Source organism: Staurois parvus, unplaced genomic scaffold (assembly GCF_062004578.1).
Source record: "Staurois parvus isolate SC_StPar_1 unplaced genomic scaffold, SC_StPar_1.0 ptg001732l, whole genome shotgun sequence".
In the NCBI taxonomy this organism is placed as follows: domain Eukaryota; kingdom Metazoa; phylum Chordata; class Amphibia; order Anura; family Ranidae; genus Staurois; species Staurois parvus.
Genome location: NW_028319528.1, coordinates 223,457 through 331,137, shown reverse-complemented (window position 1 = coordinate 331,137; position 107,681 = coordinate 223,457). Strand labels below are relative to the sequence as shown.

At 47.6% G+C, this 107,681-nt stretch overlaps 1 protein-coding gene across 1 annotated transcript; it reads right to left on the bottom strand.

Moving 5' to 3' along the window:
* Positions 1–34,137: 34,137 nt before the first annotated feature.
* Positions 34,138–94,586, bottom strand: LOC149434578 (protein mono-ADP-ribosyltransferase PARP14-like). Its single transcript, XM_089663620.1, has 17 exons — positions 94,341–94,586; positions 88,641–88,771; positions 87,442–87,472; positions 81,540–81,725; positions 76,308–76,544; positions 66,907–69,170; positions 65,102–65,338; positions 59,911–60,132; positions 54,346–54,427; positions 52,157–52,306; positions 51,199–51,261; positions 49,055–49,234; positions 48,270–48,557; positions 45,066–45,695; positions 43,434–43,576; positions 42,216–42,390; positions 34,138–36,080 (listed from the first exon to the last, which is right to left on the bottom strand). The coding sequence occupies exons 1-17, from the start codon at positions 94,528–94,530 to the stop codon at positions 35,794–35,796; spliced, it is 5,496 nt and encodes a 1,831-aa protein (XP_089519746.1). The 5' UTR covers positions 94,531–94,586; the 3' UTR covers positions 34,138–35,793.
* Between the last annotated feature and the right edge of the window lie 13,095 nt (positions 94,587–107,681).

Below are 107,681 nucleotides of genomic sequence, written 5' to 3'. Positions count from 1 at the left end.
AGCAATAAATACGACAAAAAGCATTCCCTAGACTGAGCTGGAATTGTCGGTGTGCCTAGAACTGTGACTGGCATCCTCGGTACTATGGGAGAGCTTGTCTATTCCCAGCAGCCCCTGCGGGGTACAGAACTGCACAAAGATCTTCATATGTTCCAGCTTCATCTCCTACAACATGTACCCCATCTCCGCCACGGAGCTCAGCGGATATCACACACATCAGATTTCATCTCCGCCACGGAGCTCAGCTGATATCACACATCAGATTTCATCTCCGGCACTGAGATCAGCGGATATCACACACATCAGATTTCATCTCCGGCACTGAGATCAGCGGATATCACACACATCAGATTTCATCTCTGGCACTGAGATCAGCGGATATCACACACATCAGATTTCATCTCCGGCACTGAGATCAGCGGATATCACACACATCAGATTTCATCTCCGCCACGGAGCTCAGCGGATATCACACACATCAGATTTCATCTCCGGCACGGAGCTCAGTGGATATCACACACATCAGATTTCATCTCCGGCACTGAGATCAGCGGATATCACACACATCAGATTTCATCTCCGGCACGGAGCTCAGCGGATATCACACACATCAGATATCTCCGGTATGGAGATCAGCGGATATCACACACATCAGATTTCATCTCCGGCACTGAGATCAGCGGATATCACACACATCAGATTTCATCTCCGGCACTGAGATCAGCGGATATCACACACATCAGATTTCATCTCCGGCACTGAGATCAGCGGATATCACACATCAGATTTCATCTCCGGCACTGAGATCAGCGGAGATCACACACATCAGATTTCATCTCCGGCACTGAGATCAGCGGATATCACACACATCAGATTTCATCTCCGGCACTGAGATCAGCGGATATCACACACATCAGATTTCATCTCCGGCACTGAGATCAGCGGATATCACACACATCAGATTTCATCTCCGGCACCGAGATCAGCGGATATCACACACATCAGATTTCATCTCCGGCACCGAGATCAGCGGATATCACACACATCAGATTTCATCTCCGGCACCGAGATCAGCGGATATCACACACATCAGATTTCATCTCCGGCACTGAGATCAGCGGATATCACACACATCAGATTTCATCTCCGGCACGGAGATCAGCGGATATCACACACATCAGATTTCATCTCCGGCACGGAGATCAGCGGATATCACACACATCAGATTTCATCTCCGGCACGGAGCTCAGCGGATATCACACACATCAGATTTCATCTCCGTCACAGAGATCAGCGGATATCACACACATCAGATTTCATCTCCGTCACAGAGATCAGCGGATATCACACACATCAGATTTCATCTCCGGCACGGAGCTCAGCGGATATCACACACATCAGATTTCATCTCATTAGTAACAAGAGAAGTTCAACTTACGCTGGAGTCGTCCCGGAAGCAGATAGAATTGCCCATGCTCTGTGCGTTCACGTCTCCGGGGGGGGGGAGATATGTACAGCCGGAATGTGGTCCCCTCTTTGGATGTCAGCTGATGAGGATGTTTCCCCAGAATTATTTTTTGAACTGTGAAAAAGAACAGAACAGTGAGCACTATGTACAGGAGAGGAGTGTGGAGGTATGACAGTGATCGGTATGTACAGGAGAGGAGTGTGGGGGATATGACAGTGATCGGTATGTACAGGAGAGGAGTGTGGGGGGTATGATAGTGATCGGTATGTACAGGAGAGGAGTGTGGAGGTATGACAGTGATCGGTATGTACAGGAGAGGAGTGTGGAGGTATGACAGTGATCGGTATGTACAGGAGAGGAGTGTGGGGGGTATGACAGTGATCGGTATGTACAGGAGAGGAGTGTGGGAGGTATGACAGTGATCTGTATGTACAGGAGAGGAGTGTGGAGGTATGACAGTGATCGGTATGTACAGGAGAGGAGTGTGGAGGTATGACAGTGATCGGTATGTACAGGAGAGGAGTGTGGGGGTATGACAGTGATCGGTATGTACAGAAGAGGAGTGTGGAGGTATAACAGTGATCGGTACTTACAGGAGAGGAGTGTGGGGGGTGTGACAGTGATCGGTATGTACAGGAGAGGAGTGTGGGAGGTATGACAGTGATCTGTATGTACAGGAGAGGAGTGTGGAGGTATGACAGTGATCGGTATGTACAGGAGAGGAGTGTGGAGGTATGACAGTGATCGGTATGTACAGGAGAGGAGTGTGGAGGTATGACAGTGATCGGTATGTACAGGAGAGGAGTGTGGGGGATATGGCAGTGATCGGTATGTACAGGAGAGGAGTGTGGAGGTATGACAGTGATCGGTATGTACAGGAGAGGTGTGGGGGGTATGACAGTGATCGGTATGTATAGGAGAGGAGTGTGGAGGTATGACAGTGATCGGTATGTACAGGAGAGGAGTGTGGGGGATATGACAGTGATCGGTATGTACAGGAGAGGAGTGTGGGGGGTATGATAGTGATCGGTATGTACAGGAGAGGAGTGTGGAGGTATGACAGTGATCGGTATGTACAGGAGAGGAGTGTGGAGGTATGACAGTGATCGGTATGTACAGGAGAGGAGTGTGGAGGTATGACAGTGATCGGTATGTACAGGAGAGGAGTGTGGAGGTATGACAGTGATCGGTATGTACAGGAGAGGAGTGTGGAGGTATGACAGTGATCGGTATTTACAGGAGAGGAGTGTGGGGGGTGTGACAGTGATCAGTATGTACAGGAGAGGAGTGTGGGAGGTATGACAGTGATCGGTATGTACAGGAGAGGAGTGTGGGAGGTATGACAGTGATCGGTATGTACAGGAGAGGAGTGTGGAGGTATGACAGTGATCGGTATTTACAGGAGAGGAGTGTGGGGGGTGTGACAGTGATCGGTATTTACAGGAGAGGAGTGTGGAGGTATGACAGTGATCGGTATGTACAGGAGAGGAGTGTGGGAGGTATGACAGTGATCGGTATGTACAGGAGAGGAGTGTGGGAGGTATGACAGTGATCGGTATGTACAGGAGAGGAGTGTGGGAGGTGTGACAGTGATCGGTATGTACAGGAGAGGAGTGTGGAGGTATGACAGTGGTCGGTATGTACAGGAGAGGAGTGTGGAGGGTATGACAGTGATCGGTATGTACAGGAGAGGAGTGTGGAGGTATGACAGTGATCGGTATGTACAGGAGAGGAGTGTGGAGGTATGACAGTGATCGGTATGTACAGGAGAGGAGTGTGGAGGTATGACAGTGATCGGTATGTACAGGAGAGGAGTGTGGAGGTATGACAGTGATCGGTATGTACAGGAGAAGAGTGTGGAGGTATGACAGTGATGGGTATGTACAGGAGAGGAGTATGGAGGTATGACAGTGATCAGTATGTACAGGAGAGGAGTGTGGAGGTATGACAGTGATCGGTATGTACAGGAGAGGAGTGTGGAGGTATGACAGTGATCGGTATGTACAGGAGAGGAGTACGGAGGTATGACAGTGATCGGTATGTACAGGAGAAGAGTGTGGAGGTATGACAGTGATCGGTGTGTACAGGAGAGGAGTGTGGGGGGTATGACAGTGATCGGTGTGTACAGGAGAGGAGTGTGGGGGGTATGACAGTGATCGGTATGTACAGGAGAGGAGTGTGGAGGTATGACAGTGATCGGTATGTACAGGAGAGGAGTGTGGAGGTATGACAGTGATCGGTATGTACAGGAGAGGAGTGTGGAGGTATGACAGTGATCGGTATGTACAGGAGAGGAGTGTGGAGGTATGACAGTGATCGGTATGTACAGGAGAGGAGTGTGGAGGTATGACAGTGATCGGTGTGTACAGGAGAAGAGTGTGGAGGTATGACAGTGATGGGTATGTACAGGAGAGGAGTACGGAGGTATGACAGTGATCGGTATGTACAGGAGAAGAGTGTGGAGGTATGACAGTGATCGGTGTGTACAGGAGAGGAGTGTGGGGGGTATGACAGTGATCGGTATGTACAGGAGAGGAGTGTGGAGGTATGACAGTGATCGGTATGTACAGGAGAGGAGTGTGGAGGTATGACAGTGATCGGTATGTACAGGAGAGGAGTGTGGAGGTATGACAGTGATCGGTATGTACAGGAGAGGAGTGTGGAGGTATGACAGTGATCGGTGTGTACAGGAGAAGAGTGTGGAGGTATGACAGTGATGGGTATGTACAGGAGAGGAGTACGGAGGTATGACAGTGATCGGTATGTACAGGAGAAGAGTGTGGAGGTATGACAGTGATCGGTGTGTACAGGAGAGGAGTGTGGGGGGTATGACAGTGATCGGTGTGTACAGGAGAGGAGTGTGGGGGGTATGACAGTGATCGGTATGTACAGGAGAGGAGTACGGAGGTATGACAGTGGTCGGTATGTACAGGAGAAGAGTGTGGCGGTATGACAGTGATCGGTGTGTACAGGAGAGGAGTGTGGGAGGTATGACAGTGATCAGTATGTACAGGAGAGGAGTGTGGAGGTATGACAGTGATCGGTATGTACAGGAGAGGAGTGTGGAGGTATGACAGTGATCGGTATGTACAGGAGAGGAGTGTGGGGGGTGTGACAGTGATCGGTATGTACAGGAGAGGAGTGTGGAGGTATGACAGTGATCGGTATGTACAGGAGAAGAGTGTGGGGGGTATGACAGTGATCGGTATGTACAGGAGAGGAGTACGGAGGTATGACAGTGATCGGTATGTACAGGAGAGGAGTGTGGAGGTATGACAATGATCGGTATGTACAGGAGAGAAGTGTGGAGGTATGACAGTGGGCACTGGGTACTGAATGAGGATCTCCCTCTAGTTCTCAGTACTTACCTGCCCCCTCCTTGTAGTGTATGAGGATCCCCTCCAGTCCTCGGTACTTACCTGCCCCCTCCTTGTAGTGTATGAGGATCCCCTCCAGTCCTCAGTACTTACCTGCCTCCTCCATGTAGTGTATGAGGATCCCCCTCCAGTCCTCGGTACTTACCTGCCCCCTCCTTGTAGTGTATGTGGATCCCCTCCAGTCTTTGGTACTTACCTGCCTCCTCCTTGTAGTGCATGAGGATCCCCCTCCAGTCCTCGGTACTTACCTGCCTCCTCCTTGTAGTGTATGAGAATCCCCTCCAGTCCTCGGTACTTACCTGCCTCCTCCTTGTAGTGCATGAGGATCCCCCTCCAGTCCTCGGTACTTACCTGCCTCCTCCTTGTAGTGTATGAGGATCCCCTCCAGTCCTCAGTACTTACCTGCCTCCTCCTTGTAGTGTATGAGAATCCCCTCCAGTCCTCGGTACTTACCTGCCTCCTCCTTGTAGTGTATGAGGATCCCCCTCCAGTCCTCGGTACTTACCTGCCTCCTCCTTGTAGTGTATGAGGATCCCCTCCAGTCCTCAGTACTTACCTGCCCCCTCCTTGTAGTGTATGAGGATCCCCTCCAGTCCTCTGTTCTTACCTGCCCCCTCCTTGTAGTGTATGAGAATCTCCCACCCTATAGTACATTATAATACCCCCCCTCCCCAGTACCTACCTTCCTCCTCTTTGCAATGTACGAGGATGTATCCCTGGCTGCATTCGGTGTCTTGGAATTCACAATCTCCTCCGTTAGATTTTTTTTTAACTTTGGAAATACCTGTGAAGTTTATTCTTCAGTTGTTTCAGACGGTTGGGTCCCTGATCCTATATACGGCCCAGTGGACTGCTATTGTCCATCGCACATCATTGTGTTGCTCTGGGAGGGAGAAGGTCTATATCAGTGATTTGGCAATGTTTGTGTTGGGTGTGGAATAGAGACCAGCTCTCTCCTGACTTTTACTTTCAGTTTTTTTGCTTATGGCGTCCAGTTCTGGAAAGTCCCTTCTGATTCCTATGTTGTGCTCACCCCTGATGGTGCAGCTGGAAACATACAGGCTCTTCCAAGGTAGTGGAGAGGCCACCAGCCACCCAACCACACCGACAATTAAAGCTCAGTCTACAGGATTCAGGTCAAAACATTAACATGACTAGTGTAGAAGAGATGTGTTGTCAAATGCTAACACCCCCAAAACATACTTACCCAACATCCAAAAAAAAACCCATTTCCCAACACTCCCTTCACCAATAAAAGGAGACCACACTTTGTTGGAGTAAAATGGCCTTTATGGCCTTTTATTAACAATTTAACTTAAATATACAGAAAACATTCCTTAAAACAGAAACCTCCTTAAACTTGCGGAATGAGTTGTTGGTCTAGGCAGGCACCCCAAACAATATTTATCTCCCCCTGCGGAACCTTCACCTTAATGTTCCTACTAGGCCTCCATCCGCAACGCACCGACTCGGAGACAAGGACACACCTTCCGCAGGTAGACCTCCACCTTCCAGTTAAACCTCGGTTAACTGGAATTTACCCGGGCGCACCATACCACAGATGGGTCCCAACCATTCCACAGATGGGTCCCAACCATACCACAGATGGGTCCCAACCATACCACAGATGGGTCCCCACCATACACTTATCATCACAAACCATTAACAACCTACCAAGACCAACAACTGCCACCAATCCAAACAAGCCTAACAGAACAAGCACCCCAGGGGAGGTCGGGTGGGAACTTCTCTCTTCAGCTGCTAACCAGCACTGGCTCGTCCGACCCGCCAGCACTCTCCCAAGATTCAGGATGATCCCACCCAAACCTACTAACACCAATCAGGTAACCTTACTATCTTTTTTTAACCCTTCCCCTTTAACTTAACCCTTTCCTGTCTTTTCTCCTTCTTCACCTAGTCATGTCTGCCCTGCGCTATTCTTCTCTTTCTTTCTTTCTTTCTTTCTTTCTTTCTTTCTTTCTTTCTTTCTTTCTTTCGCTACGGGCACCCCTGGAGAGGGGTCTCGGGTTGTGGAACCCTCCAAAACAATCAGCAACAGTAGCAAATGTCCAGGTGTCTCTCTAGTCTCGCAATAGCAGCTTCTCTGGAGGTAGCTGGAGATGTCGGGATGTCCAAGGCCCCACAGCCATAGACCATAGGGCAATCTTTGGCAACTGGTTCCCCTTAGGCATCTGCACAACTGTCAGCCCCCAATAAGATCTTCGTTCCCAGTGTCCCAGGAGCTGTCTGCCATCCAGACTCCACAGGCAGATCCTTGATGAGGGTAATAACAAAGTCCACCTTCATACCCGGACTATGAAACAGTATCCTTCAGCAGGTATCTATCTTCAGCTGTTCTCTATAGGTCCTTAAACCAGCAAACGCTGAGGCCCCAAATGGTAATCTCCTGTCTCAGTGATCCATTCCCCTAGGGGCAACAGCCCCAGGTGGAATGGAACTGGAGTCACTTTGGGTGGGGGGCCCATGGAACCCAGCTCACTTTGGAGAGGTGGGGTGACCCCTGTCTCAGCTCCCCATATCCCTCTTATGTGTAAGTCACCCTGTGCCTGTTAGGGGTACAGGGTGATCTGTCCTAATATTGGGCGGGGGGGGGGCTTTGTCTCAGACTGTGTAGACATGTTTAGGAGATAGGTGGGGTGGGGGGCTTGTTGATTGTTTGTTTGTTTAATGTCATGTGGTTGCATCCCATTGCTCTATTGTGTGTCTTGCCTGGGAGCAAATTATTATGGGATGTATGTGTTTATGTGTATTAGCTTAGTGGGGGGGGGGGGTGTCTCCAGCAGCCCTCCCTCCTGATGGGACTGTCTGCTGGTGTGACGTTTAAATACTTGTGTGTCTCTTGTTACTAAATGTAGATTGCCCCGCCCTGTGTCATTATGCAGGGAGGGGGGATTGTTCCCTGAGTGTATATATCTTGTATCTGGGTTCAAATAAAGTAGTCTACCTCCTGGTTTACTTCAAGACTGGTGTCTAGTCTTGTATGGTCAGCTGTGGTGTCTGTTGTCGGTGTTCGGACGGGGAAGCGGTATTCTAATGGAAGTACTCAAGCGCAGTCTGGGTCGGTTCCATTACAGGAACCCTCTCTGATGAGGAAAACATGGGCCCAGGACTCCTGCACATTTATCACCTCCCCAGCCACCTTCTGGATGCCTCATTCCAGGGACTGGCTTGGGTATATTAAATATTTAGCTATCCATTTGACTCTCACCCCCCCAAGCTCTGGAAGCTTTTTTCAGAGGCAAGGGAAAACAATCAAACTCTCAACCTAGGAACCCTGGTCAGGCCAAAACAATCAATAAGCACTCCACTCATTATAGTGGAGCCAAAAACTACATTTGCTTAGAAGTCCAACTAGGAGTCACTGCTGGTATAGTTTGCATTACTAGGGCACCTTTCCATAGGCGTGGCTGATAGGCAGGGTAATGGTGCAAATCCTAAAACACATCACTGAAGTTCGGAGGATAGTGAACCAGGCAGAGGCCCCTAATCTATCCCTCCTTGAGCGAGAACCCTTCCCTAGGGCCAACTCTCTGTCCCTCACCAGCATGGTTCCTTTCCCAACTCTAGACACTTCCAAAATGCATCATTTTTTGTCTTTTTTGTTTTCAGGGATTTTTTTTTCTAACTTTTAGGCAAAAACAACCAGTGGTGTCCCCGAGCCGCTCTCACATACCCCTGCAGCAGCCAGGCATCTCTCCCCACCAAGAGAAAGTGTGAAAAGTCCACCGTCCTTAGGCTCCTCTACAACTCTGGTGTGCCAAGACGAGGAGGAGGCTTGGAGGAAGAACATTACACATCCATCTGCTGCACTGCATCTGGGGTCTGTGTGTGTGGGGGGGGGGGGTATTGTACTGGGAACATGGTGGGGGTGCAAAGTAAAAAACTAGGTATGAGAGTGTGCAAGGAGGGGAGAAGGATAAGAGGCTTAGTGTTAGATGGGGGGTTTTGGGAGGGTGAATATGTGCTTTGAGGGGGGAGAGGATATGTGCGTGGGTGTATGCCATCCGGTCCAGGGGCTTTATCACCTTTATTCTGTCTAAATATTTCTGGATCATATCAATTGTGAGCCAATGTGGATCATCTGGGGCTGCGTCAGTACCACGCCCATCATGGACAAGAGCCCCCCCATGCTCCTTTGTCCCCAGTCACCCCCTCCAGATGGTTCTGTAAAGGGCCTACAGTCAGGTCCATAAATATTGGGACATGGACACAATTCTAACATTTTTGGCTCTATACACCACCACAATGGATTTGAAATGAAACAAACAAGATGTGCTTTAACTGCAGACTGCCAGCTTTAATTTGAGGGTATTTACATCCAAATTAGGTGAACGGTGTAGGAATTACAACAGTTTGCATATGTGCCTCCCACTTGTTAAGGGACCAAAAGTAATGGGACAAAATAATAATCAGAAATTAAACTTTCACTTTTTAACACTTGGTTGCAAATCCTTTGCAGTCAATGACAGCCTGAAGTGTGGAACGCATAGACATCAGCAGACGCTGGGTGTCATCCCTGGTGATGCTCTGCCAGGCCTCTACTGCAACTGTCTTCAGTTCCTGCTTGTTCTTGGGGCATTTTCCCTTCAGTTTTGTCTTCAGCAAGTGAAATGCTCAATCGGATTCAGGTCAGGTGATGGACTTGGCCATTGCAGAACATTCCACTTCTTTGGTGGCTTTTGCAGTCTGCTTTGGGTCATTGTCCATCTGCACTGTGAAGCGTCCAATGAGTTGTGAAGCATTTGGCTGAATATGAGCAGATAATATTCCCGAAACACTTCACAATTCATCCGGCTGCTTCTGTCAGCCGTCACATCATCAATAAATACAAGAGAAGCAGTTCCATTGGCAGCCATACATGCCCACGCCATGACACTACCACCACCATGATCACTGATGAGGTGGTATGCTGAGGACCATGAGCAGTTCCTTCTCCATACTCTTCTCTTCCAATCACTCTGGTACAAGTTGATGTCGGTCTCATCTGTCCATAGGATGTTGTTCCAGAACTGTGAAGGCTTTTTTAGATGTCGTTTGGCAAACTCTAATCTGGCCTTCCTGTGTTTGAGGCTCACCAATGGTTTCCATCTTGTGGTGAACCCTCTGTATTCACTCTGGTGAAGTCTTCTCTTGATTGGTGACTTTGACACACATACACCTACCTCCTGGAGAGTGTTCTTGATCTGGCCAACTGTTGTGAAGGGTGTTTTCTTCACCAGGGAAAGAATTCTTCGCTCATCCACCACAGTTGTTTTCCGTGGTCTTCCGGGTCTTTTGGTGTTGCTGAGCTCACCGGTGCGTTCCTTCTTTTTAAGAATGTTCCAAACAGTTGTTTTGGCCACGCCTAATGTTTTTGCTATCTCTCTGATGGGTTTGTTTTGTTTTTTCAGCCTAATGATGGCTTCACTGATAGTGACAGCTCTTTGGATCTCATCTTGAGAGTTGACAGCAACAGATTCCAAATGCAAATAGCACTCTTGAAATGAACTCTGGACCTTTTATCTGCTCATTGTAATTGGGATAATGAGGGAATAACACACACCTGGCCATGGAAAAGCTGAGAAGCCAATTGTCCCATTACTTTTGGTCCCTTAACAAGAGGGAGGCACATATGCAAACTGTTGTCATTCCTACACAGTTCACCTGATTTGGATGTACAGTTGTGACCAAAATTATTCAACCCCCAATGCTGTAAAGGGGTTTAGGGACTATAGTGTACATTTGGAATTGTATTCAGAATCAAATCCTACAAGGACGTTGTAACTACCCAAATGCAACTAAAATGACATCAATTGTTTATGTAATACAGTAGTAAATGGTTCTTATGTGGTTTCTTCATTGCCACAATTATTCAACCCCTTAAAGACTACCACTCTGAAGAACAGAGGTTCATACAGGTGCTTTCCATCAGGTATTGAAAACACCTGTGGATGTCACCGAGCAGCAATCAAGCATAATAAGCACCAATTAGGCAGCTTTAAAATGACTGTGATACTCAGCTCCTTCTAGACATTTACTGGTGTGGTTACAAACATGGTGAAGGCAAGAGAATGGTCCAGGAAGACAAGAGAAGAGGTGATTTCTCTTCACAGGAAGGGCAATGGCTATAAGAAGATTGCAAAGATGTTAAACATACCAAGAGACACCTTAGGAAGCATCATTCGCAAATTCAAGGCAAAGGGCACTGTTGAAACGCTACCTGGTCGTGGCAGAAAGAAGATGCTGACTTCGACTGCTGTGCGCTACCTGAAGCGTAGAGTGGAGAGAAGTCCCCGTGTGACTGCTGAGGAACTGAGAAAAGATTTGTCAGATGTGGGTACAGAAGTTTCAGCCCAGACAATAAGACGCACACTGCGTAATGAAGGCCTCCGTGCCAGAACTCCCAGGCGTACCCCCTTGCTGTCTCCAAAGAATAAGAAGAGTCGACTGCAGTATGCCAAAAGCCATGTGGACAAACCACAAAAGTTGTGGGATAGTGTTCTGTGGACTGATGAAACAAAATTAGAACTGTTTGGGCCCATGGATCAACGCTATGTTTGGAGGAGGAAGAACAAGGCCTATGATGAAAAGAACACCTTGCCTACTGTGAAGCATGGTGGAGGGTCAATCATGCTTTGGGGCTGTTTTGCTTCTGCAGGTACAGGGAAGCTTCAGCGTGTGCAAGGTACCATGAATTCTCTTCAGTACCAGGAGATATTGGATGGAAACGTGATGCAGTCCGTCACACACCTGAGGCTTGGGAGACGTTGGACCTTTCAACAGGACAATGATCCCAAGCATACCTCCAAGTCCACTAGAGCATGGTTGCAGAGGAAAGGCTGGAACATTTTGGAGTGGCCATCGCAGTCACCAGACTTAAATCCGATTGAGAACCTCTGGTGGGACTTAAAGAAAGCAGTTGCAGTGCGCAAGCCTAAGAATGTGACTGAACTGGAGGCCTTTGCCCATGAAGAATGGGCGAAGATACCCGTAGATCGCTGCAAGACACTTGTGTCAAGCTATGCTTCACGTTTAAAAGCTGTTATAACTGTAAAAGGATGCTGTACTAAGTACTAAGATTGAATGTCACTTGGGGGTTGAATAAAACTGATAATGCTGTGAGCACAGAAAAGACATTTGTGGTTATTTCATTATAACTGTTATGTTATATTTGTCTGACCTACAAGTGCCTCTTTAATGTAAATGTAAGCAAGATGACTGAATGATCAAAAGCAATGTCAAACTGGCCAAAACACTCAATTTCAGTGGGGGTTGAATAATTTTGGTCACAACTGTAAATACCCTCAAATTAAAGCTGACAGTCTGCAGTTAAAGCACATCTTGTTTGTTTCATTTCAAATCCATTGTGGTGTATAGAGCCAAAAATGTTAGAATTGTGTTGATGTCCCTATATTTATGGACCTGACTGTACATGCTCGGACCGGACCTTTCTACTATTCATATATTGGAGGAATGTTTTGGGGTTGGTCCTGCTATCTTTTGCAATTTGTCGTTCATTTTAAATTTTTGCTCCTTTATTTCCTTTTTGCATATTCTGTTCTATTCTTTGTAATCCTTGTGTATTCTTTTGGTGTCAGGAACACTTGTCAGAAGTGACTCTGGCTAATAGCAGAGGAGGGAGGCAGCAGATAATTTCCTGGAACTGGCTATATGGGCCAATATGGGGAATATAACAAATGGAGATGTGACTTCAGCAGGAAAGTTGGAGACATCTGATGAATTAAAGTTTGCACCTCCCACTTGGTACCTTTTTCAGGATCTACGATTGCTCTATCACTCCACTTGGTGACTCAGCCCTCCCATCTGGAAATGCTTTTAATTTGTGATTCTTTTCAAACTGTCATCTGCAATCTAGAAGGAGTTGTCCTCGGTCAGACCTCCATCTATTGAGCATTGTAGAATGAAGTAGATACTTGATGTCCGACTTACAGGTGGTTGACTGGGATGACCCATTTCAGCACCTGGTGCCCGATAAAGACAGACTAACCCAATATATGTTTCTTCCCCGTATTTATTTTACACCTTGGCTATAAGTACCATCTCTCTGCTGATGATGCACAAATCTATCTTTGTCCTCCTCACCTCACCCCTTCAGTCTCCTCCTCACCTCACCCCTTCAGTCTCCTCCTCACGTCACCCCTTCAGCCTCCTCCTCACCTCACCCCTTCAGTCTCCTCCTCACCTCACCCCTTCAGTCTCCTCCTCACCTCACCCCTTCAGTCTCCTCCTCACGTCACCCCTTCAGCCTTCTCTCGCATTACTAACCTACTAAGTGACATATCGACATGGATGTCATTCCACTTCCTCAAATTCAAGTTTGTCTGATCCAAGGCATTTAGAAGGGATACACCCATTATCCGGATTAGCAGAGGAAGGGATCCTGCTTCAGGTGGCACCATCCAAGGAACCCCTGCTGCTGTTGAGTCTGATCCTTGCACATTAGGATTGCGCTTCCGGTGAGTGGGCAATCTTTCTATATCCATTTTGATCACCAGCCATTGGATTTCCAGATCTATACACACGGAGTGATTGATGTGATTAGTTACCAGTGGGATTAACCACTACCATTTTGGCTAGTTCTGGACATTATATTATAGACGATATTTTCATTGTATTTTATACTGATCTGCCCACTTTTAGGTGATCTCTGAAAACCGATCTCTTCAGGGAAGCCTATCCCGCCCTCAGCTAATAATGGAATCTTTTATTCCTCCTACCAGTCCTTCCCCCACAGTTACTACCTTTTGTACCACTAGCCCCTCCCTCTTAGGTTGTAAGCTCCAAGGATCAGCCCCTCCCTCTTAGATTGTAAGCTCCTAGGATCAGCCCCTCCCTCTTAGATTGTAAGCTCCTAGGATCAGCCCCTCCCTCTTAGATTGTAAGCTCCTAGGATCAGGCCCTCCCTCTTAGATTGTAAGCTCCCAGGATCAGGCCACCTATCCCTCTTGTATTGAACTGTATTGTTGCTGTATTGTCTCCCGTTATATTGTAAAGTGCTGAGCATACTGTTGGCGCCATAAATCCTGTATAATAATAATAATAATTATACACCTGTCAGATTTGCTGGCATTTACCAATCCCTACAAAATATGAAAGAGAAGGGGTGACTGTGCAAGACTGAAAACTGGCTCTGAGGAAGAGGGGATCCCCCCTCGAAACGTATCAGCCATTCTTTGAGCGTCTTCTTGTATGAGGAACTTGCACGGTCCTCCACACCGTGGGCCTACGTTGGTCGTGATACGCTTGTGAGATGTTGGTGTTTGTGAGTATATATTTGTTACTTTTCACTCATAAAATACTTTCATTGAGGTAAAGCGCAAGGAGGAAGAGGAGGAGGAAGAAGAAGAGGAGGAAGAGGAGGAAGAAGAAGAAGAAGAATTCCAGTCCGCTATTATATTTTATATGAAAAGTCTGTATTTTTTATTTTATTTTTTAATATATATTTATCTTTTTTTTTAACAAACATTTTTTTCCCTTTATGCCAGGAGTTAGAGAGATACAATGTACTGTATATAATGATACAATGTATCTCTCTCCTCCATTCATAGAGAGAGAAAAAAAACCAAGGGGGCCGGGCTGTACCGTGACTGATCACTGTGATAGTCAATCAGAGGCTATCACAGCGATCATGTGACCCAATAATCGGGAGTCCTGGGTCCCGATCGTTAGAAAGGGACCTGGGGCTCTCAGTGACACCCGGTCTTTGTGCTGGGAGCATGCTGTGTGGCGCTCTCCCAGCACAAAGACAGGTATGCAAATATGCAGCCTCACGGAAAAAAGCCCAGTTCCGTGAGGCCGCATATCTGCATGACGCTGGCATGACGCTGGCATGAAGGGGTTAAGGGCACTAGGCAGGGTTCAACCCCACTCTAGGCTTGCAGCAGCCTCTGGTGGTGATAACAAGTGTTCCTTTGAAAAGGATAGGTGGATGATCACAGAAACAATGCTGTGGATTGGCCGGTGGAACTACGCCGCAACTCATGCTAACTAGCTTCAGTGTCCGCCATTGTATGAAGTGAACTGGTAGATGAGAGATAGATGTCAGGATTCACTGGTCTGGCTGGTGTACAAGACTCTCTCACCAATGTGTGATTTCCAGCAGGTCCTAGTGTCTCTCTCTCTCAGCGAATGGGGGCCCCCATTGTTTCTCCGATCCCTACTGCAGCGCTCGGACTGGTCACAGCACTTTGAGTCGCCAGCCAATAGGATGCGTCTTTCTCTACACGCTGGTGATACTGGTGGTCAGAGGTCTCTCCTGGCTCCTCTCTCAGTCTGCGGCCTGGTCTGGTACTTTGGTGGCCTGCATAGCCCTCGCTCCACTCCTGCTCTCCAGGTCTTTTCTCTCTCACTTCCTGTTCCATCTTCCAGGCTTCTGTATATATTAGTCCTCACCCCACACCAGCTCCTCTGGGAAATGTAGTTCTTAGACACTCCCCTCTCTAACAAAGTCCTGTGATGCAGCATGCAAAGTCCATGAGGCTTTTCTCCTTCCCAGAGTGTGAATGGCACTGAGCTGCAGAACGCTGCCATCTTGTGTCTGTTTTAACATCCTGCAACTGTCATTGCAGCAGGGTGTTACACACTCCCCCCACTTAAAGTCCTTGGTCCCCAAAGAACAAATAAATAAACTGACAATGTTTTATACACCACATGTACATATTGCAAGAAAAAGAACTCTCCTAATTAGGAGGAACAATTTTTGGCAAATGTTTATTATTGATCAAATTCTGCAGAAATGACTCTCATCAAGGACGAGGAGACTCTGCCTGAGCAAAAGGTGAGGTCGTTGGTTTGGAGACCTCCTCTGGTGTGATGTCAGCAAGGGGGCTTACAGACTCTTGGATGCGTTCTAATAGCCTGTAAATGGGACCTTCTAAAATCCTTTGGCTAGCATGGAAGGCTTCTTTGGAGTTCTCGCCCAAAACATCATAAGTCAGTGCCTTGGGCGCTCTTATCACCCTTCTTTCCCTAAGCTCCCCCTGAGTAGTAACTATCTCCTTCCTCTAAGGTGTTCTCCTCCTCCACTCGTGAGCTCAAAAACTTCTTCTATGGAGGGCTCTGCTTCAAGACCTTCTGGGGAGTCAATCACAGGCTCAGGAAGGAGGAAGTCTTCATGAGAGGGATCTAGTTGAAGAGTAGGCTCAGCGAGTCCTGCAGGGCCTTTCTCTGCAGAGGAAGGAGCCTCTGGATTGGAACATATTGATTGGGTGGTCAATCCTGAAGCAGGGGTGGCTGCCAAAATACTGTCTTTTATGGCAGATAGAAGAGGCTGCTAATCTATTCCTATTTCAACCCCCTTTTCATTATTGGTCCCCTCCTCTGGGGTTGAATTGGGCTGAGCAGGGGATGGGGAAGGCTTATGTGGCCAAGACCCCACAGCCGGAGGATGGTTCGTTGGTGTTGGAACTCGCACAGCATCAGACAAGGGCAGAAGATAATTTGGTGCCAAGATTTCACGGGACCCTTCTGCGCAGATCTGATAGACAAGCAGGTCCAGCAACGTCCGACAGATGACATATGGTTGAGAGTTTCAGTGGACTGCAATCTTATGTTTCCCTGGAACCCCCAGATTCCTTACTAGTACTCGGTCCCCTGGTTGCAAATCTTGCAGTTTCACCTTGGATTCTTCTGTCCTGCTGTTTCAAAGCCTTGTTTGGCTTTCTCATAGGCATATAATTGATGCTTCAGTCTTTGTACATACTGATGTGATGAGGGGGTAAGCTGACCAGGAGTTGTGCCAAAGGCCAAATCAACTGGTAACTTAGCCTCCCATCCAAACATTAGATGATAGGGGAAAATCCTGTGGCATCATTCTCGGTGCTATCATAAGTGTGCATCACTGCAGCAATATGTTGACTCCATTGTTGTTTCTTCTCTAACAGGAGGTTGCCACGCATGTTCCAGAGTGTTCTATTGAACCACTCTGGTTGAGGATCACATTGAGGGTGATGAGGAGTGGTCCTGGACTTCTTTATTCCTTGCAAAGCTATCAGCTCCTTGGTCATGTTGCTTTCAAAGTCTCTGCCCTGATCTGAATGAACCCTCTGTGGAAGTCCATAGTGCACAAATAATCTTTCTACTAGGACTTTGGATGCCTGCTGGTTCTTTGTGGGGAATACCTGAGCATATCTAGTGAAATGATCTGTCGCCACTAAGACATTCCGCCATCTGCTAGAATCTGGTTCCAGACAAAGGAAATCGATACACACCAGCTCCATTGGCACTGGCTCTGAGGGTGTCCCAAGGAATCAGCTTGCTTAGGTAGGGTCTTTCTCTATATGCAGCTTAGACAGGTGCGGCAGTATTCCTCCAATTCTGACCCCATCCATGGCCAGTAGAATCGATCCCTTGGGGCACACCATTAATAACACTGAACCTTGGGGTACACCACTATTGACACTGAATCTTGGGGCACACCACTAATAACACTGAACCTTGGGGCACACCACTATTGACACTGAACCTTGGGGTACACCACTAATCACACTGAACCTTGGGGTACCCCACTAATAACTGCACCTTGGGGTACCCCACTAATCACACTGAACCTTGGGGTACCCCACTAATAGCATTGCACCTTGGGGTACCTCACTAATAGCATTGCACCTTGGGGTACACTACTAACAACATTGAACCTTGGGGTACACTACTAATAACACTGAACGTTGGGGTACCACACTAATAATATTTCACCTTGGGGTAAACTACTAACATTAAACCTTGGGGTACTTTATTAATAACACTGAACCTTGGGGTACCCCACTAATAACACAGAACCTTTGGGTACCCCACTAATAACACAGAACCTTGGGATACCCTACTAATAACATTGAACCTTGGGATACCCTACTAATAACACAGAACCTTGTGGTACCCCACTAATAACACTGAACCTTGGGGTACCCCACTAATAACATTGCACCTTGGGATACACTACTAATAACATTGAACCTTGGAGTACACTACTAATCACACTGAACCTTGGGGTACCCCACTGATAACACAGAACCTTGGGGTACACCACTAATAACACTGGACATTGGGGTACACTACTAACAGTGAACCTTGGGGTACACCACTAATAACACTGAACCTTGGGGTACACCACTAATAACACTGAACCTTGGGGTACACCACTAATAACACTGAACCTTGGTGTACCCCACTAATAACACTGGACATCGGGGTACCCCACTAATAACACTGAACCTTGGGGTACCCCACTAATAACACAGAACCTTGGGATACATCACTAATAACACTGAACCTTAAGGTACACCATTAATAACACAGAGCTTTGGGGTACATCACTAATAACACTGAACCTTGGGGTACACCATTAATCACACAGAGCTTTGGGGTACCCCATTAATCACACTTAACCTTGGGGTACTCCACTAATAACACAGAACTTTGGGGTACCGCACTAATAACACAGAACTTTGGGGTACCCCACTAATAACATAGAACTTTGGGGTACCCCACTAATAACCTTAGACCAATCAGAGTATGAATCATTGACCACTATTCTCTGAATTTGGTGTTTTTACCAGTTTTCTTTCCATTTACAGATGGCTGTAGACTTTCATGTCCACATTGGCCATGTTGGGGATCTCTGTCCCAGTCTACGGTGTCCACAGCCACTCCTTTGTTTAATTTGTTTTACTTCCTCATGCAAATAAATCAGATATTATTATTAGAGATGAGCGAATCGAAGTATCCGAAGTGGAATTCGAGTCGAATATCGGAAAAATTTCGATTCGTGCCGAATCCGAAAAACAGCCTAATTCGGGACGCGCGAATCGAAATTTTTCCGAAAATGGCGGCTGACATGTGCGGCGACGGAGCGGGGATGTCGGGGAAGGCGCGCAGACAAGGCGCGCTGCCCCATAATGCATTCCTCAACGACATGTGATCGCATCAGCCAATCAGCAGCCAGCCAGCCAGCACTGTGTAATGGTCGAGGTATATATAGCGGCCATTTTGGAAATCTTCATTTGCCTGCAGTCATTGAACAGAGGCAGACCGCTCTGTACTAGGGACAGGGACAGAGTTAGGGCCACAGAAACGAGAATTGGGGACAGAGAGAAGTTACTTAGGGACAGAGAACCATTACTCAGGGACACAGACTTGTTAATGAGGGCCACAGAATCGTTATTTAGGGACAAAGAAACGCTAGTTAGGGCCACAGAATTCATACTCAGGGACAGACAGAATTGTTACTCAGTGCCAGAGAATTGTTACTTAGGGCCACAGAAACGTTATTAGGGCCACAGAATTTTTACTCAGGGACAGACAGAATTGTTACTGAGTGCCAGAGAATTGTTACTCAGGGACAGACAGAATTGTTACTGAGTGCCAGAGAATTCTTAGGGCCACAGAATTCATTCTCAGGGACAGACAGAATTGTTACTCAGGGACAGACAGAATTGTTACTGAGTGCCAGAGAATTGTTACTCAGGGACAGACAGAATTGTTACTGAGTGCCAGAGAATTGATAGTCAGGGACAGACAGAATTGTTACTGAGTGCCAGAGAATTGTTACTCAGGGACAGACAGAATTGTTACTGAGTGCCAGAGAATTGTTACTCAGGGACAGACAGAATTGTTACTGAGTGCCAGAGAATTGTTACTCAGGGACAGACAGAATTGTTACTGAGTGCCAGAGAATTGTTACTCAGGGACAGACAGAATTGTTACTGAGTGCCAGAGAATTGTTACTCGCACAGACACAAAATTGTTACTTGCACAGACACAGAATTGTTACTCGCACAGACACAGAATTGTTACTCAGGGCCACAGAATTCATACTCAGGGACAGACAGAATTGTTACTGAGTGCCAGAGAATTGTTACTCAGGGACAGACAGAATTGTTACTGAGTGCCAGAGAATTGTTACTCAGGGACAGACAGAATTGTTACTGAGTGCCAGAGAATTGTTACTCGCACAGACACAAAATTGTTACTTGCACAGACACAGAATTGTTACTCGCACAGACACAGAATTGTTACTCAGGGCCACAGAATTCATACTCAGGGACAGACAGAATTGTTACTGAGTGCCAGAGAATTGTTACTCAGGGACAGACAGAATTGTTACTGAGTGCCAGAGAATTGTTACTCAGGGACAGACAGAATTGTTACTGAGTGCCAGAGAATTGTTACTCGCACAGACACAAAATTGTTACTTGCACAGACACAGAATTGTTACTCGCACAGACACAGAATTGTTACTCAGGGCCACAGAATTCATACTCAGGGATAGACAGAATTGTTACTGAGTGCCAGAGAATTGTTACTCAGGGACAGACAGAATTGTTACTGAGTGCCAGAGAATTGTTACTCAGGGACAGACAGAATTGTTACTGAGTGCCAGAGAATTGTTACTCGCACAGACACAAAATTGTTACTTGCACAGACACAGAATTGTTACTCGCACAGACACAGAATTGTTACTCAGGGCCACAGAATTCATACTCAGGGACAGACAGAATTGTTACTGAGTGCCAGAGAATTGTTACTCAGGGACAGACAGAATTGTTACTGAGTGCCAGAGAATTGTTACTCAGGGACAGACAGAATTGTTACTGAGTGCCAGAGAATTGTTACTCGCACAGACACAAAATTGTTACTTGCACAGACACAGAATTGTTACTCGCACAGACACAGAATTGTTACTCAGGGCCACAGAATTCATACTCAGGGATAGACAGAATTGTTACTGAGTGCCAGAGAATTGTTACTCAGGGACAGACAGAATTGTTACTGAGTGCCAGAGAATTGTTACTCAGGGACAGACAGAATTGTTACTGAGTGCCAGAGAATTGTTACTCGCACAGACACAAAATTGTTACTTGCACAGACACAGAATTGTTACTCGCACAGACACAGAATTGTTACTCAGGGCCACAGAATTCATACTCAGGGACAGACAGAATTGTTACTGAGTGCCAGAGAATTGTTACTCAGGGACAGACAGAATTGTTACTGAGTGCCAGAGAATTGTTACTCGCACAGACACAAAATTGTTACTTGCACAGACACAGAATTGTTACTCGCACAGACACAGAATTGTTACTCAGGGCCACAGAATTCATACTCAGGGACAGACAGAATTGTTACTGAGTGCCAGAGAATTGTTACTCAGGGACAGACAGAATTGTTACTGAGTGCCAGAGAATTGTTACTCGCACAGACACAAAATTGTTACTTGCACAGACACAGAATTGTTACTCGCACAGACACAGAATTGTTACTCGCACAGACACATAATTGTTACTCAGGGCCACAGAATTCATACTCAGGGACAGACAGAATTGTTACTGAGTGCCAGAGAATTGTTACTCAGGGACACCTAATCGTTGAATTAAATAGTATGTCAGACAACATGCAGAGGAGTGGCAGAGGAGGCAATGTTTTAGGAGCGAGCAGACGTGGCAGCAGAGGAAGGGGTCGAGGCAGCAGTATTCGCAGCCAGAGGCCAGTGCTCCCGGTGTCATCCAGCGGTCGTGTCTCCACCGACAACCCTGCCGTCATTGATTGGTTGGCTCGGTCGTCTTCCTCTTCCCAGGTCACCTCTGACACCTACAGCCAACGGTCGGTGGGTACGTCAGACACAACCGTTAGTTGGCATGGCCCGGGACCAAGCCCACTGAAATCACGTGTCCTCTACCTGCCCCTGTCCTTTGCTGTTCCCTCACCAAGCGAAGTATCGCATGCTGTGGGCTCAGCCCCACTGTACAGTGAGGAAGAGCTAACAGAGGGCGGTCAGGAACGGGGGGAGACATCGGCCTTTTCAGCAGCCAAGCGAACAAGTACTGGCGAGGAGAGTGGCTCGGTAGCCGGTCTAGAGACAGGTCTGTCTCCTGACCCAGACGCAGCCGAGGGGGCTAGTAGTGAGGCGGAGACCCTACTTGATGATGAGGAGGTTGATCGCACTTGGCAGCCTCGTCGTCATCAGGCAATTTCTTCCGCATCATCAGGAGAAGAGGGTGGCAGCTTGGCAGCGAGCAAAACAGTCGGTGGGTTGCCCAGGAGACAGCAGCAGGGTCGCATCAGTGTCAGTGGAGCCAAACGTCCACGGAGTAGAGCACCAGCTCCACTGCAGCCTACCACCACGGCCAGTAGTGGTGCCGTTGCGCACGGAGGAAGTAGCAGTCAGCCAGTGAAGAGTAGCGGGGGCAAAGTTTCCTACTCGGTGGTGTGGCAATTTTTCCTCAAGCCGCCCGAGGAAGTAAACGTAGCCGTATGTCGACTATGTGGCCAGAAATGCAAGCGTGGCCAGGGGGCCCATGTTGGGACTACAGCGTTGCGTCAGCATATGCAGCGTCACCATTCGGTGGCCTGGGAAAACCGTGATAAACATACGGCGGTTCTGCCTGCCCCAGCCCCCGCTCCATCACCCGCTCCGTTACTTGCTCCGTCACCCGACGTCGTCAATCGCCCTCTATCAGCCAGTCAAGGCTCCAACACCTCTGCTGAGGGGAGTTGTCGCTCATTGGCATCTTCCGCTCGTTCAGATGCTCCTTCTCCTGCTACTCCTCTTCTCGGATTCCGTCAACAGTCTTTCTTGGAATCCGTATCCAAGAGACAACAGTTTGCGAGCACGCACCCGACGGTGCAAAAGCTGAACGTCCTCCTGTCCAAGTTGCTGGTGCTGCAGTCCCTCCCTTTCCAACTGGTGGACTCAGCACCTTTCCGAGAAATGATGGCTTGTGCCGCGCCGCGGTGGAGAGTGCCAAGCCGTCATTTCTTTGCCCAAAAGGCAGTGCCAGCCCTGCATTCACATGTAGAAGAGATGGTGGGCCAGTCTTTGAGCATGTCGGTCTCTGCCAAAGTGCACGGCAGCGCCGACGTGTGGAGCTGTAACTACGGTCAGGGACAGTACATGTCATTTACGGCCCACTGGGTGAACGTGGTGCCGGCACAGCCGCACCAGCAACTTGGACAGGTCACGACGCTTTTGCCTCCACGTTTGCACGTCCTTGGTCCAGCAAGCATGTCCGCCTCTACCACCTCTTTTTCCGCCGTGTCCTCAGCCGCCACCCCCGTGCCAAGTCCCATTACCCGACCGGCATATCACATGTGCAGGGCGCAACGGTGTCACGCTGTGCTGCACCTGGTATGCCTTGGCGAACGTAGTCACACAGGGGAGGAACTGCTGAGTGTAATGAACAGAGAAATCGACAGATGGCTGTCTCCGCGCAAACTAAAAATCGGAACCATGTTGACTGACAACGGAAAGAACATGGTGTCTGCTCTGCGTCAAGGAAGGTTGTGCCATGCGCCATGCATGGCTCACGTGTTCAATCTGGTTGTCAAGCGGTTCCTAAAATCCACCATCCCACTGCAAGACATCCTTAAAATGTCACGTAAACTGTGCATGCATTTCAGCCATTCCTACACCGCAAAGAACACCCTCATTGAGCTGCAGCGGCAGAACGGAATTCCACAGCATCGCCTGATCTGCGACGTTGCAACAAGGTGGAATTCAACCCTACACATGTTAGACCGCCTTTACGAGCAGCGAAAGGCCATCACCGATTTCCTGATGTTACAAGCGGATAAAGGTACTCCCCTGTGTAACTTAGATGTCAGCCATTGGCAGCTCATGCGTGACACCTGCCGCTTGCTCAGGCCCTTTGAGGAGGCCACGCTATTCGTGAGTCGGCAGGACTATGGGATGAACGACGTCATTCCTCTGTTGCACGTCCTGGAACAAATGCTGTTAACAATGGCTGGTCAGGGTGCGGTAGACGTGGCGCACAGATCTCAACGCCACATGACCCCTGTGGGGGCAGGACAGGAAGAAGAGGAGGAGGTAGAGGAGGACATTTGTGCTCAGGAATTATTGAGTGAAATGGGTGGTTTTTCCACTCAGCGGACAGGAGTGGAGGAGCAGGAGCATCTGGTAGAGGAGGAGGAGGAGGAGACAGAGGACCCAGACGCACCGTGGCAGTATGCTGTGGAGATGGAGGCAGGGAGTCCCTCGCATTCCTTGGCACAAATGGCCCATAGCATGCTCGGTTGCTTGCGTAGCGACAGCCGAATAATAACCATCAGACAGAGGGATGACTTTTGGCTGTCCACCTTGTTGGACCCTCGCTACCGGTCCAAAATGGTGGCCTTTTTCACACCTGCTGAGAGGGAGGCCAAAATTACGTACTATAAAAACCACCTATGTAGTCAGTTGGTCTCTGCCTTTGTGCGCCAACGTCCATCCTCAGACACTGTGGGCCCTGTGCGCTCGCGTTCCGCTGGCATGGCAGCAGGGGAGGGGTGGGGTGGTAGGAGCAGTGGCAGCTCCACCAGCAGTGGCTGCCTCAGTCTGCAGTCGATGATGAGTAGCTTTCTTCACCAGCGCAGTGAGGAAACTACTAACCAGCTGCAGCAGCAGCAGCAGCAGCATCAGGTGGACCTGGAGCAGGAGCTCAAACAACAGGCTTGGGCCTACTTGGACAGCACCCTGCCAACCGAGGTAGACAATCCCCTTGACTACTGGTCAACGAAACTTGACCTTTGGCCCCAACTAGCTGAATTTGCCCTTGAAAGGCTGTCATGCCCGGCCAGTAGCGTGGCATCGGAGCGCGTGTTTAGTGCGGCAGGAGGTATTGTAACTCCGCGGAGGACACGACTGTCCACCCAAAGTGTGGAGAGACTCACGTTTGTGAAAATGAATCAGGCGTGGATTAGTCTGGATTTCAAACCACCAGTTCCTGACACAACTGACTAAATCCGCCATGAATCATGCCTCAAACATGTGCCACTTTCAGGTCTCCTCACACTGCTGGTGTGTTTAATTTTTTGACATAGGGTGCTGGCAGATTACGGGCCTCCTATAGCTGCTGCCAGGCCCCTAATCTGCCATGGGCCCCTATATACCGCCTCCTCATGCTGCTGCCAAGTCCAGAGTCTGTCATGGGTCCCTGTATGGCCTCCCATTGCTGCTGTCTCCATCGCCACACTCTGCTGCCATGTGCCACTTTCAGGTCTCTTCACACTGCTGGTGTGTTAAATTTTTTGACATAGGGTGCAGGCAGATTACGGGCCTCACATAGCTGCTGCCAGGCCCCTAATCTGCCATGGGCCCCTATATACCGCCTCCTCATGCTGCTGCCAAGTCTAGAGTCTGTCATGGGTCCCTGTACGGCCTCCCATTGCTGCTGTCTCCATCGCCACACTCTGCTGCCATGTGCCACTTTCAGGTCTCCTCACACTGCTGGTGTGTAGAATTTTTTGACATAGGGTGCTGGCAGATTATGGGCCTCCTATAGCTGCTGCCAGGCCCCTAATCTGCCATAGGCCCCTATATACCGCCTCCTCATGCTGCTGCCAGGTCCAGAGTCTCTCATGGGTCCCTGTACGGCCTCCCATTGCTGCTGTCTCCATCGCCACACTCTGCCATGTGCCACTTTCAGGTCTCCTCACACACTGCTGGTGTGTAGAATTTTTTGACATAGGGTGCTGGCAGATTATGGGCCTCCTATAGCTGCTGCCAGGCCCCTAATCTGCCATGGGCCCCTATATACCGCCTCCTCATGCTGCTGCCAAGTCTAGAGTCTCTCATGGGTCCCTGTACGGCCTCCCATTGCTGCTGTCTCCATCGCCACACTCTGCTGCCATGTGCCACTTTCAGGTCTCTTCACACTGCTGGTGTGTTAAATTTTTTGACATAGGGTGCAGGCAGATTACGGGCCTCACATAGCTGCTGCCAGGCCCCTAATCTGCCATGGGCCCCTATATACCGCCTCCTCATGCTGCTGCCAAGTCTAGAGTCTCTCATGGGTCCCTGTACGGCCTCCCATTGCTGCTGTCTCCATCGCCACACTCTGCTGCCATGTGCCACTTTCAGGTCTCTTCACACTGCTGGTGTGTTAAATTTTTTGACATAGGGTGCAGGCAGATTACGGGCCTCACATAGCTGCTGCCAGGCCCCTAATCTGCCATGGGCCCCTATATACCGCCTCCTCATGCTGCTGCCAAGTCCAGAGTCTGTCATGGGTCCCTGTATGGCCTCCCATTGCTGCTGTCTCCATCGCCACACTCTGCTGCCATGTGCCACTTTCAGGTCTCTTCACACTGCTGGTGTGTTAAATTTTTTGACATAGGGTGCAGGCAGATTACGGGCCTCACATAGCTGCTGCCAGGCCCCTAATCTGCCATGGGCCCCTATATACCGCCTCCTCATGCTGCTGCCAAGTCTAGAGTCTGTCATGGGTCCCTGTACGGCCTCCCATTGCTGCTGTCTCCATCGCCACACTCTGCTGCCATGTGCCACTTTCAGGTCTCCTCACACTGCTGGTGTGTAGAATTTTTTGACATAGGGTGCTGGCAGATTATGGGCCTCCTATAGCTGCTGCCAGGCCCCTAATCTGCCATAGGCCCCTATATACCGCCTCCTCATGCTGCTGCCAGGTCCAGAGTCTCTCATGGGTCCCTGTACGGCCTCCCATTGCTGCTGTCTCCATCGCCACACTCTGCCATGTGCCACTTTCAGGTCTCCTCACACACTGCTGGTGTGTAGAATTTTTTGACATAGGGTGCTGGCAGATTATGGGCCTCCTATAGCTGCTGCCAGGCCCCTAATCTGCCATAGGCCCCTATATACCGCTTCCTCATGCTGCTGCCAGGTCCAGAGTCTCTCATGGGTCCCTGTACGGCCTCCCATTGCTGCTGTCTCCATCGCCACACTCTGCCATGTGCCACTTTCAGGTCTCCTCACACACTGCTGGTGTGTTAAATTTTTTGACATAGGGTGCAGGCAGATTACGGGCCTCACATAGCTGCTGCCAGGCCCCTAATCTGCCATGGGCCCCTATATACCGCCTCCTCATGCTGCTGCCAAGTCTAGAGTCTCTCATGGGTCCCTGTACGGCCTCCCATTGCTGCTGTCTCCATCGCCACACTCTGCTGCCATGTGCCACTTTCAGGTCTCTTCACACTGCTGGTGTGTTAAATTTTTTGACATAGGGTGCAGGCAGATTACGGGCCTCACATAGCTGCTGCCAGGCCCCTAATCTGCCATGGGCCCCTATATACCGCCTCCTCATGCTGCTGCCAAGTCCAGAGTCTGTCATGGGTCCCTGTATGGCCTCCCATTGCTGCTGTCTCCATCGCCACACTCTGCTGCCATGTGCCACTTTCAGGTCTCTTCACACTGCTGGTGTGTTAAATTTTTTGACATAGGGTGCAGGCAGATTACGGGCCTCACATAGCTGCTGCCAGGCCCCTAATCTGCCATGGGCCCCTATATACCGCCTCCTCATGCTGCTGCCAAGTCTAGAGTCTCTCATGGGTCCCTGTACGGCCTCCCATTGCTGCTGTCTCCATCGCCACACTCTGCTGCCATGTGCCACTTTCAGGTCTCTTCACACTGCTGGTGTGTTAAATTTTTTGACATAGGGTGCAGGCAGATTACGGGCCTCACATAGCTGCTGCCAGGCCCCTAATCTGCCATGGGCCCCTATATACCGCCTCCTCATGCTGCTGCCAAGTCCAGAGTCTGTCATGGGTCCCTGTATGGCCTCCCATTGCTGCTGTCTCCATCGCCACACTCTGCTGCCATGTGCCACTTTCAGGTCTCTTCACACTGCTGGTGTGTTAAATTTTTTGACATAGGGTGCAGGCAGATTACGGGCCTCACATAGCTGCTGCCAGGCCCCTAATCTGCCATGGGCCCCTATATACCGCCTCCTCATGCTGCTGCCAAGTCTAGAGTCTGTCATGGGTCCCTGTACGGCCTCCCATTGCTGCTGTCTCCATCGCCACACTCTGCTGCCATGTGCCACTTTCAGGTCTCCTCACACTGCTGGTGTGTAGAATTTTTTGACATAGGGTGCTGGCAGATTATGGGCCTCCTATAGCTGCTGCCAGGCCCCTAATCTGCCATAGGCCCCTATATACCGCCTCCTCATGCTGCTGCCAGGTCCAGAGTCTCTCATGGGTCCCTGTACGGCCTCCCATTGCTGCTGTCTCCATCGCCACACTCTGCCATGTGCCACTTTCAGGTCTCCTCACACACTGCTGGTGTGTAGAATTTTTTGACATAGGGTGCTGGCAGATTATGGGCCTCCTATAGCTGCTGCCAGGCCCCTAATCTGCCATAGGCCCCTATATACCGCTTCCTCATGCTGCTGCCAGGTCCAGAGTCTCTCATGGGTCCCTGTACGGCCTCCCATTGCTGCTGTCTCCATCGCCACACTCTGCCATGTGCCACTTTCAGGTCTCCTCACACACTGCTGGTGTGTTAAATTTTTTGACATAGGGTGCAGGCAGATTACGGGCCTCACATAGCTGCTGCCAGGCCCCTAATCTGCCATGGGCCCCTATATACCGCCTCCTCATGCTGCTGCCAAGTCTAGAGTCTCTCATGGGTCCCTGTACGGCCTCCCATTGCTGCTGTCTCCATCGCCACACTCTGCTGCCATGTGCCACTTTCAGGTCTCTTCACACTGCTGGTGTGTTAAATTTTTTGACATAGGGTGCAGGCAGATTACGGGCCTCACATAGCTGCTGCCAGGCCCCTAATCTGCCATGGGCCCCTATATACCGCCTCCTCATGCTGCTGCCAAGTCCAGAGTCTGTCATGGGTCCCTGTATGGCCTCCCATTGCTGCTGTCTCCATCGCCACACTCTGCTGCCATGTGCCACTTTCAGGTCTCTTCACACTGCTGGTGTGTTAAATTTTTTGACATAGGGTGCAGGCAGATTACGGGCCTCACATAGCTGCTGCCAGGCCCCTAATCTGCCATGGGCCCCTATATACCGCCTCCTCATGCTGCTGCCAAGTCTAGAGTCTCTCATGGGTCCCTGTACGGCCTCCCATTGCTGCTGTCTCCATCGCCACACTCTGCTGCCATGTGCCACTTTCAGGTCTCTTCACACTGCTGGTGTGTTAAATTTTTTGACATAGGGTGCAGGCAGATTACGGGCCTCACATAGCTGCTGCCAGACATGTAATCTGCCATGGGCCCCCGTACCGACTCCTCATGCTGTGACGTTGCAACAAGGTGGAATTCAACCCTACATATGTTAGACCGCCTTTACGAACAGCTAAAGGCCATCACAGATTTCCTGATGTTAAAAGCGGATAAAGGTACTCCCTGTGTAACTTAGATGTCAGCCATTGGCAGCTCATGTGTGACACCTGCGCTTGCTCAGGCCCTTTGAGGAGGCCACGCTATTCGTGAGTCGGCAGGACTATGGGATGAATGAGGTCAAATCGGCCATGGGCCCCCGTACCGCCTGTTCACGCTGATGCTGGTCCCACAGTGTGACCTGGGTCCCTGTACGGCCTTCCATTGCTTCCACTCTGCCATGTGCCACTTTGAAATCTCCTCACACTCCTGCGGTTGTCCATTTTGTCATAGGTTGCTGGCAGATTACAGGCCTTCCATAGGTGCCACCAAGCCCCATATCGGCCATGGGCCCCCGTACCGCCTGGTCACGCTGCTGCTGGGCCCATAGTGTGACCTGGGTCCCTGTACCGCCTCCCATTGCTCCCACTCTGCCATGTGCCACTTTCAGGTCTCCTCACGCTCCTGCTGGTTTCCATTTTGTCATAGGTTGCTGTATGGCCTCCCATTGCTGCTGCCTCCACCGCCACACTGTGGCTCCAAACACTGGTTTTGGCCCCGTGACTGGCCAAAGGAGTGAAGTGTGCAGTGATTCTAAGATCGACGGCACTCATCTGCATGTCATACTGACAGACAGTATTATTTCTCTTCCCCAGCAGACTCCAAGGGCATTTAAATTAAAGGTACAGTGTTCTGCACTAATATTAAGTCTCTCTGAAGCCTAGAAACACCCTTTTTTAAGTTAAATTCACAGCGAATTTATTCGACTCGAATCGAATATTGTCCACGAATTCGCCGAATCAGTCGAATCGAATTTTTCATTTCTTCGCTCATCTCTAATTATTATTATACAGTATTTATACTGTATAATACAGATATGATTGACAAGTTCAGTCTTTCGTGGCTCCATGCCGACTATCACATATATTATTATTTTTTAGGAAGACCTCTTCTATGTGGTCTACTACTCTCATCTCCCTATCTTCTCTGTACCCCTCATATGACACATTTGTATGCAGGGGCAGACTGCGAACTCATGGGGCCCCTGGGTAATAGTGGATCATAGGGCCCCTGTGTTCTTGCCTCAAAAAAGCCTAAGAAAAAGGTACCAGGGGCATCTCACGGCGCCCCCTACTGACCCCGAGCCCTCGGGCAGTGCCCGAGTTTCCAAATGGTCAGTCCGCCCGTTTGTATGGTTGTGTAATGAACTCCCTGGAGACTGAACAGGTGAGATAATCAGCAGCTTGTTGTCACCTCTTGCTTATCATATGTACACATATGGAGGAATGAAAAGTCCCAGCCCCATGGCATGCAATCATTAACTGATAAGTGACTGGCGGGATAGAAGTAAAGCTGGCCATACACCAGTCATATGTTCAGCTGGTTTTACTATCATTTGTGGAGGTCAAACCCTCATTCATTTTTGATGGCAGTGATGAGAAAATTCATAGTTACATAGTTAGTCTGGCTGAAAAAAGACAAAAGTCCATCCAGTTCAACCATTAAAAAAACAAAAGTTATAATAATCCTACACCCACAGTGGATCCAGAGGAAGGCAAAAAAACCCAGCAAAGCACGATCCAATCTCCTCCTGCAGGGGAAACATTCCTTCCTGATCCTCCGAGAGGCAATCGGATATTCCTTGGATCAACTTTACCATCGATGGAGCAGGATGGAAAAGTTTTCTTGAAAGAACAAATTTCTAACAGTGAATGCGGTTTTCATTCGGGAAATTCCATTCGCTCCAAAATCGAATGTTAAAAGCAAATAAAATGTTGAAGTACTTTTTAATGATGTTACCAAATGTACTGATGAGATTTTCCATATGAATGTACAGAATCTACCCCTTGTGACAAATCCGGGCCTGGCCAATGTGCGAGTATTGGCAGAATCTGCACCGGGTTGTCACGGCTGCAAAGCGTGGGGTTCTTGTACTGAGCAGAGAAAACTGGGTATTCATTTGTAGGCAGGTGCAGTCTGCTTTCTTCGCTGTAGGTGGCGCTCAGCCGGAGCAGTACTGCAGCTGGAGAGGAAGTCAGGAGAAACTTGGTTTCTCTATGGTTTCCTTGGTCCCCTGGGGCAGCGTTCTGGTTGGCTGCACTGCACGCAGGTGACCCTGGTGGCCATCTTGGGTCACGCAGAGTCTTTTAAGTCCCTGACCCCCAGGCTTTGGTGCACATTTTGCAAAGTGGCTGGTGTAGGGAGAGATGACGGGTCTGTCAGGGACAGCACTAGGGGTAGGGAAAGGTTCCGGAGGAGGTAAGAAAGTGTAGGGCCTATATCTGCTTTTCTGCAAGCCTCCTCTTTGGTTTGACAGACCACGTCACACTCCATCTACCTCGGTAGGTGCTGTCTTCAGCTCGGGCCTACTACCACTGACTCTCTGCTGCATTGACTATGAGTTCTCAGATGGGCGTTCTCCCTGACAGGTTGTTGTTACTATTATGGAAGTTCTTCAATACACTGATTAATTACTATACATACCAATACAATGTCATTACCATCACGCACCATGCTGCACCCTACCCACATGATTTTTTTAATCTAGGGTCAGGGTCCAGAGTACAAAGACTTCACAGTGTCTTAGGTGGGAAGAAGCCTTCAACCTCAGTCCAGGTCTTACTGGAGACCCGCAGGCTGTGTGAATGTACAGGTGTGCACACTTATTATAAGACAGGACCTGACCATAGCTCAGGGATCCCATCTACAAATAGTTAGTCTGGCTGAAAAAAGACAAAAGTCCATCCAGTTCAATCATTAAAAAAAAAGTTATAATCCTACACCCACAGTTGATCCAGAGGAAGGAAAAAAAAACAGCAAAGCACGATCCAATTTGCTCCTGCAGGGAAAAAAATTCCTCCCTTATCTGATATTCCCTGGATCACCTTTCCCTATAAATGTTATATCCAGTTATATTCTGTGTATCCAAGAAACAATCTAGAACTTTCCTACAGCAATCCACTGAGCCGGCCACAACCAACTCCTGAGGGAGTCTATTCCACATTCTCACAGCTCTCACTGTGAAGAAACCTTTCCAAGTTTGGAGATTCAATTTCTTTTTCTCCAGAGATAAAGAGTCCCCTCTAGGGACAGGCGCACTCCCATGAGGAAAGGTGTGTCACTCAGGAGGCAACACTCTATGTTGTAGAGATTCCTTACCCACAGGACTGGGAGAGTTGGGACATCTAAGCCAGTCTGGAGGACTGGGAGAGCTGAGACAACTAGGCGAGTCCAGGGGACCGAGGGAATCTGTAATTCTCGGAGAAGTGAGAGAGCCTGGGGTGCCAGGAGATCCCTTATTGGCTAGGAGTAGGCCCATTGGTGTATTTAGGTTTTGTGCTGCCCTAGGCAACACAAGAATCATCTGCCACCAAGGACACCGACCAAAACCAACTCCCCCCTTGCCCCTCTCATGGAGAAAGCCTGACATTGACCAATAATACCCCTGCCCCCCACCTGGGAGAGCCTTCAACTACTCGCCCCCCCCCCCCTCCCAGCGATAGAGAGAAAGACACTCATCTTCATCTCCGGACATCCCCGAAATGAGAGTCAGGCTCTACATACACCATTAAGCAGCCCGCAGCCTCTCTCGGATCCCACTTGGTTCCCTTGGAACACATGTCCCTTCTTTCTTCCCTTCTTCTGGGCGGAGGTGCTGCCCCCCTGAAAAATGCCACCCTAGGCAAGTGCCTTGTTTGCCTTGTGGTAAATACGCCCCTGAGTAGGCCTGCATAGCATTGAGCTGCACCTACAAGGATGAGGGAGCCAGTAGATCCCAGAGAGCCAGGATAGCTGGGTAAGATGGTCTGAGGGACCAGTAACAAAAGTGGCGGTGTTGCTTAAAAGGGAGCTCAGCATTTTCTATTATTAGTCTGTTGGTGGAAACCCCCACATGGGCAACTATTTTATGGACTTTACTTAGTTTTTTTTTAAGAAGAGTGGGTCAGCAAGCCCTAAACTACAGTTAACTCACCAAAATGCTTCTGCCACTGAGCTAAACAACCCCCATATGACACCGCGTATGACCAACTCAAAGTGGAATTCCAAGCTCTAAGACTTAACCTGCTCCCACCCACCTTCTAATTACTGTACTAAATGCCCTCTAGAAGGAAGATACTTACCTATTCCCAGGGTGCTCTTGTCTGGTCACGTGATCTCCCCAGCAGGAAAGAGCACTGACAATGGATGGAATGTCCGGGAGGTGAAGTCGCTCATAGACTTACTATGGGGCATCCATTGTCAGCAATCCCCCTTCTCCCCTGAAGCTGCCTCTGGGAGCTGATCATGTGACCGGACCTGAGCACCCCGAGAATAGGTAAGTACAAGCCTCATCCTTCTACAGGGCAGTTAGAATTGGATTTAGAAGGGGGGTGGGGGGCATTTCAAGCTTAGTTAGAGTCACATTTCATTCAAAGAATAAACCGGCTGCAAGAGGACTAGTGAAGCTTTGGGTGAGCGCTGTAGGTGTTGTCACCTTGTTCATTGTCTGCTTCACCTTCTGTTTCTTCCACGCTCACTGAGATCTCCTCCTGTTCGGGGAAAGTCCCTCCCCTCACTGAGTGGACATAGCAACACCAACACCCAATGCATGCCTAACACAGAAGTAACAATGTATCAGTCATAGGAAATACCCAACCTACAGAACGGCTTCAGTTGTATTTAAAATGAAAATCTATTTGTTGTACCTTTGGCGCCATACCTCAACGTACAGTACATAGATTTGTTTTTTAGGAATACGTAAGTCTCTTATCTGGAGATCCTGCCAGTAACAGCATTTCCTAAGAGGTCTTATTATAAAACAAGTTGCATAGGCGGGCAGCACAGGGGCTAAATGGTTAGCACTTCCGCCTGGCAGTACTCGGGTCGTTGGTTCAAATCCCAGCCATGGCACCTCCTGCCTGGAGTTTGCATGTTCTCCCTGTGCCTGTGTGGGTTTCCTCCCACACTCCAAAGACATGCTGGTAGGTGAATTGGCTCCTGTCTAAATTGTCCCTAGTATGTGTATGTATGAATGTGAGTTAGGGACCTTAGATTGTACACTCCTTGAGGGTTAGGGACCGATGTGAATGTACAATATATATGTAAAGCGCTGCGTAAATTGACCGCGCTATATAAGTACCTGAAATAAATAAATAGGCATTCTGTACGTACGTCCATTCTGTGCAAATTGGGCAAAAAACAAATGTTCTCTTGGGTATTCTGTCTTCTGAATAAATATTCTTTTATTATGGCCAATGGTGGTGAAGAGTATAAAAAATGTACATCTTACGAGAGACACAATGTAACAATGGTAAAGAATAAAAAATAAATGTAACCATGGTGCTGATAAAGGCTGATTTCAGGTGTATCGTTGTGTTTGACCCCTTCGTGACGGAGGGTAAAACAAATGTTAACGCCTGAACACAATTTTGCAACTTTGGCACGTGTTAGTAAAACTCTACATATCATTGCAACTACTTTGTGCATCTAGGTGGATTATGCTTTGTGTTTTTTTTTTTCAGGACAAATTGGGCTTTCTTTTAGTGGTAAATGATAATGATATCTCCAGATTTTTTTTTATTATCAAAGGAAAACTTTATACGGTATACCTGTACCTCCATCCAGGGGCGGGCTGACAATTCATGGGGCCCCCGGGCAATAGGGGATCATGGGGCCCCTGTGTCCTTGCCCAAACTCAAAAAAGCCTATGAACAAGGTACCAGGGGCATCTCATGGGGCCCCCTACTGACCCCGGGCCCTCGGGCAGTGCCCGAGTTTCCAAATGGTCAGTCCGCCCCTGCCTCCATCAGGCCTTCAACTATTGGACCCATAGACCAATGTGTGGTCATTCAGGGCACAAACCAACTAAAAAGCACTTTTGTTGTCACCGTCATTGGTGAACCAACTCTTCACTGATATTGCTTGAGTTTTTTGGAAGAAGATACAATCCCCAACCATGACTATTCTATGGAAGACTGGTGGAATATCATGGCTCCTCCATACAGTCTTACCCATAATTATTGGCAACATGGAGTTGCTGCTGTGTAGTTACATGGTATCCAAGAAAGGATGAAGTTCTGCTGAACCATCATGTCACCTACTGTATAATACCCCAGGGCTTGAAAAAGCCGCTCGCCAAATGCGAGGAGAAATTCCTCTGTGGCGAGCAGCGAGCACAGATGATGGAGTGACTACACCTGCACTCCAAGCCTCATTGGGAAGCCGAGTTCCAGTTTACAACTTCTGGTTTCCGGCTTCTGCAGCAACGCCGCTGAGGGGACAGGTGCAGGAGTGGTCCGCTCTCCTCCGCTGAGAGGAGACACCCTCTCCACCGCCACGGGGGACTCAGAAGGACTAGGAATAAGTACTGTATACAGCATGTTATATCACTATAATGGAGTACAGGGGAGCTGGGATATACATTACTGTATACAGTTTTATATTTTGGAGTCTTTATTCTAAAGAAAAATGTAATTTCATAAGTTTGCTGGGGGCGGGATGAGGTGGGGTTGGGGCGGGCCTGGGCAAGGTTGGGTGGGGCAACTGGTGGAGAGTAAGTTTTGTGACCAGCTATTAGGTCTGGACTCGAAATTTTAACCCCTGAATACACTATTATTGAAAAACATGCAATTGGTATAGATACACAATGGGAGGCTAGGACCTTCACCTCCTCATCACTCTCTGGTCCTTCACTAATGAGTCTCTGTGTGCTTGCTGCCTCTGGAATTATTTAACATTGTTTTATAGCTTCTGTAGACAAGCGCAATTATCTGACAATATTATATTTTAATCAGACCAAGTGACACTAAAACAGGGATTTTCAGGAGCCTATGTCCCGGAGATTTGTATGATCCTCGGGCACAGTCATAGGTCATCACTGGAAGATGATGTGATATTCGGGGTAGGCCTGGATGTCGTTAAATATCACAAACATTGCAGGGTTCTGGACGTTATTCGTCACGCTGTCATACAGGTCGGTGGCGTTGGCTGTATTTTTGGCTGGAGGTGCTATCATCCCTTGGCTTCCAACACAGTAGAGTCCGGTGAGAACGCGGGCCAGGTACATGTGCTTCTGTCCATTTCTGTCAGGTTTGGAGTATGTGTCGTCAGCAGAGTAACTTGCATTTACTGCAAAATAAGTTCCATTTCCATAGGCAGCAGCTGTTCAAAAAGAAAGACACGTCACAGAATAATATTGGAGTCCTAGAAATGAGGTGCAGCAGGAGAGAAGGTCTGGAGGTGCGAGTAGAACAAGATGACACTGAGACACAACACACAGGACGCAAGTCTGTACTGTACTTGATGGTAACTCCTGCTATTAGTGAGATATAAAATCCCCAATATGGATAAAATGGGGAAAGGTTACAGCCTCTGTCAGGTGTTTATTACCTGATAGAGTAACTAGGTTGTGGAATGTTGGACTGTGTTAGGTATCTTTCACTTTGGTCATATTCCCCAATCCAAGGACAGCAGAGGTGGCAGAAGCTGATAATTATGTCAGGTCAGCACAGGTGGCAGTAGTTGGTAATGGTGGCAGGCCAGCAGAGATGACAGGAGCTGGTAATGGTGGCAGGCCAGCAGAGGTGGGCAGGAGTTGGTAATGGTGGAAGGTCAGCAGAGGTGGCAGGAACTGGAAATGGTGACAGGCCAGCAGAGGTGGCAAGAGTTGGTAATGGTGGAAGGTCAGCAGAGGGGGCAAGAGTTAGTAATGGTGGAAGGCCAGCAGAGGTGGCAGAAACTGGAAATAGTGGCAGGCCAGCAGAGGTGGCAGGAGATGGAAATGGTGGCAGGCCAGCAGAGGTGGCAAGAGATGGAAATGGTGGCAGGCCAGCAGAGGTGGCAAGAGATGGAAATGGTGGCAGGCCAGCAGAGGTGGCAGGAGCTGGTAATGGTGGCAGGAGCTGTAAATAGTGGCAGGCCAGCAGAGGTGGCAGGAGCTGGTAATGGTGGAGGGGCCAGCCGAGATGGTGGAGAGGCCAGCCGAGATGGCAGGAGTTGGTAATGGTGGCAGGCCAGCAGAGGTGGCAGAAGTTGATAATAGTGGCAGACCAGCAGTGGTGGCAGGAGTTGGTAATGGCAGGCCAGCAGATGTGACAGTAGTTGGTAATGGTGGAGGGACCAGCCGAGAAGGCAGGAGTTGGTAATGGTGGCAGGCCAGCAGAGGTGACAGGAGTTGGTAATGGTGGCAGGCCAGCAGATGTGACAGTAGTTGGTAATGGTGGAGGGACCAGCCAAGAAGGCAGGAGTTGGTAATGGTGGCAGGCCAGCAGAGGTGGCAGAAGTTGATAATAGTGGCAGACCAGCAGTGGTGGCAGGAGTTGGTAATGGTTACAGCCCAGTAGTTGTGGCAGGAGCTAGTAATGGTGCCAGGCTAGCAGAAGTGGCGTGAGCTGGTACTGGTAGCAGTCTAGGGGAGATGGCAATAACTGGTACTGGTAGCAGTCTAGGGGAGATGGCAATAGCTGGTAGTGGTAGCTGGTCAGCAGAGGTGGCAGGAGCTAGTAATGGTGACACTGGCAAGCCAGAAAGGGATGGCAAGAGCTGGTAATGGTGGCAAGCCAGCAGAAGTGGTGTGAGCTGATACTGGTAGCAGTCTAGGGGAGATGGCAGTAGCTGGCAGTGGTAGCTGATCAGCAGAGGTGGCAGGAGCTAGTAATGGTGGCAGGCCAGGATAGGTGGCTGGGGCTGGGTACCTTAAATTGGAAGTAATCAGCCACACTCTTTGGATAAAGCACAGCTCCTTTATATGGGTCCTTATTATAGTGCAACACAAACAAGTATACAATCTTTGCACAGGTCAATTGAAATATTCAGTATTTGCAGAGTGGTGCAGAATTGTACAGTATTGCATTCACCAGTTGTGTGACCAGACGATGGCTGCATCTAGCGTTCCTTAAGAAGAGGTAACTAGGATGAAGAAGCACCTCCCTCCGGCTCCACGTCTCTGTTCCAAACATCGGAGGATTTGCAATAACCAGAGAACCTGCCCTGAACTCACCCCTACTCCCCAGGAACCTTTCCCTACACTTTACACTCTCCCTCGTAAGTGGGTTCCTGTCCCTGACCATCCATTCACCAGAAGCATGCCAAAGTGACATGGGTTCCCTTATTTAGAAGGTTCCCTACCCAAATGACCACCAAAGTCTCTCAAAAGGTCAGTGTGGGACACTGTCAGGTACAAGAAAAGCCAGAGCTACATGACTGAGGTAGAACAGATGTCCCCATTCCTAGTAAGATTACCTGCTATGCCCAGACCCAGTCTATTCATATACCGGCCAAGAACCAGACCACACCAGAGTCTGGATACAAAGTGGCCAGAGCAGCCTTTTATTAACATGTAACAACAATAGCAGAACCAATTCCTTTAAAACAGAAATATACATTAAGGTTGCTGATCTTTGAAGGCACTAAGCCTAAATCTGGTTATTTTGTATTTGTGGAACAATAGGCCCCCCCAGCCACAACACACCACCTCGGGAGCAAAAACCAAACTATATGCAGAGACCTCTATTTCCCCAATTCACAGTTAACCTAACATTACCTGAAATGCACCCAAGAACGGCATACCGGACTAGAGCGTGGTGATGTAATTACGCTTGGACGGCAGCCATCTTTGGACTCCCTATGCAAGCACCCTGACTGTGGGTTATATAGTTCATGCCTGGTGGGTCTATGACCCGAGTTTAATGTGTGAGTAGGTCTTTGGCATTTGTGTATGGTATAATAAACTTTACTCTATTACTCTATTGGTGGCTTTTTCTCTGATTTCCTGTTTATGAGCCATTGGGAGAGTGGAGGAGTTTTGTAAAGGTGCCTTACCATTGTAATGGTTGATTAACCGTGGGCTGTGTGGAAGCTGATCCTGTGTCCATCCAGAGAGTGAGATTCATCCCACCTGGGACTATCTGGTGATTTGTTATGCCTTATGACTCCTTTGAGGGTCAAAGAATGGAGGTAAGCGTGCGCGCTAGACGGTGACAGATGGTCTGATGCACTTGAGCACGTATTTATTTTCATGGTCGAAGATTGATTCATCACATTTATACATTTGGGACTTTGTGCTATATGATTTATGAATTTTGTTCATTTATGATCACATGTATTTATATTTGGTTAATATTTGTTTCACTTATATCACCTACCACTTACATTTAGTCACATTCTTGATGGCATGTTTTTGGGCTACACATTAGGTGCACCACTGTGTACCTGCTGTTGTTTTAACATGAGGCCACCTGGGTGGAATGGCAGGTCCAAAGGGAAAAATGGAGCCAAATGAGCCATCCCAACCCCAGTGTTCACAAATGAAGATGGTGACACCTACAGCAGAGGTTGACAAGACTTTCTTTAAAGGGAAAATTGCTGGGATTGCAAGAAACAGTAATCAGAGAGACTGCCAATAAGACTGTATGCTGTGGTATGGGAGGGACCCCAGTTGGCACCTGTGTACCTAAACAGAGACATCCCCCCTGTACAGTGGGGAGGTAAGGGTTAAATGTGAATCTGCCTGTGTTTGGGCTGCAGTTCCTTTTAAGGGGGATGATTTGTATAAAATTGGTGTACTCAGGTGTTCTTACCCATGCAGGGTGAGGGGTTTCATGGTAGTCTGATCCAGGAGGAGGGCCTGACTTACAGTCCTCTCTGGATTGGTAAATCCTCATTTGGGACCTGGAGTTTGGAGGTTCAGAGAGATATTTGGGTGGGCAAGGACCCCCAACTCTGATTACAGGGACTCTGGTCTAGGGAAAGAACCCTGGGGCCAAATCAGTGGGCCTGTTAGGGGGTGAGTGCTGCATATAAAACATATAATTTCCCTAGAGAGGTTGTGGAGCAACTCGAGGTCACTGAGTCAGAGAGGATAATAGTAAATATGGAGAATAGCAAAGCATAGGAAGAGCACCAGGCTATTGTCTCAATTAATGGTAAGGCTGCCTCCAGCTCTCAGGCATCCTCTAGAACAGGGGTGTCAAACTCATTTTCATCACGGGCTGCATCAGCATTATGGTTGCCCACAAAGGCCACTTGTATCTGTAAGACTAGATGTCCAGAGCATGTCACTCCCTTATGTCAAGAGCCTCCCCACCATCAGAAATCAAGAGCTCCCCACCACCCTTACATGACAGTGCTCCCCTATTACCTTGTGCTGCTGGGAAGAAGCTGTGGGCGGAGCTGGGAAGCAAAATGTGCAGTGTCTGGAGGAGGACTAGAGAAGGAATGGAGTGAACTACTGGAGTCTTCTGAATGCTGAGACCATGGGAGGCAGAGACGAGGGGGTGCAGCATCTGTAGGGGGAGCTCTGTCCTCCTCTCTGCTGCCAACTGCTGAGACAAGTTGGGGGAAGGGGCCAAGGGTTAGCTGCAACTGAAATAGCCTAGCGGTCCAGATTCAGCTTTGCACTTGACACGTGCTCTAGATCTTCAGAAAAGGAGTCTCTCCACACGCTCAGACCCAAGAGGATTTTAGGATTGGATACAGGGTTCCCCTTTGTGAGATACATGTGGCCAAGAATGTGCAGACTGATGAATGTTCAACCATCATATACTTCTGTGTTTCCTCCTGTGATGACTGGTCTGGAACTGCAGAGTACCAATAAGTGAAGCAAGGTGCAGCTGTACTGAAAGATGTGGAGAAGATTGAGAGGGTGTGGTACAATGTGTGTTAATGATGATGAAAGAGGTCTTGCAGTCCACTGCTGGGCTGCTTCCAGGTCATTTTCTGTATGGAGGACACCCTGGAGGATTGTTAGACAGGTCTGAGGTATCAGAGGTGTAGGAGGCCTCACCATATAGCAGTGTTATGAAAACCATTTCTAGTCAAGGGTGCTCATTTGGCAGGGCATTGCTGAAGTCCCAAATACCAATCTCATATGATAGATGGGGCTGACAGTTGCAGTTAGGCGGGTCATTGCATCTCAGCAGAAACAGAGATAGAACCTCCTGGTGATACAGAACTGAGAATAGCGGGGTAGGCCTTAGTACAAGATGTTAGTTTGGGGAAGGATTTCCTACAATTCTAGAAACCTTGGGAAAATCACATTTAGCCCTAAAGTTCAAAGGCTAAAGAAGTTAGCGCAGAGCTCTGTGAGCCGGAGCTCAACGGAAGATCTGGAAGTTGTGAGCCCTTTAAAAATCTGCTTGTAGGCAGGTTGCCTACTGGTGTGGATTCTGCATTAGCAAGCCAGATAGTCTGTTCAGGTAGGGAGGGGTTACCTTAGGGTATTTTCCAAGGCTTTTTAGACCCTGCCTTCCTACCCTGTGTGTTATAAAAATGGGGGGCTGAGACTTGTTCCAGGAGGGGCTTTCTCATGCTCTTGCCTGCTTCTTGCTGCAATGAACATGGGACACTAGAAAAGGAGTCTACCACAGAACACCGGAAGATCAAGGAAACTGCCAAGCTTTGGAGGATGCCACTTATGCCTGGGCAGCTACACTAATAGTTCTGTTTGGATTTTTCGAAGAAACTTTCAGTTCAGTTTTAAATGTTTGAGCCTGGTCTGAATTTACTCAAAGGGGTGCATGTTAGATTTTAGCGTATCAGAAGAATAGGGTCTGTAAAGCTCTATGGGGTATGAAGAAAGGCCACTACTAAAGGTTAACTCAGCGAGACAAGTCCGAGGAGGAATACAATTGCTAGGAGTAACCAGTAACTAGTGCAAACTACAAAGCAGCCAATTAGAAGCTCAGTACCTGGCGTAGGTGATGGGTCCTCCAGTAGCGAGGAGATCAGTGCTCTGACTTCCTCCCCTAGCGGTCAGCTCCCTTGAGTTTGGGGCCGAACCCGTATTACAAAGATGGCCTACCCACATGGTACAGGAGAGAGTAAGGAGTTAACTAAGAGTCATACCAAATGGTAAAAGGTAAAAGATCCTTTTCAGAAAAAACACCCAAAGATGAGCTTTGTAAGTTTGTCTCAGACGACTGAAGCCCAAGCAACCCTTGCATAGTTGTGCTACTGCAAAACTCCAAAATGCCCAAATAGTTACAAATGCTGGGAGGTTAAAAATCACCCCCATACCCAGAAGCGATACCTGGCCTTGTAAATACCCGGGCCAGGGTGACCCATCATACAACAGTCAGACATTGCTCTAGGAAATGGATGTGTAAGAAGGCTTTGAATTGTGCCTTGGAAATGTATGACAGTCTGGTGACCGGCAAGTGTTAACTGTACCTCTGGTTGCATACTGGGATGTTCCCCTTTAAATGCCGTGTGGGCACTAATGTTCTGTGTATAGAAAGACGCCCAGATTTTATCTAACATTACAGCGTTGGCTGTAATTGTTCCTCTGAGATCTCTCACCATTCCTCCCTGCGTAGCTCCGATTGAATCCATTATAGTTGACATGCTGGATGGACTTGAAATCGGTCCCATGGAAAAGTTCTCTCTCGTTGTTGGTGGAACCGTTCTTGGAGTCGATGTTCTTCTTCTTTATCTGGTAGTTGAGCCAGAGATCTCTGTTCTGTACTCGCAGAATCTGGGAGGACAGGACATACAAAGGCTCAGATGTGTACATTGTTCCACCAGTTAAACTGCAAAGTGCTCCAACCACTACTGTTGCCTTCGGAGATGTTTGAAGGGTCCTGCATCCCTGCACCTGTTTGCTACTCCCTTTCTAGACCTCTGGCAAGATTCTGTTAGTTCAGCATTTTACATCTGTCCAGCCTTTATCAGCAATCACCTTTGCCAGGGCATTTATGTGGCGTCATCCAGTATTTGTGTAACCAGGGCTGCTGTTAGAAAACACAGGGCCCCATAAAGCCAAACTGCAACCCCCCCCCCCACCCCCCAAAAAAACACAGTTTACAAAGCTTTAGTTATGAACGAACACAGTAAGTAATGGGTACCAATCACTCATTGTGTTCATTCAGGAAAGCAAGATAATTGTGACATATTTACCGGACCCTTCCCCCACTCTCCATCCTGAAGGATCCTATCATGTGCTTGCAGCTGTCGATAGGAAGGAGAGGAGGGAAGCCAGCAGCACTGCGGGGGTGGGGGGCATACAGGGGGTACTGAGCAGCAGGGGGGAAATGTATAGTACACAAGAAGGGTGATGGGTGCAGGGGGGCAAATTACTGGAACTGAACCCCTTTATGACTCTAACTGCAGCAGCTGAAAATCAGCTGGAGGGAGAGGAGAAGAAGCCAGCTTTCAGCTGCCATAAAGGGGATTGGTTCCAGTAATTGCCCCCCCACCCACCGCTGTGCCGATCACACTTCCTGCCCACATTTGATTCACTCAGCTGCCTGGACCCCCTGCTGGCCTGGGTCCCATAAAGGAGGACTAGTGGTGCCCCCTTATCCATGGCCCTGGATGTAACCCTGCTTCCTCAGGCAAACCAACATTTTTCCCTGGTGGCATGGAGGGTCGACTTACTCCAATGCACATACACAGCACCAGTCTCCATATTGGTGTGCCAAATCCCTACACTGTGAGCTGAATAATAATAATCACTCCCACCGAGAATCCTATCACTGACAATTGACATCATTAGTCACAATGTATCAGAGATGTTACCTTAAGTATTTGTTTGCTGCAGCTTTTCTGGAATTTCTGCTGTACGGCGAAGTATTCAGAAGTTCCTGAAGCAACCTTCACTTCCATCACAAGAGTCCCACCCATTAGCTCCCAGTGTGATGGTAATCCAAGAGTATCCCCATCTGAAATATAAGACGTACAGTCAAGACCTGATGAAAAACCGAACGAGTAAAACCTCGGTGCACAATCCTGCTGAAAGCATTCACATTGCAGCCAATAAGAATGGTTTAATGTAGAGAAAATACTTCTGAGGTCCCCTCATACTATCAGGACTCTGTTCTCTGGAAGCTGATAAATCCAGCAAATCATACCAGAGAGGCAGATTGTCCATATTATTCCAGATGGTCTAACTTTAGGCTGTCACATTCCCACCATGTCCCCGCAATATGGAATGGGTAACTAGCTATAGACAGTCAAATGTGTCACCAGAAATGATGGGGACTGCATTGAGGAGATGTCCCCACCAAACTTCCCAGCCATTACATGGTTATTTGTTGGTGTCACCCTCCCTGGATGGATTCTCCGTAATGCAGACTGCAGGCAGAAACAAATATTCGTGAAGTGGCCATGAGAAAGAGAGACCCTTCAATTTGGTCTAGTGCAGTGGTCTCCAAACTTCCTAAAACAATGGCCTGTCCTTCATATTTTAGGGGAATAGAAAACGCCTCAGCTTCGATGGGAGTAAGTAATGCCCCATCATTGGTTTTAGTGGAAGGAATAATGCCCCATCACTGGTGTCATTAGGAAGAATGGTGCTCAATCATTGGTATCATTGGGAGGAATGGTGCCCCATCATTAGTATCAATGGGCATAATCATGCCCCATGATTGGTGTCAGTGGAAGGAATAGTGCCCCATAAATGGTATCAGTGGGAGGAATAGTGGCCCATCATTGGTATAAGTGGAAGGAATAGTGCCCCATCATTGGTGTCAGTTGGAGGAATAGTGCCCCATCATTGGTGTCAGTTGGAGGAATAGTGCCCCACCATTAGTTTTAGTGGGAGGAATAGTGCCCCATCATTGGTTTTAGTTGGAGGAATAGTGCCCCATCATTGGCATCATTGAGAGTAATGGTGCCCCATCATTGGTATCATTGGCAGTAATAGTACCTCATTGTTGGTGTCAGTGGGGGAATAGTGCCTCATTGTTGGTGTCATTGGGAGGAATAGTGTCCCATCATTGGTGTCAGTGGGGGGAATAGTGCTCCATCATTGGTGCCAGTGGGGGGAATAGTGCCCCATGATTGGTGTCAGTGGGAGGAATAGTATCTCATCATTGGTGTCTCCCCACTGGAAGCTGGTAGGTGATTCATCTCAGCACTTAAATTCCCTTCAGTATGAAGCCCCCTCTGATGGACATGAAGACCACTGAAGAATGACTGGTTGGGGGTAATGGTAATTGTTGACATTTCTTGCTCAGGAATGGCAGCTGCAGATTTTAGATGAGTTTATATAATAGAATAGATTACATTACCATAGAATTTCCTTCTAGAAGGTGCTGCACCCCATAATACATATCTGTCTGGGCCATTTATGATCCTTCTACCTAAGCATGAAGCAAAACACTGTAGAATATGATGTTTCCATTAAATACCCAATAAAAGCTACATTACCATGTTTCACAACACGTTGGATCTGAATTTGGTTTCCATACTTGTCTGTGGCCGTTTCTGCTTGTACACTGACAGTATATTGGTGTCCTCGGATCTGGATTGGGATCTGAACCTTGTTGTCATTTTTTGCCTCTTCCAGCTCCAGGTTTGTCATCTTGTCGAAGGGAACCATAGTTCCTCCATTGTCATATCTCCATTCCACCAGATTACCGGTGAGCTCTGCTGCCCGCTCCTTGTTCTTTCTGTCTTTTACTCGGTTTATAATGGTTTCGATCTCCCCGGACACATTTAGTACGTCCCTGGAGAGGCCCACAATCCGGATGGAGGGGTCGGGTGGCTTGTAGATGACAGAGACCTGAAACTTTTTCTGGAGGTCGGAGATCTTCTGCAACTCAACTTCTTCTAATTCGGAGATACATTCCTCTCTGATCACCTTCTCTGCCTGCTCGCTGTCGATCAGCTGCTGTAGCCAAGCCTTCGTCTTGTCCACACTCCTTTTATCTTCAGCACACAAGCTGAACACCACAGGCTCAATGCCGTCTGCAAAGTTGAAGGCGATGAGCTTCTGAGCTGGCTTTGGTTCTCTTTGGTGCGTATTACGAGAAAAGCAAGCTGAAAAGAGCCAGCAGACTGAGATGGGAAAAAGGATGAAAAATTAGATGAAAACATGGATTTTATGGAAAAAAAAGATAATTGTTTATAATACACAGTACACAGAGTAAACTAAAGGTCATTCTTAAGAGTTTAAATCTACTTCAGGAAATGTAAAACTATCATCTTCTGACCAAAGACTAAGTAACATTTCTTCTAGAGCTACAATGTCCCATTCCCCCGTGTTATAGGGACACAATGTAAAAAATGTCATCATCCACATGACAGAGCTGTATGACCGTTCTCCATGTTTACATATCATATGCCTTCCATTGTACCAGGGCCAGGACAAAGGGTGGGCCGGAGGGGCAGCTGCCCTGGGCGCAGTGGTTTACTGTAGGGATGGGGGCGCCTTCCTTCTGTTACAAGACTGACAGCAGTACTGACAGTAGCAGTGATTTTTGACAAGCATGTAACTGCCAGGCGTAGGATCCCCATGAATGGGATGGTGGGAAGGGGGGGTGGAGTTTGGCATCTTTGCCCTGGTCACTGGATGACCTTGTCTCTGTACTGCATTGTACTTTCACACAAAATCAACCATTATGGTGGAACAAGAATGTATGATGGTCGTCTACTGGTACAGAAAAGTGCTTCTTCCAGGATACTTGGGAATGTGGATACAAGACTGTGGATCCCTGTGATCTCTTCATATGTGTAGCCAGGTGATTGGCTGGAGAGAATAAGTTAGGACACTGTGCTGCAGCTGCTCTCTATGCCCTCACTGGATCTAGTAACACTGTCTGCCTCCTGCCAGTAGGGGGAGCAGACAAGCCAAAGCAGCCCAGGAGACTTGTATGCTGGCCCCATTGGATTGTGGGAGGTGAAATTCAAAAGGGGAGCCATGCTGTGGAATCTTATGGACCATGTGACTACTGTTCCAAAAAGAAGACATTGATAAGAAGAAGAAAGAGCTGTATTTCCTGGGCTGCAGACCAGTGAATGTTCTGTCTGCCGTGAGGGGATCACAGTGAGCACATCTGCCTATATGGGTGTGCACTCACCTGACACAAGCCAGCGGTCTGAGCCAGAGATCAGGGTCCTCAGTGGATCCGACTGTGCAGAAGTTAAGGGCTAAGATACTGGTGGGTCTAATGCTGCAGAGAGCCTGGAACATTGTAGACCTGTGGGCTGAGGATGGGCAGATCTAGAGGATATTTGAACAGCAGGACCGTTGCGGCTGTATCACTGGGACTGGTGAGATGGCATTGCTGCCATTGACCTGTTGCTGCTAGGAAAGACTGAGCACATTGGGATTGAACATTTGACTAGCAGCCTTTACCATTGCATGCAAACTTTACTGAGATGGTACTTATGTGCACCACCATAAAGACTAGGCCCCGGTGCTAGCCGGCTGATGAACTATAGCAATGGACTGTCTCTTTAGATAGCTGCTCTGTAAGCAATTCACTTGCTCCCTATAGAAAATGGTATCTCTGCAGTCAGACCTGAGTCATAGTATAGTCATTCCTATACCATGATCACCTTGAGTTGCGGTAGGGATAAGTGAGTTTAGAATCGAAGTGCCTCATCATAACTATTAAGTCTATACAGGGCAGTGGATAAGGGGAAACCACCAGTCCTCCTCTGTGGGGTCCAGGCCAGCAGAGGGGCTCAGGCAGCTGGGTGAATCGGATGTGGGCAGAGAGTGGTGAGTGGGGGGGGGAATTATTGGAACCGACCGCCTGTATGGCTCTCTCAGCAGCAGCTGAAAGCTGGCTTCTTCTCCTCTCCTCCTCTCCACTGGCTTTCAGCTCCAGTTCCAGTAATTTATCACCCCCTTATTTTTTCCGAATGAACACAATGAGTGATCAGTACCAATCACTCACTGTGTTCATTCATAACTGAAGCTGTGGTTTTTTTGTGCGGATGGGGAGGCCCTGTTAGGTTGGCTGTATGGGGCCCCATGGGTTGGGGGGCCCTGTCAGGTTGGCTGTAAGGGGCCCTGTGGTGTCTAACAACAGACCTGAGTCTATAGGAAAGTTTCTTCTAATATTAGATTGCGTCTAAAGCCAACATGTTTCGGGGGGTTGTAACTCCTTTCATCGGGGCTTAGGAGAACGCAATAAAGATACATCGTGTGTGGACTCAATCATCGGTATACGGTTGGATGCTGTTGGAGTGTTAGGGGTTTGCGCAGCATCTCTCAGCAGCTGGTCAAAGTTGAATATTAATCCCACATACCTCGCACCGTATTTTTGTTTCATTCTCTTCGGCCCTAATGGGCCCTCTGTTTCCTCTTGTGCCAAATATTGTATTGTAACTGTAATGTCTACCTTCATTCTGTACAGCGCTGTGCAATCTGTTGGCGCCATAAAAAATCCTGTATAATAATAATGAAGGAGTCACAGCCCCCCGAAACATGTTGGCTTTACAAAAAAATCTATCATTGGAACCAAGTTGTATTCAAACTTGAAAATCACATGGTGGCACTTTAGTCGTTCACTCTTCAAGGATCCTGATCGCCTTCAACATACAGAAATGTGTCGTCCCCTTTTCTTGTTCATTAAGAGTCGGCCATCCTGACCTCCCACCCCAACTCCCTGGACAACCTACTGAATCCTTCTTCTTCGGCTTCGGGAAGGGCGGTCTCCTCTCTCATGGTCTCCACTCTCATGGTCTCCTCTCTCGTGGTCTCCTCTCTCATGGTCTCCACTCTCATGGTCTCCACTCTCATGGTCCCCTCTCTCTTCTTCATGCTTGTGTAGAAATCGTTCAGCATTTGTGGCTGGAACAGAACCACTTTCACCGTCTGAAGAGAACGGACCGATTTAGATTTGATGAAGTCCACCAAACCATCCAGGATTGAGTCGGCCACTGTGGAGGCGGCTAATCCCCCCGCACCTGTATCAACGAGACAAAAATATTGAACAAAAGATATCTACTGACCACAAAAGGTGACTTTTCCTTCATTAAACATAAAAGTTAAAAAACATCACTCAGAGGCACTTGACCTCCAGAAAGTGCAGGGATGGTGGGAACTCTTTATAAGGGGAACTGCAGATGTACAGACTCAGGAACTCAGCACAGGTGATGGCGGGAATCCTCATAATGGGCTCAGCGTGTGTACAGCCCAGGAACTCAGCACAGAGATGGTGTGAACCCCTCAAAATGGACACCGTGGGTGTACAGACCTGGGAACTCAGCACAGAGATGGTGGGAACCATTCATAATGGGCACATCAGGTGTGCAGACCCAGGAATTCAGCACAGGGATGTTGGGAACCCCTCATACAGTGGGTGTACAGATCCAGGAACTAGGCACAAGGATGGTGGGAACCCCTCATAATGGGCACAGCAGCTGAGAGGAACACTTATTTGTCTGTGATCCATGGATCATACCTGTTCCCATAGCAGGGAAGGCAACAGATGAGGCCTGTTGTTTCTCACACTCCTGCAGGACATCCAGGACAGTTTTCTTGATGGATGCTGGATTATTCGGTCCTACCACATGGAGAATCCATTTACACTGTGTGATGTTTCCAGAACTGGTGATGACGTATCCATTATGAGGTTGGGAAGCTGCCAGAAATGGAAACATACAACAGCGAGTACAGCATGGCCTTTATGGCATCTATGAACATCTATGAACCACAACAGCCCCAATGCTGGAGGCCCATTTCCCTTTATTCCCTTTCCTATTTATTTGCTGTGTTGTTCTGGTGCATTATCTGTAAGGGAATTCCTGTGGGACGGCCGGCTAATAGAAATGCGCACAGCAATCTCCGCAAAAGAGTGACCAGACGTGCGCATGCGCACAGAAATATGCGATCGCGCACACGCACAGTGAATGTTAGAGCCAGACGGACTTTTCAAAGGATTCTTCTGCCTGTGCTTAATGCTGACTGGTCTTCAGCTGTTCCCCTGTGTCCTGCTGCATTCCTTGTTGCTGACCCAGCTTGTTCCTGACTTGACTTCGGATTCCTCTCCTGCCTTGTTACTCGTTCCTGACCCCGGCTTGTTCCTGACCTGACTTTGGATTCCTCTCCTGCCTTGTTGCTCGTTCCTGACCCCGGCTCTGTTCCTGACCTGACTTCAGATTCCTCTCCTGCCTTGTTGCTTGTTCCTGACCTCGGCTCTGTTCCTGACCTGACTTCAGATTCCTCTCCTGCCTTGTTGCTTGTTCCTGACCCCGGCTCTGTTCCTGACCTGACTTCAGATTCCTCTCCTGCCTTGTTGCTTGTTCCTGACCCCGGCTCTGTTCCTGACCTGAGTTTGGATTCCTCTCCTGCCTTGTTACTCGTTCCTGACCCCGGCTCTGATCCTGACCTGACTTCGGATTCTTCTCCTGCCTTGTTGCTCGTTCCTGACCCCGGCTCTGTTCCTGGCCTGACTTTGGATTCCTTTCCTGCCTTGTTGCTCGTTCCTGACCCCAGCTCTGTTCCTGGCCTGACATCGGATTCCTCTCCTGCCTTGTTACTTTTTCCTGATCCCGGCTTGTTCCTAACCTGACTTTGGATTCCTCTCCTACCTTGTTGCTCATTCCTGACCCCGGCTCTGTTCCTGACCTGACTTCGGATTCCTCTCCTGCCTTGTTGCTCGTTCCTGACCTCGGCTCTGTTCCTGACCTGACATTGGATTCCACTCCTGCCTTGTTACTCGTTCCTGACCCCGGCTCTGATCCTGACCTGAGTTTGGATTCCTCTCCTGCCTTGTTACTCGTTCCTGACCCCGGCTCTGATCCTGACCTGAGTTTGGATTCCTCTCCTGCCTTTTTACACATTCCTGATCCCGGCTTGTTCCTGACCTGACTTTGGATTCCTCTCCTGCCTTGTTACACATTCCTGATCCCGGCTTGTTCCTGACCTGACTTCGGATTCCTCTCCTGCCTTGGTACGCGTTCCTGATCCCGGCTTGTTCCTGACCTGACTTCGAATTCCTCTCCTGCCTTGATTCTCATTCCTGACCCGGCTTGTTCCTGACCTGACTTTGGATTCCTCTCCTGCCTTGTTGCTCGTTCCTGATCCCTGCTCTGTTCCTGACCTGACTTTGGATTCCTCTCCTGCCTTGTTGCTCATTCCTCACCCCGGCTCTGTTCCTGACTTCAGCTTGCTTATGATTTGGTACCTTGATGACCCTGGCTATTCCTGTGACCTTGCTCCTGTCTCTGATCCTGTCCTGCTCGAGTGCCCGCCTGGCTGTCTACTATACCAGCTCTGCACACCATAAACCATTCCTGCTTCAAGTGTGCTGGGAGATCTGACACGTCACTTATCCTGATTCGGATGTGCAAGCGGAGTGCCCTTTTAACCCAGGTGGGATTCCGAAACATCGCATTCAGGCAACACCTGCTGGCACTCTTGTTCCCCTGGTCCTTCGGCACCCTCTGTTCCACTTCCAGCTGGGTCAGGGCTGGTGACACAAGTGAGGCCGACCTCGTCATTTCATTCTCCTATCAGGTACGTGACATTATCTCTTCTTGTACATACGCCAAACATTGACAAAAGAGAAAAATAATTCAACAATGGTCCAGTGCCGAGCTTTACCCTGTGCTGCAGCAGAAGATGCAACCGGTGGTCCAGCTGCTTCCAGAATCGCTTTGGAAACTCCTACAAATAAAAATATCAAACACAATGAGGCTCAATTTACAAAACCTAAACACAACGTGTAACTTGGAACTTTTACCTGGAAAAAACAATTGGAGAACAGACAGGATTGTTAATACAGAAGAGACGTACTATGTTCCTCCTGCAACAAAACTCCTCACATGCCTGAGTGCATATGCGTCTCAGTGTAATGCCATGATGAATGAACTCCCGAAACTTGGAGAAGTTTCTAGAAGCCAGTGGACAGGGGAGAAGATGGGGCTGATCTGCATACTTAGCGGAATCTGGCCAATCCCCAGGTAGGAGGACTGGCATGGTGCCTAGGTCAGCCCTTAAATACTAGAAAGCCTGGTCAGAAGGGGAGTCAGTTTAGAAGTGGGAGTGAGGAAGTGCTGCTGGTGTGGAGCCTGGGAGGGGGCACAGAGGAGGGAGGTCTGCCCACAGGTTGGAAAATGGAAAGAGGGACCTCCACTGTCCCACAGTCTACCGAGGCGAGAGAGCCTGTCATCAGGGAAGGAGCTAGCCTAGTGCAAGGCCTGAAAGCAGCTTCAGCAAAGCTACAGGAACAGGACAGTGTGAGCACTTCTACACCCCCCCCACAGAAGGGAGAGGGTGGTCAGGTGCACTACCCAACTAGTTCTCCTGGGACTACATTACTTGTGTGTCTTGTAAACCCTTGTCCAGGGATGCTCTCAAGACAACCAATTAGATGAGGAGATTTTTCATCTGGGGTCTGTGGAGGTTCATTGAAGATGAACCAAGATCATTTTATTATCTGCAATACCCATCTGTGTTCTATCTATGACTTGATGTTTTTACTCCTTAGCTTTGTTTTAGATTTCTTTATGAATTCTAAGCTATAATGTGATATTTGGATCTCAGGGTCGGGATGAATCACCTGTGTGTAGGGTGAAGTCTTGGTTGGAAGAATTTACAATGACTTTGGTCTTCTCTTTGGTGATATCGCCGGTCTTCACCTGATATGTGACAGATCCAATCTTCATTTCATGAACACCGAGTGACGGGTTTGTCACCATCCCAAAGAATGCTGCAAGACAGAGAGGACGTGATAATAAGCAGAGTAGGGAATAGAAAAAGGTTGTGTTCCCACCACCAATGGTCAACTGTTCATGGCAAGATTAACAATATTATGGCCTGTCAACTGCAGAAAGTTCAGTCTTCAGAACCAGGGACACACCAAGATAACTGGCCTTCCTCTATAATATTCTTATCCTCCTCCTGATATATTACACCCCAGATCTGACATATACCGGAGAGCAGACAATTATATCTCCTGAACCATTCAAGCAAATAGTTCATATTTCATATCTAACCGTTCCGCAGATGCGTCTGCATATTAATCTACTAGTGGCAAGGCTGCTAAATGCACCGAGAATAGGTTATAAATCATAAGAGAAGCTAGGAGAGTTTTTGGTCATAGCTTGGGTCTCCATCTACAAACTCCCTCCCCAAATGAGGCGATTGGGTACTGCTCCAGGAAGACACCCTGTGGTGTTGCTAGAAAAAGCAGGCTGAGTTGAGCTGTGAGAGAGAGTTCAAGATCTCCCTGCTTTAACATCGAAACTGACATTGGGGGAGATAGGAAATCCTTTTTGGCTCATGAAACCTGAAGCTGCTTAACCTAAGGCTTTTTGGCAAGTACTTAATCTACCTAAACTTCTTTCTGTTATCTCTTTGCTGTGCTATTGTTTTCTGTATATTTTGTTTATATATATATTGGTTACATCTTTTTCTGTAAATATTTTTATTGCACCCTTTTGACCTTTTAGTAATAATTCTTACTTTCTGAAAGTGTTGAACTGTTTCTAAAGCCCTTTAATGCAAACTACGAATTCCTTCCTCTGAAAAACGCTACTGTGTGGGTGTTTTAAACTTCGGTATATCTCTGCCTGCGGTGACCGTGGTATACCGACGATTATTCCAACATCATAGTGTTATTGCTGATATTGCCGAGTTTCCTATTTCTCTGTACAAAAAGGAGGTGGTGGCAGTGTGAAGGGTTAATTGCGTAATTAACTTGACCCAGTAACAATCGCTCCCAGGCTGCCGGCATCCAGGTTGTGGTCCATTTCCAGCTGGAAAATCTGTGTGCAGGGTGCAGCTGGGCGTGGCATTTTTACGAACGTGACAACATGGTTTTAGATTGGCTAGTCCTTTGGTCACAAGTTTGGTGAGAAGGGCTGGGGTCTGATGGCCCCTAGGCATGCATACTGCTTCTACAAACATTTTTTAAAGAATGGATCACTCTCAGGAGCTCATTGACTCCAAGCGTGGTCCCGTGATAGGTGGCCACCTGTGCAATAAGTCCATCCGTGACATTTCCTGGCTACTAAATATTCCACGCTCAACTGTTAGTGGGATTATAACAAAGTGGAAGCAACTGGGAACAACAGCAACTCAGCCACCAAGTGGTAGGCCACGTCACATGACAGGGCGGGGTCAGCGCATGCTGAAGCGCACAGTGCGCAGAAGTCTCCAACTGTCTGCAGAGTCAATAGCTAAAGACCTCCAAACTTGGTGTGGCCTAGAGCTGAGACTGTGAGCCAGGCCTCCTCCCCCGACATCAGTGCCTGACCTGACAAATGTGCTTCTGGAAGAATGGTCCAACCTTCCCATAGACACCCTCCTAAACCTTGTGGACGGCCTTCCCAGAAGAGTTGAAACTGTTATAGCTGCAAAGGGCGGGGCCAACTCAGTATTGAACCCTACGGACTAAGACTGGGGGGCCATTAAAGTTCATGTGTGTGGAAAGGGCGGGACCAACTCAGTATTGAACCCTACGGACTAAGACTGGGGGCCATTAAAGTTCATGTGTGTGGAAAGGGTGGGGCCAACTCAATATTGAACCCTACGGACTAAGACTGGAAGGCCATTAAAGGTCATGTGCATGGAAAGGGTGGGTGCCAACTCAATATTGAACCCTACGGACTTAGACTGGGGGGCCATTAAAGTTCATGTGCGTGGAAAGGCCGGCGGCCCAATACTTTTGGCAATATAGCGTATGTGGAATAGTTTGGGGAAAGAAGCTCCCTATAGCCCACATAGATTCATATTACATAGACGTACCTGATTCTGTCTCGGCTGTTTGTCTGTTGGTGACTCCACTAGTGGCACCATCAGTGCAGTTTGCCAGCTGACTTGTAAATGCCTGTACATACATAACACAAGAAAACACCAATTATATGGCAAGAAAACATACAGTACGTGCAATCCAAGATGTGACTGAGTTCCCAGGCCTTGGCAGGTGATAACAGGAGCAATCTGTAGGGTGGGCACAAAGCTGCAAGTGGGGCCCCATCCTCCCCTCCTATTCACTAATATAGGTACAAAATAAAGCATATCAAATGTAGACCGAGTCCTCCGCTGACTGTTTGAAGCATGCACCCGTAGTCTGGCGAACAAACTAACTCCCTCCGAGTGACGTTGCAGTCCCACCCCTACGCGTTACGCCACTGGTCACGTGGCTTCATCAGGGGGATTTGATAGGTCCGTCACTCTCCCATTGCCGGCATATATAGCTCGGCTCCGCCATTTTATTGACTATCTACAGGGGGCAGCCATATTGCTGGGGGCAATTCTGTTCTATTAACACTCTCTCCCTTTGCTACATTTGTTTCTTATACTGCATTAATCCTCCCGGAGGGATACATTGTGACATGATTCCACAGTCAGCGTGGATACAATCAATCTTTCTATATACACATCAGCCAATTTTTATACTTAAAAGTAAACGTGCAATAGTACTAACCTTCCCATATATAGAATATACAAATGTTTTATATTATCATACTTGAAAATAATAATACTAGGCGTAATATAACATTAAATAAATTTTAATTAAATAATTTTAAAATTAATATATATATCTCATGATAAATACAATGCAAAAAAATGGAAAATTTTAAAATTTGGAATTTTAAAATTTTATATATTTTTTATTTTTTATTTTATTTTATTTTATTTATTTTTTATTTTTATATTTTTCCATTTTTTGGCATTGTATTTATCATGAGATATATATATTAATTTTAAAATTATTTAATTAAAATTTATTTAATGTTATATTACGCCTAGTATAATTATTTTCAAGTATGATAATATAAAACATTTGTATATTCTATATATGGGAAGGTTAGTACTATTACACGTTTACTTTTAAGTATAAAAATTGGCTGATGTGTATATAGAAAGATTGATTGTATCCACGCTGACTGTGGAATCATGTCACAATGTATCCCTCCGGGAGGATTAATGCAGTATAGGAAACAAATGTAGCAAAGGGAGAGAGTGTTAACAGAACAGAATTGCCCCCAGCAATATGGCTGCCCCCTGTAGATAGTCAATAAAATGGCGGAGCCGAGCTATATATGCCGGCAATGGGAGAGTGACGGACCTATCAAATCCCCCTGATGAAGCCACGTGACCAGTGGCGTAACGCGTAGGGGTGGGACTGCAACGTCACTCGGAGGGAGTTAGTTTGTTCGCCAGACTACGGGTGCATGCTTCAAACAGTCAGCGGAGGACTCGGTCTACATTTGATATGCTTTATATTGAATACAACACATGTGAGTGTAATACTTGGAGATAATAAAGCCTACTTTTAAAAAGGATAAAACACCATGTTTAGAAATTTTTTCCTATATGTGGAGAGACGTATGGAGAGGAGAGTATAGAGGACTTGGATCCTCGTGAGAAGGGATCAATCCCAGAGCAAATATCAGTGATAACGGATATCCACTATTTTAAAGGAAAGAGTCTTAATCCAGCAGGTTCCATAGGAGGAGAACCAAAAGCGCATATAGCCTAATTATAGGCAGTTAAGGAGGTGAGAGTACATCTGCACTAATGGGAGGATTCACAACCAGTCACGGATTGAAGATTAATTAAAACACTAAGTTTAAGTCACTTCACAATTTTTTTATGTCATATGGGACACTGTTTTCACATATATATTAATTAAGTATTTATGTATATTTATTTAAATTATTTGAGTAATATATTTCTTTTTTATTATAAGTGATGAAATATTGATTCAGCTATTTTTAATCACAGATTCAGTTATTGTTTAATCACGGATATTAATTAAGATTTGATTTTTTAAGTAAAATAAGGGAATATTTTGCATGTTATTTGGTTAAAGCATTTATTGTATGATTTCTTCACTTATTTGCATATGGTTATAAGTTTAGGGTATGGATAAGTGATTATATGAACAAAAAAAATTTTTTGCTTAGGAGCGCAACACAATAGGATTATATTCAAAATATTTTATACACATTGGTAGTTATGTGTTAGGTGTCTGCGATCCTACCATATTAAGGACATATATTATATGTCGTATATTAGGGTGACTCTTTGATTTTGGCTCGCAAGATACTCTAATATTTTATAGGTACAAAAGACTTGTAAAGCAATCGATTTTTTTTGTGACGGGGTCATTGGAGCTCATACCTACTACTAGGTATGGCCACTGGACATACTACACATGCCCAAAAAATGTCATTGAAGTTAAACAGGATGTATGTAGTCAGGGCTGCTTTTAGAAACCAGGAGGCCCCTTACAACCAACCTGGCAGGCCCCCCCAAAAGCACAGGGCCCCATACAACCGACCATCAGTCGCCCCCCATCCCCACAAAAGAAACACAGTGTACTAGGCTTCAGTTATGAATGAACACAGTGAGTAATTGGTACTGATCACACATTGTGTTCATTCAGGAAAGGACGGGGCTGGTAAATTACTGGAACTGTAGCTGAAAGCTAGCGGGGAGGAAAAGAAGCCAACTTTATAGACACACGCAGGGGCGGACTGACTACTCATGGGGCCCCCGGGCAATAGGGGATCATGGGGCCCCTGTGTCCTTGCCCAAACTCAAAAAAACCTATGACAAAGGTACCAGGGGCATCTCATGGGGCCCCCTACTGACCCCGGGCCCTCGGGCAGTGCCCGAGTTTCCAAATGGTCAGTCCGCCCCTGATCACACAGGAGATTTATTCCAGTAATCGCCCTGCTCACCCTCCCTGCCCACATTCGATTCATTTAGCTGCCTGGGCCCCCCTGCTGGCCTGGGCCCTGTACAGGAGGACTGGTGGTACCCACTTATCCACGGCCCTGTATGTAGTAGATCCCGTTCTGCCCCGCTACCAACCTCCTCTAGCAATTCCTGACCTTCAAAATGACTGTAAATATAAAAGCTGTAAGAGCTACTGCTGTCATAAAGAATACCACATGACACAGTGTTTGTAAACACTGCTCAGGAGAGTCGGAAGCAGCTGTTCAAGTGAGTGGAACCACCAGGAGTGCGTGTATGGGTGCTGGCTTCCACAACCTCATGGATAGGCGTTTGAGCCAGACTGTCATCTGATGAGATTGTTGGACCTTGCCTGGGAGAGAGAGAGAGTGCTACAAGAAGTCCGGAAGACAGAGGGAAGACCTGAGTGTGCGGGGAGGAGGCAGAACCATTTCTGTTGTATTGATGTGATGCTGAAACCCTGGTGTGGGAAACTTGCTGTAAAGAACTTTCTGTTGAGTAAAAGTGGGCAGAAAAGTCCTTAAAGTTGACCAGTGGACAAGTCCTTGACAGCGCTACCCTTAACCTACTAGTGTAACGGAACCGACCCCAGACTGCGCTTGAGTACTCCCGTTAGAATGCCGCTTCCCCATCCGAACACCGACCACAGACACCACCGCTGACCATACAAGACCAGACAACACCAGTCTTGAAGTAAACCAGGAGGTAGACTACTTTATTTGAACACAGGTACAAGATATATACACTCAGGGGACAATCCCCCCTCCCTGCATAATGACACAGGGCGGGGCAATCTACATTTAGTAACAAGAGACACACAGGTATTCAAACTTCACACCAGCAGACAGTCCCATCAGGAGGGAGGGCTGCTGGAGACACCCCCCCACTAAGCTAATACACACAAACACATACATCCCATAATAGTTTGCTCCCAAGCAAGACACACAATAGAACAATGGGATGCAGCCACATAAAACCAAACAATCAACAACCCCCCACCCCACCTATCTCCTAAACATGTCTACACAGTCTGAGACAAAGCCCCCCCAATATTAGGACGGATCACCCTGTACCCCTAACAGGCACAGGGTGAATTACGCATAATAGGGATATGGGGAGCTGACACAGGGGTCTCCCCACCTCTCCAAAGTGAGCTGGGTTCCATAGGCCCCCCACCCAAAGTGACTCCCGTCACAACTAGCAGTTTGGTATTTGAGTTCCCCCTGTAACATAGTTTCATTACACTGGCCCAGAGTATCATTAAAAAAGAAGTAGGGATTCCCCCCCCCCCCCCCTATTAATACTTACCTAGGTGGACGTAGCATCAGTCTGATGCTGCATTTGTCCCCTGCCGGCTCTAAGGATGGGAACTCAGCAATCACATGGGTTAGTACTTGGTGGGTGAAGATGGGTCGGCGGGCATTGCTTTTTTTTTTTATTTTGGCGAGTCGGCGGTGGCGTGACAACGCTGGATGCCTTGATTGGTGATGGATTACAACAATGGAACCTTTTTTTGGCTTTTTTTTTTAAGCAAACGACTTGTCAAAGATTGTTGTGTTTTTATTCACATTTTGCACTTTTTTGGTGAATAGGTACCCCATACTCATTTACAAGGGGGGCGGGATCTGGGGGCCCCCTTGTTATAAGGGGATTCCAGATTCCGATAAGTCACCACCCACACCTCACGCAACCACAGCCCAAGGCTGTGGGTAAGAGGCCCCCCTACCCCAAATCACCCCCCCCATGTTGAGGGCATGTGACTTGGTATTGTTTCTGGGGGGGGTGGCGCTCGTTCATCCCCCCTTCTGCTGGCCTGCCGGGCCTGTGCTCAGATCAAGGGTCTGGTAGGAATTTAGGGTGGGAGCTACGCTCCCCCCTCCATTTTGGGGAGGTGGGGTTCTCCTTTAAAGTCCTACCAGGCCTAAAGGGCTTGGCATGGCATTTAGGGAGAACCCCATGCACTTTTTTTCTATATTTTTTACTCTGAGGTCCTTCCTAACCTACCTACCAGACCTGCTGCAGCAGGTTCTATACATTGTACAGATGTGCAACTTTTCAGGTAGCGCCCCCCCCCCCGGCCCCCATTCCTGATATTTAAAGGAATTTTGCTTTTTTTTACTTTAAGCAATGAAAAATTACTGCCCCTTTAAAAGAAGTACTTTTTGAAAAATTCCGGAGTCCCCATACCCCTTGTATGGCCAATAACTTGCATATACGCCTTCAAAACGGGCACTTTTGAATTTACAAGTTTGAGTCTCATAGACTTGCAGCAAGTTCAAAGTACGGCGTCCAAAATTCGAATGTTCGACCGTGAACTGAACAGGGGGGTTTTCGGCCCATCATTACTGCACAGTTCCAAGGCCAACACCACTTGGCAGAGCCAGATGTATGACACCAATGATCTTTATAGCTGTTTATAAGGGTGGCATTCTGAACATCGGCCACCAATGTGAGGGACATTTTTCCCAATGACCCCAATTAATTGGTTTTTGTAGGGGTTAGTCGAGACCTAAAAAATTATTTTAAAACTCTGGAGCAAAGAGGTTGAGGAAAGTCATCCCTAGACTAAGAGCATCACCATATACATGAGATCTCCTTTACCTTGATGGTGTCCCTGTCACTGGGGTGAAGGACCAAATGAACTTCTTGAAGATTCTGTACTTTGTTTCTGCAGCTAAACTGGAAAATCTCATCAAACATCACAAATGCCACCAAATCCTTTGGAAAGCTGAGATTGCCGGTTCCGATAGCTGGGAACGATATCGACGTCCGCCGGTTCTGCTCTGCCAGCGCCAAACAGTTCTTAGTAATCGTGCGAAGAATCTGAAACAGAGTCCAAGATTGAAGTGTAACCCTGGGCAAGTTTAAAAAATTTACATCATTCAATTAAAGGATTTATATAGATCCAACAGTCTGCTCAGCGAAGGGGACACAGTGCACTAACAAAACAATTCAAGAGAAGAGTTACTGATCCAATGAGTAATCGACGACTCTTGATGGATTGCATGAAGGTCAACTAGGTCTTGAATGCTCATGCAGATACTGCTGGCCAGTAACTCTCCAGATCCAACAATTAGCTTCTCTGCTCAGATTCACACAGGAAAGTTCTATATTGAGTCCAATCAAGGTTCCTCTTTTAACTGAAGCCCTGAGGAAGAGGGGAATTCCTTTGACCCCCGAAAAGTGTTGGATTTTTTTTTAGTACAAACGAATAAATAAATTTGGACTTTTTTATCCTTTGGTCTGGTGCTCCTTCCATTCGTGCATTTTTTTCTTGTAACTTGCTAGGATACCCTTTTGGGTAGGTGCAGCACGGTCTGGTGGCAGAAAGCACAGAGAGTACCAGTATGCCAACAACGATGTATTGCAGAATTTGTCAAACGGTACAAACAGGCCTGGTGGGGCTGTCAGCGATCCCGGCCGCTTGGAGGTGCGCGCATGCGCAGATCACCGACTCGTTCTAGCTGGCGAGCGCTGGGACTTGGGCGATCACAGCAGCGGCCTATTTAAACCAGCCCTGTGCATCTCAAAATCTTTCTTGATTCCTGTGTTCCTGTATGCCCTGTGTTTCTGATTGTCTTTTTGCCGACCCAGCTTGATCCTGATACCGTTGCTCTCTCCAGTCCTGACCCTTGGCTCGTCCTGACCATTTTCTGCCTGCTCCCAGTGCCTGATCTCCTGTTGCTGAACCCGGCTTGTGACCTGAAGATTCTTTGCCTACCGATCTGTACCGTCTGCTCTACTGTTACCAACCCGGCCTGTTGGACCCCGCTATACCTCTTCACATCTGGCTCCTACCTGCTCTCCGCCATTGGCGGCTGCCTTTACCACAGCTGGTGTTACACAGGGGTCGTGACCTGGTCTCAGGCTGCTTCAAGTCCATCCCCACCATCAGGGGCTCTGGTGAACCAGCAGACTGAGGCTTAGACTCCGCACCCTGAGGAACTCTGGCCAGTGGGCCACTAGAGGCTACCGTCAGACAGCTCAGGACAGGGGCACTTACAACAGTTCAGAGAAGAGTCAGCAGTCTGTGGATCCCAGCTATCACAAGGAGCAGTCCTGCCTTGCCGGTCCAACCCAAAGGGGGGCTTCCTTAAGAGGTAAATGTAGGCCCTACTCTTTCACTACTCCACTGGAACCTCTCCTCCTCTCCCTACCGCTAGAGCTGTTCCTGGCAGATAGATATCCTGTTCCTACTCTAACCACTATGATAAATCGCACCAAAACCCGGGGACATGGACTTAAAAAGACTGTGCATGACCCAAGATGGCCACCAGGGTCACCTAGATCCAACGCATCCAACCAAATCGGATCACTGCTCCAGGGGACCAAGGAGGTCATAGAGAAACATAGCTTCTCCTGACTTCCTCCTCCAGTTGCATTGTTGCTATGGTCAAGAGCCACCTGCAGTGGAGACTGTAGATTGCACCAGCCTACAACCCACTGAAGGGTACTCTGGTCTGTTGTGAGCTGCCTAACCTGAGCCAATGAGCTCTTCACATGTTTTTGCCCTCTCACTACTTTGTATGAACTCACATCAAAGCCCCAGCACCTCTAGGATGCTTTTTTTCCTACTGAAGAAGTGAGTTTCCAGGGATCACCTAGAGCAGGCATCACTAAATGGTGACCCGAACTGAGTGACAGTCCTATCCGGACCACTGTGGCTACTCCAGGTACCAGCCTGGGTGTCCTCCCTTGTGTCTTCCCCTCCTGTCCACTACCCCAGTCACCCTAACAGCAGGGCAGAGGGCAGGAGACCGGGCAGGTTTGGACAGAGGGCATAAGCTACTCAACTTTTCAAGTGAACAAGTTGGTGATTGGTTGCTAGGATGTTGGGCTGTCCTAGCAACTGATCACCCTCTTGTTAACATGTAAAGTTGGGCAGTTTCTGCTTGCCATCCAGACCTGCCCTATAATGAGCCGGGCCCTCTGATTCCTCCTGTACTGAATTGTATTGTCACTGTACTGTCTGCCCTCGTGTTGTACTGCGCTGAGCAAACTGTTGGTGCCATAGAAATCCTGTACAATAATAATGTCCTGCTGTGTCAGGTAGGACTGAGAGAGGCGGCTGTGATGGGAAGGGGGATGTAAAGGGGTCCTGTGATGGGAAGGGGGGATGTAAAGGGGTCCTGTGATGAGAAGGGGGATGTAAAGGGGTCCTGTGATGGGAAAGGGGGATGTAAAGGGGTCCTGTGATGGGAAGGGGGATGTAAAGGGGTCCTGTGATGGGAAGGGGGGATGTAAAGGGGTCCTGTGATGAGAAGGGGGATGTAAAGGGGTCCTGTGATGGGAAGAGGGGATGTAAAGGGGTCCTGTGATGGGAAGGGGGATGTAAAGGGGTCCTGTGATGGGAAGGGGGGATGTAAAGGGGTCCTGTGATGGGAAGGGGGGATGTAAAGGGGTCCTGTGATGGGAAGGGGGGATGTAAAGGGGGCTGAGGTTACTGAAATGAAGGGAGGGCTGTGATGTAATCATAGGTACTGTGATGTAAAGGGGGAGAACTGTAATGTGAAGGGGGGACTATGATGTGAAAGGGGGACTGTGATGTGAAGGGGGGACTGTGATGTAACAGGAAGGCTGTGATTTGTAAGAGGGAATAGATGACATTGTTGTAAAGGGGTCCTGTGATGTAAAGGGGGAGGCTGTGATGTAAGGGGGGTCTTGTGATATAAGGGGGGTCCTGTGATGTAAAGGGTACTAAGGAAACTGATGTAAAGGGTGAGGCTGTGATTGGAAGGGGAACTGTGAGTAAAGGACTGAGGACACCGATGTAAGAGGAGGGACTGTCATGTGAGGTTGTACCGAGCAGGGGCAGACTGACAACTCATGGGGCCCCCAGCAGTAGGGGATCATGGGGCTCCTGTGTCCTTGCCCAAACTCAAAAAAGCCTATGAAAAAGGTACCAGGGGCATCTCATGGGGCCCCATACTGACCCCGGGCCCTCAGGCAGTGCCCGAGTTTCCAAATGGTCAGTCCGTCCCTGGTACCGAGGACACCGATGTAAGAGGAGGGACTGTCATGTGAGGTTGTACCGAGGATACTGATGTAAAGGGGTGACTGTGATATAAGGGGCGCTGTGATGTGAAGTTGGGTACTGAGGACAACCAATGTAAAGTGTATGGAGATGTCATGCTGTCCCTCATCGTAGTCCCTAGCTACACAATACAGTTGCAAGAAAAAGTATGTGAACCCCTTGGGATTCCGTGGAGTTTTGCATGAATTGGGCATAAAATGTGCTCTGAACGTCATCTAAGTCACAACAATAGAAGAACACAGTCTGCTGAACATAATACTACACAAACATTAGATGTTGCCATGGTTTCATTGCACATAACATGTAAACATTCACAGTGCAGGGAGGAAAAAGTATGTGAACCTTTGGACTTAATAACTGGTTGACCCTCCTTTGGCAGCAATAACCTCAACCAAACGTTTCCTGTAGTTGCAGATCAGACCTGCACAACGATCTGGAGTCATTTTGGACCACTCCTCTTCACAAAACTGTTTCAGTGTAGCAATATTCTTGGGATGTCTGGTGTGAATCGCTCTCTTAAGGTCATGCCACAGCATTTCAATGGGGTTGAGGTCAGGACTCTGACTGGGCCACTGCAGAAGGCGTATTCTGTGCTGTTGCAGCCATTGTTTTGTTGAATGACTTGTATGCTTTGGGTCATTGTCCTGTTGCATCACCCATCCTCTGCGGAGCTTCAGTTGGCGGACAGATGGTTGTACGTTTTCCTGCAAAATGTCTTGATAAACTCTGGAATTCATTTTCCCATCAATGACAACAATCCGTCCAGCCCTGAGGCAGCAAAGCAGCCCCAAACCATGATGCTCCCTCCGCCATGTTTCACAGTGGGGATGAGGTTTGATGTTGGTGTGCTGGGCCTTTTTTTCTCCACACAGTGTTGTGTGTTCTTCCCAAACAACTCAATCTTGGTTTCATCTGTCCACAGTATATTCTGCCAGTAGTGCTGTGGAACATCCAGGTGCTCTTTTGCAAACTTCAAACGTGCTGCAATCTTCTTTTTGGACAGCAATGGCTTCCTCCGTGGTGTCCTCCCATGTACTCCATTCTTGTTTCATGTTTTCCTTATTGTAGATGTGTCAACAAAGATGTTAGCATGTGCCAGAGATTTCTGTAGGTCTTTAGCTGACACTCTGGGATTCTTCTTTACCTCATGCAGCATTCTGCGCTGTGCTCTTGCAGTCATTTTTACAGGACGACCACGCCTAGGGAGAGTAGCAACAGTGCTAAACTTTCTCCATTTGTAGACAGTCTGTCTTACCGTGGACACAGGAACATCAAGGCTTTTGGAGATACATTTGTAACCCTTTCCAGCTTCATGCAAGTCAACAATTCTTGATGGTAGGTCTTCTGAGAGCTCTTTTCTGCGAGGCATGGTTCACATCAGACAGTGCTTCTTGAAACCAGTAAACCCAAAACAGGTGTCAGCAACACATCCAATATCATCACACTGATTGGAGTCAAGGTTGGCTCACTCCTGGCTCCAATTAGCTCTGGGAGAAGTCATTAAGCTAGGGCCTCACATACTTTTTCCTCCCTGCACTGTGAATGTTTACATGTTATGTGCAATTAAACCATGGCAACATCTAATGTTTGTGTAGTATTATGTTCAGCAGACTGTGTTCTTCTATTGTTGTGACTTAGATGACGTTCAGAGCACATTTTATGCCCAATTCATGCAAAACTCCACGGAATCCCAAGGGGTTCACATACTTTTTCTTGCAACTGTATATTTCCCACCACACTCTGCAGGCCTGAAGTTACCGTTTCCGATGTCCCTTGTCCGCTGTCCCATTGAGGGGCCACAACATGAAGAACCTCTTGGCAGTTGAGATTGCAGCTGCTGGTGCTGAACACGGATCCTGGGGCCCCCTGAGTGCCGAGACTCACATTGTTCAGGAGTTGCTGCATATTAGATCCTGCCCGCCTCAGCAAGGCTTTGGATACGGCCCCATTATTCAGGTTCAGATCGGCTCCTACACTGTTCACAATGACATCCGTCTGCCATAGAAAGAGATGACAAACATTACCAAGTGATATTCATCGCAGATATCATTTCCTGACGGTGAATTGGTTTGAATTTGTTCCAGATCCACAAAGGAAGAGAAACACAACATGCAAACCATTGTAGGTGCTTATTATGATAAATATGTGATTATGAATATCCTCCTTCTACTGTTATATTTCCCAATTTGGGTGTGAATGTACATCTGTACACTACACTGCATCCGGGGTCTCCAATCTATAGCCCACTGCAAGATTTTAGTTGGCCTGGAACTAGGGTCAATGGACACTCACATGTGCCTTTAGGTCAGCCTATGGTCTCTGCTTCTCCCCAACATCCTCTTCAGTCTCCAGAGCAGGTTCGCCAGGGGGCACTCTGTGGGAGACTCTGATGTACGGGGGGAAATCTGTTGGGGTCTCTGATGTAAGGGGGCAATCTGTTGGGGTCTCTAATGTAAGGGGGGACTCTGATGGGGACCCAGACTTAAGGGGGGTCTCTGATGTAAGGGGGGACTCTGATGTAAGAGGGCGATCTGTTGGGGACTCTGATGTAAGTCGGGACTCTGATGGGGACCCAGACATAAGGGGGGACTCTGGTGGGGACTCTGATGCAAGGGGCAACTTTAATGGTAACTTCTGACCAGGGGTGGACTGACCATTCAGGCACTCTGGCACTGCCTGAGGGCCCGGGGTCAGTAGGGGGCCCATGAGATGCCCTTGGTACCTTTCATAGGCTTTTTTGGGTGTGGTTTGAGTGTGGATGAGGAGCCCCATGAACCCCTATTGCCCGGGGGCCCCATGACTTGTCAGCCCACCCCTGCTTTTGACATTGTTTCCCTCTCAATTGACTACTATGGGCCTTTTCCATTGTCTAAATATTCATTATGCATTGCTATCTCATGTCAATAGATATTGATGACCTTGAGATGTATGCCATCCATGTCAAAGATGTAACATATTTCCCATCAATGGAGCAGCAGCAGCAATTTATTTTTGCCTTCATTTCTATCATGCTTCTACTGTTGTCTGGGTCCAGGTGTGAAGATCCCCTTGATGTTCAGTGTAGGCATCACAGGGAGAGAAAATCCCCCAAAAAAAGAAACAAACACAATGTAAAAAAATGTTTAAAAGTACATTTGGAAAGGTTAGAACCTAAGTGAACCTAAGTGAATTTTCATTATCACATGCGATGTGTGGTCATGTGACTGACTTAACTCATGTGATTCGTGAATTGTGCCCATTGTCTGGGTCCAGTTGTGAAGATCCCCTAGTGTCAACGATGGTCACCATAATCAGAAAAAAATCTCCAAAAGAAGACACAGACAGCATGAAAAACAGATTTGGAAAGTGTTAGAACCCCTCATGTTTTATTGCTGTCTGGGTCATCGCCGGTCAGATTCCCCTCGCTTCCTACCATCAAATGTGGACAGCAAGAAAGGTGAATTTTCCCCAACATACGCAATAAGAAAGACTCAATGCATTCTAACCCTTCCTAACTCTATATGAATTATAAAACTCTTTGGTGGAGTCCCACTTTAGCAGGAAATGCTGGTGAATCTACATACCGAACAGTCCTCAATGTTCTTCTGAAGCAGCTTGATCTTCAGTCCTTCCTTGGTCACCACAGTGTTGTCATTACCTCTATTCACTGGCTCTGGTGGGTTCTGTGCCGCTCTTGTGACCGGCTGGGGTGCCATTGCTGTAGATGGCATAGCGCTCCTTTGGTTACCAAATTTGGCCTTTGTAACCTTGCAGAAAGCATTGACAGTTTCATCATTTATGTCCACAAGATGGATTCTCTGTAAAGTGCTCTGTTGTCCCGGCGTCTCTACGTAGTCCCGTATAGCTTCCACTATGTTTTCAACACATAAATTTAAGGGAAATCCAAAAATACCAGAACTGACGGCAGGAATCGCTATTGAACTGTGACTCTTCTCGGAGGCCAGCTGTAAACTGGTGGTAATTGCCCTCCGTAGAAGCCATTCACATCTGGATTGTGAATTTGTGTCCCATCGGGGACCCACAGTATGTATTATTTGTTTGCACGGCAATTTCCCTGCGTCAGTAATTACTGAATCTCCAGTGGACAATCTGCCATATGTCCTGATAATCTGATCGCAGTCATCTTGGAGTTTACGTCCTGCTGCATCCAGAATAGCTTTTGCCACACCCCCATTATGTTTCAGATCTTCATTGGCTGCATTAACAATGACATCTACGTTGTGACGGCACAGGTCATCTTTATATACATGGAGGGCCATTCCATTTGGAAGAGTTACTTGGAATTGGGATTTACCAGTTAGATCATTTTCTACATCGTTATCCTCTAAACATATCACACAATGGAATTTTTTCCTTGCGGTTGTAGCATGCACTTCTTCATTGACTCTATAAAACTTTTTGGCTCCCGGTTTCTCAATACGCAGAGTATCACTGTGAAGTGAGTGCAGAATGTTCTTAATGACATTTTCTGCCTCTTGAACCTTCACCCGCGGGCCTGACAGGCATATGCTGTTCTGGTTCTTTGTTACGTTTACATTTTTCTTTATCTTCTCCAAAATCTCCTTCTTTTCCTCCCAAATGAACGTCATCTTTGTTGAAGGCTGAACTGGAATTTCTGTCTCTATAGTAGTGTTCTTCTCCAGAAAGTCGCTGACTTGTTGGTAACACTTTAGAACATTTGAAGTCAGGCCGGTGATGACCACGTTGTCCTCCGTTCCAGAAGAAGATTCCTCTATCAGGACTGTGATTTCCTTTGCATTAGATACCTGAAGCAGATGTGACTGGAGACTTCTCCACTCAGGAGATTTCAGAAGACTTTTGTCTTCAACTAAAAGTTGTCTGTGAAGCAGTTTTTCCGTAATTTGCTTTTCTGCTGCTGTCAAGTCTTCCTTGGAATGAGCCATCAGTCTAACAATGTCATCCTCAATTTCCAGTAGTGCGTTAATGTTGTGATGCACAAAGAACATAGAGGACAGCTCCTCGTTATCGGTGGATTTCAGGAAACTGATGAGGTGTGGGTTCATCTGGATGGATTTACTCTTCATTTGTTGTTTGATGTTGAGTAGCTCACATTTGGCGGTGAGCACCTCATCTCTCAGTCCCGATAGACGGGCCTTCTTTGTTGGCACATCATAGTCAATCCTCAGCTCTGGAACCTGATCCAGGATCTGCTTCTTCAGGCCGTTGTTACACAAAATCTGATAGAAGACTGGAGACATAGATAATGTCTCAGTCTTAGTTTCTTTCTTTCTTTGTACTTGTTTAGCAGTTTTCTCTACAAGTTGTCTGAATGTCGGGTCAATCTTTGTAACATCCTTGGACATTCCAGCCAAGAAAACTTTCTCTAAACCAAAGTCAGGTTTGATGAGGACTTCATCATAGGTGGAGCTGCTGACTTGTTCTCTAATAGCTTCCCAGACTGACTGATCCATTTTATACTCTACTACTCTGAACTTTGATATGAGAAGTGAGAATTCGTTATAAACCTCTTCCTTCCATTTCGGTACAATCTTTGCCACAGACCTGCGATGGGTGGTCAAGGTAGGAGGGAAGATGAGTTGAAGGACAGGATTCTGGCAGTCTTGATTTGGCCATTTGATCTCACAGTGCTTATTCTTCATCTTCACATCTATGTTGTTCTTTTGTCCTACATTATTACAGATATGTTGCAGTATGTATGGACTGATATTAAACTCTATAGGCTTTGGTATTTCAATGCAAGGTCCATCCTTCCCATACAGTGTAATATCCAACAATGGGTAGTAAGGGTATACGGATATCTTTTTCTTGGAAAACACATGATCCTTCTTCAAAACTCTTTTGACATCTGGAAGAGAAGGAAACAAGCAGAAGGTTCACAATGAGGCTTAACATAACGCACGGGTGACGCAACAATACAATGTAGTAGCTTAGTGGCTGTTGTTGAGGCTTTAGAGTAAGGTTACCATTTGTCCTCATTTACCGCCATCCACGACCTCTTTGTTTCCCGCTCCCTCAACCTCCTAGCGATTACGGAAACCTGGATCCAGCCCACTGACTCTACCTCCCCTGCTGCACTCTCCTACGGAGGCCTCGCCTGGACCCACTCACCCAGGCCCAACGGTCGTAAAGGTGGTGGGGTTGGTCTGCTCCTGTCACCGCAGAGCATCTTCCGAGTTCTCCCAAACTCCCCCTCTCTATCCTTCTCCTCCTTCGAGGCCCACTGCATCCGACTCTTCTCCCCAACCCCCCTGAAGATTGCTGTGATATACCGGCCTCTTGGATCCATATCCCGCTTCCTGGATGACTTTTCCTCCTGGCTACCGTTCTTCCTCTCCTCTGAGCTACCCACCATCATCCTTGGGGATTTCAACATCCCTGTCAACTTCGACAACCCGGACACATCCCATCTCCTCCACTTAACCTCCTCCTTTGCACTTGCACAGTGCATACAATCCACCACCCACTCCTACGGTAATATTCTTGATCCTGTCTTCTCCAACCGCTGCGCTCCCCACAACCTCACTAACACCCCCTTCCCTCTCTCTGACCACAACCTGATTACCTTCTCTATCTCCTCGTCCTCCAACGCCTACCCCTCCAAATGTCACACTACTACCAGCCGTAACCTCCGCAACCCCAACCCTGCCCCCCTCCACTCTGCAGCTGATCAACTCCATGACCGCATCCTTCCCCTGTCCTGCCCCGACTTGGCTATGACTGCCTACAACAACGCACTGTCAACAGCCCTTGATTCACTAGCGCCTTTAACCACACGCAACATCAGACCCCGACCGCTCCAGCCCTGGCAGACTGATCACACCAAAACCCTCAAACGACACAGTCATGCCCTGGAGCGACTATGGAGCAAAACCAAATCCCAACAAGCCTTCACCCGCTACAAATCTGCCTTCCACACCTACACCTCCTCCCTCCACGCAGCCAAACAAGCCTACTTCCTGACCCTCATCAAGGCCCTCTCCTCCAATCCTCGCCGACTCTTCTCCAACTTCAACTCTCTACTCTCACCACCCCCACCTCCACCCAGCACCTCACTCACTGCCCTTGAGATTACCAATCACTTCAAAAACATGATTGACACAATTGCAAGGACATCGCCGCAACTCACACGCCCTCTCAACCCGTCCCCTCTCACACAGCTACCCCCTCATCACCCCTCTCCCATGACCCCACCACTGCTCTGACCTCCACTTCCACCCCACCCTACATTCCTCATACTGAAGCCCCCCCGCACCTTTGACCTTACTACCATCGAGGAAGTCTCCAAGATCCTCTCTGATGCCCGCCTCACCACCTGCCCCCTCGACCCTATCCCCTCACAACTTCTACAACCTCCTTCCCCCTCCATCCTACGCTCCCTCACCCACATCTTCAATCTCTCCCTCTCCTCCGGCACTTTCCCCTCCCCTCTGAAACATGCACACATCACCCCCATACTTAAAAAGCCCTCCCTGGACCCCAATGACCCGAACAACCTCAGACTTATCTCCCTGCTCCCATTTACATCTAAACTCCTCGAGCGCCTAGTCTACACCCGCCTAAGCTCTCACCTCAACGACAACCACCTCCTCGATCCCCTACAGTCCAGCTTCCGTCCCCTACACTCCACCGAAACCGCCTTACTCAAACTCTCCAACGACCTGCTAACCGCGAAAGCTAATGGCCACTACTCAGTGCTCCTACTCCTTTACCTCTCTGCGGCCTTCGACACAGTCGACCACCCCCTCCTCCTCAAAAAACTACACTCCCTCGGCCTCAGAGATTCTGCTCTCTCCTGGCTCTCATCCTACCTATCACAGCGCTCCTTCAGGGTTGCCTATAACGCTACCACCTCCCCCTCTCTCCCACTTGGTGGCAATGCCTGACCTCTTTCTGATCAGATTGCAGAGGAGCCTGCCCTTGGCCTGCATGTGGACTCACTCCCCTGAGGGTCTTTCCTATTTGTAGCGCTGACAATACAGTTTTGTTATTCATTATAATGAAATGGTAACGCCAAGTTCACCGTTCCTTTCCAGAACTGCAGCGTTGGGGGCATAGGGTTTTTTTGCTTTATGAGTGTATTATTATTATGGCCACTACTCAGTCCTCCTACTCCTTGACCTCTCCGCGGCCGTCGACACAGTCCACCACCCCCTCCTTCTTAATAAACTACACTCCTTTGGCATCAGAGACTCTGCTCTCTCCTGGCTCTCCTCCTACCTGTCACAACGCTCCTTCAGCATTGCCTATAACGCTACCACCTCCCCCTCTCTCCCCCTCTCTGTTGGGGTCCCCCAAGGCTCTGTCCTCAGGCCCCTTCTCTTCTCCATCTACACCTCCTCCCTTGGCCAACTCATAGACTCTCACGGCTCCAACTACCACCTCTATGCCGACGACACACAAATCTATCTCTCAACCCCCCACCTCACCCCCTCAGTCTCCGCCCGAATCTCACACCTACTGAGCGACATATCTGACTGGATGTCGCTCCACTTCCTTAAACTGAACTTCTCCAAAACCGAGTTTCTTGTCTTCCCCCCAGCCCGGACACCACCCCCCATTGACTTCTCCATCACATCCAACAATGCCACCATCAAACCGCCCCACAGGCCAGAGTACTTGGTGTCATTCTGGACTCCAACCTATCCTTCCAGCCCCAAGTCCAATCTTTAACAAACTCATGCAGACTCCACCTCCGCAACATGCAGACCCCGCCTCCGCAACATCGCCAAAATACGCATGTTCCTAACCCCAGAAACCACTAAACAGCTCATCCACTCCCTCATCATATCACAACTCGACTACTGCAACTCTCTCCTCACTGGCCTGCCTCGCCACAGGCTATCCCCGCTTCAGTCCATCCTGAATACGGCTGCCAGACTCATTCACCTTTCCAACCGCTCCGTTTACGCCACCCCCCTCTGCCAATCCCTCCACTGGCCTCCCACTCAGTGTCCTCCACCCTCCTCTGCAATCCCTCCACTGACCTCCACTCTGTGTCCTCCACCCCCCTCTGCCAATCCCTCCACTGACCTCCACCCCCCTCTGCCAATCCCTCCACTGGCTTCCGATTGCCCAACGGATCAAATTCAAAATCCTAACACTGACGTACAAAGCCGTCCACCATACTGCCCCGAACTACATCACTGACCTAATATCCAAATACCACCCAACACGCACACTCCGCTCCTCACAAGACCTCGTTCTCTCTAGTTCCCTGGTCTCCTCCTCCCATGCCCGCCTCCAGGACTTCTCCAGGGTGTCACCCGTCCTCTGGAACTCCCTACCCCAACCCATCAGATTATCACCTACTCTCCTCTCCTTTAGGCGCACCCTGAAAACCCACCTCTTCAGGGAAGCCTACCCCACCCCCTGCTAACTTGCCGACCTCCTCCACTCTTCCTACCACTCCATCCCCCACAGCTATCTCCTCCTGTACCACCATCCCCTCCCTCCTAGATTGTAAGCTCCAAAGAGCAGGGCCCTCGATCCCCTCATGTTTTGCATTGTATTGGTATTGTTCTGTCACATGTTCTGTCCCCCTTTGTAATGTACAGCGCTGAGCCAACTATTGGCGCTTTATAAATACTGTATAATAATAATAATTTTCTGAGGGCAGTCCCTATTTTAAGAGGTCTGTCTCTGGGAAACAAACTCAAAGTAAACACATCTCCTAGCCAGTGGCATCCCGAGGCAGGTGCGAGGGGTGCGGTCCGTATCGGGTGACACCGACCGCACAGGGTGACACTGCACCCGCTCCACAAAAAGGTAAGTTGTAAAGCAAGCGGGGATCGACGGCATGCAACCTATACGGGGTGACACCGAACCTGCTCCAAGAAAAGGTAAGTTGTAAAGGAAGCTGACGATCCTTCAGAATTGATCGGATCTGCGGATTGAGCATAATGTATCGGAGTCTGATCCATTATGCTCAATCTGCAGATCTGATCAATTCTGAGGGGATCGTCAGAGCGGGTGTCACCAAGTGTTACCGCACCGGGTGACACCAATCCTAGGGACACCTCTGTTCTTAGCATACCTCATGCTGACGTCATCGGGTTGCTGGAAGTGACCTGGAAGCAAGTCTGTTTACCAGCAGCGATTCCCTTTAATTGCACAATGTTGTACTTTCTTTGTGTAAAGGGGGGATATGATATAAAACATAAGGGGGGGATATGATCTTCATGTATAATACATAAGGGGGGATATGATCTCCATGTATAATATATAAGGGGGGATATGATCTCCATGTATAATACATAAGGGGGGGATATGATCTCCATGTATAATACTTAAGGGGGGGGATATGATCTTCATGTATAATACATAAGGGGGGATATGATCTCCATGTATAATACATAAGGGGGGATATGATCTCCATGTATAATACACAAGGGGGGATATGATCTCCATGTATAATACATAAGGAGGGATATGATCTCCATGTATAATACATAAGGGGGGATATGATCTCCATGTATAATACATAAGGGGGGATATGATCTCCATGTATAATACATAAGGGGGGATATGATCTCCATGTATAATACATAAGGGGGGATATGATCTCCATGTATAATACATAAGGGGGGATATGATCTCCATGTATAATACATAAGGGGGGATATGATCACCATGTATAATATATAAGGGGGGGGGATATGATCTCCATGTATAACACATAAGGGGGGATATGATCACCATGTATAATACATAAGGGGGGATATGATCACCATGTATAATACATAAGGGGGGATATGATCTCCATGTATAATACATAAGGGGGGATATGATCTCCATGTATAATACATAAGGGGGATATGATCTCCATGTATAATACATAAGGGGGGATATGATCTCCATGTATAACACATAAGGGGGGATATGATCACCATGTATAATACATAAGGGGGATATGATCTCCATGTATAATACATAAGGGGGGATATGATCTCCATGTATAATACATAAGGGGGGGATATGATCTCCATGTATAATACATAAGGGGGGATATGATCTCCATGTATAATACATAAGGGGGGATATGATCTCCATGTATAATACATAAGGGGGGATATGATCTCCATGTATAATACATAAGGGGGAATATGATCTCCATGTATAATACATAAGGGGGGGATATGATCTCCATGTATAATACATAAGGGGGGGATATGATCTCCGTGTATAATACATAAGGGGGATATGATCTCCATGTATAATACATAAGGGGGGATATGATCTCCATATATAATACATAAGGGGGGATATGATCACCATGTATAATACATAAGGGGGATATGATCTCCATGTATAATACATAAGGGGGGATATGATCTCCATGTATAATACATAAGGGGGGATATGATCTCCATGTATAATACATAAGGGGGGGATATGATCTCCATGTATAATACATAAGGGGGGGATATGATCTCCATGTATAATACATAAGGGGGGGATATGATCTCCATGTATAATACATAAGGGGGATATGATCTCCATTTATAATACATAAGGGGGGGATATGATCTCCATGTATAATACATAAGGAGGGGATATGATCTCCATGTATAATACATAAGGGGGATATGATCTCCATGTATAATACATAAGGGGGGATATGATCTCCATGTATAATACATAAGGGGGATATGATCTCCATGTATAATACATAAGGGGGATATGATCTCCATGTATAATACATAAGGGGGGATATGATCTCCATGTATAATACATAAGGGGGGATATGATCTCCATGTATAATACATAAGGGGGGATATGATCTCCATGTATAATACATAAGGGGGGATATGATCTCCATGTATAATACATAAGGGGGGGATATGATCTCCATGTATAATACATAAGGGGGGATATGATCTCCATGTATAATACATAAGGGGGGATATGATCTCCATGTATAATACATAAGGGGGGATATGATCTCCATGTATAATACATCAGTGGTTCATATAGAGAACTCAGTGTAGTTATTCTCCCTGAGGTCATCACAGAGGACAAGGGGGCGCTCTTTACATCTGAAGGAAAAGAAATCGTATCTCCAAACACGGAAAGGTGTCTTCACAGTCAGAGCTGTGAGAATGTGGAATAGACTCCCTCCAGAGTTGGTTGTGGCAGCTCAGTGGATTTCTGTAGGAAAGTCCTGGATTCTTTCTTGGATACACAGAATATAACTGGATATAACATTTATAGGGAAAGGTGATCCAGGGAATATCCGATTGCCTCTCGGGGGGATCAGGAAGGAATTTTTTCCCCTGCAGGAATAAATTGGATCGTGCTTTGCTGGGTTTGTTTGCCTTCCTCTGGATCAACTGTGGGTGTTGTATTATAACGTTTTTTTTTGTTTTATTTTAATAGTTGAACTGGATGGACTTTTGTCTTTTTTCTGCCAGACTAACTATGTAACTATGTAATATGTTGGCCACCAACAAATATTACATAGTAGATGATTTGGCTGATGACAAGATTGGCATTGCCATCAAAGACTGGTCATAACCAATCTCATGGCCCGATCCACTCATGCTCAAACTAGAGCACTGATTGTATGCATTAGGCTGAGTATGAACATGGACATGGGAAGGAGGAGATGGGACTGGAGGAGGACCTGGAATGATGTTGGCCACAAATGGTTCTGTCTCTCCTCGATGTGCCACCTAGAATAATAGCAGACTATTTAGAGGGGTTTCTAAAAGGCACCAACCAACAAAAGGCTCCAACCAACAAGAGGCACCAACCAAAAAAAGGCTCCAACCAACAAGAGGCACCAACCAACAAGAGGCACCAACCAACAAAAGGCTCCAACCAACAAGAGGCACCAACCAACAAGAGGCACCAACCAACAAAAGGCTCCAACCAACAAAAGGCTCCAACCAACAAGAGGCACCAACCAACAAAGGCTCCAACCAACAAAAGGCTCCAACCAACAAGAGGCACCAACCAATGTGTGAAGGTGCTCTGTTCTCACCTGCTGCGTCACGAAACGTGATCAGTGCGGCTCTTTCTTCAGGTAACATCAAAATGTCTTCTACTCTTCCTCCTCCCTGTTTTGGGTTCTCAAAGAAAGCTGCCAGATGTGTTGAAGATCTGTTCTCTGGTACATTCTCCACCCTGATAATTTGGGATTCTTCCAGAGGCCTTGCTGTCATCTTGTTTTGAACCACTCTGAGGTTCCTGGAGAACTTTCTGATGAATCCCTGAATATCTAAAGAAAAACAACAGAAATTTTTCCCCAATTTTAATAGCATTTTAATTTTAATGACAATATTAATGGCAACTGTGTAAAAACTTTACTGACTTAGAGAACACAGAGCCTCCCTGCTGAGGGGCTTTAGTTTTCACTCTGGAATTGACCCTGTACAGTTGGATACCCCACTAGATAAACATCTCTGGTTTCCAAAATCTGTGTCTTATCCAGTGGATTATTTAGGTTTTATGCTGCCCTAGCCAACACAAAAATTGCCCTCTGCCGCAGAAAGAGCCTGACATTGACCAAGAACACCCCTGCCCTCCATCCAAGCCTTCCACTACCACTGCCCCTCATAAACCAGCCACCACCCCCATGGTAAGAGAGAGAAAGGCACTCACTTTCGCAACTCTGGACATCCCCAGGAACGAGAGTCGGGCTGTGCATACACCGTCATGAAACCCACAGCATCTCTTGGAACCCATTAGGTCCCCATGCCACGTTTTTCCCTTCTTCCATCCCTTCTTCCAAGGGGCAGTGCAGCCCTCCCTGAAAAATGCCGCCCTGGGCAAATGCCTTGTTTGCCTTGTGGTAAATACACCCTTGCTTCCAGTGAGACAACTGATGTGGGGACATTTTTTCCTTCCAGTGACACCACTGATGCAGTGAAATGTTTTCTTTCCAATGACACAACCAATGCAGGGACATTTGTTCCTTCCAGTGACACCACCAATGCAGGGAGATGTGATCCTTCCAAGGACACCACCAATGCAAAGATATTTGTTCCTTCCAGGAAAACCACTAATGCAAGGAGATTTGTTCCTTCCAGTGACACCATCAGTGCAGAGACATTTGTTGCTTTCAATAGCACTGCTGATACCGTTATCAATGGATTTGGTGAAGATGGAGCCAGTGTGTTCCCTGATTCCAGCACCACCCTTTCTCTGTGCCCATTGTAGTCTCATCCACAAACAGTATGGAAGGGAGGTTCCACAGCAAATAGTCTTGTAACAATACAATTGTTGGGTAGCAATGTGACCATTTACTCACCATTGTCAGATGCAGACCTTGTTTCTCTGATTCTGTCCCCCAGCAGTTCAGACAGGCCACACCTGATGAGGCAGAGGCAGCTGGACCAGAGCCTAAAAGCATGTATCTTCTCTGAAAAGCACAGCTACTTTGGGGAACTGTCTTTGACTGCTACCAGAGTACTACAGTTCCAGTGGGGTGGCACTTTGTCCTTGGATCCCTCAACATGTTCACCGGCATTACCAGAGCTCCTCTGGGCTTCCGCGAGAGTAACTATGAGGATAGCCACAAGTAGCTGTTCTGTGTTATGTACTTCTTAACCGTTTCCCAGCTCGACTCTTTTTTGGTAAAAAGGTTGAGGGGCCTGATCCAGTCATATGGATTTGCACCCACCAGGGGCCGACAGACCATTTGGAAACTCGGGCACTGCCCAAGGGCCCGGGGTCAGTAGTGGGCCCCATGAGATGCCCCTGGTACCTTTTTCATAGGCTTTTTTGAGTTTGGGCAAGGACACAGGGTCCCCATGATCCCCTATTGCCCAGGGGCCCCATGAGTTGTCAGTCCGCCCCTGGCACCCACTCAGCAGTAGGGATGAGTATACCATTCCTTCCCCTAAGGAATGGTATACTGTACCACAGAATAATGTTCCCCCAGCCCAGGTCCTCTTGGTGATAGAAAAAATCCATGGAGAAGCAGGACACTGGAGTGTCCACAAAACATTCATCTGGTCCGAGAGACAAGCCATATGTGTGGGTCTGTTCCAGTTGGTTAAACAAGTCTGCTGACACTGTGAGGCCTGTGCAGTGTCAAAGGGGCTGAGGCCCAAATTCTACCTCTGACTGGGCACACGTCTGCCTCACTGGAAGTATTGACTATTGACTCAACATGTCAGAAGACTGAACTGTCTTATTCTAGTTATTGTAAACCATAGTACTGACAAGATGGTCAAAACTGCTGCCCAGATGGTGTGGAATCACTTTTGCCTTCCTTATGTCTGTCCACAAAAGATACATTCAGACTCTGTTTTGAAAGTGGGTTCTTCCAAGAATGGAGCTACTTACCAGGCACCCCGTACCACCCACAGAGCAATGGGGCATGTGAGAGGTTCAACTGCACCCTGATACAGCTGCTGAGAGACTTTCCTAAGGAAATGTACCCAGAAAACTAAGGAAATGGACCCATTATCTGCTTGACAGGCTGCTCACTCTACCATGTTAGACCTACTCTGAGATGGACACACTGACATATGGGCCACAATGCTCACAAAAAAACTTGAACACACCCCTACTTTATGGATTCAGGATTTGGAACAACCTCTTCCTTAGGTTCAACAGTTTGTTAATGACTGGTCATGTGTGAAACAAGGAAGGTAGAAAGCATCAGACTTTGACCTTCATCCAAGGGCTGGTCCAACAGCGCACACAAGCAAGGAAAATTACAAACAGTGTGGGATGAATTCTCTTGAGTTGTCATACAACAGCCCCTGTCAGGTGTGTCAGTCTACAATTTACAGGGAGAAGGAACCCAAGAAAAGCTGAGATGTCTACACCATAAACTCAAACCTACGGAGACCCACAAAGAGGACAATAAGGGATTTTCAAAGAACTTCAAAAGGTACAGTGGTGGCTACCTCCTCCTCTTCCTCCATTATCTCCAAGAACTCAAGAAGAAGCCATGGATTCTGATAATATTATACATCCCAATGGTCAACCAGCTCAGGTCCATGCTACCGCCGTGGAGCCTTCTGAACTGCCTTCCATTGATTGTCCTGAAGACAGAAATGGACTCTATACACTTTGTGCAGGATGAATTTGAATGGTCTACAAACTTGAGACAAAAGAGACAGGAAGTTCAAGTGGCATGAAGTGTAGCAGGGTGCCCATTTACTCACTATGCTCAGATGCCCTTTTAACTCCTTTTCCTGTAACTCCTTGGTTTCCTGGACACATTCTGGAAATATAAGTTTCTCTGCTTCCCTCCGTTAGCAGCTCAGAAGGACCCCACCTGATAAGGCAGCAGTGGTTGGGTAAATGTTCATTTAGGACCAGGAAACAGGAAAATCAGTTTTATTTACCTGATCCCCTGCTCCCCAGTCAGGCTTTCTAGCAATGGACTGCTTCTTGGTGTCCACTATCTATGGACCCTGCATTGGTTTTGATGACATCAGAGGACCTGTGACTGCTGGGGCATAGGGAATAAGAGGCTGCAAGGACCTATCAGCAGTGTGACGGAGCCTCTTCTTGTTCACCCAGCTCTTCTAAACCAGCATTTAACCCTTGCAGTGTGGGGGGATTTTTTATTTCCCTGGAGTTCAGCTTTAACGATTTCATTATACAGTGTGACCCTTTTGGCAGGTGAATCTGTCCATCTTAGCTTTTACCTCCTGTGAAAGACATCATGGCAGCCATTGGACTAATGCCATGCGCATGTTTATGGCCAGAGAGGCCTAACTATAGAAGTGATCACAAAGTATGAGCAAGCGTGTAGGCACATGCATCAATGCGAATCGTGTAGGGGGCTGGTGGGGCCGGTGGGTGATGAAGAACCTTTCCTCTATTTTTCCCAGTTAACTTGTCTGGGTCACATGAGAGGACTATCCCCGGAGTGGGTTCTTCTGGGCTACACTAGGCGCCTGCAACAGGGTCACTCTCCTACACATGGAGTACCTTTGCCTTTAGTGCCATTTTATCAATGCTCAGGGACTGAGGCCGTCGTGGTGCAATACTGAACCTTAAGGTGGGCCTTCATCATTAGAGATGACTGATACACTGTGTACATTTGCACCATAACTGTTCCCCAGTTGCTCTCAGGTCCCCGTGTAAATGTACATCTTCCCACCATAGCTTGCAGTTAGGCAGGCCGTGCCGAACAATGACCACAGCCACCTGTCCAGAGCTTTCCACTAATGATCCAGCAGCAGAATAGAACCTCGCCATGCACTTAGCGTGGCCTCCAACGTGCACTTGACTTTAACTCTTACACCTCCGTACCTCTGTACCACATGGGGACCTCTGCAATGCAGTTCAGGGTCTCGGGCTTAGGATCCACACATGGCTCCGGACCACTGTCCTTTTTTATATGCACACGATCGGTGGGCCGGGTCCAAACATCCCACCAAAACCAAAAACCCAGGAACAGAGTTATCCCTAACCCTCTTTTCCCAGGGCAGCACCAAACTGACTCATTTACAACCCACTTACAAGCAGGCTAGAAAAGGATCAGTGGTGAATGTTCTTTTAGTATTTTCTCCTGTGTTCCAGATCCTGAAACATCTACTGACCTTGTTATTGACCTAACTTCCACCAGACCAGTTTTTGGATTAGCCTTGCTGGTCTAGGTTGCTGTCCTTCTCAGTTACCAACCTTGGCCTGGACATCTGATTGAGATTTTGCTCATCAATTTTGTTCCTTTGCTGCCTGCAGGTTTCCAACCTCTGCTTGTTCCTGACTGTGATCCTGTTGATGATTCAGTGCCTTCTTGCCCAGTTGTTACTGGGCCCAGCTTATGAATTGACTCCCCTTATAACTAAATTTGGCTGGTATGTGACACCTCCATCTACTGTCACCTCCAGTAGATAAAGACGTCAGTGATTCTGTAGAAAACACACACAGGTCTTTAATGGTAGTTCCCCATTCATCGAGCATATAGAAAACAACATAATGTTACAAGGACCATTGGATGATAATACATGATGGAACTTGTAGGCTCATATTAGAAGCTCATTACAAGTTCTGTGTCTAAATCAAGGGCCTTTTCAGGCTCTGTGTTTGTATACCTCTCTTAGTAATTGGCTCATGGGGCATGAAACGCATTAAGAAGTCACGGTATGTTCATCCATGATATGTTGGATCAATGCTATTTATGCTATATACCAAATCGAAGTTGAATACAAGTCTGTGTATGTGTCTGTGTATGCGTATCTTTAAAGTCCCAACTGTATTTTTGGGTGTTTGGTTTTTATAAAATCACGAAGACTGGACTCACCAATATCACATGTGAAGGTGACAACTGCAGACTGGATCTCCGGAATTATCTCCACATAGAAGTCCACGTCCTCAACCTTCTTACTGGCATTCTCCACCAGGAGGTTTAACATCTCAAGAGTGTGGCTGTCTTTGACTTTCTCGATAAGAACCAGAGAGGACGGGGAGGCTTCATCATCTGGTGCGGCTGTAACATAACAAAACAAAACATATTCCCAGGGAAAGTCTTTTAGAGTAATTATCTATGAAAAAACAATGTGCGCCATCATAAAAATGTGAAAACCCCCCTAATTGAGCTGCTGCAATAACACGTATAAGCGATCCCACACTCAAATCATATACATAAATCAACAGTGTTGTGCTAACTCATAAATATATTAACATATATACTAAACATATATAATATATATCATTAATAACCAAAAAAGTCCTTTTAATGAATGTGAGTCCAATCAGACAGCGGTGCTTGAAAAAGTGCTTATTATATGCAATGTGCTCCAAAAGCTGTAACTAAGACCAGGGGCGGACTGACAACTCATGGGGCCCCCGGGCAATAGGGGATCATGGGGCCCCTGTGCCCTTGCCCAAACTCAAAAAAGCCTATGAAAAAGGTACCAGGGGCATCTCATGGGGCCCCCTATTGACCCCAGGCCCTCTGGCAGTGCCGAGTTTCCAAATGGTCAGTCCGCCCCTGACTAAGACAACAGTGCTCCAACGTGACTTTAGTGCACCTCCACCCACAGGTATGGATGGCCACTCAGCTCATACAGTGGATCCATAAATGAATACAGGTCAACCAAGCACAATAGTTCCATCAAAGAGGCTCCAGATGACAGCAAAGAGATGATAACAAGTACCACTTCAGATGACACTATATACGGAAATCTTCTCAGCTTTATACATCATTGTAAGGTTGAGAATTCCCGATCTTCCCATTGACTGAATCTGCTTCCTTCAGTACTTCCATCGCCATTACTATGACCACACGTCTTCAGTACTTCCATCGCCATTACTATGACCACACGTCTTCAGTACTTCCATCGCCATTACTATGGCCACACGTCTTCAGTACTTCCATCCCCATTACTATGACCACACGTCTTCAGTACTTCCATCCCCATTACCATGACCACACGTCTTCAGTACTTCCATCGCCATTACTATGGCCACACGTCTTCAGTACTTCCATCCCCATTACTATGACCACATGTCTTCAGTACTTCCACCCCCATTACTATGACCACACGCCTTCAGTACTTCCATCGCCATTACTATGACCACACGTCTTCAGTACTTCCATCCCCATTACTATGACCACACGTCTTCAGTACTTCCATCGCCATTACTATGACCACACGTCTTCAGTACTTCCATCCCCATTACTATGGCCACACGTCTTCAGTACTTCCATCCCCATTACTATGACCACACGTCTTCAGTACTTCCATCGCCATTACTATGACCACACGTCTTCAGTACTTCCATCCCCATTACTATGACCACACGTCTTCAGTACTTCCATCGCCATTACTATGACCACACGTCTTCAGTACTTCCATCCCCATTACTATGGCCACACGTCTTCAGTACTTCCATTGCCATTACTATGGCCACATGTCTTCAGTACTTCCATCGCCATTACTATGGCCACACGTCTTCAGTACTTCCATTGCCATTACTATGACCACACGTCTTCAGTATTTCCATCGCCATTACTATGGCCACATGTCTTCAGTACTTCCATCGCCATTACTATGACCACACGTCTTCAGTACTTCCATCCCCATTACTATGACCACACGTCTTCAGTACTTCCATCGCCATTACTATGGCCACATGTCTTCAGTACTTCCACCCCCATTACTATGACCACACGTCTTCAGTACTTCCACCCCCATTACTATGACCACACGCCTTCAGTACTTCCACCCCCATTACTATGACCACACGTCTTCCATCCTTAAGGTTGTTCACAATGTACCGGGGGACCTTGGAGATACAGTTTGCCGTAAGGAGATTTTGCTCCACAAGACAGTTCAACTGGGTAGTCAACATGAAAGAGGAAAGTGTGTTTAACCCATCGCTCATCAACAATCTGTATCGAGGAGGACCAGTAGCAGTGTTGATCAGACGAATGTTAATGACTTGCAAAATAGGATGTAATGAAGTCTCCCCTTGCAAAATACTCGCAATGGAGCCCTCGCTGAGCTGCATTCCAAGCTCTTTGCTTTCTTGGTTGACCTGTATTAATTTATGGGTCCACTGTATGAGCTGAGCGGCCATCCGTACCTGTGGGTGGAGGTGCACTGAAGTCACGTTGGAGCACTGTCGGTCTAGTTACAGCTTTAGGAGCACATTGCATATAATAAGCACTTTTTCAAGCACCGCTGTCTGATTGGACTCACATTCATTACAAGGACTTTTTTGGTTATAATTATATATATGTTAAGTACAGGGGCGGACTGACCATTTGGAAACTCAAGCACTGCCCGAGGGCCCGGGGTCAGTAGGGGGCCCCGTGAAATGCCCCTGGTACCTTTTTCATAGGCTTTTTTGAGTTTGGGCAAGGACACAGGGGCCCCATGATCTCTTATTGCCCGGGGGCCCCATGAGTTGTCAGTCCGCACCTGGTTAAGTATATATGTTATTCTATTTATGAGTTAGCACAACGCTGTTGATTTATTTCATGGTGAACGTAACGACTTAAAGAACAACATTCTGAGAGCTATCAGTCAACATTGTGTTTCTTTGTTGAGTTGCTGAGCTCATTCACCAGCACAGGATGAGAGTTGGTGACCTCAGAGTAGAGCCATGGTTCCTTCTAATTGTGGAGGACCAACAGAAAAGGAAAGTGAACACACTGGAGGTAATATATCTCCATCCCCAGACTGACCCTGAACACACTGGAGGTAATATATCTCCATCCCCAGACTGACCCTGAACACACTGGAAGTAATATACAGTATCTCCCAGAAGTGAGTCCCCCCTCACATTTCTATAAATCTTTGATTCTATCTTTTCATGTGACAACACTGAAGAAATGACACTTTGCTACAATGTGACGTAGTCAGTGTACAGCTTGTATAACATGGAAATTTGCTGTCCCCTCAAAATAACTCAACACACCTCCATTAATGTCGAAACCGCTGGCAACAAAAGTGAGTCCACCCCTAAGTGACAAGGTCCAAATTGGGCTCAATCAGCCATTTTCCCTCCCCGGTGTCATGTGACTCGTTGGTGTTACAAGGTCTCAGGTGTGAATGGGGAGCAGGGGGTTACATTTGGTGTTATCGCTCTCACTCTTTCATTCCGGTCACTGGAAGTTCAACATGGCAGCTCATGGCAAAGAACTCTCTGAAGATCTGAAAAAAAGAATTGTTGCTTTACATAAAGAAGGCCGAGGCTATAAGAAGATTGCCAAGACCCTGAAACTGAGCTGCAGCACGGTGACCAAGATCATACAGCGGTGTAACAGGACAGGTTCCACTCACAACAGGCCTCGCCATGGTCCACCAAAGAAGTTGAGTGCACGTGCTCAGCGTCATATCCAGAGGTTGTCTTTGGGAAATAGACGTATGAGTGCTGCCAGCATTGCTGCAGAGGGTGTAGGGGTGGAGGGGTCAGCCTGTGAGTGCACAGACCATACGCCGCACACTGCATCACATTGGTCTGCATGGCTGTCGTCCCAGAAGGAAGCCTCTTCTAAAGATGATGCACAAGAAATCCTGCAAACCGTTTGCTGAAGACAAGCAGACTAAGGACATGGATTACTGGAACCGTCTCCTGTGGTCTCGTGACACCAATGTAAACTGATTTGGTTCAGATGGTGTCAAGCTTGTGTGGCGGCAACCAGGTGAGGAGTACAAAGACAAGTGTGTCTTGCCTACAGTCAAGCATGATGGTGGGGGTGTCATGGTCTGGGGCCCCATGGTGGTGGGGGTGTCATGGTCTGGGGCTGCATGGTGGTGGGAGTGTCATGGTCTGGGGCTGCATGAGTGTTGCCGGCACTGGGGGGCTACAGTTCATTGAGGGAACCATGAATGTCAACATGTACTGTGATATACTGAAGCAGAGCGTGATCCCCTCCCCCCGGAGACTGGGCCGCAGGGCAGTATTCCAACATAACGACCCCAAACACACCTCCAAGACCACCACTGCCTTGCAAAAGAATCTGAGGGTGAAGGTGATGGACCGGCCAAGCATGTCTCCAGACCTAAACCCTATTGAGCATCTGTGAGGTATCCACAAACGGAAGTGGAGGAGCGCACGGTCTCTAACATCCACCAGCTCCGTGATGACATCATGGAGGAGTGGAAGTGGACTCAAGTGGCAACCTGTGAAGCTCTGATGACCTCCATGCCCAAGAGGGTGAAGGCAGTGCTGGAAAATAATGGCGGCCACACAAAATATTGACACTTTGGACCCAATTTGGACCTTGTCACTTAGGGGTGGAGTCACTTTTGTTGCTGGCGGTTTAGACATTAATGGAGGTGTGTTGAGTTATTTTGAGGGGACAACAAATTTCCATGTTATACAAACTGTACACTGACTACGTCACATTGTAGCAAAGTGTCATTTCTTCAGTGTTGTCACATAAAAAGAGAGAATCAAATATTGACACAAATGTGAGGGTGGGACTCACTTCTGGGAGATACTGTATCTCCGTTCCGGGACTGACCCTGAACACACTGGAGGTAATATATCTCCATCCCGGGACTGACCCTGAACACACTGGAGGGAATATATCTCCATCCTGGGACTGACCCTGAACACACTGGAGGTAATATATCTCCATCCCAGGACTGACCCTGAACACACTGGAGGTAATATATCTCCATCCCGGGACTGACCCTGAACACACTGGAGGGAATATATATCCATCCCGGAACTGATCCTGAACAGAATGGAGGGAATATATCTCCATCCCGGGACTGACCCTGAACACACTGGAGGGAATATATCTCCACCCCAGGACTGACCCTGAACACACTGGAGGGAATATATATCCATCCCGGGACTGACCCTGAACAGAATTGAGGGAATATATCTCCATCCCGGGACTGACCCTGAACACACCGGAGGGAATATATCTCCATCCCGGGACTGATCCTGAACACACTGGAGGGAATATATCTCCATCCCGGGACTGACCCTGAACACACTGGAGGGAATATATCTCCATCCCGGGACTGACCCTGAACACACTGGAGGTAATATATCTCCATCCCGGGACTGATCCTGATCACAATGGAGGGAATATATATCCATCCCGGGACTGACCCTGATCACACTGGAGGGAATATATCTCCATCCCGGGACTGACCCTGATCACACTGGAGGGAATATATCTCCACCCCGGGACTGACCCTGATCACACTGGAGGTAATATATCTCCATCCCGGGACTGACCCTGAACACACCGGAGGGAATATATCTCCATCTCGAGACTGACCCTGATCACACTGGAGGGAATATATCTCCACCCCGGGACTGACCCTGATCACACTGGAGGTAATATATCTCCATCCCGGGACTGACCCTGAACACACCGGAGGGAATATATCTCCATCTCGGGACTGACCCTGATCACACTGGAGGTTGTATACTATTTCTGTCTGTGTCCTGTGAATTCCCTTCACTTCCTGTCTGGTAAAATGTTGTCACCAAAACATGAAGTGAGGGGAAATCTCTCTAATGGAGACCCATATTGCTTTGCTGGAATTCTCTGTAAAAGTGAAATCGATAATTTTGGTGCAAAATCAAGTAGTCTTCTCCAGTGGAAGGACCTTGGCTGTGATTGGCAGACCGGTCACAGCCTCCATATCCTCTCCCCCTCCCCCGCTCCCACCATTATGATGTAAAGGACAATTGTTACTCTGAACGTCCAATAAATGATCTCTTACGTTTGTCCTCGGCACGGCCGGACTGGGAGCCCTGAAAATAGAAGATAAACCGCTAAGAGTCATTCCTGGAAATTCTGTTCGGTTCATTATAACAATTCTTATTTCCACAACAACCGATATTTCAAGCAGAGACGACCAATGAGAGCTGAGAATAGAAAGTTGTTGCTGTCAATAGCACCCAGGGGCGGACTGACAACTCATGGGGCCCCCGGGCATTAGGGGATGATGGGGCCCCTGTGTCCTTGCCCAAACTCAAAAAAGCCTATGGAAAAGGTACCAGGGGCATCTCATGGGGCCCCCTACTGACCCCAGGCCCTCGGGCAGTGCCCGAGTTTCCAAATGGTCAGTCCGCCCCTGATAGCACCCCCCTGTAGATGAGTTAATTGAGTCTATTATTTAACCCCTTCCCGATGGCGACCCTTTAAGTGGGCTTTAGGGTCAGGCGGTGGGGTGTCTTGTTCAAATGACCATTGTGATTGGCTCTCACAGAGGTCACATGATCAGGAGCCTGTCCAGCTGGCCGAAGCCATGAGCACAATGTGTGGGAGGCACGTCAGTCGGTGTACACTGAGCGCGCTCTCAGCACACAACCTCAGGTCACTGTGGTTGTATATGAACAGTGGCTGGGTGTCACAACCCACTTTTCCTGCCACCACATTTATATGCATGACATGGTCAGGAAGAGGTGCCTTCTGGGCCAGTTTTGGCATTTGTCACTTTCATCTTAAAATCAGCATTTTTTTTTTGGCTATAAAATGACTTAGAACCTCCAAACATGATCTCTTTTTTGAAGGTAGAGGTCCTGGGGAATGAAATGGCGGGTGTTGTAATTTTTTATGTCACACAATATTTGCGCAGCCATTTATCACACGAAATTTTCAGAAAAACATACACTTCATTGAATTTCCGTGCACACGAACACGATGTAATACCCAACTTTATGGGAAAATATAAAAGATGATGTTTCGCCGAGTAAAGGGATACCAAACATGTCAGGATTTAAACATTTTGCACTCCTTTGAAATGGCAACTAACTGCAGGACATGAAAATCTCCATAGATGACTCTCTACAACTGTGGCCCTGTGTCTAGGGGCCCCGTCAGATGATTGCAGAGAGCTCATGGAAACTTTGCTCCATGATAATCCAATATATATTCTGTATCCACAATGTGGATCTTGTCTCCGGTGGATTTACTTACAGTGGCTGATCCCGGTGTATTCCCCGCTGTGTCCGGACTCCCAGTATTCGGCAGTGAGACGGTCAGATGTAGTTCTTCCCCATTGGACAGTATCAGCAGATGGTGCCCTTTCTGGAGGACTCGATCCCGCGCTGGAAGACAAGGATAACCATGATGACGATTGTCTATGGGAATGTCACTGGTCACATGACCACCTATGTCCAAAGGGCTGGGTGTTAGGTGGGCCACGCCCAGATTCACATAACTGTACCTTAGGACCACACCTCCTCCTGATGTCACATCTCCACCCACATTATTAAATGCTGAAAAATGCATCATGTATGACATCAATGATAACATGTATGTAAAGCTCAGGCTGTTCTTTGGAGTGTTGGATGGAGAATAATACAGAGAGAACCCATCACTACCGGCCCTGATCACCATTGTCACCGAGACAGGAAGTGATGAGAAATCAAAATGTTACATTTATCACCAGAACAGGAAGTGATGAGGAATCAAAATGTTACATTTATCACTGAGACAGGAAGTGATGAGAGATCAAAATGTTACATTTATCACTGAGACAGGAAGTGATGATAAATCAAAATATTACATTTATCACTGAGACAGGAAGTGATAAGGAATCAAAATGTTACATTTATCACTGAGACAGGAAGTGATGAGAAATCAAAATGTTACATTTATCACCAGAACAGGAAGTGATGAGGAATCAAAATGTTACATTTATCACTGAGACAGGAAGTGATAGGAAATCAAAATGTTACATTTATCACCAGAACAGGAAGTGATGAGAAATCAAAATGTTACATTTATCACCAGAACAGGAAGTGATGAGGAATCAAAATGTTACATTTATCACTGAGACAGGAAGTGATAGGAAATCAAAATGTTACATTTATCACCAGAACAGGAAGTGATGAGAAATCAAAATGTTACATTTATCACTGAGACAGGAAGTGATGAGGAATCAAAATGTTACATTTATCACTGAGACAGGAAGTGATAAGGAATCAAAATGTTACATTTATCACCAGAACAGGAAGTGATGAGGAATCAAAATGTTACATTTATCATCAGAACAGGAAGTGATGTGAAATCAAAATGTTACATTTATCACCAGAACAGGAAGTGATAGGAAATCAAAATGTTACATTCATCACTGAGACAGGAAGTGATGAGGAATCAAAATGTTACATTTATCACCGAGACAGGAAGTGATGATAAATCAAAATGTTACATTTATCACCAAAACAGGAATTGATAAGAAATCAAAATGTTACATTTATTCACCAGAACAGGAAGTGATGAGAAATCAAAATGTTATATTTATCACCAGAACAGGAAGTGATGAGAAACCAAAATTTTACATTTATCAACAAGACCAGGAAGTGATAGGAAATCAAAATGTTACATTTGTCACCGAGACAGGAAGTGATAGGAAATCAAAATGTTACATTTATCACCGGAACAGGAAGTGATGAGAAATCAAAATGTTACAATTATGACTGGAATAGGAAGTGATGAGAAATCAAAATGTTACATTTATCACCAGAACAGGAAGTGATAGAAAATCAAAATGTTGCATTTATCATTGGAACAGGAAGTGATGAGAAATCAAAATGTTATATTTATCCCTGGAACAGGAAGTGATAGAAAATCAAATGTTACATTTATCACCGGAACAGGAAAAGATGAGAAATTGAAATGTTACATCTTGGGGATCAGTCTGGTTTCATGCCAGGGAAAGGAACCGACATAAATCTGAGAAGTCTATTCACAATCACATGGAGGGCCAAGCAGGAAGCCTTTCATTGGTCCTGGTCAGACTACCTCTGGATTGTATTACAAACACTTGGCTTTGTTCCCAGAATGGACACGTCTCCGGTACACGTCTCCCACAGCTGGGTATGTACTAATGTGGTGCTATCACCCCATTTGCAGCACACAGAGGAACAAGACAACCTGCCCTCTCTCCAGGACTAGCTCTAGAACCAATGGCGACACGGCTCTGCTCCTCAGGGTCAGTACAGCGTAGTTATTGGTCCATTGGAGGACAGACTCTCGCTATAGATTTGGGTGGGTGGAGCTTAGCACTCAAGTGAGGGGACCCCGGACGAGCTCTCACTATTGTAGTACACAGGTAAAAGTCTTCATTTCTGGATATAAAATGACTCAACCCTCCAGAACATTATAGAGCCCCCGGAGGTCTTGTAGAAGAAAAAGATGATTGTTGCCATTTTTGTATCACATGATATTTGTGCAACTATTTATCCAGTGTAAATTTTCAGGAAAAAAATATAATAAAATGAATTTAGTGCAAACACACACAATATAATGCATTTCCTTTTGATAAAGTATAAAAGATGAGGTTGTGTCGAGTAAGTAGACACCAAACATGCCACAAGGGGTGTAAAGCAGCAGAATGCAGATGACCTCCTCAGCATCGCTCTCCCTCTGTTCCCACCTGAGACCAAAGACAGACCTGCTGCCTAGATACGGGTCCCCTTTTTAATGGCGTTGTCCAGTAGGGGGCGGTACTCCTTAGAAAAGCCCGGGAAAATCTGTCCAGCAGAGTTAACCCTTACCTACCAAACAGTCCCACTTCTGCTGGGCAACATTGACTAAGCGGTGCAACTTCCGCAGCAGAAAATACCCGTCACCCAATAAAATAATGAATGGAGGAGTATAGCCAGAGCTCTCTTGGCCCTACTTGTCCTGTGGGTGACAGTAGTGTACTTCATTCTGCATTTCTGTGACCCGCGTTCAGCCGGCGGCAGGCTAAAGTCTGCTGTCGATTCACATCATTAATGTTGGTTGACGTCACTAAGCAAGTCCAGGCCTTGGATAATCCCCAACTTTACAGTCAAGATCCACCCAGATGCCTGGTGCAGCCTCCCACTGGGAGCCTGAGTCAGCTGCCCCCTCCTCCTTCACAGCCTGGTGTAGGGGGGAGCGCTGGAGGGGCAGAGCACAGCTCCGCTCTGTGAAGACTGAGTGATCAGTGGTCTTTGATCTCTCAGTTCTTGGTCTAGTGGTCACTCTCCTTCTCTCTCTCCCCTTTTTCTTTCTCTCTCTCTCTTCCCCCCTCTCTCTCTCATCCCCCCTCTCTCTCCCTCTCTCCCCCTCTCTCTCCCTCCCGCTCTCTACCCCCCTCTCCCTCCTCCCTCCCCCCTCTCTCTCTGCCCCCCCTCTCTCCCCCCTCTCTCTCTCTTTCTCTCTTCCTCTCTCTCTCCCTCTCCTCTTCCTCCTCTCTCCCCTCTCTTTTCTCTCTCTCCCCTCCTTCTTTCTCTCTCTCTCTCTCTCTCCCTCCTGCTCTCTATCCCCCTCTCTCTCTCACCCTCTCACCCTCCTTCTCCTCTCTCCCCCCCCCTCTCTCTCTCCCTCCCTCCTCTCTCTCTTCCCTCTCTCTCCCTCTCCCTCCCTCCCACCCCCTCTCTCTTCTCTCTCTTCCCTCTTTCTTTCTCTGAATGGCTCTGTCTGAAGCTGCTCAGCAGGTCCCTTCTTCCAGGGGGGGAGCAGTGCCGCCCCCTAAAAATTGCCACCCTAGGCAAACGCCTTGTTTGCCTCGCGGTAGATCCACCCCTGTATATAAATGACAGCCTACATCGGACACTCCAGCACTCTGCGGAATCTCTACCACTGACCCCGCTGGGATGGGTCTTATCAGGATGACTTCTCCCTGAATTTCTGTATCTCTTTAGGTAATCTCGTACCCAACGTACCCAACAACGACCCCCTTGAAGGGTCAGCGGGCACTTCCTGCTTCCAGATGGTCTGCTGGGCTGGGTTGTCACCCGCTGGAGGTTTTCCCACCAGCAATGAACCTGGAGGCCTCAGTATGGGGCTCTTATTCTGAACTAAACATCTCCATATTTCGTGTCCCTCATCCAACTTCAAAGCCCAATCTGCGTTAGGACCGCGCTCTGAGGTTCCCTCATCGCCTGTATCTCCATTTCTGCTGACAATCGTGCCGCAACCCCAAGTATTGCACGCCGTCGCAGGGCGTTTGCAGTGCTTCCCCATTGGCTTGCATGGGTAACGTTCGGTAGGCTTTTCACCCACCGATCGATCCACGTCGGGTCAACACTACCGCGGCCACGAAGCAAACCATTGCGGCTGAGGCATGAAAACATCCCCATCCACTGCCTATTGCAGCTTAAGGCAAGTGGCAAAAATGCAGCTCAACCACTCATTTTTGTCACCCTCCAACTGCTAGTCTAAACAAGGCTGAAGCCTGGAAATGTCCGGAATTTACCAAGAAGAAGTTTTTCTAGAATGTGACAGAAGATCAGATTACAGCTTTCCATTCTTCCCGCAAGTGACAAACAAAACCTCACATGACACCTCCGATAGAACAACCACCCTCATCGCTATCACAGACTAATTACCTGCCCCCTCCTTGTAGTGTATGAGGATCCCCTCCAGTCCTCAGTACTTACCTGCCCCCTCCTTGTAGTGTATGAGGATCCCCTCCAGTCCTCAGTACTTACCTGCCCCCTCCTTGTAGTGTATGAGGATCCCCTCCAGTCCTCAGTACTTACCTGCCCCCTCCTTGTAGTGTATGAGGATCCCCTCCATTCCTCGGTACTTACCTACCTCCTCCTTGTAGTGTATGAGGACCCCCTCCAGTCCTCGGTACTTACCTGCCCCCTCCTTGTAGTGTATGAGGATCCCCTCCAGTCCTCAGTACTTACCTGCCCCCTCCTTGTAGTGTATGAGGATCCCCTCCAGTCCTCAGTACTTACCTGCCCCCTCCTTGTAGTGTATGAGGAGCCCCTCCAGTCCTCAGTACTTACCTGCCTCCTCCTTATAGTGTATGAGGATCCCCTCCAGTCCTCAGTACTTACCTGCCCCCTCCTTGTAGTGTATGAGGATCCCCTCCATTCCTCGGTACTTACCTACCTCCTCCTTGTAGTGTATGAGGATCCCCTCCAGTCCTCGGTACTTACCTGCCCCCTCCTTGTAGTGTATGAGGATCCCCTCCAGTCCTCGGTACTTACCTGCCCCCTCCTTGTAGTGTATGAGGATCCCCTCCAGTCCTCGGTACTTACCTGCCCCCTCCTTGTAGTGTATGAGGATCCCCTCCAGTCCTCGGTACTTACCTGCCCCCTCCTTGTAGTGTATGAGGATCTCCTCCAGTCCTCGGTACTTACCTGCCTCCTCCTTGTAGTGTATGAGGATCCCCTCCAGTCCTCGGTACATACCTGCCCCCTCCTTGTAGTGTATGAGGATCCCCTCCAGTCCTCGGTACTTACCTGTCCCCTCCTTGTAGTGTATGAGGATCCCCTCCAGTCCTCAGTACTTACCTGCCTCCTCCTTGTAGTGTATGAGGATCCCCTCCAGTCCTCAGTACTTACCTGCCTCCTCCTTGTAGTGTATGAGGATCCCCTCCAGTCCTCAGTACTTACCTGCCTCCTCCTTGTAGTGTATGAGGATCCCCTCCAGTCCTCTTACTTACCTGCCTCCTCTTTGTAGTGTATGGGGATCCCCTCCAGTCCTCGGTACATACCTGCCCCCTCCTTGTAGTGTATGAGGATCCCCTCCAGTCCTCAGTACTTACCTGCCTCCTCCTTGTAGTGTATGAGGATCCCCTCCAGTCCTCAGTACTTACCTGCCCCCTCCTTGTAGTGTATGAGGATCCCCCTCCAGTCCTCTTACTTACAGTAGATGAGAACCCCCTATGCCCCCCCCAGTACCTACCTTCCTCCTCCTTGAAGTGTATGAGGATGTATCCCCGGCTGCAGTCGGTGTCTCGGATCTCACATTCTCCTCCATTAGATTTGCTCCTCTTCTGGAAATACAGCAGAAGTTTATTTTTCAGTTCCTTCAGCCTCTGAGGGCCGCCATCCCACTGGAGGGACAGGGGGTGTGGGTACTGGGGGTCCCCCATTCCTCTGGTAGTGACGGGTTGTATCAGACGTGGTGTGTTGTGGGTGTGGAGGAGAACGGCTCAGAACTCTTTTACTTTCTATATAGACAAAGAGAAAGTATGTGCTGCCTACGGTCTGCCTGAGGATGATGGGTCGGACAATGAACAACGTGACAGCCACCTACCACCACTTACTGTACCGGAATCTCTGTGTGGATGGTTACCTAGCAGACCGCTCAGCTGACATAATACAGGTGGGGGATCTACCTGTCAGACATGTGTCCGGTGTGGGCAGCCGGGAAGGTGATGTACTCCAGGATTCCGGCTGGGTGGGAGATTTGGGTTCTCATGGTAATTTGGTCATTTTGAAGGACAGATATAGGAAGGTGACACCGGACCCATCATAGCTGTTTCTGCACAATAGGGGCTCTATATCCCTTGGATCTCCGTAAATATCATCCTATGGAAAGGGTGGACCTATAACAGAGTGATCAGATCGGATCAATATCATCCAGTGCTGCCATCTCCAGCCTCTCTAGGAGCATAAAACACCAGCTCCTCTCCGGGCTTACAGTGGTTGTAAACCTCAGAAATGGAATATGAACAAAGCACATCCCTCTATAATGTGTACTGGTCTCAGTCCAGAGCATTGAGTGTCATTTCTGTCTGCTTCCTCCTTCCTCTGTTTTCAGCAGGAGTCACTTCTGACAACTTGTCCTGACACCAAAAGAAGAATAGTGACGGGAGGAGGTCTAGCACACAGCCTGTGATTGACAGCCTCAGCTCTGTTCCTGTGTGCTCTGTGAAGGGGGGGGGTGTCCTTTTCCTTCAATCAGCTCTCACTTAGCTCTGCAGATCAGTACTTACAATCAGCTCCCACCAATAAGCTCCCACTGAGCTCTGCAGCGTGTAACTTTAGCTCCCCGCCCCCTGTTTATGATAGCTCAGACAAGCTGTATACATTGTATCATTATATACATCCTATTATACATTGTATCATTATATACACCCCATTATACATTGTATCATTATATACATCCCATTATACATTGTATCATTATATACATCCTATTATACATTGTATCATTATATACATCCTATTATACATTGTATCATTATATACATTCCATTATACATTGTATCATTATATACATTCCATTATACATTGTATCGTTATATACATCCTATTATACATTGTATCGTTATATACATTCCATTATACATTGTATCATTATATACATTCCATTATACATTGTATCATTATATACATCCCATTATACATTGTATCATTATATACATCCTATTATACATTGTATCATTATATACATCCTATTATACATGGTATCATTATATACATTCCATTATACATTGTATCGTTATATACATCCTATTATACATCATATCATTATATACATCCTATTATACATTGTATCATTATATACATCCTATTATACATCGTATCATTATATACATTCCATTATACATTGTATCATTATATACATCCCATTATACATTGTATCATTATATACATCCCATTATACATTGTATTCTTATATACATTCCATTATACATTGTATCATTATATACATTCCATTATACATTGTATCATTATATACATTCCATTATACATTGTATCATTATATACATTCCATTATACATTGTATCATTATATACATCCTATTATACATCATATCATTATATACATCCTATTATACATCATATCATTATATACATCCTATTATACATCGTATCATTATATACATCCTATTATACATTGTATCATTATATACATCCCATTATACATTGTATCATTATATACATCCTATTATACATTGTATCATTATATACATCCCATTATACATTGTATCATTATATACATCCTATTATACATTGTATCATTATATACATCCCATTATACATTGTATCATTATCTACATCCCATTATACATTGTATCATTATATACATTCTATTATACATTGTATCATTATATACATCCTATTATACATTGTATCATTATATACATCCCATTATACATTGTATCATTATATACATTCTATTATACATTGTATCATTATATACATCCCATTATACATTGTATCATTATATACATTCTATTATACATTGTATCATTATATACATCCTATTATACATTGTATCATTATATACATCCTATTATACATTGTATCATTATATACATCCTATTATACATTGTATCATTATATACATCCCATTATACATTGTATCATTATATACATTCCATTATACATTGTATCATTATATACATTCGATTATACATTGTATTCTTATATACATCCTATTGTACATTGTATCATTATACATTGTATCATTATATACATTCTATTATACATTGTATCATTATATACATTCTATTATACATTGTATCATTATATACATTCTATTATACATTGTATCGTTATATACATTCTATTATACATTGTATCATTATATACATTCTATTATACATTGTATCATTATATACATCCCATTATACATTGTATCGTTATATACATTCTATTATACATTGTATCATTATATACATCCCATTATACATTGTATCATTATATACATTCTATTATACATTGTATCATTATATACATCCTATTATACATTGTATCTATCTCTCTCCTTGCAGAGATAAAGAAAAATATAACTATGTGTAAAAAGTATTAATTATTATAAAATAAAAAATAAAATAATAAAACAGTACCTAGATCAAGGTTTGTTCTCGGTCAGTGCCCGGGTCAGTGTTAAGGTCAAGTAAGGGTCAAAGGTCAGGGTCAGTGTTTTTGGGGCAGGATTTTTTTCAGTTAGTGTCAGTGTCAGGTACTGTCGGTGTGTTTTAGGCAGGAAATTAAAAAATCAAAATGCGCACTATTGTTTCTGGGCCGTACTCCAGGTACAAACAACAACTAACATCCACATATGTGGTATCACTGCCAGCGACAGAAGCAGGAGAATTTATTTTGGGTTGTTATTTGGTGGTAGGTTATAGTAGTAGTAAGGAATATACAGCTAAATATAAAAAATATAATGTTTTTGTTACTATTTTGGGCCTAAAAAGTCCAATTTGTCCTGAAAAAAACGCAGTATGATCCACCCGGATGTAGCTGTGATGATACGGACGGTTTTACTAACACAGGTCAAACTTGCAAAATTGTGCTTAGGCATTAACATTTGTTTTATCCTGAAGGAAGGGGAGGGGTTAAGCTGTACCCATCACTGATGTAGGATTAGGGGTAACATATACTCACCCACACAGAGGCACTAATAGTGACATTGCTAATATACTCACCGGCCACTTTATTAGGTCCACCTGTTCAATGGCTCGGTAACACAACTTGCTAATCAGCCAATCACATGGGAGCAGCTCAATGTATTTAGGCATCTAGACGTGGTGAAGACGACTTGCTGAAGTTCCATTTGAGAATCAGAATGGGGAAGAAAGTGGATTTAGGTGACTTTGAACATGGCATGGTTGTTGATGCCAGATGGGCTGATCTGAGGATTTAAAAAACTGCTGATCTGCTGGGATTTTCCCGCACAACCATCTCTAGGGTTTACAAAGAATGGTCCGAAAAAGAGAAAATGTCCAGTGAGTGGCACTTATGTAGAGGAAAATGCCTGGTTGAGGTCAGAGGTCAGAGGAGAATGGGCAGACTGGTAGCTGTAACATTCAGATGGTAGGGTCAAAATTTGGCGTAAACAACATGAAAGCATGGATCCATCCTGCCTTGTATCAATGGTTCAGGCTGGTGGTGGTAGTGTCATGGTGTGGTGGATCCATCCTGCCTTGTATCAACGGTTCAGGCTGGTGGTGGTGGTGTCATGGTGTGGTGGATCCATCCTGCCTTGTATCAACGGTTCAGGCTGGTGGTGGTGGTGTCATGGTGTGGGGGATCCATCCTGCCTTGTATCAATGGTTCAGGCTGGTGGTGGTGGTGTCATGGTGTGGTGGATCCATCCTGCCTTGTATCAACGGTTCAGGCTGGTGGTCAAATACCCACTCGTTACAACTAAGGCACACAAAACGCCATCTCTGAACGCACAACACATCCAACCTTGACGCAGATGGGCTACAGCAGCAGAAGACCACTCCGGGGACTACTCCTGTCAGCTAAGAACAGGAAACGGAGGAGACAATTCTCACAGGATCACCAAAATTGGACAATAGAAGACTGGAAAAATGTTGCCTGGTCTGTTGAGTGTGGATTTCAGCTGCGATGTTCAGATGGTAGGGTCAGAATTTGGTGTAAACAACATGAAAGCACGGATCCATCCTGCCTTGTATCAATGGTTCAGACTGGTGGTGGTGGTGTCATGGTGTGGTGGATCCATCCTGCCTTGTATCAATGGTTCAGGCTGGTGTTGGTGTCATGGTGTGGTGGATCCATCCTGCCTTGTATCAATGGTTCAGGTTGGTGGTGGTGGTGTCATGGTGTGGTGGATCCAACCTGCCTTGTATCAAGGTTCAGGCTGGTGGTGGTGGTGTCATGGTGTGGTGAATCCAACTTGCCTTGTATCAACGGTTCAGGCTGGTGGTGGTGGTGTCATTGTGTGGGGATCCATCCTGCCTTGAATCCACGGTTCAGGTTGGTGGTGTCATGGTGTGGGGGAGATTTTCTTGGCACACTTTGTGCCCCTCAGTACCAATTGAACATCATTTAAATGCCATCCATCCTTGTATCAATGGTTCAGGCTGGTGGTGGTGGTGTCATGGTGTGGTGGATCCATCCTGTCTTGTATCAATGGTTCAGGCTGATGGAGGTGGTGTCATGGTGTGGTGGATCCAACCTGCCTTGTATCAAGGTTCAGGATGGTGGTGGTGGTGTCATGGTGTAGTGATCCATCCTGCCTTGTATCAATGGTTCAGGCTGGTGGTGGTGGTGTCATGGTGTGGTGGATCCATCCTGCCTTGTATCAACGGTTCAGGCTGGTGGTGGTGGAGTCATTGTGTGGGGATCCATCCTGCCTTGTATCCACGGTTCAGGTTGGTGGTGTCATGGTGTGGGGGAGATTTTCTTGGCACACTTTGTGCCCCTCAGTACCAATTGAACATCATTTAAATGCCACGGCCTACCTGAGTATTGTTGCCAACCATGTCCACCCCTCTATGACTCCAGTGTCTCCATCTTCTGATGGTTCCTTCCAGCAGGATAATGCTCCATGTCACAAAGCTCAGATCATCTCCAACTGGTTTCTGGAACATGACAATGAGGTCACTGGACTCCAATGGCCTCCACAGTCCCCAGATCTCCATCCAATAGAGCACTTTTGGGATGCGGTGGGACGGGAGATTCGTATCATGGATGTGCAGCCGACAAATCTGCAGCAACTGCGTGATGCCATCATGTCCATATGGAGCAAAATCTCTGAGGAACGTTTCCAACACCTTGTTGGATCTATGCCACCAAATTGAAGGCAAAAGGGGGTCCAACCCGGGACTAGCAAGGTGGACCTCATAAAGTGGCCGGTGAGTGTAAAGTCAGTGAAGTGCTTCCAGCTACCACAACTGGGCTCTTGTCCATTGTAACCAAATGACATTGAAGGTAGTTGAGCTCGCCTTGAGCCGTATTTTGTATATCTACAACGTCCGTATATCCAAGTTGCCTGTAATGCTGGACATAGATGGACTAACCAAACATGCATTTCCCACTGAGGTCTCCACTGGTATACCCCAGGGATGCGGGGCAGTCGGCCCAGATCCCCAACAGCATGATGGGTGGAGCCCAGCCACCCTGTCCACTCTTCAGCAGCTGAAAGGGCTCCAGGGAGAAGGACCAGTCCGTACTTCTCCCCAGCAGAGGGTATGTTCTACGGGAGAGGCAGAGGTTGGCTGGGTGAGTAATGCTTTGTGTGGGACAATGTGTTTGGGGCACTGTGTGGGTGTGGGCAGTGGGGGGACCGGGACTAACGTCAAGTCAACCCGTCTGGGGATTCCTCCAGTGTTAGTCCCATGACGAAAGGGGAGATATGTGACGGGAGTGACTTTGGGTGGGGGGCTCATGGAACACAGCTCACTTTGGGTGGCGGGCCCATGGAACACAGCTCACTTTGCGTGGGGGGCCCATGGAACACAGCTCACTTTAGGTGGGGGGCCCATGGAACCCAGCTCACTTTGGGTGGGGGGCCCATGGAACACAGCTCACTTTGCGTGGGGGGCCCATGGAACACAGCTCACTTTAGGTGGGGGGCCCATGGAACCCAGCTCACTTTGCGTGGGGGGCCCATGGAACACAGCTCACTTTGGGTGGGGGGCCCATGGAACACAGCTCACTTTGGGTGGGGGGCCTATGGAACCCAGCTCACTTTGGGTGGGGGGCCCATGGAACACAGCTCACTTTGGGTGGGGGGCCCATGGAACACAGCTCACTTTGGGTGGGGGTCTCATGGAACACAGCTCACTTTGGGTGGGGGGCCCATGGAACACAGCTCACTTTGGGTGGGGGGCCCATGGAACCCAGCTCACTTTGGGTGGGGGGCCCATGGAACACAGCTCACTTTGGGTGGGGGGCCCATGGAACACAGCTCACTTTGAGTGGGGGGCCCATGGAACACAGCTCACTTTGGGTGGGGGGCCCATGGAACCCAGCTCACTTTGGGTGGGGGGCCCATGGAACACAGCTCACTTTGGGTGGGGGGCCCATGGAACACAGCTCACTTTGGGTGGGGGTCTCATGGAACACAGCTCACTTTGGGTGGGGGGCCCATGGAACACAGCTCACTTTGGGTGGGGGGCCCATGGAACACAGCTCACTTTGGGTGGGGGGCCCATGGAACACAGCTCACTTTGGGTGGGGGGCCCATGGAACACAGCTCACTTTGGGTGGGGGGCCTATGGAACCCAGCTCACTTTGGGTGGGGGGCTCATGGAACACAGCTCACTTTGGGTGGGGGGCCCATGGAACACAGCTCACTTTGGGTGGGGGGCTCATGGAACACAGCTCACTTTGGGTGGGGGGCCCATGGAACACAGCTCACTTTGGGTGGGGGGCTCATGGAACACAGCTCACTTTGAGTGGGGGGCCCATGGAACACAGCTCACTTTGGGTGGGGGGCCCATGGAACACAGCTCACTTTGGGTGGGGGGCTCATGGAACACAGCTCACTTTGGGTGGGGGGCCCATGGAACACAGCTCACTTTGCAGAGGTGGAGGGCCCCGTCTCAGCTCCCCATACCCCTCTCATGTCTCTTAGGGGCTCAGGGTGACTGATGGACGCTGAGAATGCTGTTTGGAATGACTTCAGATGGGACAGGAATATTTATCAGTCATATGAAGACTATTCCTGGTTGTTGATTCTGAACTAGACATGTGAATTGAAGGAGCTGATCACGCCGGGCTCTCCTCTACTCCCATGTAGGAGCCGGACCGTCTGCTCTGTAGTGAGATCCTAATTCATCCAACCATTGTCTAGGTGTGATTCCCATTCACCTTTTGTTTCATCACCAGCTAGCTGACCTAATGACCTCACTGTGTAGTGTGAAGTCTGTTCCTGTATATAGCTGCGTGTGCATATGATCATGTGATCAGTCTCCGTGTGCATATGATCATGTGATCTGTCTCCGTGTGCATATGATCATGTGATCAGTCTCCATGTGCATATGATCATGTGATCAGTTTCAGTGTGCATATGATCATGTGATCAGTCTCCGTGTGTATTGTATGATCATGTGATCAGTCTCTGTGTGTATTGTATGATCCTGTGGTCAGTCTCCGTGTGTATTGTATGATCCTATGACCAGTCTCCGTGTGTATTGTATGATCCTATGACCAGTCTCCGTGTGTATTGTATGATCCTATGACCAATCTCCGTGTGCATATGATCCTGTGATCAGTCTCCGTGTGTATTGTATGATCCTGTGATCAGTCTCAGTGTGTGTTGTATGATCCTGTGATCAGTCTCCGTGTGTATTGTATGATCCTGTGATCAATCTCAGTGTGCATTGTATGGTCATGTGACCAGTCTCAGTGTGTATTGTGTGATCATGTGATCAGTCTCAGTGTGTATTGTGTGATCATATGACCAGTCTCCGTGTGTATTGTGTGATCATGTGATCAGTCTCCGTGTGTATTGTGTGATCATGTGATCAGTCTCCGTGTGTATTGTGTGATCATGTGACCAGTCTCCGTGTGGATTGTGTGATCATGTGATCAGTCTCCGTGTGTATTGTGTGATCATGTGATCAGTCTCAGTGTGTATTGTGTGATCATGTGACCAGTCTCCGTGTGGATTGTGTGATCATGTGACCAGTCTCCGTGTGTATTGTGTGATCATGTGATCAGTCTCAGTGTGTATTGTGTGATCATGTGATCAGTCTCCGTGTGGATTGTGTGATCATGTGACCAGTCTCCGTGTGTATTGTATGATCATGTGATCAGTCTCCGTGTGTATTGTGTGATCATGTGATCAGTCTCCGTGTGCATTGTATGGTCATGTGATCAGTCTCAGTGTGCATTATATGATCATGTGACCAGTCTCCGTGTGCATTGTATGATCATGTGACCAGTCTCCGTGTGCATTGTATGGTCATGTGAACAGTCTCCGTGTGCATTGTATGGTCATGTGACCAGTCTCCGTGTGCATTGTATGATCATGTGACCAGTCTCCGTGTGTATTGTACGATCATGTGACCAGTCTCCGTGTGCATTGTACGATCATGTGACCAGTCTCCGTGTGCATTGTACGATCATGTGACCAGTCTCCGTGTGCATTGTACGATCATGTGACCAGTCTCCGTGTGCATTGTACGATCATGTGACCAGTCTCCGTGTGCATTGTACGATCATGTGACCAGTCTCCGTGTGCATTGTATGGTCATGTGACCAGTCTCCGTGTGCATTGTATGATCATGTGACTAGTCTCCGTGTGTATTGTACGATCATGTGACCAGTCTCCGTGTGCATTGTACGATCATGTGACCAGTCTCCGTGTGCATTGTACGATCATGTGACCAGTCTCCGTGTGCATTGTACGATCATGTGACCAGTCTCCATGTGCATTGTACGATCATGTGACCAGTCTCCGTGTGCATTGTATGGTCATGTGACCAGTCTCCGTGTGCATTGTATGATCATGTGACCAGTCTCCGTGTGCATTGTATGATCATGTGACCAGTCTCCGTGTGCATTGTATAAAGAGTTCCATGTTCGGACAGACTGGTGTCGTCTCATCTTGTATGATTGTTTACTGCTGAGCAGACTGTATGTGAATCTCTATGTAGCATGATCACTGCACACTGACAGTCCTTCCGGCAGTAAGTACAGCTGAGCCTGTGTAGGGATCGCTCATCCCAGACCTGTCAGCGGACGTCCTCCTGCACACGGGACATTTTCACAGCGCCTGCTTTTGGCTTTTCATGTTTATTCTGCAGCCAGTAATCTCCCCGACATGTTATGTTATATGTCCATACCGGGGGCGGACTGACAACTCATGGGGCCCCCGGGCAATAGGGGATCATGGAGCCCCCGGGCAATAGGGGATCATGGAGCCCCCGGGCAATAGGGGATCATGGGGCCCCCGGGCAATAGGGGATCATGGGGCCCCCGGGCAATAGGGGATCATGGAGCCCCCGGGCAATAGGGGATCATGGGGCCCCCGGGCAATAGGGGATCATGGGGCCCCCGGGCAATAGGGGATCATGGGGCCCCCGGGCAATAGGGGATCATGGAGCCCCCGGGCAATAGGGGATCATGGGGCCCCCGGGCAATAGGGGATCATGGAGCCCCCGGGCAATAGGGGATCATGGGGCCCCCGGGCAATAGGGGATCATGGGGCCCCTGTGTCCTCACCCACACTCAAAACACACCCAAAAAAGCCTATAAAAAGGTACCAGGGGCATCTCATGGGGCCCCCTACTGACCCCGGGCCCTCGGGCAGTACCCGAGTGTTCGAATGGTCAGTCTGCCCCTGGTCCATACACACAGAGACTGGAATCGTTTTTTGGCTGGAAAAAAAAAACAGAACTGAGGAGCTTCTAGAGGAGTTTTTCAGCTGTAGAAACATTCTAATGCTGAAAAATGCGGCAAACCAGCGTTTTGGGACCTTTTTTGACCAAAAAAACCTCTAAATAACTGCGGCAAAATGCTAATACAAAAACACTAAAAAAAAGCTGAAAAACTTGGGTTTTTAAAGCGACTTTACACAGCTAACACCCCCCCCCCCGTGTGGGAGGAGCCAGACAGTACAGAACAGCTGTGTGCAGTGACAGTTCTCTGGTCAGGTGGGAAGCTGCACTTTAACCCTTTATTCCTGCGCATTTGTGTGATTGGCTGCTCTTACGGTGAGGCTGGTCATATATCAACCCCTCCAGAGGATTCCCCCCCTCCCCCTCCAGAGGATTCCCCCCCTCCCCCTCCAGAGGATTTTCCCTCCCCCTCCAGAGGATTTCCCCCTCCCCCCCTTCCTGACCTGGCTGTTTTTTTACATTACGGCGCTGCGTTACTGTAACTTAACTGACAATTGCGCGGTCATGCAACGCCGCATCCAAATGAAATTTACACCCTTTTTTCTCCACGAATTGAGCTTTCTTTCGGTGGTGTTTGATCCTCTCTGCTGTTTTTATTTTTTGCACTATAAACAAAAAAATAACAATTTTGAGGGAAAAAAACATTATTTTGGACTTTTTGCTATAAAACATGTCCGATAACAAAAATTAAAAAAATAAATTTTCGGCATAAATTTCAGCCAAAATGTCTCCCGCTCCGTGTCTTCGCTGAAAATAATCCCGATACGTGTAAATTAATCAGGTTACGTGAAAGTTATAGCGTTTACAAATGGCGGGATGGATACTTGGATATTTTTTTTAATGGCGGCGATCAGCGACTTATAGCGGGACTGCGGCGGACATTCTGACACTGGGGGGATCTGACTTGGTGTCACTGACATCCCCGGTGACACCAATACAGTGATCTGTGCTAATAAAAAGCCCTGACACTGTACTAATGGCACTGGGCAGGAAGGGGTTAATGTGAGGGGCGATCAAAGGGTTAACTGTGTGCTGGGAGTGTTTTAGTAAGCAGTGGGGAGCTTCAGGTGTCACACTGGCAGCCCTGCAGCTGGTGGCAAACTACAAGTCCCATGAGGCATTGCAAGATTGACAGTTACAAGCATGACTCCCAAAGGCAGAGGCATGATGGGACTTGTAGTTCACCAACAGCTGGAGGGCCGGCAGTCTGACACCCCTGGGTGTACTCACACTGCTCTGGATGGCTGTGCTGTGCGGTGTTCCCGAGCCAACAGGGAGAACTGTTTGTAAGCAAAACAATCTTCCTCCCCATGAGTGATTTCCGGTAATCTCCGGGCGCCGGTAGGTGATCACTGGCCGGGACCTGGTGATTGACATCCGCGGCCGCAAATGGCAGCTCAGGTACGGTGCGCCCCAACCTGGACATACAAGATCATGTATATATATGTGATTGTGCGCACCCCTGACGCCCTGTACCAGGATTTCTGCTATAGGGCGGCAGGAAAGCGGTTAATTAAAAAACTGGGAGTTTTTCCAACAAAAAAATTGCACAAATATCATGTGACATAAAAACTGCAACAATCGCCATTCCATCCTCCGGGGGCTTCACTTAGAATATATATATAATGTTTGGGGGTTAGAAGGAATTTTCTAGCAAAAAATAAAGATTTGAACTTTAGAACAAAACGCCATCGAAAATGTCGGATCTTCGAGCGAATAACAAAGATTGAAATATAAATCCAAATGTCGGCTGTTGTGACATCGCTCCTCGTCTCCTGATTGATACATTGTAACCACCGAACATCCGAACATCCGAACATCCGAACATCCGAACATCCGAACATCCGAACATCCGAACATCCGAACATCCGAACATCCGAACATCCTCTGCTGGTCACTGAGGGAGGCTGAGAAGAAACAAAGAAACCTTCATCCAGATCAACCAATAGAGATATAAACACAACCCCTCCCTGTATGTACAATACCCCCCCTCCCCGTACACAATCCCCCCTCCCTGTATGTACAATACCCCCCTCCCCGTACACAATCCCCCCTCCCTGTATGTACAATACCCCCCCTCCCCGTACACAATCCCCCCATACACAATCCCCCCTCCCCATACACAATCCCCCCTCCCTGTATGTACAATACCCCCCCTCCCCGTACACAATCCCCCCATACACAATCCCCCCTCCCCATACACAATCCCCCCTCCCTGTATGTACAATACCCCCCTCCCCATACACAATCCCCCCTCCCTGTATGTACAATACCCCCCTCCCCATACACAATCCCCCCTCCCTGTATGTACAATACCCCCCTCCCCATACACAATCCCCCCTCCCTGTATGTACAATACCCCCCCTCCCCGTACACAATCCCCCCATACACAATCCCCCCTCCCCATACACAATCCCCCCTCCCTGTATGTACAATACCCCCCCTCCCCGTACACAATCCCCCCATACACAATCCCCCCTCCCCATACACAATCCCCCCTCCCTGTATGTACAATACCGCCCCTCACCGTACACAATCCCCCCTCCCCATACACAATCCCCCCTCCCTATATGTACAATACCCCCCCTCCCCATACACAATCCCCCCATACACAATCCAATCCCCCCTCCCTATACACAATCCCCCCTCCCTATACACAATCCCCCCTCCCTATACACAATCCAATCCCCCCTCCCTATACACAATCCAATCCCCCCTCCCTATACACAACCCCCCCCCTATACACAATCCCCCCCATACACAATCCAATCCCCCCTCCCTATACACAATCCCCCCCATACACAATCCAATCCCCCCTCCCTATACACAATCCCCCCCCTCTCCCTATATGCAATCCCCCCTCCCTATACACAATCCCCCCCCTCCCTATACACAATCCCCCCCTATACACAACTCCCCCCTATACACAATCCCTCCTCCCTATACACAATCCCCCCTCCCCCAATGATCCAGAAGAAGGCAGAAGGATGGAGGGGGTGGGATATTTCCGGGATCAGTATCCAGTTATATTTTGTACATTTAGGAAATCATCCCAAACTTTTTTTTAAAACTGATCTGCTGATTTGTGTATTCCTCATCCATTCTGTGTATTCCTCGTCCATTCTGTGTATTCCTCGTCCATTCTGTGTATTTCTCATCCATTCTGTGTATTCCTCGTCCATTCTG

Excerpts from the sequence above, each read along its gene's own strand:
- LOC149434578 (XM_089663620.1), bottom strand. The coding sequence starts at position 94,530 with ATGGGGGACCCCCAGTACCCACACCCCCTGTCCCTCCAGTGGGATGGC. Across the intron at positions 49,235-51,198 it reads ATCTTCTGCTGCAGCACAGG|CTTCCCAACCTCATAATGGA; the intron begins GTAAAGCTCGGC and ends CATTTCTGGCAG. Across the intron at positions 48,558-49,054 it reads CTTCCCTGCTATGGGAACAG|GTGCGGGGGGATTAGCCGCC; the intron begins GTATGATCCATG and ends TCGTTGATACAG.